The following is a 144,179-nucleotide window of genomic DNA, read 5'->3' as shown; positions in this document are numbered from 1 at the left end:
ATTTTCTCCCTCTCTACATGAACAAGCCAGGCAGATTCCATTTGGAGGAGACAGTCCTTCCCCAAGGTATAGTGGAGCTGAGCCAAGTTATGGAAGGCTTTATAGATTAAAACCAACACTTTAAACTGGACTCAGAGACTTTTGGTAGCCAGTGCATCTAATGAGATTCAGTGTTATATTACAATTGCAGCTCTTACCCATTCACATCCTGTAGTTCCTGGGTTGTCTTCAAAGGCAGCCCCATGTACAGCATGTTACAGTAGTCTAAGTGCATGGTGCTCAGGGCATGAGTCACTGTCAAAAGGGCTTCTCAGTCCAGCTAGAGCCCAAATTGATGCATAAACCTAAGCTTGGCAAAAAATCCCTGCCCATAGTTTATACCTGCCATTCCAACAGGAGCTGTGAGTCCAGAAGAACGTCCAAACTACTCCTTCAGGGTGACCCCATCCAGTGTTATCATGAAGGCCATCACGAGCAAAGATGTTTCCAGACAAATAGTAATTCTGTCTTGCTGGGATTTAATCTGAACTAGTCTGGGCCCATCCAGTCACTCATATCCTCCAGATACCAGGTTAGCACTTTTATAGCATCTCCAGTTCCATCTGTGGTAGCAGTGTCTAGCTCGGTAGTAACAGCTTATCGGTGATTCCTCACCCCAGACTGACAGATGGCATTATTAATAGTTGTAGACATTAGTCTACTGAAAACATTAAAAAATACCTTTCCTTTGTTAATATCCTTCAATTTCCCGTTGTATGTCAGAATAAAAATTTCAAATGAGTTCTTTATTTTTGTCTTCTAAACTGAATAGATTTTCTCAGTAACTGTGTTTCCCCTGACCCTGGTTTTTGTTTTAATTTAATTTTCTGTCATGCCACAGCTCATTCCATTAAGTCTAGGTGTATGGCTGCTTAGTAGGTTGCCTTAACTGTCCCTGGAGAATAGGGTTTTAGTAAATAAGTTTCATGTGCCTCTTATAACATTTCCTATTTTCCTTGTCCAAAGAAATAAGAAGAATGAGTCTGGAAATCAAAGGACATGTTAAAGGAAACAGTAAGGAGGGGCTCAGAAACGATCTAATGGAGTCAATACTTTCCATTTCCAGAAAAAAATCTTCCAGCGGTGAGATTCTGGAGGGCAGGGCAGACCACATTTAGAGTTGACTTTTCTGCCTTCTACTCTTTCATAATGTTGTTAGGATGAGAAATTGTTTCCTATTAGTCAAAGCCCTTGCTGATTTATTATTTTCTAACTTTCTATTTTCAGAAAATACTTTCTGTGCTGACTTGCCTCTTAAAGTATCAGCCTGATCACCAATTCCCCATATGTTGCAAACAGTGGTGTGCAAAACATTTTAAATTTGAACTATTTCAAATTTGAAACAGGCTGTTTTAATCATGCTGGAAGTGTCAAGCTTGAAACAGCTCTGTTTCAAGTTTGAAGCACTCCATTTTACGCTCAAAACACTCCCAAAGTAATAAAAATAGCTTCTTTCAAATGTGAAATAGGCTGTTTTGAATTCAGAAAGGAGTGGTTTGAATTCAAAATGGGGTCTTTAAAATACAAAAAAAAAATGTTCAAAATAGCCTAATGTTTTGTATACCCCTAGTCACAAAGGATCAGGGTGTTGTAAATCAGTGCTTCTCAACCTCAGCAACCTTAAGATATGTGGACGTCAACCCCCAGAATTCCCCAGCCAGCGTGCTTTCTCTTTTGGGGAAAAATTTTTTTCACCAGCCTATATCAACCATTTGTCCCCATCTTTCAAGGACCACCATGTTTTTCAAATGGCAGCCTCACAGTGAAACCCTGTAGTAGAAACACCCCAGATTCCAAATAGTTGAAATCAATACCTTTATTTCTCTCCTTCCTTTCAGACTCTTGATTCTTCATTTTTCCCCTCCAGGGGTTTTCTGCTAGGCATGCTCATTTGCCTTTTTAAAAATAATTTTTATTAAAGATTTTTTTTTCATAAGTAAAAGACAAATCTAAAAAAGAGAGAAGAAAAGAAAAAAGAGAATAAAGTGCAAAGCAAAAAGCAAAAAAACAAAAAAGAGAGATAACTAAATAAATTAAATGACTTCTGACCTTCCTTTCAACAGATATTAACAAACCAAATCTCCCCTCCCTCTTAACTATTCCAGAGATCCCCTCAGCCCCTTATTTAATCCTCATCCTTTTCAATCATTAAGTCCATAAATAATCACTTCACTTTTTTCTTCTTTTAGCAAAAAATCCATAAAAGATTTCCAGTCTTTCAGAAAAATACTTACTATTTTCTCCCTGACCAAACAGGTCAGTTTTGCCATTTCTGCCATTTCTGCCATTTTCACAATCCATTCCTCCATTGTAGGAATTTCAATACTTTTCCATCGTTGTGCATACAGTAATCTTGCTATGGTTATACATATACAAAATCAATCTTCCATGAGATTGATTCTAATTCATCTAATTAATTTTGTTGTAAACTGCCCAGAGTTCCTCCGGTGGGAGGAAATGGGCGGTGACAAAGTTAATAAATAAATAAATAAATAAATAAATAAATAATTCTGATTCTTCTAATTCATTATCCATAAGTCGGCATGCTCATTTATCAATGATCAATGATAACGAAGCTGTCTCCCTCGTGTTGCTGGACCTTCACTAGCCAGTTACGGGCAAAGGCAACCTCCTAACGGTAACAAAGGAAAATTGGCAACCTCATTCAATTACCTCCCACCCACGGTTTAGACTGGTAGCAGAATGAAGAGCTTTATACAGGAACATAAGTTGTTTTGATAAAGTTCTGATGCACAAGTGTTTTGTTGATATATTCTAAGCAAATGGTCAGAAAGTAGGAAGTGAAGGTGAATAATTTTTGTCTTTTTTCACTACCTGCCACAAAGTTGCAAACACAGAGAGTGCTGTCTGTTTCTTCTTGTACTGCTAAATTCTGTTTTAAAATGTTTCAGTCTACCACTGTCTTACCTGGGAATAAACCTTATTGAATTCAACAGGACAGACACCTGAATAGGCATATATAAAATTATACTGAGCAAACAGCAATTTATTCAAATATACTATAAGGGTAAAAAAATGTTTCTGTGGCAGTTTTGTACTAGCTAGGGAAAAAAGGCGTTGAAAGAACCTGCTGATGCTACTTGTGTGGCAAATTTACTATTTAATTCACTGTAAGAGAGCCAGTTTGGTCTAGTGGTGAAGGTGCTGGGCTAGAAGCCAGGAGACTGAGAGTTCAAGTCCCACCTTAGACATGAAACCCGGCTGGGTGACCTTGGGCCAGTCACCTTCTCTCAGCCCAACTCACCTCACAGGGTGAGGAAGGAGTATTAGGTATGTTCGCTGCCAAGAGTTATATTTTAAAAAGGTGGGATAAAAATCTAAGAAGAAGAAGGCTTCAGTCTTATACAGTACATGCTTATGTGTCATACGGCAAATAGTGAGACTCACTTCGGCACTGCCATACCAAGGACCATTTTTTTCAGCTGAGACCTTTTTTACTTCTGAGGAACCATGGAAGAGAAAACCATGTGCAACAAATACCCTTGCTTGTTTTAGAAGTGGTTCTTTTTTGGCTCTGTTAAGTCAAGTCCCACCAAACTGAAATCTGACCCTTCCCAACCCCTGATGCAATATAATGAAGTAAACATAATGAAATCATGGTTTGGTTGGACAAATGGGAAACCACCCCTTTAGGCTTGAGAGACATAATACACCAGTGTTTCTCAACCTCAGCAGCTTTAAGGAGTGTGGACTTCAACTCCCAGAATTCCCCAGCCAGCTTTGCTGGGAAGTTGAAGTCCACACACCTTAAAGTTGCTAAGGTTGAGACACACTGTAATACGCTGTGGAGGGTAATAGAGACAGATAAGGAAAAAATTCTTTGCATGTTTCCTCATTCTTGATTCTGAAATGTTGGCTGCTATGCCAGTTCTTAATTTAGGCTATTTTGCCTATCTGTAGGTCTATTCAGATGCCATGGGAATGGCCATGGCCATGTCTGTTTGTTTGTGAGTCTAGAACTTGCAGAGAACAATTGCCCTATCCCTGGTTGCCCTTTCTGAGTAATAATCAAGCACAAACAACTGGACTATCTTTCCAGACTGGCCAATAATCGCATGGCTTGTCCAGGCTCCTTGGACTTCAGTGTGTCTGGGTATAATCAAACTACCTTCTCTTCTCTTCACAAGAAGAATAAAAAGAGAGAGCTAGCATTCCCTTTCTTCTACATTCCGTGTATTTCTGAACATTAATTTATAGTTTTGCGAAAAAGTTCCAAAGCAATTTGAGGGAGATCTGTGCATGAGAAGATTGACTGTTAAAACTTACAAACACATAACTCCAATGTGCTCAACTCTGAGAAATTTAACATTCACCATGGCACCAAATTAGCCTTTCCTTCCTGAAACCCCTGTAATCTGTAATGCTGGCACACCAGTATTTCTGTTTTCGGAGCCTCTTTTGTTGAGAGGCAGAGATCATTCTATTCAGCCACGTTTGGACTTTCAGATTAGCAAGTTAATGTGAAATTCTTACCTTACTGGCAATTCGCTGGGCCACACATGAGCCATTTCAAATTGGAGAGGGAGAAGAAGCATCCCTTTTCAGTCATTCAGACCTTTTCAGGAACACAGGCATACAGCAAATCCTGTATCCTACTAGATCGAAAGAGAGTCAGTTTGGTGTAGTGGTTAAGGCACCAGGCTAGAAACCAGGAGACGGTGAGTTCTAGTCCCACCATAGGCACAAAGTCAGCTGGGTGACCTTGGGCCAGTCACTCTCTCTCAGCCCTAGGAAGCATGCAATGGCAAACCACTTCTGAAATCTTGCCAAAAACACTGCAGGGACTTGTCCAGGCAGCTGCCAGGAGTCAACACTTACTCGGAAGCACAAAAATAAATAACTAGATGGAAACCAAATTTACATTGGGAACCATAGCTGGACTTTCTCAACACACTGTTATTTTATTGTAGCTATCCAGCAGAACACAGGGTGGATCACCTTTGCCAACATTTCACCGTAGAAGTAGCTTTTTATAAGGAGAGGATTCTGAAAAGAAAAACCTGCTTCCTGGATTAATTTGTTAGCATATAACAGCTGTAAAAGTACAGATATTGTGTGCTAGAAAGCAGAAACTCCCCACTCTGCATTTTCTTATAAAATATGAAACATTTAATTACAGTGACTGATTACACTCATTTCTCCTACACTTCAGAGCTTCAGATAATTTGATGAAAGAGAGCTTATGGAGGAATGAGGATTGAGAATTTAAGTGTCTCTTCAAAATAAATGACAAAAGCCCTGCAAAACAGCACTTTAAAGTCCAGGCTTTGAAAGAGGGTACTTCTCCCTGAAAGAGAAAGATGGTATTTAAATATCGCAGGGAGATAAATATCAGTTATTTATTCTTGAAGATTAATGTTCTTCAGCACTTGCAAGATAAGACAAATAACCAGGTCAATGATGAATAAATATTGTTTATATGGAAGATTCAGACTAAGCACTTTCCTTAGCCTTATGATGAAATGAATTGGCAGGCCTAGAAGACAATGCAAATCATGAACTCTGGAATTAGTGAGGCTGCAATGAAATTCCAGCCTGCTGTTCCCCAACTTCCCATCTTCTGGGGCAATGGGTCTACAGTCCACAGAATTCTGAGCCACCATGGTCAATAGCTAGGAATTCTTGGATCTGCAATCCCAACACATCAAGAGGATGCCAGGTTGGAAAAAATACGTTCTATACCAACCTTACCAAGCCTATTTTCAATCTGTATTCTCTGGGTAAAGGTGAAAAAGCAAACATGTTTAGGAGGATGTAGATGGTCACTTATGAAAAGTGAGAGTAGAATCCCACAGCACAGCTATCTGTCAATCTATCTATTACAGGTATAGGGAACTTTCGGTCCAGAATTCAAATTTAGACCTCCAGGATTCTTATTCCAGACCTTCAGATTCTCCTGTGATGTCTCTTATCTCAGATTCACACCTTTCACTAACACTCCTATTGGTTTATATGTGTTATTTATATTGTCATATTCTGTCCCTGACTAGAAGCACATCTACAGCTACTTTCTAACTCTGGTCCAGCTCATTTTGCCTTTTGTCACACCCAACACTGGAATGATAAGCACAAAAGATTTAAACCAAGGTCCTGAATATTTCAGCATGTAAAATTCCCAGCCTAATCTAATTTATCTATTGGACAAAAGCACCGTTTGTAATTAGTAGAGAAGTCCTGCCAACCTAGATTGTTACTGGAGAAAATATACCTTATCATGAATATAAAACATGTTTTTTGATTACAAGATGTACTTACAGAAGGAAATAGAACCCTTTACATTGTTCTAAATTTTAAAAAAGAAAGAAAAATCGTAATTTTTACACCTCATCTGTTTCAGTTCTCAGAGATCAAAACATTCTTCAAATATTTTTGTACCATGCGTATTGTTGCATCATTCTTTAATATAATACTCCTGTTTCCATGGTTACTAATATCAAATTAAAGAATAACACTTGGAGGAGGAAAAAATTAAGATTAAAATTATGTAGGATTCCAAATAACCAAATGATTCGGCTGTATGCTTTCAAGTTATTCAGCTGTAGGTAAATTGGACTGATTTATTCAGAACACATAGAATGAAAATAGTTGTCCAAGAAGCATTTTTTTTTAAGGTGAAATCATTCCCCTTCGCCTCACCCAAATCCTAGAACTATTTAACTTCAGGACTTCAACATTCAGTTAACCTCATTACATTTCTTTTTGTTTCTTTGGGATTTTAAATGATATTAAATACAGTAATACATACATTAATATAAAAACATTATTATGACAAAAATAGAAGTATCAACTTCCATGAAATGTTAACAAGCCATATATTTGAAATTAACAGTAAACAGTGCTACTAAAACAAACATTGTAAATGCTACAAACATTATTGTTAAAAGAAAGAAAATGCCTAGAAATGTATAGCACAGACAGAACAACTCAAATAAATCTGACTAGGTTTCTCCAAAGTTTCTACCTTTGCTCTCTGAGCTTGGTTGTTTGCCTGCAGACGTTTCGTTACCTGACTAGATAACAAGGGTGCATGGAATACCAAGGAAACAGGGAGCAAACCCCACACTCACTAGCATGATGATGTTATCTAGCTGGGTCATGAAACGTCTGCAAGCAAACAACCAAGCCCAGAGAGCACCAAGGTCTCTCTCTCGTCCCCTGTCACAAAGGGGCCTATGTAAAAATTGATAAGGAACACCAGTCTACTGCTGCAGATCAGGTGCGGAATTCTTTTCCAAAATATATTTCAGTGAGATTTCAATGTGCAGGGGTTTGCTACCAGGAAGCAATATTCTTCTTACATATCATGTCTTCCCTCCAAATAAAATAAAATTCCACAAGATAATTGAGAAGCATAGAAATGCAGTGGAGAAAGTGTTGCATGCATGTTTCTCTGAGAGTGTTAAGGTAAGTATAATATGATGGTAGAAAAGAATAATCTTAATCAATCCTCCAAGCATTCAGCATAAAACCTGAAGAGTGCTAAAGCCTTCTGAGGTGTGCTGTTAGATAGTTTGCAGAGCTGATTATAGCAATGAGATTCTCTTGGGGTTTATGGTCAACTAATAGAGAATTTATTGACTGCATATCCTTAGACTGCTAGGAATTGACACAAACAGTAGTTCATATGCCAGGGCCACTAGGTTATGATTGTGTTCCTTTCCTCATTGATAGTGGGACTCATTTGCAGAAATTATTTCTCTCTTCCAATAACTCAAAGAAATCCCTCAAATTTATTTGCACAGATGGACACTTAAGCAACCACAAATAACTGAGCCCTGATTTCATTATACCTTCCCAGGCCTGTCAGCAAGATCTATGCATGCAATTTAGGTGGCCACTTCTAGGAAGATCTCTGTTAATTTACAGCAGATATTTACGGAAGCAGGGCATTAGTATTTTTTTTTTCTTTCAGCAGGACCAATGAATTTATTCTCTGATTCATATCTACCAATAAAAGTTGGTAGATAATAGCTGTAATTAGTTGTTGTCAATAATCTCCTTTATCTGAAATTATTCTACCATGTTATAGAACTGCTAAGATCATCTCACACAATCCTTTCCAATAGTTTTTTAATCCATGCTTCTGCTAATTGTCTGTCACGCACACACAGGCAACTGGCTTGTGTACACTACAATTTGACAGGACTTTTAGCTTGATCCTCAACAGAAGTTCTTGGGACAGCTTAGCCTTATTGTCACAGATATAGTGAAAATCTGGAACCATCTCACTACTCTGATTTATTATTACTCTGAAACAAAAGCACAGATTTTAAGGATGCATGACAGCAGGTGGGGTTCTGCATTTAGCCCTGTTTTCACTCATTCTCTTTTTTTTAAATAGAGAGGAGGCACGGGGTGTTTCATGGAGGAGGAGAAGCAAACTTGAAGTTAGAGCAGTCTGTTGAAATGTCTTGGAGGACACTAGACAAATACTTCCAGTATTGCCTCTGCAGGCATTCAGTACATCTGTGAATAAATATCTAATTCCTTGTTTGCATGGATAATTTTATAAATCTAGGTTTGTTTCAACTACATTTGTCAAATGTCCCTTGTAGCTATTCTAAAGGGAATGTAAGATTAATAGAACACATTTCACATGATCAAATAATATTATACTGTACATATCTTTGTATGAAAACAAAAATATTTCCTGCTGATAAACCATGCATCTATTTTCCTGTATTCTCAAAATATATTTCTAATAATTTCATATACTGGGGCATTTGGTGTTTATGAAGGCAGTAAATTTTTTCAGGCATAGTGCAGTCTCTGAAATTTTCAGTTAAAAAATATGCAGAATAAATTTGGAGCATGAAATACGAACAGCATGCAGCACATAGGCAGCTTTAATATCCCTCATGCTTTAATGATACTTTACTTGTCAAGTCCTGGCAATATTAATTAAAATGAATTCATTATTAGTTTAAGCACGTGATTATTGTAAGCCTATTTTTTTAGGAAAAAGAACACATGACTAAATAGGTTATATTTTACAAGTTTCTTTCTTTTCCAGAAAGCTACTTTTACATTAGGAATATTAGTATTTTCCATGGATATCCTCAGTTATTACCTTTGGAATAGCAGCCATGAATAAATCATGCTTGTAACTAGGAAGATGAACCACTCATAAAGTTAAAAATCTCCAAAGATCTAAGCAAGCTGCTTTGAGTTTACCTAAAGTGAATTATGGATTTCTGTTATTGTAATTGTACATTTATATGGAACAGAATGATATCTAAAGTAGCTTTCACTGGTAACCTGAGTGGATGAATCTGTGCATTAAGCATTATGCTAGAGAAATACATAAATATGCAGAGGTAGTCCATTACAGAAGAATGGACTACCGCCACAGCTCTGCTATTTGATGTTATGGTTCCTAGAGTTTATTTTAGACTTCGTAGTTTGTAGCTGTAGATGTTTATATTAATGTTACCTATAAAATTTATATTTTAGTTAATTTGCTTCAAGGTTCAGGTAAAATGGTGCTATGGTTATAACTGTTTCCATCCTAGGTTAATTATTAATGAGATAGCATCTGGTGAAGCTGATTTAATTTAGAAATCAACTAAAAGTAGTTAAAATTTTCATAAGTGAAAATTTCACAAATGCAAATCTCATTATTTAAAGGAATTATTTCTATTATTTATACTCCATGTTTCCTTTAAGAAGTTGAAGGTGGCTTATATAGTTCTTCCTCTGCCCTTCTATTATAATGAATATGAAACCAATATGGTAAGGTTTATTAATAGAACAGAATTTTGCATTTCAGTTTCCCCAAACCTAACATAAAACTTTACCTTTACAGAAAATTGTGAGAATTGTAGTTCAGCATACCTGCAGGATGCCAAATTAAGGCAGGTTACTCTCTTAAGCTATAATGAAGATTCATGACTGATCGTAACAGACTCAGAACTAACTCCCCAAATGTGGAATAAGATCAAGTTGAATGTAATCCTTGGTCCAAAAGCTACAAGCCTAGAAAATGCAAGAATGTGCTAATGTTCTGCACCCCACCAGGACTATAAAAAAGGAAAGAAATTGCTTTCTTGAAAAATTGAGATACTTAACAGGGTCACTAGGTCAAGGATTGATCTTTATTTTGTATGGCAATTATTTTTCTTGCTTCCTTCTTGACTGAATTTCCTTATTTGTTCAATTTAAGTGTTACTGTTTAAGTCACCCCTGTAGGTTCTCATTACTTATTGCCATGCAGTTATGTCTTTCATTATTAGTATGAAATTTAGCCATAAAAAATGTATATACTAAATGCCCAATGACATTTTCACCTTCATTTCTCCCTCCAGAGATTAGGATGGTCCTGAACCTGCTGGCCTTTTATAAGGCCCAAAAGACCTGGGTCTGTGCCCAGGCCTGGGGCCCTGAGTATGCGAAGGGTCCCATCTCCTGGCTGCACTAGCAACTGTTGATTGTGACATCTTCCTCGGCTGCTGTGTATTTTAATTTTTGTATTTTTGATGGGAATTGTTTTTAATTTATTTATTTATATTTATTTATTTTTATTTTTATTCATAATGGCTGACTTGTAATTGTTTTTTTAGATATTGTATCTTTAGATATTGTATTTTCATTATATTTTTATTGTTCTGTTGCTTGTTTTGCTGTAAACTGCCCAGAGTCCCTCTGGTGGGACGAGATGGGCAGTGACAAATTTGATAAATAGATAGATAAATAAATAAATAAATAAATAAAGATTGTTCACTTCCAGAGACACCTGTTGAGATGGGTAGCCATACAAATTGAATAAATAAATAATAAATAAATAAATTTACAGTTTGCTCCATCTGCAAATTTGCATTTCCTCTCTGAGGACAAAATTACATTGTACCTGTTTATTAAATAGGATGCACAGCTGGAAAAATACTAAAGGGGATCACGGTAGGTGTGTGCACACAAACTTACTGCAAGATATTGAAGACAACTAATGTCCTGTAACTTCAGCAAAGGATTGTTACCTTGTCATGGTGCTGGAGCTTGAGCACCTCAGTGATGCCATGAGCTAAACCATGAAGGGCCACCCAAGACAGGAAGGTCATGACAGAGAGGTCAGACTAAATGCGATCCCTGGGGAAGGTAATGGCAACCCACCCCAGTAGTCTTGCTGTAAAAACTAATTGGATCAGTACAACCAGAGATATGTTGGTATACCATCGGAAGATGAGACCCCCAGGTCGGGAGATGGTCAAAATGCTACTGGGGAGGAACAGAGGATGAGTTCAACTAGCCCCAGACGTGATGACGCAGCTAGCTCAAAGCCGAAAGGACGGCTAGCGGCCGACGGTGCTGGTGGTGAACGGCGATCCGATGTTCTAAGGATCAACACACCATTGGAACCTGGAATGTAGATCTATGAGCCAGGGCAAATTGGATGTGGTTATTGGTGAGATGTCAAGATTAAAGATAGACATTTTGGGCGTCAGTGAACTGAAATGGACTGGAATGGGCCACTTCACTTCAAATGACCACCAGATCTACTACTGTGGACAAGAGGACCACAGAAAAAATGGAGTAGCTTTCATAATTAATAGTAAAGTGGCTAAAGCAGTGCTTGGATACAATCCCAAAAACGATAGAATGATCTCAGTTTGAATTCAGGGCAAGCCATCTAACATCACAGTGATCCAAATATGCGCCCCAACCACAGATGCTGAAGAAGCTGATGTAGAGCAGTTCTATGAGGATCTGCAGCACTTACTGGACAACATGCCTAAAAGAGATGTTATTTTCATCACAGGAGACTGGAATGCTAAGGTGGGCAGTCAAATGACACCTGGAATTACAGGTAAGCATGGCCTGGGAGAACAAAATGAAACAGGTGTCATGTTCACTGTTTCAATGTGCCTGGTACATCATAACACTTCACATGTCATTTGCTACTCCCGTATTTGATTTGTAACACTTCACGTGTCAGTTGTTAATTGCGTGTTTGATTTGCAGGGAAGGGAGGCTTCCATACCCTGGACCGTTATCTCTGGGCTGAGGAAATGGAATGTGTTTGGGTTTTCTCAAATGTTCAAGGTTGCTTTCCCAGGGATGGTGAAGACAGTTACTGGCACCTGGGGGGGGGGGGGTTAGAATGGCTGGGTGGGGGGAGGTCTTACGTTTTGAGCCGAGGGTTCTTAATTTGTATTTGGCGCGCTTTTGCTCATTCTCAGCTTTTTCTGTACTTGCATACTAATCCTTCAATAAACCAGATTTCCTAGAGTCTACTGGTGAGCCTGGTTTTGTTAGGTTAGGCAACCATTACATAAAGCTGAGAATCCTTGAACCCTTACCGCTAACCTCTATCCAGAGCAATCTGTGAGGAACCAGAGTTAGCGATGACTGAGCCTACTCCTTTCTCGGGGGAGAGCGAGTATTCAGATGCTGGGGAGCCGGATTCCACGGCTAAAAGAGGTGAGAGAGAGCCCACTCCAGAGTCGGAGGACCTGTCGGGGGTGTCGAGTCCCAGTCCTGCGATCCACAAGGCTGTGAAGTCCAAAGTGGTGAAGAAGGCGGAGGAGGTGCCGACCAAACAGGTGATGTGGGATGAGGAGCAGGGACCCCTACCAGGGACGTCAAAGACGTCTTGGAAGCCGGGGTACCCGCTGTCCCCGAATGTGACCGTGGCCGGTGAGAGAGGGTTGGAGGACTCTGCAACCCCCATGAAAGCACAAGGGTGGGACACCAGGTTGCTATCCCTAGAGGCAATGGTGCTGAAAATATCGTTGGCTTTGTGGGACCCAGTTGGGGAGAGAAGGGAGCACCACTCCCGACAGTCGTCTCCCTCTCCTCCCCCCTCCCCGGGTGCAAGGATGAAAGGTCGGAGGAGACATCGAGCGGGTTCACCATCTAGCAGCCCCAGACAATCGTCCCCATCGCCCCCACGGCATTTGGATGACCGAGGAAGGAGAATGGAAAGGGGGAGAGGAGACATCCCAAAGTCAGGATTTCGGATCCCCCGCCCCAGATGAAAGATTGATGGGTGCTAAGCGAAAGGCTGGGCAGAAGAAGAGGAAGAAGAGCCCACTAGATACAGGGACTTTATGGTCAAGTTTGATGGGGACCCCACGAAGCTGTCATTTTTCCTGACAAATGCGAAGAGCTATATGGAGGAATTTGGGATGCTGTTTCCTTCGGAGAGAGCTAAGATAAATGCGGTGGCCACCAAACTGGAAGGCAGGGCAGCTGATTGGTTTGTACAATTGACTGAGATGGAGGCCCTAGAATTGACCGACTTCAAGGACTTCTTGTGGGCGCTCAAGTTACATTTTGCTGACCCGTTAGCAAAGGAAAAAGCCAAAGTGGCCCTGAGGGAGTTGATCCAGGGATCAAGGTCGGTAGCAGACTACGCCCTAGAGTTCCGAGCTCTAGCTGCCAAGGTGGATGATTGGTCACAGACAACCCTGATAGAAATGTTCAAGGATGGTCTGCGACCCGAATTGTTGAGGTGGTCCTTGGGGAGAGCAGACCCAATCAGTCTATATGATTGGATACAGCTAGCAGGGAACGTGGAGCAGGCCCACGCAAAGTTTGCTCAAAGCAAGAGGGGTCCCAAGCAGATGGCCATGATGAGAGCTGCCAAACCCATGGGCACTGCAGCCAGAGCAGGAAGAACGACGTGGCAGGAGGAGAGGGAAAGCCGCTATGCGAAAGGGCAGTGCCTCCAGTGTGGGAAGGAGGGCCACCGAGCGGCGGCATGCCCGAAAGGGAAGCCTGAGGAGTGCCAGGGGAGATTGTCAGGGAAGTTGCCCACCTTGCCCAGGAAGATGAAAGTGGCTGTGGCTGAAGGCAAGGAAGGAGGAGTCCCATATTTCAGAGAGGAGGGGGAGCCCGATTTGCTCCAGCCGGTGGGAAACGCCAGCCACCTGCTCTAAAGGGCGCCACTGGGCAGGTGGAAGAGGGAGGGTGTGACTACCCCTCGGTGAGTGGAAACTTTCCTACGTTGTCAGTGAAAGTTAAGCTGGGCTCCCACACCCGAACTGTCGAAGCATGGGCGTTGGTCGATTCGGGGTGTTCCCGCTGCTTGATGCACCCGGACGTGGTGGATGCGTTGGAATTACCCACATTCCCCCTAAAACACCCTATGATTTTTACCCAGTTGGATGGCTCTACAGTGGGGGGGAAGCCAGTCACCCATTTTACGGGTATGGTGGCTTTGCAGATGGGTAGCCACCGGGAAGGGCTGCCGTTTGTCGTGGCACCTGTGGGAGGGCCGTTGGTCATTCTGGGGATGCCCTGGTTGGTCCAACAAAACCCACACATAAACTGGGTGCACCAGACTTTGACATTTGGGGATGGGTTCTACCAAATCCCTATAGAAGAAGATGGCCCGCAGGATGCAGTAGGAAGGGCGGTGGCAGCAACCCCGCATCTCACAGCCGCCCCCCTGGAGGGCTTGCCGGAGCAGTACCAGAGTTTTGTAGATGTGTTTGGAGAAAAGGAGGCAGACCAACTCCCCCCTCACCGGAGAACTGACTGTGCCATAGAGTTGGTCCCTAATGCGCAGCTGCCCAAACCTAAAATCTATGCCATGACGCAAAAGGAGCTGGCAGCGCTACGTGAGTGTGTGGACAAGAATCTAGCTAGGGGTTTTATTGAGCCAGCTAATTCGCCGGTGGGCGCCCCTGTCTTGTTCCGAGCAAAGAAGGATGGGACTTTGAGACTGTGTACGGATTACCGCGGGCTCAATGCGGTATCAGTCCTAAATAAATACCCTCTGCCCCTCCTAAAAGACATGCTAGCACATCTGTCTAAGGGGAAAATCTTCTCTAAACTGGACTTGCGGGAGGCATACTTTCGTATCCGTATACGGGAGGGGGATGAATGGAAGACGGCTTTCAATTGCCCGCTGGGCTCCTTCCAGTACAAAGTTCTGCCGTTTGGGTTGGCAGGGGCACCTGGGGTGTTTATGCAGCTGATCAATGAGGTGTTGCATGACCATTTGTTTAAGGGGTGAGCCTGGTTTTGTTAGGTTAGGCAACCATTACAGCAGGACATTGGCTGATAGAATTTTGCCAAGACAACTCACTCTGCATAACAAACACTCTCTTCCAACAACCTAAGAGACGGCTTTATACATGGACTTCCCCAGATGGACAACACCGAAATCAGATTGACTACATCCTTTGCAGCCAAAAGTGGCGAACATCTACACAGTCGATAAAAACAAGACCTGGAGCTGACTGTAGTTCAGATCACGAACTATTTATTGCACAATTTAGGATCAGACTAAAGAAATTAGGGAAGACCCGCAGATCAGCTAGATCTGAGCTCACTAATATTCCTAAGGAATATGCAGTGGAGGTGAAGAATAGATTTAAGGGACTGGACTTAGTAGATAGGGTCCCGGAAGTACTATGGACAGAAGTTCGCAACATTGTTCAGGAGGCGGCAACAAAATACATCCCAAAGAAGGCAAAATGGCTGTCTGCTGAGACACTAGAAGTAGCCCAAAAGAGAAGGAAAGCAAAAGGCAACAGTGATAGGGGGAGATATGCCCAATTAAATGCAAAATTCCAGAGGTTAACCAGAAGAGATAAGGAATTATTTTTAAACAAGCAATGCGCAGAAGTGGAAGAAGACAATAGAATAGGAAGGACAAGAGACCTCTTCCAGAAAATTAGAAACATTGGAGGTAAATTCCAGGCAAAAATGGTATGATCAAAAACAAAGATGACAAGGACCTAACAGAAGAAGAAGAGATCAAGAAAAGGTGGCAAGAATATACGGAAGACCTGTATAGGAAAGATAACAATATCGGGGATAGCTTTGACGGTGTGGTCAGTGAGCTAGAGCCAGACATCCTGAAGAGTGAGGTTGAATGGGCCTTAAGATGCATTGCTAATAACAAGGCAGCAGGAGACAATGGCATCCCAGCTGAACTGTTCAAAATCTTGCAAGATGATGCTGTCAAGGTAATGCATGCTATATGCCAGCAAATTTGGAAGACACAAGAATGCCCATCAGACTGGAAAAAATCAACTTATATCCCCATACCAAAAAAGGGAAACACTAAAGAATGTTCAAACTATCGAACAGTGGCACTCATTTCACATGCCAGTAAGGTAATGCTCAAGATCCTGCAAGGTAGACTTCAGCAATTCATGGAGCAAGAATTGCCAGATGCACAAGCTGGGTTTAGAAAAGGCAGAGGAACTAGGGACCAAATTGCCAATATCCGCTGGATAATGGAAAAAGCCAGGGAGTTTCAGAAAAACATATATTTCTGTTTTATTGACTATTCTAAAGCCTTTGACTGTGTGGACCATAACAAATTGTGGCAAGTTCTTAGTGGTATGGGGATACCAAGCCATCTTGTCTGCCTGCTGAAGCATCTGTATAATGACCAAGTAGCAACAGTAAGAACAGACCACAGAACAACCGACTGGTTTAAGATTGGGAAAGGAGTACGGCAGGGCTGTATCCTCTCACCCTACCTATTCAACTTGTACGCAGAACACATCATGCAACATGCTGGGCTTGAGGAATCCAAGGCTGGAGTTAAAATCGTTGGAGGAAACATTAACAATCTCGGATATGCAGATGATACCACTTTGGTGGCTGAAAGCAAAGAGGAACTGAGGAGCCTTATGATGAAGGTGAAAGAAGAAAGTGCAAAAGCTGGCTTGCAGCTAAACCTCAAAAAAACCAAGATTATGGCAACCAGCTTGATTGATAACTGGCAAACAGAGGGAGAAAATGTAGAAGCAGTGAAAGACTTTGTATTTCCAGGTGCGAAGATTACTGCAGATGCTGACTGCAGTCAGGAAATCAGAAGACGCTTAATCCTTGGGAGAAGAGCAATGACAATCTCGATAAAAGAGTTAAGAGCAGAGACATCACACTGACAACAAAGGTCCACATAGTTAAAGCAATGGTGTTCCCCGTAGTAACATATGGCTGCGAGAGCTGGACCATAAGGAAGGCTGAGAGAAGGAAGATAGATGCTTTTGAACTGTGGTGTTGGAGGAAAATTCTGAGAGTGCCTTGGACTGCAAGAAGATCAAACCAGTCCATCCTCCAGGAAATAAAGCCAGACTGCTCACTTGAGGGAATGATATTAAGGGCAAAACTGAAATACTTTGGCCACATAATGAGAAGACAGGACACCCTGGAGAAGATGCTGATGCTAGGGAGAGTGGAGGGCAACAGGAAGAGGGGCCGACCAAGGGCAAGGTGGATGGATGATATTCTAGAGGTGATGGACGCGTCCCTGGGGGAGCTTGACGACCAACAGGAAGCTCTGGCGTGGGCTGGTCCATGAAGTCACGAAGAGTCGGAAGCCACTAAACGAATAAACAACAACAATGTCCTGTAAAACAGCTGCTTTTATTTATAGCTCAGCGAAGGAATTAGCCTGGTGAACACTGTTTGAAACTGTTTGCATTGTTTCAAGTGGAGTTAAATTCTGTGAGAGTTACAAATCTCTGTCATCCAATTCCAAGCAGCAATCTTGATGTCTAAGAACTTCCTCACTCTAATTGTTCTAAGTGAAGTTCAGATTAACATCAAGAGAGCATAGGCACTGTTTTGATGAATGAAGAAAGAATAAGCACTTTGTCTCTACAGCCTCAGGAATTAAAGTTGATCCAAAATAAATGCAAGTACATATAGAGAGGTATCAACTCAAAAATAATACTATACTAAAAGTTGTATTTTAATTTTAATTTTAATTCCAGAAATGTTTTCTTCCACCATAAGAAGATTGAAATATTTTCTTACCTCATACTCAGTGTTCTTATATACCTTTTGGTCATGTTTATAAGCTTATTTTATTATTTGGAGAGGTGAAACTCTGAAACTTTTTTTTAAAATCTGTTCTGTTCTGTTCTGTGACTTGCTTCCCCATCACCGTTCAGCTTGGCTACTCATCCTTCCTGATTTGAAAAACCAGTAAACTGTGGTGACACCAAAACAACAATTTGTGAGTGATGTTATATCACAACAATTATGTCATCATACATGTGATGTCATTCTCTTCTCTTGCCCTCTTGCATGGATGCCCATGTTCAACCTACGTTCCCTTCTTTCTATCTACTTTGTGGTCTTAGAAGTCAGGCAAAGATTGTAAGGTAGACTTTTAATAGTCTTAAAACGTAAGGAATACGTTTTAAGACTATTGCTTGGATGCGTATTTGGATTTGACAGTTGGCTGTTGGAATTGTTTTAATCTGCAATAGCTTCTTTCATCTGCAACTTAAGTTATATGGACTTTTTTCCTGCAGCCTGTTTTAAACATTTTGATATTCATAAGCTCATCTTAATTAGTTGCTAGTAATCTTGTATAACAGTTATGGGAAAAACAACACACAAATGCTCAAACAAATAATTGGCAACACAATTATATCCATAGACAAGATTATTTATGAAAGGGATAATTTGTGCAAAATGCAACATAAGACTGCTCTTTCCATACCAGCAACCTCCTTTTCTCAAATATTATGTGCAGCCTAGAGTTTTCAAAGCAACCCTACACCCACAGGTACAGATTTAAAAGCATTTTGCAAAGGATAAATGGGAATTAACATTATTGAGAGAATGTCAGAATACACAGGATTTTATTCTGCATCTTCAGGGAGCAGCCACCCTGTACTGGAGACACAATACAACATACAACCATTAACCTTTTACTTCCCCCAATGGGCACTGAACTCAGCCATGGCTCTTACACTCTGTAGACAGAGCTTTCTTTCTCATTAAAGTACCTGAAAGCAGACCAGATGACAGATGATTGTCCTGAGGGACAAATAAAATAGTTAGGTATTGGTTTTCAGACACAGTTCAAAGGCAATAAAGCACAGTCCGGGCCAAACAGAAACAATTGATTTTTTCTTTCTTTCTTCTCTTTTCAATGAAATAAAGTTCATTGGCTCAGTTCTGCTCAGACACATCCTGGGAATGGCTGAATGAGGAAAGTTATAAAATTTATTGTTCCATTTTCTACCAGATGAGTTCTGGAAAGCAATTGGAAACTGGCACAAATAAAACAAAGCAAGAGCAAAAGATGTTTTCTGTTTCAGGAGCCAAACTGCATGTATTAGTTCTCTGGCCTTATTAATAATACCAATAAGACAAATACCTTTGTGGCTTATTCTTCAAGAAACAATATGCATTGGTGAACCAAAGTATACTGTCAATCATCTTAATGGATCTCCTGGAATTATTCTCAGTGTAGATTGAGAGTAAGAAGTATATCCTTACGTATGGAGAGAGAAAATTTTAAAGAACTGTGAAACAGGGCAAGGGACTTTAATTTGCTATTAGTTAGGAACCAAGGGTTCTGTTGACAGCCATAGCAACTATATTGTTCTGCCACATGTTGAAAATGCTAATGCTGATAGGCCCTTCATCCTAAAAGTAAACTATGCTACAAACATAAGGTAGAAACGGGGTGCAACAGAGTTATCAAAGAAGTGTTAACTAAAGTACTCATTAGGAGTAGACACAGCAGGTTTGGCTTCTGACAGAACAAGGCACCAATAGCACCTTGGAGAGGTCAGTGAGGAAGCAAACTGGGTTTGCTCTCAGTTTAAACACTGTTGCTCCATTACCTTTCAATGCGTAATTGAAGCCTTAAGAAAGCTGAAGAGCCAGGTGATTTCTTAGCTCCACCTCTGTTTTCTGTTTACTCCATATTTAAAGCCTAAGATCCCTGCATTGTTGGGAAATCACAGAAATTATGGAAGATCTTTCAGAAGATGGAATGTCTTCATTCTGTGGCTAAAGGGGTGCTTAGAGCTTCCCTGAATTAGGATAACCTGTACTTCACTCTCCTGCTGGGCCCCTGAACCCAGGGATGTGGCAACTATGAGTAAAGAAGTTGTGCAAAAGTGAATTACTGTAATAGGCAATAGATTTGCTAAGTCTTGGAGAATGGTAATGTCACTGAATATAGAAAGTATGAGAGAGGGAAGGGGAAAAGGTGGGCACATTAACAGAATTGGGATTCTATTGATGTGTCACCCACTCCACAGCCCAACAGCCTCCTGAAAATGTCTCATTGCAACCATGATCTATCTCAATTGATGTCTAGCCTTGCTTATACAGGAGAGCATGTATTGAACCTGCTTATCTGTGTTAAGTGGGATTACAAGGATCTGGATGAACTTGTACCCTGTTATGACAGATTATGGGATGAAAGAGTGATTACCAAGATGTCCCCTCCAAGCGGCTGATGGATCACAATGGTTTATTTATGATTCAGGGGAATTTTTTCTCATCTTGGCTTAAATGTAGAATAGGGTAGGGTGCATGTAGTTGATATCATTGTCACCATCATTACATCATTGTTGTCATCATCACGTGTATTATATAAATTAGAGAGCAATCAAAACTAATTTTGACCTGCATTGGTCTTCTCAGGAGAAGGGCTCCATGAGATACCATGTGATTTATGCCCAGGAAAACTGATAGGCATTGCAAGCTAAAGGCACTGTTCCTCCATTCACAAATGCCTCAGATGTCTTGGCCTTAACTGTCCCTTTTCCCTCCCCACAGCTGCACCTGAAATTCTGATCATATCCCCATCCTAGAAGTTTAGTGGAAGACCGTTTCCTGCTAAATGGAGTATAAAGGCATGACAAAGAACAGCAGACAACATATCTGGTTCCCATTTCTGTTGATGAAGCACTGTTGTTTTTATGGTGCATTTTCATATCTTTCAAATGAAGTTTAAATTATTCTATTTATATTGCTTTAATTTGTTTGTTCACTGCTTTGAATGACAGCCATTGGCACAGAAGTAGGATTTAAGTCTCATACATTGACACAAATAAAAATAGGAATAAGTTGAGGTATATGAAGGAGATGTTGTGATGAGGCACAACACAGAACTTGGAGAAGTCAACATCAGAAGAGGAATTTTTCGAGGAGATTCTTTGTCTCCATTGCTTTTCAATATGGCTCTGATTCCACTGATAATAATTTTGAATAAAATGGCAGTGGACTATGAATTATCCAGATTATGCAAAGAAAAAAAATATTGACCACCCAATAAGTGACCATAGCAAAATATCCCTGACAGATTATAAGAAAAGACATGAGTAGGTGGCAAAAATGATACATTGAGCTTTATGTAAAATATATGGATTTCATGCCCCAAAGTATTGGTGTGAGTATAATGTTGAAAAAATGCTCCAAAATGACCATGTAAAAAAAAAAATTATGGGACTCCTGAATCCAGACAGAGGGATAGTTAGAACACAGCACACCAGATATCACAGTTGTTGAAGAAAAGCAAGATACTTATCAATGTAGCAATACAGTACCAAATAACAGCAGAGTAGCTCAAAGGGTACTGGAAAAGATTGTAAAATACGGGGACCTAGCAACTGAAATACCAAAATGATTGAAGAAATTGGTAAAAATTTGCTTCATAATTATTGGAGCATTAGGAACTATAACAATAGAATTATCAAAAGAGCTGAAATAATTTTGAACCTCACAACATTTAGCTTACAAAAAACAACCTTGCTCAGAATATCATATATATTATGGTGGTATTTGGACAATTCTTAAGTTTTGGCATAAAGTTTGAATCTGAATTGAATTTGCTGAGCATTCTTCAGAAGAAAAATTATATATAAAATAAGAAATATATCACCAGCAAATCCACTTTTGTATATTTAATAATCCTCCAGGAGACATATAGGGAGAAATATTTCCTGAGCTGCTGCAACTTCTATCTTTGCCTCTGCAGAGGCAAAAATAATTTATATTTATATTGGGGAGGGTGCTATCATCTTAATATATACTGAGCCTAGAAACATCTGAAGGATGGAAACAAAATAAACTGGTAATTCTTCTTTAGAAGTGACAGCAGCTAGAAATGTTTTCCCATCCTTTGTTCTTTATTTTAACAATCATGAAACAAACTGTCACCATTAATGAAACAAGGAGATAGGAGAATACAAAATTATGCTTGATCTGCAAACCCAGCATCTCACAATTCTTGTATAAGAATGCAACATTTGCTATCTTAATTTTCCTGGAACCATTATCAGGAGCTACCGTTCTTGCAGAGGATGCATTACTTTTCAAGACAACAGTAATAATCACCAGTGCTTTTAGAATGAACCCATAAACACATATCATTTGAATTCTGAAGCCCTTGTCAATATCTAATTGTTTACCAGTTTACCTAGACAAATTCTCTTTTAGTTTAGCACTGCAGTTTCCAAGAGAAGAGAAATGAAACAGAAAAGCTATTTATTTTGGAGTTTTTGGAAATTGTTTCTATATTCAGTAGCATTTGTACCAGTGGGACTTTTTCCACCACTGCAAAAGATATACAAATGGCAGGGGGGATTGTAAACCATTTTTTGGCTCAATTAGTTGCCACTTCTATTTTACTGAGGTGCACATGTGGCAATAATAATAATAATAATGACAACAACAACAACATGCAGGTAAGAAAACATAGCCACTAACCACTGCCACTAATCATATTGTGAGTTCCTCCCATTAGGAGAATTAAGATATTCCATTAGGAATACCTGTCGAATAGCTGATTAGTCTCTGGACCAAGGCTGCACATCTAAAACTGAAAAATGGTGGAAGTCTCTTAGAAATTGGCAGAAAGTGTTGCTATACTTGTAGAAGTAACAGTATTTGGGCAAGATTGCAGCTATGATATCTAAATCTCCTATATAGTTTAGAAAAGTCCTGCTGGTATATTGTAATGTTCCTTGTGGATAAAATGAGATAATCATAGAGAGACGAACATCTATTTGATCTTCTTTCCCATTGTGTTAAGATAGCCTCCTACAGTTTGGGAACTGAAGTTGGTCCCCTCTCGTATCTGATGAGTTAATGGTTGTACTTTCAACTCTGAGATACTATTTCTGTGTCTTAGAGATGCAAAGTATGTACATCACTAACCAGACAGTCATCATCAGTACACTTTTTAAATTTTATTTATATTTTGAATGTTGTCACCGCCCATCTCAAAGAGTGACTCTTTATTTTGTGTCCCTCCTTTCTCAGAGTTATTGGACCCTGTTAGAAAATTATGCAGGTATGATGCACAATTCTCATAACTGAGAAATCAACATGAAATTCATCTAGAGAGTTTCTGTGTCCTTCCCAGCTTTCCTTTCCCCAAAACAAATATAAGGTATTGCCACTAATGCTGTGCTGCACTGGTGTCTCCCATTTAATTTGGCCCATTTGCGAAGGTGGGATAGGAATTAAAAGGCAATGAGCAGAAATGTATAAGTTTGAACTCCTGTTGGAATTTGCAAGGGAGACAAGGAGAGGTCACCTTATCTTAAAGTGAAAAAACTGTAAGACTAGTTTGGAAATTGTCCCCATAATCTTCCTGAAAAGGTTTACAGAAACTATTTTACTCCCTCTGAACAAGACAGGACATTAGAATTTGGCCTAACAATAATGACTACTTTGGTGGAACAAAAAACTGTGTAAATTAGACAGAAATTATGGAAAGACCTCTTTCTTAAAGCTAAATTCATATGCTATTTACTGTTCTTTGTGCTGACAGGAAATCAAATTTTCACCAGCCAGCAGGAAAACATTCTCCAACCATTCACCTAACATGGGATGGGATTAGTGAGGAGATAAATGTTGACAGGTGGTTAAATCAGTGGATTTAGCCATCTGTCAAAACTCAGGCTGGTTTTGTGCAAGCATTTTGCATGGGTGTGTTCAAAAAGAGCCCAACTATCAGCTGCTGGTTGGGCTGTTTTGGACATGAGTTTAGTGCTATTCCAAAAAAGTGCTAAACCCATGTTCATAATCAGCCACACAACAGCTGACAGGTCCAGGGAGTATTACAGGGCTGCAACTGGGGGAGGGGGGACCAGGGCATGTGCCCTGGGCACCGCGCTGGTGGGGCACCAAAATGAGTGCTGGTGGGGTGCCAAAATGAGTCCTGGGGGGGGCGGCAAAATGGGTGTGGAATCCATGTTTGCCCCAGGTGATACAGACCCTAGTTGCGGCCCTGGAGTATTATGCAGTAAAGCAGCAGAAACAATGCTACCTGTCTTTCTCATACCTGCTTCATCATGCAGCCCCCTCATTACCACCTCTGGTCAGCTGTTCAAACTGATCCAAGATGTTCAGAGACCTGTCAGGTACAGGGGGAGAACCTCATTTGAAATAACAAGGCCCTCTTGCTGGCCAAAGCAGAATGGGCCTAGAAGACAGGGACCAGGAATCAGAGGGTAGGAGGGTCACCATACCACCAGAAGGCGGACAACAGGAATCATCTGGCTGCACCATTGACCAAATGGATGATGTAGCAAAATCGATGTTTTTATTGTGTTAGCCACCAGAGTCACTTAACTCCATGTAACCATATATGGAGGCCATATAACTCTAGGCCATATAACTCTAGTAAATAAAAATAGAAGTGTATCCATTGCAAAACCTGTGCAGTAGTTAAGAGGAAAACAGTTCATTAACATTGGCACAGCTCAGAATGACTTCAGACTGCCTCAGATATGGACTATGGATCAGATGAAAGACAAGTCATGAGAACATACCAGTAAACAGAGGTTGCTGGGACATGTTAGTAATGCAGTTAGTACATGAAAGTGAGAAAACGCTCCAAGTGTGACAGAGCTCATCAAAATGTGACACGTTCCCATTTTTATTACAGACCCAGCAGTAATATTAAATCTCCAGCTATGTCAAGCAAGCACAAAATACAGGGGAGAGAAGACAATTTTGCTTTCGGTTGACCCAGAAGCCTGGTTGGGAACTCATTTGTTGTTGTTGTTGTTGTTGTTTTTAACTCAGGCAGTTTCTGAGGTTTGAAAGTAGATCAAAAATATTAGGTTTCCACAATTTCCTCTCAGAGACACACACTTTCATATACATATACTAATTACAAGCAGAAAGCCGAAATAAAATAGCTTTATTTGCAACATTGGTTCGGACCTTAATGCAACTTCCATATTGTTGCCATAGGAACAATGCTTCTTTGTAGATTATGCTGACTCTATGCAGAGTGTTCAGTATGAAACCGTTGTGCTCTATATTTACTCAAACTATAGTTATTGAAATATTTCTGCATTGGTTCCATAATGCCAGAGTTTAATAGCAGTAAAACAACCTCTTTCATAGGGGTGACCTTATTTTAGACATTGCATCATTATGCAATGATATCATGCAAAAACAACTTTCACACCACAGAATACAGTGACAGAAGTTTCCTTTTAAATGCCTTTGCCATTAAAATTTGTTGGTGGTCCCAGCACATCAGCATGCCTCATTAGCATGTGGATGAGTTCTTTCTAGGATGCAATTCTCTATGTGCTTCTGAAGGAATGTCATGTTCATCGTTCCAATGGTTTGCATACGTCGTAACGTTTCGCATGTCATGTTTCTGATCCGTGTCTATCACCTGCGGGGTGGGAATTCCAGCCCTGCCAGGCTGTTATCTTTGCGTTACCCTGAAGGAATGTGTGTTTGGGTTATGACATGTTTTCAAGGTTACTTTCCCAGGCAGATGTGTGACGCTTGCCGATGCTGGGAGGGGGTGGTTGCGATGTTGGGGTGGGGGCGGGATCGGTTTGGAGGCGAGGGTTTTTAGTTTGTATTTGGCGCGCTTTTGCTTATTCTCAGCTTTCTTCGTATTTGCATACTATCCTTTCAATAAATCAGTTTTATTCACTAAACTCTGGTGAGACTGACTTCGTTGGGATAAGGCAATCATTACAAGGAACCTGTTTGTTGTCCCTCCCACATTTCCTCTGTTCTATCTCCATCTACCATCTGGGAAGGAGGCATGCTGCTCCTGCTCCTTCCATCTGGGGCCATGCATGGGCCTAGAATCAGGAGATTCCCCCTTTCTGCATGCAGCCTTTAGCAGCAATAAGGGCTTAGGGTTAATTCAGTTTAGGGAAAGAAAGAAGAACAAGAATCATTTTCTTGAATGGATATAACTGGACTAGATAAATGAGTAAGACCTTCTTTTTGCTTACTTTTGAACCTACTTTGTCTAAGTGTGTAATTCTTTATGCTTGGGTGGGCTAAGTGTGTAAGATCAACAACCTATATTTCTCTAATGTGCTCATTAATGCTATTTTTGATATTATTCTTTTCTATGCATTTCTTTTCACTGTATTAAGCTCTGCTCCATTCAGTGGTCCTAGTTGTCCACTAATGGCTTCAAAATTAGCCTAACTTTTCTGATAAAATAAACACATTCTTGGGGTACAGCAATAACAACAACCTTAATTACCAAAGTAAGCCTGAGAGACAGAAATTATTTTATGTATCCCTAAGCATATGAACTTTTTGTAGTCGTATTTATTGATTATAATTTGTCTCTCACTTTGCATCAACTTCATTGTATTGGTCTGAAAGGAATCACACTGTTCCTCCAAAATAGTTTTTCACATCTAGGAATTGAAACACAGAGGAAATTAAAGAAATAATAAATATACAAATCAAGTCACATCAAATTTATTTAACTATGTTAAGTGACCAGCAAAATAAAAAGAAAAAGTCAGAAACAATGACGGAATACAGTTAAAATCAGTATAACAGTCCTGTAAAATCTAACAGCTTTAAACTTAAAACTGGAGTGAGAGAAAAGTTAAATAAAATACAGTAAAGCAAAATAAAACATAAGATAAAATTTAAAAATAGAATAAAATAGAGATACAATAGCAAAGAAACTTCATAACATCATCACTCCAAGATTAGATATCTTATGTCTTCTTATGTGAATTGCAGCAGATAGAAACTTAGCAGCTCTATTGCTGATGGTAGGGATCTGATCAGCAAGTAGACAATGGATCATTTCTCCCTCATAAAAAATGGAGGTTTTGTTAAGTGATGCTAAAGTTATGACTGTACATATACTGGAGTAAAAATGCAATGGAAAAATACACGTGGAAAGGTCCTGGATTTGTTTAGCTCACAAAGACAACATCGTTCAGTGAATGGAGTCCTATTGTGCCTCCCATCCAGTACAACTGAGGGTAAGCAAGCCTACAGGAGCTGGGCAAACAAGTTGAGTAAGTCATTTGCCAGTATAAAGGGTTTATGCTGGTCTATGATTGTAATAAAGAATTGATTTGATTTGATTTGATTTGATTATAAAAGTTTTCTGGTTTGGAACCCACCACAGAGAGTTGGCTACAGATCCATTTGCTGGTTGATGTCAAAGACTGTTTGACAGATTTCGAGTTTAGCCATCTCAAACCCTAGAAGCAGCAGAGAATAGGTAGAAAGACCACAATAGCACAGATCAGCTGTCATCCCTAAAAGCCTGACTTTATATAAATACATGTATATTTTAGTGCTGGAAAATTGATACTAATCAAGTAAGACCTCAGCACTATTTACAGTTATGTAGCAGAAATAATCTAAAAACAAGGTTTAAGATTTCTTCATTGAAAACAGTTGTCCAAAATATTGTCTGAAAACATGGCCTTCTCTAGAGCCCAGGGCAGACATGAGTCCTTTCCCAGAGACAGGTGACTCCCATTATGCAAATAAGGGGACTTACTGCTTGAGCAAATCCATACTTTGCATAATGTAATTAATAATGCTGTTTTCTCTTAATCTGCCTCTTATACTAACTAGCAAAATGCAGTTATGTCCATGAATAGATTACAGTGCATACACATGTATGAAGAGAGTGAGATGTACTTTATGGATTGGCTGGCTGGGGAATTCTGGGAGTTGAAGTCCACACATGTTCAAGTGGCCAAGGTTGAGAAACACTGGTCTACAGGTACAGGAGGCCTTCTCCCTCCCTCCCTCCCTCCCTCCCTAACATTGTTGGTGGATGCGTTAATAAAAACTGAATGATCTCCCATGGTATACTGTGACTTATATAAAAATGAGATAAATCATAATTGTCTTCACAGTCTTTGTAACACAATCCCCAGAAATAGTACATCCTATTATTTAATCTGGAAATGAGATCCATTGTAGACATATCAGTATTGGGGGAGTGAGGAGGAGGAGAATGGCTCTGCCATTAGTTGCCAGTTATTTATCCTCTTTGTCTAGGATCTCCAACTATTTTTGAATTTGAGAGCATGTTCTTAGTACACAAAATGGATATCATGGAGACCATAAAACAACAGTTGATCAGAAGGCAAACTGGTGATTGCTCCCCATCACCCTTTCAACCTTCCCAGGATGCTTCCTACCATCTTAACAGATTTTTTGTTTTGTTTTCTGAGAAGGTGAGCACACATCCAAACAAAGCACTGAGCTGCAGTCCCCTATTAGTTATTTTCCTAAGAATGCCTTATATGCCAAATATGCAGGACTATTTGCAGAATGCTGGCTTACCATTTATTTATTTGTTTGTTTGTTTGCTTATCTGAAGAAAAGAAATTGGCAAGGTATACAAAGATCTGGAGGGAAACCAGTAGGCTATTTTTTGGGCTGAGCAAACACTGTTAACGTTTCTGATTGCCAGGCAATCCCCCTGCCCCTTGGGCCTATAATTCCCTCCCATAAACCCTCACCCACCCATGTGTTTTCATTCAGTTGCCACACTGGAATAAAGAATTAAAGGTTTTGATGCTCAGTACTTGATAGCTCTAATGGAGGCTACTTTGATTGCAAAATAATCATTACCGAGAATGTAATAAAAATCACAGTGGAGGGGAATTTGCTAGAATCTTCCAAAGATAACACTATAAAGCTTCTTTTTTTTTTCTTTTTTGCATATCATACAGTACCTCCCAAATATATTGAACTACAGTTTCCATAATTCCCTGACCAACATCTGGCCAAGAAATTATAGTACTTTAGATTTACACATCTGGAAGGTACCAGTCTGGGGGATGCTGTCATTGTTAACTCAGATGGGACCAAGAAATCATCACACTTCCTCTCTGGCAATGAGGCACCAACACCACATATCACTTCCCTTCTCCCTTGGGTCAATTCACAGACTTCAGTCTAGACCTCATACTGTGCCAGAAGCAGAAAGAAGAGACAAGCCAGGAGCATTGCCAGAGGTGACTCTACATCAATAACTTCTTCAAGCCAAGCCATGTACTAGAGAATCAAAAGAGGAGCAGGGAGGGGGGTTATTTCTATTTTCCAAATAGGAACTGAAGTGAGACCTTCTATGATTCTCTCCCCAGCCTTGAAGTGAAAATGGCAGAGAAATAAGATATGTTTTACCTTTTCCCATGTTCCTTTTGATCACATCTCTTTGTTCCTGGGGCATTGGGGGAGAGGGGTGGTAATATAAATCAAATAAATAAATAAATAAATAACAGCCCTATTTTTCTGTTTATGGCCAAAAATGTATAATCCTGGGCATCGTTGTAGTATTTAATAAAATAGGCCTACGGACTATTGTCAATAACATTCTCCATTCAGATGTTCTCACTTGGACAGGTTAAGTGTGGGTTTTTTTGTTAATAATAATAATAATAATTCCAGTGTTTTAAACGGGCAGTTTCTTTTATGTAAGTTTTAGATTACATGAATCAGTCCAAATAAGTCCCAGTCATAACATTTAAGATCACATCTGAATATTTTTAATAATATTGGGAGCTTTAGGAGCATATATTTTAGGGATTGGGTTTTTTTATTTCATTTTGTTTTTATCACTTCTAATTGTTTGGGAATCAGATAAAGAATTCATTGAGGAAAAAAGCAAATAAAAAGAACTGTAATTAAGATTTTGAAATGGTTACTTCAATATCACTATACCTGTGACCCTGAATAACAGGATATTTGGGACTTGTTATACTTTTCAAAGATTACTTCATATGTTGACTCAATATAGAGGGAATTTGCAGTGCCTGGGTGGGGAAACACCAAAGGATGTTATTCAGATATCAATAGGCAGGACAACAGCTATATATGAAACAAAAACAACTATCCTCATAATTTCAGGCCAAAACATACTTTGAACTGATAGGGAAAAAAATGCTACTGTCAAAATAACAGTGTTTGTAATCGAGACTTAAAAGAACTTGATACAACTTGTGAAACGATTTAGCCCAGTGCATTATTAAGAACAGAGGAATGGAAAAACATAATAGTTCTGCCTGGATCTGATTAAAGATGCATCTAGGCCAACATCCCCTTTCTCAGTTGGCCATCAGATGCTACTGGGGAGCCCAGAAAAACTGGCTTGCATGACTCAACTGTGAATCACAAACTAGCCAGCTACGTTTTAATTAAGTGTGTTGTGCAAACCCAATCATGTGACTATGGCTCAGTGAAGCTTGCAGACCTAGAAAATCAGCTTAACTGAATAATCCATAGATAGGTATGGTAAGACATAGATATGCTGCCTCTGATCATGGAGTTAGAATTTCATCAGCATGATTAATAGCTACTGATAGACTTACCTTCTATGTTTCTGTCTAAGGGCTCATCCACCCATCTTGCTTTCCACAGCTTGAAGACACCCTACTAATTGTTGAAGATTTGAATGCACAATGTCATCCTCAACCTATTCCTGGGTCACTCCCAAGGCAACCTCTGCCAACTTGCTCCATTGCAAACGTGTTCTTCCACTTCTGCTGACACAAGGTATACCAAGCGATCCATATGAGGCAAATGTTCTGAGACATGTAGGGTCTTCTGCTGTCAGTTCTTGATCTCTCTAGGAATCAGATAACTGTCAGTGAAGGAGCTATTCTCGCATTATCTCTTTGTTTTCCTCTGTAAGTGTCAGATGCACATAGAGGAGGAGGAAAAACAGAGTTGTTTGATGCCAATTATCTTGGCAGCAAAAAAGACCTGCTTGGTCACATGGAAGGCCCACCATATCCTCAGGGTTACCACTGACAGAGGTGCTTTCCCCATGTTACAGCTGCCTGTCACCACCAACCTGCGGGTTAAGCTGCATGTCCAGCAGTCAACTGATAGACTCCTGGAAATGTCACTGTGATGTGTGTCAGCACTGTACTGGCAGACTACTGACACATATCAAGAACAGCCCTAGTGACTGGGGCATGGGACAATACTGGGGGCCACCCAATCCTTCTGCAGATGCTGCACATATGTGATGAACACATGTATACAGGCTGCTTCTCCGTGAGGCTGTTAGCAGAACTCCTGGCAGATTTGTGGTAAAATCACTCTGTTTTTTTGTAACAGAGAATTTTGAGGTTTTAATATACACAGCAACGTTTCTCGACCTTGGCAACTTTAAGATGTGTGGACTTCAACTCCCAGAATTCTCCCGAATGCTGGCTGGGGAATGCTGGGAGCTGAAGTCAACACATCTTAAAGTTGCCAAGGTTGAGAAACACTGATATACAGTATTAAAAAACCCTACTTTCTTCTCTGTGGCCTGAATCTCTCTTACTGTTCGGCTTTCTAAGATGATCACCAGGAGATTATAAATTGCTTTAGACATGTTGGGTAACTTACTCACCCATCCTGAAGTTTCTCTACCCTAACCAGCAGTAGCTTTTCACTATTCTTTTCTAAAACCTGAAATCATATTTTTTTATTGGATTGAACCTTGAACTACCCAAAGCAAAGCATCTGCTTTGCCATTTAATCAACAATTCTTTCCAAATACAGTAATATGAGATTGACATTTGTGCTTGTTTATACAGACAGAAAGGGTCTGTCCTTCCTTCCTTTTCTTTCTCAGCCCTAGCAAAGTATTCACAAATTCATAAATTGCCTTATAAAGTTGGAGAGGGGATTTTCCTGGAGTTCAGCCTGATAAATTACCTTGTTGTTAATTTTTTAAATTGTTTACTGCATGGCTTAAATTTCTGGAATTTTCTATTCAAAGGTGCCTTGGGGTTATTGAATTGTTTTACATATGCACAAGGTCATAAGCTTGTTTTCTGGAAGACAAAATCTGAAATAGTTCTGCTCCGTATTCACTGTTATTACATTGGTTTTTCTAAATCATCCACAAGCATACGTTGAACAGGCAAGTGCCTCTAACCAATCTGACTGCAGATTTCATGGGGTGCCTAAAAATTAAACAGCGTAATGTTTGCAGTTATGGCAATAATGTTGCAATTCTCCAGTCTGTATTATGAGGATGTTATACCTACTTGTACTTTAAAATAGGATTTTAAAATTGTTTTTTCACTTTTCAACTTAGAGTAGCATCAGTGACTTTTGGCAAAAAATAATCTGAAAAGGTTCAAACATTGTGTCTGACATTGATCTATCCCATTCTAATGCTCTCCAGGATTTATGATGTTTGATATTGCTTACATCAATCAGGCAGTAAACCTAATCCCAGAGTGCAAGCCTATGGCAACTGAGACCACATGCCAAGAACCCTAAGTCATGTAGACTTATTTCCTCTCCTGAAATCAGAGGGAAACCACACCTGCCACTTTCAAGGGGAATATTTCAAAATGAGATGCCCCATTTCACCTCCCTCCAGTTTACAAACCAGGCTCTTCAAAGGATCAGAAAACTGCAGTTTAATGGAGTGTGATGGGAATGAGCCAAATGGTTCTGAAGTTCTCCTGTATTCTCCATTTTAAGAGCATCTCTAAATATATGTATTCCCTCTCATTGCTTACAATTCCCTTTTAGTTTTATTTCTATCAAACAAAACAAAACAAAACACAGGTGTGCTGCCAGCAAGTCACCTGGGTATGAAGCATTGTAAAGACCCAGCAACAAGACTATGTTTCCTGCTCTCTCTTTTTTAGTTATTTTTTTCTCCTTTGTATATCAGTGCCTCATGTGCTTAAGGTAGTCTGTCAATCCAGTGATCAAACAATAGCTCTTGCCACTGTATCCAGTGACATGAGGACTGTTGCAAGAAAATTGGTATTTTTCAGGGATTCACATAGGAAGACATTAATACAATATGCATTATACTCTCAAGCACAGAATTGCTGACACTCATTAGTTATACTGCCTTCCTAAAAATACTGCCAAAGCATTGGCTGATTGGCACTGGGTGGGCACTGATCAATTGCTCTGTTGCAGACTAGCAAGATGCCATATTTCAGACTTGTAGCTAGCTAAAATGGGGCCAGGCAATAGGCCCAAAGTCCAAAAGCAAAGTCCATGGCAAGGGTTGAATATCATTGGATTTCTGTCCAGGATAGAAAAGCAAGGGTCATGAGACACAAAAAGAGCTAGTATGTCAACTTTGTTCCAGCACTATTCTGCTGCAAACTGAAGTCTTTTATTCTCCTTCCTTTTGAGTCCCAGATTTACATGAGCTGACCTGTTATTTTTGGAGGAAAGAGGAAGCAAAGGAGTATTATCTAGACAACTTTCAGTTTGTTTTCCAGCCAGGTTATAGCACTGAGATGACAATGATTGCCTTGGCTGATAAACTGAGGTGGGCTTGGGATGGGGTTGGTGCATCCCTTCCTGGCCATTCTCTCAGTGGCCTTTGGTACTAGTATCATAGTATCCTTCCGGGTCAGCTTAAGGGGTTGGAAGGGGGAGACATGTTTTTCCAGTGGTTCCAGTTGGTGTTGGTGGGGGGAGGAGAGGGGAGAGGTCCAGCTTTAGACCCCTGCATAGCAGGCTGCCTCAGGGTTCAACTCTCTCCCAGTTCCTGTTTAACAGCTATACGAAGCCACTAGGTGAGGCCATTTATTGGCATGGGGTTACATATCAATATGTTGATGATACAGAGTTGTACATCTCTACACCTGGCTGGCCAAGTGATGCCATCAAGGTTCTTTCTCAGTGCCTGGAATCTGTGGGGGCCTGGATGGGGAAGAACAGGGTTTAATTGAACCCTAGCAAGACTGAGTGGCTATGGGTTTGGGTACCCCAGATCTGGAGTTCTTCCATATTTGACTTTGGCTGGGGTACTATTCCCCCAATCAGAGCTAGTGCATTATTTGGAGGTCCTCATGGTTCCTACTTGAGGAGCAGATGGTGATCCTGGCCAAGAGGGCCTTTGCACAAATCCAGCTTGTGCACCAATTGTGACCATTCTTGGATTGAGACGCTCTGCTCACAGTCATTCCTGCCTTTGCTGTGGGCTAATTTTGTCATAAGTATCAGAAGCCAAACTTGACACAGCCCACTGCTATTCCATCATTCTTTTACAGGTGGATAATTATAACAGATGAATTAATTGAAACTTATGAATGCCATACACTTGGGATTCCAACTGGAATCAGGATAAGCATTCCAGATGGAAGAGGTCATTAATTTATCCTTGAGGGACTTCAGCATCAGCTTGGTAATTATTGTAATAATATCCTATAGTCTAGGGCAGGCCTGTACAACATACAGACCACAGGCTGCATGCAGTCCACCAAGCAGCCTTGGGTGGCCCACCAGCATTTTTTAAAAAATAATAAATTCACTGCTTCCACCACCCCCAAAGGCATGCTGCTGAGCACCTCTGAGCCTTCCCACCACCAGCTCAGGTGCTGCTGCTGCTCCACTAACCACTAAACAGCCGATTGGCACACCAGATATTCCTTTGTGGGCTGCAAGGATTTTACATTTATCAGTGTGGCCCTTTCCCTCTACAAGTTGAGCAGGCCTGGTCTAGGGTGTGTTGTTGCTTCCTGTAATAGCACAACATTGTACAGTCAAGTTAATACAGCAAGAAACTGTTTTATCCGCAACCCATTTTTTTTGTTTCAATCTAAGCAGCAGTTTATTCTTTCTGGAATCCTCAGACACACAAAAAAGATTTACAAGAAGCTGTTTCCTCAAAATAATTTGAGACTTAAGAATGGGCATATTCCCAGATGTGCATTTATCACCTCATCTAAGCTCTTCGCTCTCTCTTTCCCTTTAACTGGTTCCATCCGCACCACTTGCCTTACAGCATCAAATTGTTGTTGTTTTTTTAAAAAGCATACTCCACCCAAGTGGAAGATAGTGGAAGACTCCTTATTCTGAGTGGAAATAATTGATATATAGATTTAGAATGTTGTGGAAGATAGCATCAAGCATCTTACATTGCATTGCTTGGGGGGGAAAGCCACAGCTAAAAGAAAGGTTGCTTCTCTGGATCTTAAATCTGTCTGGAAGCTAGCAGAAGAGATCAGAGGCTAACCTTTGATTTTTGGATTAACCACCACTCTGCATTCCTTTTACATCAGTGTTCCTCAATCTGCCTCTTCCTGAAGTGTTAGGATACTGCTCTATGAATTAGATTGCCATGTAATATTGAAAATCTCCAATCTAAAGAAGCTGAACAGGATGATGTTATTGAAGCATTACAAACGCTAGTAATACCTGCTATAATAGGTCCATCATGGTCCCAGACTCACCCACTGCTCTTCAAGTGGTTTTACTTTTCCATCATAAGCTCTGTGCCAGCGGGCACACAAATCCACCTAGCTCTACCTTCATATAAGTAGGCTGTGCTGGGGTGTCCGGGGTGGAGGTAAAAAAATGTCAGGATGGTGGCTGCAATCAAGCAACCAAAGCCACCATCTTGACTTTTTTGACACATATCCCAGATATCCCGGAGACTACTTTGGGGATTTTCTTCTATAGCAGTCCTTGGGTGTTGAAAGGAATGGTGAATACTGAGCTAATGAATTCTTAATGTTTCTAAAAGCTCATGTTTAATTCAAATAAACATTAAAAATGTCTAAATGATGGATACTTATAGAATGCAGACAGCTTTAAAGACCACCTAGATTCAGCACATTGGCTTATGTTTTAAATCTGTTCTTTCCCCTATAAGTACAGAGTCAAGCTATAAACTGATGAAATTTACTTTTATTGTGAATATGGGTAAACACAATAGACAATACTTAATGTTAAAGGTCTGAGGATCACTGAAAGCACTGTAAACAAAGACATGCCATAATTTGTCTCCCACAGCATAGTGCAAGGCTCGCAGGCAATTGTTCTTTTCTGAGAAAGTATGCGGTATGCAAATACTGTGTACCATACACACTGTGAGTACTGGTAGTCAATGGACTCCAATATTTTATGGCTTGGTTGTGCACATTCTACCTTTACCTATAACAGCCCACTGCTATTTCCACCATGTTTCATTGTTGTACCAACACAGATGTGAAATGCTACCTCACCATTATCCACTTTAATATATCCCAAGATACTTTACCCCAATTTGCAATGCCCCCATTTTATCTCCCCCCGCCCCGTTGAACCTGAATGATTTAGCATGGCCTTTGAACTTGCAGAGAACAAATTCAACTAATCATTGCTCAACGTAGCAAACCAATAGCTGAGCTCTGAGAATGCCAATCCATGCTCATTTTCTCTACCTCAAACATGCCAATCAATGGGTTTACCCCCGCACACACACTTTTAGTTCTCCACGAATCAACAAACAACCCCTCCCTCTTCCTTCACAACAAGCCTTCAGTTATTATGGTGCTATTCTAGCAAGCACTGTGAAGTGTCCTATTTCAGTAAATTAAGGAAGTTCACCAAGCTAACAAGCTGCATTCAAGGGCATTTTCCAGAGCTGGACTGTGTCAAATGGATCTAGGAGATGGGACACCTGGGAGACCATTTATCCAGTGAGAAAAACAACTCTTCCAAATACAGGATTAAAGTTTCCATAGCTGAAATAAAAAGAAAAAAAGGGGGGTGGGGGAGGAACTATCTAGTTTTCACCAGGTGGCAAGGAAGCATAGTTTTTAGGAGTTTGTAACATACAGTATTACTACAGGTTTGCTGTTTAAATGAAGTCATCAGTAGCAATGTATACAGGTGGGGGGGGGGTGAATTGTAGGGTAGCATTCATAGCTAAAGAGAGTACTTTGAAGGAAGTGTTGAATGGTAAGAGTGAGGAAAGGACAAGCCACTATTGTCTGAATCCTAAGGCAACCTACACAAACCCTCTTTGCCCTAGAATTATAACATCCTATAATATTAAGAGTCTCACCACTGTAGTGACTGTAAGTGAAACAAACTGTAATTAGTTGATTTATGGCAGCATCTTAGCTTTTTAGCTTAGCTTTCTCAAGAAGAGCCAAGTCAGGCCTGATTAGTCCTTGGATGGGACTCCTAAACAACCAGTCCCACCATGAAATCCTGTAACTGTTGACTAGACAGTAAAACAAAAAACAAGAATAGTCCCAGAAGGCAGTTGTGGGATACCACTTTCTGATTATCGTCAGTAAAATTACACGGATGTGTCCATTTTATGGACACTAGGAGTTACGCTCAGCTCAGCTGGGACTTTTCCATATGTCATATAGAAATGATATACATGCAGTCAGCTTTTCTTTCTAGCACACACACACATACACAGAAACACACATTTGGAGATCGAAAGTACTAATTCCATTTTAAAAAGTACACAATTCATTTGCAAAATGTACAGAAAAAATCTTATTTATTATACTGTATCAAAGCTCTGCAGCCTGAAAGGTATACACTGATTCATAGTCCATGCATGTAAAAAAAAAATCAGTGGGTTTTGATTAGCTGTTTAAAAAAATAAAAATCCTACATTTGTTCTTATTCCCCCTCCTAGTCTTCTGCCCCATGTGAGACAGAAATGTCATGATTTTGCTGCTTTTGATATGAAAGGGCACTCTCAACAGGTAAGAACAAATTCTAAGGCAACACATAAAACTGACCCCTGGATAGCAAGAGATGTACACGCTAGATAAGAATGACAAAAATATCTATTAAGGAATGATATAATAAACAAATGTAGCTTGGAACGATGAATATGTGGCCATGAATTCATTTCCTAAAGCTGTTTGCTGTTAAAATATAATATTAGGATCACCTTAGACTATAGATCAAAAGGTTCATAATGGAAACAAGATAAAAATAACCTGCTAAACTATAATGTGGGAGAGATCCTAGTGTGCTAATTCAATTGAAAGAATATAGTGAGATTCAGAAGAGGTTTTATTTCAAGTGTATAGGTGTGCTTCCCCACCCAGAGATATGTGACCTGGGTTAAGCTAGATTATCAGCACAGACTTTTCTAGGCTTTTTCATCGCTATGTCAGGACACGATAATGTCTGTATGCATGTCATGAGACTAATATGAAAGACATACTGTGGTCACATAACTTGGAAAGTAATTGAGAACAATGCAGATACATCAGCCTTCTCCAACCTGATGCCTGCTTGTTGGTGATTTCACGAACTGAAGTCCAATGTCTCTGAAGGGAACCAACCTGAGGTAAATTGTTCATGATTGGCTTATAAAAGTTTATAGTAAATCCACCACTGTGCACTCAGAAAGTACAACAACCACCAGACTGAGGTTTTCATTCCTGCTTTTCCATTATATCATTTGATATCACTTGGTGCTTTTTTTTAAAAAATTGAAGTTGCGTTCTTAAATCCCAGTTGCTCATATTACAGATAGTATACATAATCTAAAACAAAAATCTTTCCACCTAATCTAGTGTAGTGGTGATATCTTACTTCAGACATACAAACACATATGTATATGTACATATATACACCATGTCTAGTTTTAGAGCCCATCAATGTTTCAGATGTCACAATTTAAATATTACAGGAATATTTTCAAAAATAACTTAATTTGTATCCTATGGATAGGGAAAATTTGTATTTTGAAATAAATTAATATACTGGCAAAGCAATTTGAATAAAGAGTAACTACAATTAGAAATGCTATCCCAAAGTGCTACTATATTAATATTACAGATGGAGGGATTAGAGATAAACAATCTTCTCTTCCATGCCTCCATTTTCTGACTCTTGTTCCATGTCACAAGATAAGTTATGAAGCAGAACATCTGAAGGGTGAAGTAACTGAAAGTTTCCATGACTTGAATCAAAATCTTGCAATCTTCTTGGGCACTGGCTCTGCAATGCATTCATATCTAGAACATAAAAGCATAGGTAGGTTAAAATTGCTGCTTTTCCTGTACTATGCATGTAGCCCTGGTGAATAATTATATTCAAAAACTTTCTTAATGGCTACTTAGTAGGGCCAGCCCAAGATATTTTGCTGCCTGAGACAAAGCAACAAAATGGAACTATCATCTGCCCAAGTCCAAGTGCAAAGTATCCAGTGTTAATTTATTTTAGCATATGAAAATATTTTACATATATCTGTTTCCTACTTTGGCAGTAAATATACAGTAACAAATTCAATCACTATTTTAAGACTGCATGATTTATTTTCCTAGGGCAATTGTCTCCTGAATTGATTATCCTGTAACAAATATGCAGAAACGTGTAGTGTCATCATTTCATAGTTTTCTCACAAGAAAATAGAAGGAACAGTAATAAACAAATAACAAAATTAATAAATATTTAATAAAACTTAATTTAAAAACACCTAAAGGATAATCCAGTGAGTGCCCAGTTGAGTGAAATGCAGGTGCTGAGCTGCAACAGAATTTCATGCTCTGCTTCTTGTTCAATTTTTTTACATGAGCCTTTAGCAAGAATTCACCCAGACTGGTTCCATTTTAAATAGAACACTGAAAACCCTGACATTGCCTAAATGTGCCTTAATTATTAAGCTTGTCGAACTGTCTGTTATGACTCCAGGTGTTTCCCACAATTCTGATTCACAGGTTCCATTTATCCTGGGAATGGGAACTTCCTACATTTCCCTTTATTGACATGTCCAGGGAATAATCTGGAACTCTTCTGGAGGACACAGAGACTACAAATGCCCACTTTTGGCTCCAATCCATTCAGACCCTACTGTTCACCTATTGAACTGGCTATGAGAACCTCCAGAAGCAAAAGCTGCCTCACAAAGAGCCAGGCTGGGCATGCCTTGTCAGTAGCTGGAGGAAGAAGATGGTGAAGGTCAGCTGGGAGCAGTGGGGAGCGGCAGGGGCAGGGTGGAGGAGGCGGCCTTGTCTTTTAAGGTACAATAGCATCTGACAGGATTATATTTTATCAGAAAGACAAAATGAACTGTTAACCAATATAATGCATGTACCTTCAGTACAACTCAATAGGGTGCACACACATCAGAAAAAATCAAACAAAAACCTGCACTGTACCTTTTCCAGGGTTGCCATGACAGCACTACTCTGAATGATGTATGATTTAAAGGCGGTTCTGGCACTGTATCAATTTTTGATGTTCCTAGTTGTTTCTAAAGACATGGGACTCAACATCAGGGTCATCAACCACTGACCTTACAAGAAGAGATTGAGGGAACTGGGTATGTATAGCCTTACAGTATGGAGTGAGGAGAGATATGCCAAAACTTAAGCAAGCATCTTACAAAAGAAAGCAATGACACATTTGCTCTCATTCTAGATGCAGAACATGAAATAATGGAAGTTATAGGAATACAGATTCTAGTGAACAGTTGGTAAGTAGGTGTGGTACCACTGAATTATGATTAGTGGCAGCCTTTCTGGTAAGAGAGCATGAAATGAATATTAGAAAGTTCCAGAAATGAGAAAGTATTTAGAAGAAAGTGGAAGGCAATAATGAGAAAAAGCTTTAGTTTATTATCAAGAAAGCACCAGTTCTTGGCTGCTATTTAAGTGAGCAGGCACAACTTTACAAAAAGCACAACTTTCCCCACATGTGGCACTGCCAGTCTGAAAGCGGAACAAGAAAACCTGCTGTTGCATGCTTTCAAAGTTCATCTTGAAAGTGGTACAGTTCTGGGACAAAGCCAGGGGGAAACTGATGGCAGTATCAATTACTAAAATATGATAGTGAAAATAGATTCATTGTATTTTGACAAGTTATCCAATAGGGAGGTGAAAAACGTTGTGTGCTCAAACCATTCAAGGTACAGAACAGCTGTTTGGGATGGTCTGTACCTAAACTAAAGCATGGATGTTGGATGTTTTGGTTCATAGAGAAAATAAAATGAGCTGTTTTGTTCCAGATATATACCAAAATGTGATTGCTCCATGAAAAAGTAGAGGCCGGGGGGAGGCGGGGAACAGCGCTAAGGGTTTCCTTACTGATGGCATGTGCAGACATCAGTAATGGCTAAGGAGAGGAAGCAAAAGCACTAGGAAAATCGGCCAGACTGGCTGGTGACCTATCCTGCCCTGGAAGCTTGTTCCTTATGGAGACCACTGCTCTAAAGAACAGGCACATAAGTCAGTACATTGGTGCAGGTGGGTGAGGAGTGAGCAGGGACAGCCAGGCTGATGGAATTTGCTTGTGGGCCATCATTGCAGATGCAGGTGGAGGAGGGATGGGAAGGCACTGAGGAGGTCAGGGATGAGCAGACCAAGGAGATGGGAAGAGAGGGGTAACTCACACCACCCTTGCTGTCCTTGCTCAGTACAAACACTCTGGGATCCCCTCTGGATTTCATTTTGTCTGAAACATAACAACCAAAACGATGCTCTACCAAAACGTATTTTCATTTTTGCATAGATCTCTACTCTCCAGGGACTGAAAATCAGCTCCTCAGTTATAGGCAGAATCGAAATTTCATAGGCTAACAGCTATGCATTGTGGGAAAAGATCAAAAGCCAGCATCAAACCAGCTCTGCAATTATCTTCTCTAAGAACCAACTATAATACTGCCATGACACCCCTAAGGCAAACCAACATTTTTTGGAGAAGAGCCACAGGTGAAATCAGCAATTATACAAACAAGTCTTTATTACAGTCAAAGACCAGCATAAGGAGGGTGGGGTACAGTCAGTTAAAAGCATAGAAGCTTTATTAAAATCTAATGTTAAGGAGCAGTGAAAGACTTTGTATTCCTAGGTGCAAAGATTACTGCAGATGCTGACTGCAGTCAGGAAATCAGAAGACGCTTAATCCTTGGAAGAAGAGCAATGACCAATCTCGATAAAATAGTTAAGAGCAGAGACATCACACTGACAACAAAGGCTCGCATAGTTAAAGCAATGGTGTTCCCTGTAGTAACATATGGCTGCGAGAGCTGGACCATAAGGAAGTCTGAGAGAAGGAAGATCGATGCTTTTGAACTGTGGTGTTGGAGGAAAATTCTGAGAGTGCCTTGGACTGCAAGAAGATCAAACCAGTCCATCCTCCAGGAAATAAAGCCAGACTGCTCACTTGAGGGAATGATATTAAAGGCAAAACTGAAACACTTTGGCCACATAATGAGAAGACAGGACACCCTGGAGAAGATGCTGATGCTAGGGAGAGTGGAAGGCAAAAGGAAGAGGGGCCGACCAAGGGCAAGATGGATGGATGATATTCTAGAGGTGACGGACTCGTCCCTGGGGGAGCTGGGGGTGTTGACGACCGACAGGAAGCTCTGGCGTGGGCTGGTCCATGAAGTCACGAAGAGTCGGAAGCGACTAAACGAATAAACACACACACAATGTTAAGAAGCTAAAGCACAGAAATAAAAAGCTAAAACACAAAAGTCTAGAGGGGAAGGGAAGGGAAGGGAAGGGAAGGAAATCTAGGGGAAGGGGTAGGAGCATTAGGTGAGTGTGGGGTACCATAAAGGTTAGTATAACTGTAAATACAGTACTCTAGTAAATTAATATTAAAATTAAATGCTAGTTTGTGGCACTGGTCATCATCTGGCGAATTTTAAGTGCTGCTGTGCAGAACCTGGCAACACTGTATATTGTAGCAGGGTTGGTATCTGACAGCAGCAGGGAGGTGTAAAATCATCCTGAGCGCCCTGGGTGTTTATACAATAATGGTAAAATGAGGCTAGTTCGAATGTCTGTATAATACAGGCACTGGAGGAGCACAGGCTCTGTTGTTTCTATGTGACCAGAGTCACAGGGGCCTTGTCTGTCCAGGTAAGGAACCTTCCTGTATCGGCCTTAAAGGACAGCTGAGGGGAGGGCGCGACATCGTGCCAGAGTAAAGGCCCTCTGATGGTAGGGTGCCTTGAGTTTAATTAGGTGTGTCATAGGGGAGGCAGAGTACCTGCTGGATTCACTGGCAATAAAGGTTGGGGATATGTTTATTTATATTTATTTCTGATATTAATGCAAGAAAAAAATTATGCCATGCTTGTAAATAATAGAAAAAGTGTTTATGATCAATTTGTCTAAAACCTGAAGATATTAGACCCAAATCCTATGTGTGTGTGTGTGTGTAAAACATTACTAAAAATAAGGTAGAATCAAGAATTCAGAAGAACAGATCTTTCTGCAAAGATAAATTGTATTCACTAAACTTGATCTGAGTATGAACCTGCAGATCCAACCAGTTATACTTTTGAATGAAAAACTCCTTCTGTGATAGCTGAGATACCTTCTTAAAAAAAGAAAACAGCTTTAGACTGCAATGCTAAAATACGTGGCAGGGAATAACTCAGTTAATGAGACACTGTTCTGAATATACAGTATATCTTTAGGATTGTACTTAAATAGGCTTTAATTTGCCATCTTGAATAAACAATTGATATGGAATTTTACATCTTGTTGCAACACTAGTTAAAGAAGAATAACTTTTGTATTCTTCTGAATTCTTACGTCTCAAAATAGTTTTGAAATTTAAAGGTTTGTTTTTAATTTTTAATCTGCCGTAGTACATCCTCTACTTATTTTGTTACCACACAGAAAGCTTTTCCTGTTTCATTTGGCACAACAGTGCACCCAACAGCTAAACAAGAATATCTATATGGAGCTGCAACATTTTTCATTATTCTGAATTCTAATACAGTAACTTAACAAATTGTAAAACTGTTCTTGCCATGTTATGGGCCCAGTTTAGCTACTGGTTACTGATGTAATACAAATACAACTGCTTACTAATGTAATACTAATATTATTACTGCATAGGAAGGTATTATTTTATTTATCCATTATTATTATTTTGCATTTGCTTCATAACTTAAGCAGATTTTCCATAAGCCTATTTATGGAACTCAAAAATATCACAATATTCTGTTGTTCAAAATACTTCAGATGATATATGTTGGGTTTTTAAAAAATTTTTATTTATTTTCTATCCCACCTTTAACATTTTTATAAATAACTCAAGGTGGCAAACATACCTAATATTCCTTCCTCCTCCTCTTTTCCCCACAACAACAACCCTGTGAGGTGAGTTGGGCTGAGAGAGAGGGACTGGCCCGAGGTCACCCAGCTGGCTTTTATGCCTCAGGCGGGACTAGAACTCTCAGTCTCCTGGGTTCTAGCCCGTTGCCTTAGACCAAACTGGCTGCAGATATCAAGACACAACAAAATGCAAAATACAATAAATTTAATTCTGCAAGCTCACAGAGCTTTTCTTCAAACCGAGTAAAGTAACTTACAATTTAACATTGCAAAGACAAGCTTAAAGGTCCATAGAGGCAGGGCAAGTTCATTTTGCGGCTGAAGGTTTTTGAACGGTTTCTAAAGGAGGCCTTCACATTTTCCATTTAAGCATGAAACTTAACATTTCAACTAGCAACAGAGTTTGTGAGATAGAATGCACTGGAGTAGATTGAGAGGTCTAAGGCAGTCTTTCTCACCCTCAGCAACTTTAAGATGTGTGGACCTCAACTCCCAGAATTCCCCAGCCAGCATGCTAGTTCCTTGGGAATTCTAGGAGTTGAAGTCCACGCAACTTAAAGATTCTGAGGCTGAGAAATACTGGCCTAGGGAGTCAGGTGAAAGTAAGACATAACTGAAATGTTGTAGTATTGAGAACCAAGAAAAGGTCTAGCCTACTTTACATCTAATAAGATCATTTTATTTTAAGTTCATTTATTTCTGACAAAAGGAGAATTCATTCATATGATTTCCATCCTATCAACTGTACCAACCTTAGTATAGCCCCATTATATTTACAGGCCAAATAATCTGCCTTGTACTTACACGTATGCTTTTAAAGAATTAAAATAATTGTATCTCATATTTATCCGGAAAGCTAACTCTCCAGGATAAATCTATAGTTGGCAAAAGTTAGTTTTCGTCCAGTCTCCAACCTCCTCTTTTTAGGGACGGTTGTTGAGAAAGTGGACACATGGCAGCTTCAAAGGGTTCTGGATGAAGCAGATTATCTGGACCCCTTTCAGTCAGGATTCAGGCCAGGATATGGGACTGAGACAGCATTGATTGCTCTCTTGGATGACCTCTGGCGGGAGCGGGATGGGGACAGTGCTTCCATCCTTGCTCTTCTTGACCTCTCGGCAGTCTTCGATACCATCATGGTATCCTTCTGGACCAGCTTCGGGAGTTGGGGGTGGGTGGCACTGTGTTGCACTGGTTCTCCTCCTCCTTCCAGGGTTGGTTCCAGTCAGTGTTGGTAGGAGGGGAGATGTCCAGTCCACGGCCCCTACTGTGGGGGGTGCCACAGGGCTGAGTTCTCTATTTAACATCTACATGAGGCAGCTGGGTGAGGTGATCCAATGGTTTGGGGTGAGGTATCATCAATATGCTGATGACACCCAGCTTTATATCTCCTCCCCGGGCTGTTTGAGTGACGCCGTGGATGTCCTACATCAGTGCCTGGAGGTTGTAGGGGCCTGGATGGGGTGCAATGGGCTCCGGCTCAACCCAAGCAAGACTGAGTGGTTTTGGATGTTTGGGCCTCCCAGTACCAAGGTTTTTCCATCTTTGGTCTTGGACGGGGTGGCACTGCCCCAAACGGACCCAGTGCACAATCTGGGGATCCTGTTGGACTCATGGCTCCTGCTGGAAGAGCAGGTGGCAGCTGTGGCTAAGAGGGCTTTTGCACACCTTCAGGTTGTGCGCCAGTTGCATCCATTCCTGGAATGGGAGGCTCTACTCACTGTCACTCATGCCCTTGTGACCTCCTGTTTGGACTACTGCAATGTGCTCTACATGGGGCTGCCCCTGAGGAGCATTTGGAAGCTTCAGCTGGTACAGAATGCAGCTGCCCGGGTTGTAAATAGTGTCAGCTACTCAGCACATGTAACACCACTGCTTTGGGAGCTGCATTGGTCGCCAGTATTTCCGGGTGCAATTCAAGGTGCTAGTTGTCACCTTTAAAGCCCTTCATGGCTTGGGACCGGGTTACCTGAGGGACCGTCTTTTCCCAGTTGTTTCTGCCCATCCAATCCGGTCCGGCAGGATGGGCATGCTCCAGGTCCCATCAGCCAAAGAATGTCAGCTGGCAGGGACCAGGAGATGTGCCTTTTCTGCTGTGGCACCCGCCCTCTGGAATATCCTCCCTCCTGAGATTAGGATGGCCCCAACCCTTCTGGCTTTTCGGAAGGCCTTGAAGACCTAGTTTTGTGCCTGGGCCCCCAAGTGTGTGAAGGGCCTCATTTTATGGTTGTGCTGACACCGATGGTTTTAAGATCTCTTGGCTGTATTTATATTTAATTTTCTGTATTGTTTTGTTCGTTTTTATTGTTGTTATCCGTCCAGAGTCACTGGTCTGAAATGGGCGGCTATATAAATTGAATGAATGAATAAATAAATAAATAAAATTAAGATGGTCCCACGAATTGAAAACATGGCAATGTTTGTTTTTAATCTTCATAACTAAACAAAGAGCAGAATTTTGGAACTGATTAAAGTATCACAGTATATAAAGCGTAATTGTCTATGATGTTGATTCAAAACTTATTTGCTATGTTAGTCTACTGAAATGCTTATTTGGTTTTTTCCAAGCTGTGGCTTCTCAGCTGAAGGCGGGGGGAATAATGCAAGAAAAAAAATGTATTCTTTATTATACTACAAGTTCCAACCAATCTTTTCTGTGTCTCATTTGGTCTCAGGATCCAAGGTTGTAAATGCATTGCATATATGTACAGAAAACATGTGAATTGGGGCATTACTTTTGCATCCAACTGGTTTCTATTTAGTCTTCCTGTATTCCTACAGGGAGGTAAGGCCTATGAAATCAGTCTGCATCAGATGACTAACAGACCTGTTGGGTTCTGGGGGAACTTGGCGCTTTTCCCAAGGACCTGATGGGCAGTTCTACTGAAGCCTTAGTGCTTGGAACAAGCATGTGATGAGGCCCTTGGATTGGACTGCTCCTCCTATGTGGCCTCTCATAGCACGTGCCCCATGGTTCTCCAAGAAACGAAGGAAAATGAAATGCCAGAAGAGACATCTAGAGTGTCTACTAAGGATATCCCTTGGTCAGATCAACATGAAATGCAGGGCAAAGCATTCCATTCCTATTGTTACATCTCCTTCCCATTTCAGTATTAACCCTCTACTTATTCCTTTCCCATCTACTTAGTTGTTTTTCATCTGGCTGTTCTCGCAGGCCTTGTTTTCATCTGGCTGTTCTCGCAGGCCTAGATGACCAGATTCTGGTGCTGAAGGAGTTAATAGGACAGACCGAATCATAAATCACAAATGGAATTGTGTTTCTGGTGGAATGTTATGGGAAAGAAGGGATTTTGTTCTGTGGGAGGTTTTCTGCTGAGAGTTTCGGGGGGGGCAGTTGGGCTGTTTGACTGTTTTTATGAAAAATGCCTTGTGTATATTATGGAGATATGTAAATGCCCTGGTATATTTTGAAATGGGGGGGGGGGTTTAGACTATATGTAATAATTTCTATATATAAAAATAAAAGAATAGACACAAGCAACAGTAACTTTAAATACCAGTACTCTTTGACAAAGTTCTTTACTGGGCACTACTTACCTTTGGCCTCATCTTAATCTGGTGCTTGCCAGCTCCCTTCTCTTGTTCTCTCTGAGTCACAGTATTAAAGCTGGCTTTTCTTTAAGCTTCTGAAGTTTTGCAGTATAATTATACACACACTCCATTCAGTATTCTTCTGACAATGAACATACCTTTTATTGGCTTGCTTCTTTTCCAATTCATTAAACCCAGCTGGGCTCTAATAAGGAATAATAAAAAAGGGAACCTATAGAGCTTTTAAATGTATCTCTGCAAATTTACCACGAGGGGGGGAAAAAGGTAGTTCTCCTGCCAAGGGAATATTCTGGCAACAGGACTGTGCTTAGTTTTGCAGCCACTAACCCACTTAATTAAGTGCTCTCATCTTTTTCTAGAATGGGACAATTGAAAAGACATTTTTATTTCTCAATGGAGGAAAATCAAATCCACTACAGAACAGTTGTCTTTTTTTTCCCAAAAGGATCCATGCAATCTTAAGGTTGCCAATTGCTGTCCATGAATTCACACAGATGGTAAAGTGTTAGAACATTTAGGAGAAAAAAAATAAATTACATTGCATGCTGCTCTGAGCCGGAATGGAGTGGCTAGAAATATTGGTAATAAAGAAAACATAAATAATGAAATAATTCTAGGTTTTGTGCTTCCCAAACTGTTCAAAGAACATTTTTTTTCTTCACTCACTTACTAATAAAGAAAATAAAATTATTTTCAGAAGTTCAATGTAATAATTCTGCACTTTGTATTAGGGTTAAAGAATGCCTGTCAGGTTATTATCATTAAAATTGCTGTAGTATTAAGTATAATAGTAGACAACTTATGTTACATATTCCACAGTATGCACTTTTAGAAAAATCAGCCAAACTGCTCCCCTAACCCACAAAGATTCCAGGTTGTTTTCATAGCATTCCACCAGATCAGTAAATAATGTGGTGGACTTACAATTGAAACCAGAGCTGTTTGTCTTGGGTTTGATGGACCAACAGTTTGAGAAGCAACATGGAACTCTGTTCTTATGTATGGTAACAGCAGCAAGACTCTTATACGCTCAAAGATGGAAGGATGCACACATTCCCTCAATGGAACTAGACGATTAAGTTAATGGAACTGGCGCAAATGGCAAAACTGACAGCATTGATAAGAGAAAATACTGTAACTGGATTTGTTTCTATCTGGAAGCTGCTTTTGGACTATTTGCTTGTAACGCAAAAAAATGAAGTTTTGATTTTGGGTTTTGATGATTAAAAACAAATAAAAAAAGAAATCTCTAATATATTTAATATCAATTAGGCAACTTTATTACTGCCAATTTTTATAAATAAGGCTCATTCGGTTTTTATTATTTAGCACTATATCCACTTCCAGCTCCAGGTAATTTGTATCATTTTCAATAGGACTGCCATCTCTTACAGCCATCTTTTGTATTCAACAAAATGATGAGATAGAATCCTACCCAGGTGCAGCCCCACTGGCTACTACACAGATGGTATATGATTAATTAACATAGAGAAAGGAGGAATATATCTTATTCTTCTCTTAAATGTTCAGGTTTTCTATAGGCTCCTTCCAAACTTTCTCCTTGTATGGACAGGAATCCAAGAGAAGACCCATTGTGGTTCCAGAGCTCAAGAAACCAGTACCATCAGGGTGGAACTTGAATGCTCAATGAAGGTTGTTTAAAGAAGTACAGCAGAGGTAAGTGTCGCAGTAAGTGTCAGCCCTTTGAGGGAGACAGGACTAGGAAGCCAAAGTTATGAATGCTTAATGCTACTTTTATTATAAGGTTTGTTGTTGTTTATTCGTTCAGTTGCTTCCGATTCTTCGTGACTTCATGGACCAGCCCACGCCAGAGCTTCCTGTCGGTCATCAACACCCTCAGCTCCCCCAGGGACGAGTCCGTCATCTCTAGAATATCATCCATCCACCTTGCCCTTGGTCGGCCCCTCTTCCTGTTGCCCTCCACTCTCCCTAGCATCAGCATCTTCTCCAGGGTGTCCTGTCTTCTCATTATGTGGCCAAAGTATTTCAGTTTTGCCTTGAATATCATTCCCTCAAGTGAGCAGTCTGGCTTTATTTCCTGGAGTATGGACTGGTTTGATCTTCATGCAGTCCAAGGCACTCTCAGAATTTTCCTCCAACACCACAGTTCAAAAGCATCGATCTTCCTTCGCTCAGCCTTCCTTATGGTCCAGCTCTCGCAGCCATATGTTACTACGGGGAACACCATTGCTTTAACTATGCGGACCTTTGTTGTCAGTGTGATGTCTCTGCTCTTAACTATTTTATCAAGATTTGTCATTGCTCTTCTCCCAAGGATTAAGCATCTTCTGATTTCCTGACTGCACTCAGCATCTGCAGTAATCTTCGCACCTAGAAATACAAAGTCTTTCACTGCTTCTACATTTTCTCCCTCTATTTGCCAGTTATCCATCAAGCTGGTTGCCATAATCTTGGGTTTTTTCAGGTTTAGCTGCAAGCCAGCTTTTGCACTTTCTTCTTTCACCTTCATCATAAGGCTCCTCAGTTCCTCTTCGCTTTCAGCCATCAAAGTGGTATCATCTGCATATCTGAGATTGTTAATGTTTCTTCCAGTGATTTTAACCCCAGCTTTGTATTCCTCAAGCCCAGCATGTTGCATGATGTGTTCTGCATACAAGTTGAATCGGTAGGGTGAGAGTATACAGCCCTGCCGTACTCCTTTCCCAATCTTTAACAAGTCCGTTGTTCCGTGGTCTGTTCTTACTGTTGCTATGTGGTCGTTATACAGATGCTTCAGCAGGCAGACAAGATGACTTGGTATCCCCATACCACTAAGAACTTGCCACAATTCGTTATAGTCCACACAGTCAAAGGCTTTAGAATAGTCAATAAAACAGAAATAGATGTTTTTCTGAAACTCCCTGGCTTTTTCCATTATCCAGCGGATATTGGCAATTTGGTCCCTAGTTCCTCTGCCTTTTCTAAACCCAGCTTGTGCATCTGGCAATTCTCGCTCCATGAATTGCTGAAGTCTACCTTGCAGGATCTTGAGCATTACCTTACTGGCATGTGAAATTAGTGCCACTGTTCGATAGTTTGAACATTCTTTAGTGTTTCTCTTTTTTGGTATGGGGATATAAGTTGATTTTTTTCCAATCTGATGGCCATTCTTGTGTTTTCCAAATTTGCTGGCATATAGCATGCATTACCTTGACAGCATCATCTTGCAAGATTTTGAACAGTTCAGCTGGGATGCCGTCGTCTCCTGCTGCCTTGTTATTAGCAATGCTTCTTAAGGCCCATTCAACCTCACTCTTCAGGATGTCTGGCTCTAGCTCACTGACCACACCATCAAAGCTATCCCTGATATTGTTATCATTCCTATACAGGTCTTCTGTATATTCTTGCCACCATTTCTTGATCTCGTCTTCTGTTAGGTCCTTGCCATCTTTGTTTTTGATCATACCCATTTTTGTCTGGAATTTACCTCCAATGTTTCTAATTTTCTAGAAGAGGTCTCTTGTCCTTCCTATTCTATTGTCTTCTTCCACTTCCGCGCATTGCTTGTTTAAAAATAATTCCTTATCTCTTCTGGCTAACCTCTGTGGGTCTTCCCTAATCTCTTTAGTCTGATCCTAAATTGTGCAAGAAGAAGTTTGTGATCTGAACTACAGTCAGCTCCAGGTCTTGTTTTTACCGACTGTATAGATGTCCACCACCTTTGGCTGCAAAGGATGTAGTCAATCTGATTTCGGTGTTGTCCATCATTAAGATTCACTTAATGACCAGGTGGTTCATTTAATGACCATGGTGATTCGCTTAATGACCACACAAAAAAGGTCATAAAATCAGATTGGATTCGCTTAATGACCGCTTCGCTCAACCGAAATGCCGATCCCAATTGTGGTCATTAAGCGAGGACTACCTGTATGCTTTTTTACTCTGTATAAGATATTCTTCCATGGCTCAATTAAGTAGATTGTGCATGCTTTAATGACTTTTTTCCATGAAATACTGGTATCATTGGTATCATTGGAACTACTGTTGCAAGTGTATTTGAACTTTTAAAAAATTAACAGTCCACACTATATTCATTGCACAAATTTGCAAAGACCTAATGAGCTGCTCTTCCATTGCCCTTTCTAGGGGGCTGCATTTCCAAAACTATAAGAGATACTCACCCACTTCCTTCCTCTGTACCAAGACACAAGATGCTAATTAAATTTCTCCTTCTTTTTAGAATTCGATTTTTTTTTATTTTTTTTTAACAAAAGAACCTTTAGAAACCAGAAAGGCTACAACTATACAGGAAACCCTGTATTTACCTTATCCAGGTCTAAACAGCTAACCTATTGTTAACTATTAATAGCAGCATGGTGTAGTGATTAAAATGTGGACTAAGAGCAGGGAGACCTAGGTTCTAGTCCAGCTTCAACCATAGAAGTTCACTGGGTGGCTTTGGGCCAGTCCTTCTCTCTCAGCCCAATCTACCTCATAGTGTTATTGTGGGGGAAAATTGGTGAGGAAGTGCTATGAATACCATCTTGAGCATCTAAATGAAAGGTGAGATATAAATCTAATAAATAATGCAGTTTCATTACTGTGGCTACACTGTATGACTACACAAAAGATTCATAGAAACCTCTTTACAAAAATAATGGATTAGCATAAAAATAGTATTGCTTTACAAACAAGCACCCAACACAAATCGTTCAGCTGACTGAAACATTTTCAATGTTTGTAAAACTTTTTTCCTCTCTTCTTTGGTATTGCACTGTTATATAACTTAATTTGTTTTGCCATCTGCCTTAAACACATGGCAATATTATTCCCAAAGGCATAATGCCCCCGTAATTCACTTCCGCTAAGAAGCCTGCAAAGGAAACTTTATTATAGTTGTACATGAAACTCTGTGTTCTGCAGTCCAGAACATGGCTCAAATATGTCATTCCCCCATAAATAATTCAGAAACTTCCATTCTCTGCAGTTTGCACGTAAGTATTACTAACATTCTATGGACAAAACATTCACCTGCATGTCTGAGTACTGTTCAGCTTAAAAACAATATAGTTTGAGCAAAATTGTCTTTAGTTATCAAGAAGCTTGACAGTAATCTTCAAGCTTGAAAAAGTCAGGCTGCTATGGGGAAAACAATCCTCACTGCAGGCAACAGAAGGGTATTTATTATTATTAATCATGTATTATTGATTTCATTAAATTTATTACAGCTGCCCACTCCTACATTCTCTGGGCAGCTTACAAAATCTAATACTAAGATAAAACAATTAAAAACATAGACAAAACAAAACAGCCCAGAGTCTCAAAACACCATGCGAGGGGGGGGCTGCCACCCCCAAGCCTGAGACCAAAGCCCGATCTTAAGGGCTTTTCGGAAACCCAGGCGAGTGGGTGCCATCCATATCTTGGGGGAATGCCACTCCAGAGGGCAGGAGCCACAAAAGAAAAGGCACACTTCCTAGGTCCCACAAGATGGCAACATTTAATTGAAGGGACCTGGAGCATACCCACAGTCCCTGAACATACTGGGTGGGCAGAAACAGTAGGAGAGAGGTAGCCAAACATTTTATGTATTATTCCCTTGGAATAGAAATGGTCCAGATTTTCTTGTACATACACTGCTGTCAGGCCAAGTTCCATGGAGAACCTGACAACAAGGTGCGCAGATTTCATTTAATTGATAAAAATCAAGTATATAAATTCAGTTACATCTTGCTCTTTCATCTGAACTGGACCTTATTTGACTGATAGATCAACAAGAGGCCATGTTTACAGATAATATAATAAATTGAGGACACAATTCCTGGTGATGGTGAGGAAACAGAAATGATCTACTGCTGATTCTTCTAAAGCTGTTCTATTTAAGCAGCAATAATGAGAAATACAGAGACCTATTTTGGAAGATACCAGATAGTCACCCAAAACAAAGCATATTGAAGAAAGTATTCATACTGGTATGCATGGATTTTGTAGAAGAAATCTCCCCTGAGAAAAGATACCTACACAGAGGCAGAGCTCCTTGTTTATTCAAGTTTCCAAAGGACAACGCACCTATTTGGTGTGAATTACAGCATAAAAGTAACAGCTTCCAATCTTTTCTGCATTCTGGATCACAACTCAGGACACTTTGGTCACCTAACTGCATAAAGTTGTGGGGCTGACATCAGGTAAACCAAGAAAGCAGTACAGTATCATATTACCTTTACAAGATAAACTTTTTGTATCTTGTTTATAACATGTATTCCCACGTGTTTATGGGATGTTTATGTTTAATACAGTATTTTTCTAAAAACTGGGTAAATCCACACATCAAATCTTCTGGAAAACTGAAAAGAAAAGACCCTATGCTACCAAATAGTGGTTAAGGCACCAGGCTAGAAACCAGGAGACTGGGAGTTCTAGTCCTGCCTTAGGCATGGAAGCCGGCTGGGTGACCTTGGGCCAGTCCCTCTCTCTCAGCCCAACTCACCTCGCAGGGTTGTTGTTGTGGGGAAAATAGGAGGAGGAAGGAGTATTAAGTATGTTCCCTGCCTTATTTATAAAAATAATAAAGGTGGGATTTAAAAAATCTTTTAAAAATTAGGTAATTTTGTACGATGACCTTTATCATTATGAAGTTCTTATACATTAGGAGGGACTGCAACAAGCACTTCTTGGAATATGTAAGGGAAAATATGGCTCTTTAGAGCAACTGTAGTTCCTGATCAGCTATGCTGAAAATAAAATGTAAACGCTGGGCTTCCCTAAGGCACACAGGAAACAATACAGATCTGCTCAGGAAACAATTTTAGGATTTGGAATTATGCCTTCTCTTTACGGAGTAAACACTAAAGAGCTGATCAGTTGCTCCCAAGCCTTGCTGCTGAACTATTTTGCTGAATGTTAGATACCGAAATTGCTAAACTTTACCACAGAGATTCTATGCGGTAATTTGCATTAGCTGAAATTACAAAATAAACACGCTCACATCTGTTGAGCTGAAATCACTTATTAGGATGGAAGTTTTGAACTACAACAACAGACTGGATTTTGCAAGACATTCCTGCAGCCTAAGAGCTGCGGAGCCCAAAAAGGGTTACAGAAGTTTCTCCTGTGCCAACTTCTGGTTGCATTCTCTCAGCTGTGGCCCACCTCTGAAACAGAAAGTTTTGTAATGCCTCCCATTTCCTCCTGTCCTATTCTGAAGCTGGACATAAGAGCACATTTGAGCATTTCTATTAATCATGCAAGGGACCCTTTGGTAATTTTGCTGGAATTATCTATAACCAAAAGCCAGATTTTCTATACCTTCCCAACCCAAAGTAAGGAAGATGGGAATTTTAGGATGTTGGTTTGATTATTCAATAAGTGCTAATGTTTTCTTGATTTACTGTTGGTTGCTAACACGAACAAACACTGTTGTTTACTCATAACTTAGGTGTGTGTATAAGGAAGAAGAGAAAGTGAGAGACTGCTACTCAGACATTCAAATTTGTTGTTGTTGTTTATTCGTTTAGTCGCTTCCGACTCTTCGTGACTTCATGGACCAGCCCACGCCAGAGCTTCCTGTCGGTCGTCAACACCCCCAGCTCCCCCAGGGACGAGTCCGTCACCTCTAGAATATCATCCATCCACCTTGCCCTTGGTCAGCCCCTCTTCCTTTTGCCCTCCACTCTCCCTAGCATCAGCATCTTCTCCAGGCTGTCCTGTCTTCTCATTATGTGGCCAAAGTATTTCAGTTTTGCCTTGAATATCATTCCCTCAAGTGAGCAGTCTGGCTTTATTTCCTGGAGGATGGACTGGTTTGATCTTCATGCAGTCCAAGGCACTCTCAGAATTTTCCTCCAACACCACAGTTCAAAAGCATCGATCTTCCTTCTCTCAGCCTTCCTTATGGTCCAGCTCTCGCAGCCATATGTTACTACGGGGAACACCATTGCTTTAACTATGCGGACCTTTGTTGTCAGTGTGATGTCTCTGCTCTTAACTATTTTATCAAGATTTGTCATTGCTCTTCTCCCAAGGATTAAGCATCTTCTGATTTCCTGACTGCAGTCAGCATCTGCAGTAATCTTCGCACCTAGAAATACAAAGTTTTTCACTGCTTCTACATTTTCTCCCTCTATTTGCCAGTTATCCATCAAGCTGGTTGCCATAATCTTGGGTTTTTTCAGATTTAGCTGCAAGCCAGCTTTTGCACTTTCTTCTTTCACCTTCATCATAAGGCTCCTCAGTTCCTCTTCGCTTTCAGCCATCAAAGTGGTATCATCTGCATATCTGAGATTGTTAATGTTTCTTCCAGCGATTTTAACTCCAGCCTTGGATTCCTCAAGCCCAGCATGTTGCATGATGTGTTCTGCATACAAGTTGAATAGGTAGGGTGACAGTATACAGCCCTGCTGTACTCCTTTCCCAATCTTAAACCAGTCCGTTGTTCAGTGGTCTGTTCTTACTGTTGCTACTTGGTCGTTATACAGATTCTTCAGGAGGCATACAAGATGACTTGGTGTCTCCATACCGCTAAGAACTTGCCACAATTTGTTATGGTCCACACAGTCAAAGGCTTTAGAATAGTCAGTCAAACAGAAATAGATGTTTTTCTGAAACTCCCTGGCTTTTTCCATTATCCAGCGGATATTGCAATTTGGTCCCTAGTTCCTCTGCCTTTTCTAAACCCAGCTTGTACATCTGGCAATTCTCGCTCCATGAATTGCTGAAGTCTACCTTGCAGGATCTTGAGCATTACCTTACTGGCATGTGACATTCAAATTTAGGATCCCATTAAAAATATTCCCAGAAGACTAAACCTGGCTCTGGGTTCATGAGTTGCCCTTCATTCATAAACATCTAAAGAGCAATGTGCCATTTACAGTAAGTGTTCAAGAGCTGCTCCTTTAGCAATTTAAAAATATCAATTTCTACTTTGCTTAACTGTACATAAGCTATGTATTTTTCTGTACATGTCTTTATTAAGTATCCAGTCACCCTACTGAGTATTTAACCTGACTTGATGGAACAGAACATTTAGGACACAGTAATGTAAACTTTCATTTCCTTCCTGTTCTAATTATCCAAACAACTGGCTGTTAATTTATCTACATAAAAGAAGACAACTATTTAGCCTAGCATGAATGTAATTTATTTCAATCATTTTCTTCCTGTTCTTAAGTTAACTGACAGGCCTTTATTACAAAGCATGTAATATCTAGTATTGGGTTTTGCATTTGTGGGAACTTGCCTCAAGGCCATTTGTAAAGCATACGTGTGCACCAAAACCAACAATTGCCAGTTAGGTGAACAACCACCTTTAAATTTTCAATTAAATACCTTAATAGTCAAAATCCATCAAAATTCTATATATGCATATATTGGAGCAAATAAAATACTCCCATTTCTAAATATCTGCATTTGCTTACAGGTTTCTGTAGACTGAAATTTCTGGCAAAGGCAGGATATTTATGGGACTACACAGTGTAACGTATTTGCCACTCAATGGCATATTTGGCATTAAACATTTTAAATTCATCTAATTTCATTATTTTATTTTTTTCAATAAATTGATTGTGAAAGTGAAAGGTCCCCTGTGCAAGCACCAAGTCATGTCTGACCCTTTGAGGGGACGCAGCTTTCACAATGTTTTCTTGGCAGACTGTATCAGGGTGGTTTACCATTGCCTTCCCCAGTCGTCACCTTCCCCAGCAAGCTGGGTACTCAGTTTACCAACCTTGGAAGGGTGGAAGGCTGAGTCGTGGGGAGAGTTTCGGTTGCAATACCGCCGCCTATATATGGGAGTCCTTTTATTTGTGTCCCTATACACATCAAATCTCGATAAAATTCTATAAGGATCCTAAATTGTGGCAGTCTGTTCTGATAATACATTTGCTGTAACTTCCTAGAAATAAAACAGAAATCCAATGCAATCTGTAATTATGGTATCTACCATACTGTCACTCAGACAATACCATTCAATTGTATTCAAAACTGTGAAAAGTAAAGAAAAAAGGGGAAAAAAGACCTCCAATACATTAATTCTAATATAATTGTTAAAGAACCATTTCATGAGTTGCATCCAAAATTTCATGGCTGGAAAATGTGTTGTTTGTATAACTGCAGGCAACTGCATACAGAACTAATACACATAATGCAATATGTACCCAAAGATTTTTCAGGCCTAAATGTCATCAACTTTGAATGATTCCTGAGGCTCTCTGGGAGGAGGAAAGGGGCAAGGATGCCCTGCAACGATTTCTAATTTCTGTTGTCCCACTCTTTATCTAACCTACTGAAATCGTTGTGAGTTAAGCCATAGCTTATACTACAGTTTGAACAAGTTGAATCAAAGTATTGGCTTTGATTCTTGTGGAAGAACAACACCACTGGATATAACCCAAAATTTTATTCTGTGTTCCTCAAGAAATATTAGGCTGTAGATGAAGACCTTACACTTTTTCAATAATTTTGTCACTCACTGTGATTATTGTTTTTAAAAGGGTGTCCATTGCTCTTACATAAGAAATAAAATATCTGAACAAACTTATCTGGAACTGAGTGGTTGACTTTGGTTACATGTGCAGCTTTGCGTTTGATTTCAGATTTTATTATCTTGACCAAGTTGCTAAAGTTGTTTTGTGATAGGAAAGCCTTGGCACACACAGATTTGCAATGCCTGATTTGCACTGCACTATACATAGCCAAAAGAAAAAGAAAAAACCCAGCTCCTGGCAGCCAATGGTTTGCTACTGTATATACATAGCTAAGGTATTGATTAGTATGGGTTTACTAGACGATCACCTTCCTGAAGAAACTGGAAGAGTGAACATCCCAAACCTGGAAAGTAGGCTGCTTGCATATTTGCTTCTACCACCTTTTTAACTTCTTGTCCATTTTTACTTCTTGACCATTTTTACTTCTTGTCTATGTTATTTACTAGATATAGATACTGAATTTTAACTTACGATTGTTACAAGGATCTGACTGACTTGTGTTGGAAGAAGAAGTATGATGGCAGAGTCCCGTTGATTTTGTGAGATCAGCAGTGAATGCTTGCTGACAAGAAACATCCATGTTGAAGTTGACCTGATTTTCAGTTCTCCTGGGCTCTGAATCTGTCAAATTTACACTGTGCCCACAGTCTTGGTAAGCTAGAGAATTTGATCTGTTGAGGTGGTTTAAGGACATCTGTACTAGGGTTTCTTTTATGATGACTGAATTCTCACCACAAAAACTGTCCAAATGAAGAGGTCCCATGATCTGCACACAAGAATACAAACGGAAGTCTAAGCAGGCCAAAGCTTTATCATTTCCTGGCACTATAAATCTATATCTTGAAGTAATTAAGTAGCTTTCAACAAAAAAGAAAAATCAGAAGAAAAATTCATTTTATTCATCTGTTGCCAAGATGAGAATCAAGGGGGGGGGGGCGGGGTAGCAAGCTCATGCAATGCACAATTTGTGGAAAAAAAATAATTTAACACTTAAACATCTTCACTTGAGGGAGGGAGAAAGGGAGGGAGGCATGCTCTGGAACAGTTCTTAGTTATTTTTTTTTCTCCTCTTGAAAAATATATGCTATATATAGCATATATAAACAAGCACTAGAATAGATTGTTATTACTTGCCTATGTTTTGTCCTGTTTAAAAAGCAACTAATTTTGAGATTATCCTGCTTCTCACATTATGTAAGTAGAATTATAGCCTTTAAATGACAAAGTACTCTGCTTAAATTATAGTCTGTATACTACAAAAACTCTAAAACATAACAAATTTTGCTACCTTCATTCCATTGGCTGACACTTTCTGTGGTCAGAGAAATCCTAATAATCGTAAGTTGCTCTCCTCACTTCCCACTGCATATTATAGGGAAGACCCCAAAGGCATATTCAAGGTGAGGACCATACATTTCTCTACTGCATATACCAGTGTTTCTCAACCTTGGCAACTTTAAGCAAAGCTGGCTGGGGAAGTCTGGCAGTTGAAGTCCACACATCTTAAAGTTGCCAAGGTTGAGAAACACTGGTGTACTGTAGCCTAAAGTATAATGCCCTTGTTGTCCCTGTGTGGTCCTCCACTGCCAACAGCCTCCTTCCCACACGTTATTGTCAATTCCTACACACTCCTGATCACCCTGACTTGTCCATCAGAAGTAAATGGTAAAGCCTAGAGAACAGTACTTCTAGTAGACAGTAGTATGAATGCTGGAAGCTTAAAGCAATCACCACAAATTAGTAAGCTCATCACAAATTATTAATCTCCTGTCAATCTTTATCCTTTCTTTTTCTGAGTAATGTGAATAGAGCAGCGCTTTGGAAAGCCCTTGGTTCAGATCTTATCTCAGACACAAACTCACTGAGTTCGTTACTAGCTCTCAGTCTTGTGTGGAAGCACCGGGCTCATCAAACTGGACTCCCTCAGGTGGGGTACAGGGAAGATCCCCAAGTGCTAGACAGGTTGAGTAATGTCTGGAGATGCTATATACCTCGTGGTTTCCTGATGAGATGACAGTCGGCAGACCGCTTTGATGGCTGTGCTTCCAGTGGCGCAGAATCTTTTGCTGCAGCTTGACAGTTTCCCGCCCCTTCTCCGCCATCCTTTGACTCTCCCTGAGTCTCTCTAGGTTCTGTTGGTAATCTTGCAGTTGGCTATCCAGCTCTTTCCAGTTTTTGCAAAGCGAGTCTTCTTGGCTGAAGCACTCTTTCTCCTTCTCCAGCAACCGGCTCTCTCTTGTCTCATGCTCCTGTTGCTGCTGTTCACACTCACGGTGCCACCGCTGCTGCTCTTGCTGGAATTGGTGCTGGAGTTTATGAATATTTGCAAATTCTTCCTTTGATTTAAAGTTTCGGTGCTTTTCTTGTTCGAGGAAGAAAGTGCTACGTGGGCTGTGACTCAAGCTGGATCTTTCATGTTCCTGCAGAAGCAGCTTATGGATCTCGATGTGAGTATCCTGGATAGCCAAGGCTGCCTTTTCATCAAAACAAAATGCAGTAACAATTTCTATCAATTGTTCTATTCATTTTATAAAATGTCAACATTTAGTGCTTAACAGCTTTAAAAAAAAATTCCACATGCAAGTCTAAGATAATACGCTTGTTGTTTTATTCATTTAACATAGTTTCCACTTTCAGATAATAATGTGTGTTCATTTTCTGTTCTAGTCCTATGATTAATGTATTAGTTTTTGGCTCACTACACCTTACTATTTTACAAATTCTGGCTTATCTGAAAATAAAGATATTCTTAAGTGAGATAGGAAGTGGTTTGAACAGATGTCTCAAAAAATATATATCCCAGCTCTAATCTCAGAATCCTTTTCACCACTTTTTAGAATAAATGTTTTAGGTTTGGGATCACATCATCTGAAGGATGCTTGCACCCATATGTGCTTGTCTAAGCTCTAAGATCAGGACCTAGCACTCAGGCAGACTAGTGAGAGCTGTAAGAATTGTAGGCATAGGAATCTTTCCAATTAGCTCCATTCAGAGCAACACACAGAATGATTGTTATTGGTTAGAGATGAACTGTGAAAACATTTTATTCCCAAAACCACAATTCAGCAGTGCCTTTATTAGAACTGGTCCAAATTCCCAATCATGGATAAAATCTATCTATATGATTGCTAGGAGTTGAAAATTACTTGATGGCACCTAATCAATAAATCAAATTCCCAAACAGTGAGCTTTGAAAAAACCTGGAAGTTCGCTCACTGTTCTATCATTTCAGCCAGCTTTAATAAAGGTGTTCTATTATTTGATTTTGCAGTTTTGTTTTTGGGATTCACACTTTATCTTTGACCATTCTTTCTGTCCACCTGAGATTAATTTGCTGAACTGAAATTTAAGCATGCTTAATTTTATAATCCTGAATGACATTTTATAGCATGTATTCCTCTCCATTGTCTTATACCATATTTTTATTTTAATAAATACAATAAATGCATTATACGAGAACCACTAACTTTAGACATTAGAGTTGTAGTAGAGACAAATCAGAAGCCTGTCAGCTCAGTCATGGTCAATCAATCATGTACTTTCGCAGAAAATAAATGCTGTGTTAACATTTAAATTATATATATTTTTCCCAAATGTGACATCTGACAACAAAGTCAACACAAAAAGACAACCAGTGATGGTCCAGGCTGTTTCTGCTAAATGCTGTGACTAACATGGATCCATTGCATGGTACTTCCCAGCTATCCACAGTTAATCCACACAATTTTTCAAAGAATAGGATAACATTCAGAGAAGATATTTATAAGGAGACTGCTAAACTGTTAACCATTCTTTGAGCATCTGAAAAGCTGTGAGCTGTCTGAATATACCATTTACAAAAATCAATTAACTTGACAAAGCGATAATCACCTGAACGCTGTATAAGAGCCGTGTTAAATTCTGGATAGTCTGTACAATCTAAGGAAGAAAGAAAACATTGAGGATGAGGTAAAAATTACAAAAAGTAATAAATTTAGAGCAGGGAATATTAATAGACCACTGTAACAGAACCAACTTACCTCAGTTTGGGCAGAAGCAGAAAAGCAGGTGTTTCCTTCCTACAAAGATACAATCACATTAGACTATTTGTAGAACTACACTGCCACCTTCTGGTGAATCTAGGAAATTATCTAAAACTTTTGCTATTTACAAACGTAGCATGGTTGATGCTGCTGTTGCTTTTAAGCACCTATTTAATGGCAGTTCTGAGGAAAGAAAGGCATAAAGACTGAAGAAAGTTGAAGCAGAGACAAAAAACGGGAATATCCATAGGAAAAAGACTGCATTCAGTGCCTGGATAATGCCATGCAAGTCGTATATGAACGTGCAGTACCTGGTCTAGCGTATCCACTTCTGCTACGTTGTTTTCATCGTGCATGTCAGAGTTACAAGTTTCTTTCTCTACCTTCAGTTCTGTACCTAGAAATTAAAACCAACAGGAAAAATATGACTAAGATTTTAAAAATTAAATGTATGTCTCTCTCTAATTATTTTGGATTCAATATAAATTATTCCTAGCATTCCAGTTACTTAGCTTTCTCTGTTTTCTTTTCCCTTCGCTTACTTAGCTTTCTTCCTCTCTCTTGTTCTTTTCCCTTCTTTGATCCTTTTTCTACCCTTCCTTTCTTGAGTTTTCCCCATGTCTAAGTAGGCATATTGCTTTTCAGTTTTTCATACATTTGTTTGTACTATTAAGAATGTTTAATAAAATATCAAAATACCAAAAGTTGATACTGATGCTAACAGAACTTTTATTTTAACTGGTACTGGAGGATCAACTACCACCATCGGTGCAGTTATGTGAAAGGTCTAAGTTTTTGAAGACCTACTTCACCTTATCTTAAAAATCTCTAAAGTTGCCTTATCTCTGTTGGTGTTATCTTTCACTCTCACGCTGTAAGTATTGTTAAAATCAAACACAACATTATACCTTTGTTCTACTTCTTTTCCAATGGAGGGTTGCTATAATACAGAAATGTAAGTGCCTTTTTTGTTACAGGAAAGTAATAGCAGTGTTATATCTCACTATAAATACAACAAATATGTATAAGTCTTCAAGGCCAGCTTAAATTTTTTTCATTCAAGTAATTATGGCATGTCCGAGCATATGGGTAAACATGGCATACAAACCATTCAGTAACTGTCATAGGTATTAATAATTCCCCATTTTTGCAGGAATGGGGATTGTTGTTGATTAAATCCATGATGGCCAGTTCACACAGTATAGGGCTTCACATAAGTACATACCTGATTGAAACATTTATGTCAGGAATTCAAGTACTGGATGATGTATCTAATTCTTCTAGGAAATATCTTTCTTTACTTCGTATTTTGAAAAACACTAAATTGAAAAGTGTGTAAAATATATCTAAACAGTGGACAATTAAAAATACTAGTTCTTACTAACAATCAGTGAAAGGTTCACAGAGTTCAGTTTCACTAAGATTTGCCAGACTTGAGTCTCCAACGCTCTCTTCCTTTGAGCGGCTTCTCGTATCTTTCACTTGCAATAATGCTACTGCCGTATGAAGGTTTTCCGCTGCAACAAAAGCAAATATTTAGGTGTTCTTAGTGCCTGCAAAGTAAACAGTAATCCTTATATCAATTAAAATACTGCTGGAGAAGGAGAATCTTTATTGTGGTCAATGACCAGCCCATAAAACACTTTACATACACAAGACTGATACTGATTAACCAATTAGGTAAACAGATCAATCAAACAAATGCCATGCAGCTTACATATAACATGACAAAAATTAGCTACACTTAAGGAAATGGAACTGTTTGAACCTGAAAGTAAAAAATTTAATAAAGTAAAAAAAAATTTAAATTAAAAATATTATTTATAAAAAATTAAGTAAAACTGATCAGAGTGACATCTAATCTTTAATTAGATGTGGGGTTAACAGCTCACGGCAAGTGTCAACATAAAATGGACAGTATAATAAAACATGTTTGGTGGTTTCAATTACTGCTTCACCACAGGGGCCAAGTCTGAATTTAAATGGGGTGCCTTTGTATCTCTTCTTTAAGACCACTGATGGAAGCACATTGAATTATGCCAAGGTTAAGTTATGGAACAGTAATTTGGTTGAGATATCTGGCTGGTCTATAAAGGGTTCAAGCGCTACTTAAAAACACCTCTTTGGGCAGGGACATCAGGTCTGTTGGCAATGAACGATCTTCAGCACAATCTTCATCACAAGAAATAATTGTGCTAAATAATTAAAGCTCAACTGACTCATTTCAATGTACATTTTTTTTTTAAAAAGGCTATTAAAATTTAGCCATGTAATATTAACATGTCAACAATTGAACACCTAGAAATGTTTAAACATTCAAAGTTCCTAAAATATAAATAACACATTCAAAGAGGGGAGTGTTAAAACCAATCTTTAATTGTTGACTAAAACAAGCCACCCTACCTCCAGGAGGGAAAGCCTTCCATCTCCATAGGAAGGCCTCTTTCTATGCAACCACTGGAAGGTAGGCTGCAGGTCCCAATAGGAACAGCAAGATGTTTTCTGATGAACTGTGCTCACCCAATTCCGTATCAGAGTAGAAGATCTCCAAGTAACGTGAACCCAAGTTGCTAGGGTTTTATATGCTAACACTAAGATCCTGAATCTAATTTGGTAGCTCTGCTATCAGAGCAACTGCTTTCTATGTTTGATTCCTATTATTAAGAATGTGGGCAGACAGCATTACAAAGCCAGGAAAGAATATCAAGCCTATTTACTTGAATCAAATGTAATAATTAAAGTGGCTTGAAAATATGGGGATATTTGCTGTCATCTATAATTAAACAAGACTCTCAGGAAGCCTAACAATCTTCAGGTAATCAGAAGATGAGCATACGCTAGAAGACCTAGCTAGGCTTGTAGGAGGTATGTGAAGAATATTTCTAGAAGCAAAGGGACTGAAAGGCCACAATGTACAAGGAAAAAAAGAGAACCAACAGCCAGTTTAGCAATATGAGCGAATGTGCCATCCTCTAAAATATCTAGAGGACCCTATGGAGATTATCCTAGTTTACACATACCAACATAAATGCAATCCAAAGCAACAGAAATATGTCTTTTATTGGTTTGGGGGTGTCCTTGTCTATCAGTTGCACCACCAGGATATAAGTTTGAGATAACGAGACTGAAGATCTTGGTTATTTTTATGACTCCAGGTAAATCAGGGGAGGTCAGTCTTGGCTTTTGAGTCTTATTTTCAGCAGCCAAAGGCATAATGGGAGAATAATGTCTTACTATCACACAAATAGGCAGGGTGGGATTTTCTGGGATGTACGTCTCAATTTGGAGTGTTTTTTCCCTTCTCTTTTAATTTTGTTGCCTTGAAGGGGCTCAAAAAAGAGAGTCAAGAGGGTACATGTAGCCTATAGGTTTTGAATTTCAGATAGGCATCCATGGAGAGCAATCCAATAGCCAAGGCCCAAACTAGTTTCCCCAGCACAGGCCTGGAGTAACTTACAAGGTCTTCTAGTTAGGTCATAAAAATCCTTATGAGAGTTCCATATAATAGAGTTTTAAGAAAACCATACTAGGTTCCATAGTGGCTGGCTCCTTCAGAATGGGGCAGTCTGTGTTGACAGGTTCCTCAGTGGCTTTGGAGGTCTGCCACGCTAAACATTAGTGATTTCACAAGCAGGGGTTCTGCCTGAGAAGAACCTTGGAGCTAGTATGATCATGTTCTGAGATGAGGGGAGAATTCTGAGTGACTGCTTCCAAACTTTTTAAACCTGAGATGAATTAAAATACTAAGAAGTGTGACACGGGGCAATGGGGAGGAACGTTCTTGGAAAAAATACTTGATGTTTAGACATAGACTTACCTTCCTTGAGAGCTGCAGCCAGAAGTGAGGCCACTTGAGGAGTTTCTCCAGAGTCAGGTTTGATAAGTAGATGTGGTTCCACATGAACTTCTTCAAACCCACTCATGTTTCCAAGCTTTGCATAGATATTAAGCTTATCTTCTAAGTAGTTACAGATCTGCTGGTCCTGATTATTCAAGAGTACTATACCAAAAAAATCATGCACTCATATGTAAGATGTAAGCTATGGTTATTGTAATTATTACTTATTTATGTTGGAACAATAATTACCCACAATATTATTTTCTATTTTAAAATTTGGTTTTTGTATTATAAATTGTATGCAGTCACACCCTAGTGAAGCATTCACATTACACATTATAGTCACATGGTACTTCAAAATGAGGAAACAATGCTGGGTGGGAAATCCTAATGCACAGGTGTGTTTATAAAAATGTCTTTGGGCAGGGGGGAGGGGCGCTAAGGATCCTTTTTACAAGATGGCCTGCAAAAAGTTCCATTCAACAGTTATTAATAAGGAAACACTATTCAGACATCCTCAGAATTGAAGTATAATTTTTAAAGTTGTTAAACTTTAAATCAGATGCAACAGGCACATGAATAATTACACACAAACATTCTTTCTTAAGATTATGTCCACACCAATGGAATGAATGCATTAGTTTTTAAAGTGCCACAAAACATTGCACTATACCTTGACATTTTTGAATTTTGGCTGCTCTGGCTTCAGTTATTTTTCGGTCCTCGTCTGATTCACACATTTTGCCTTCTTCCTCTGGACAACTTTAGTGACGCCATATAAACAAAACAGATTAAGGCAATCTTATCTTTCTTCATAAGACATTATACACAGGAATCCATTTGAAAATGTCAGCTTCAGTCCTACTAATCTAATAGAGCTAATTTAATGGGGATATTGTAGAGATATTTATAATTTGATGAGGTTAGCAGATACCCTTTCTTTCCACATTTTGTCTGGGTTGAGGAATGTTAAACAGAAATAAGGATTGCATTTAAGCAGTTGGCTACCATCCACTTTAAAAATCTCTTTAAGAATTCAGCTGGAAATGTTGTCATATCCAAGTGTTTACCAGAGACACTGAACAGCAACGTGTCAGAAGGGGCAGAAGGGATAACACTATGCCCCAATATTCCTATCCTCCTTAGCAGGGCAGTTGCTTTGCAAGTCAGATCCCAATTCAAACTGCCATTTAACTATCCCAAATAGCCCAACCTGGGAAGGGATATGACTTCATCTTACAAGAGCCACTGCTGACAGCAAGATGCAGCATGAGTCAAGTACACCCAGTCTCAGCAGATGTAACTTTGAATTTTGTATGTTTTCATGATTTATCACGTGCATGATACTTTGACAGGATCTACAGTAGTTAACAAGATTAGCAAAATTTTCTAAGGAGAATTTTTACATTAAAATAAAGAAAGGATTAAAAAGCAAGAGCCAAAGTTCCAGTATGTACCTTTCCACTGCCTCTTGAATCTGCCTCATCCAGTGACTGCGCTCCTCTTTGGAACTAGTATGAATTTCATACATCTCGGGTCCTGTGGAGGAGGCACTGATCAAGAACATCCCTCTCTCTTCGTTGGCCACTTCTCTGACAATAAGCTTCTGAAGAGCTATAACAGCAGGCTTCTGGTCCTATACAGAAGAAATTACAAATCACAATGTCTTCTGAGTAAAAGGATGTGAGTGACCCCCAAATTAAATTATTTCAATGTAACAATAAGCCAGAATCATTGAATATTCTGATTTTTTTCCTTTTAAAAAACTATTTATTAAATTTAAGAAGTTAATCAGAAAAACAAGCAAGAAAAAAGATAAAGGCAAGTTGTAAATAAAGATGAGGTTTAATAGCACTGTGAAATTAGCTTTTTAAATGACATTAATAAAAATTTACCTGTTAAAATACAGGTAGTCCTTGCTTAACGACCCTAACTGGGACTGGAATTTATGTCGCTAAACGAAGCAGTCATTAGGCGAAATATCACATGACTGCACTGCTTAGTGACAGCAGTTCCAGTAGTCCCAGTTGCAGTCATGAGGCAAGGACCTCACACTTCTCCTGCCCTGAGCAAACTGCTGGCTCCGTCCTGCTGCCTCCTCCTCAGCCTGGCCTGGCAAGCAACTTTTGGCAGATGAAGCTCCACTGCCCTGCCACACTTGCCTCCGCCTCAATTCCCCCCCGACCTCCCCCCCATCTCTGGTCTTTTGGCTGCCCTGCACTCCACCGCCACCCCCATCTGACATGGGGCAGCAGCATGCAGGACTGCATGGCAGCAGGGGTGGCAAAGTGCAGGGTGGCCAAAAGGGCGGAGATTGTGGTGGATTTCAGCAGTGCCGTTGGTTCTCAGGAAGGAGGGAGCACTTTACAAGGAGGTGGTAGTGCTAAGAGGAGGCTCAGTCCAGGAAGCAATGGTAAGAAAACCAGAGGTTCAGAATAGCCCCATCCTAGAGCCTTCCCAGGTTATTTCCCCTTAGGTTAGGCAGAGTTGCTTCAGTCTGGCAAGATTTTGTCTGTACGGCATTAGCAAATAAAGAACTGAGTTTGACTGGGCTGATTCTTCGTCGTTCTTGGGCTGGGCCTGACAGAGATGGGGGGAAGATAGGTGTGGGGGGAGTTGAAGTGCACGCTGCATTCATAAATGCAGGCGGGCTGCCAAACACCCAAATTTTGATCACGTGACCACAGGAGCACTACAATGTCCATAACTTCTAGGACCAGTTGTAACTACCATTCATTCAGTGCCGTTGTAACTTTGAAGAGTCAATGAATGAATGGCCATTAAGCAAGGATTACCTGTATATCAATCTGAAAGTCGGAATCGGTTTTAAAATAAATCAGAATCAGAATCAGATTATTGTACAGTAATTGGCAGTTTTAATCAATATGATTTGATTTATAAATTTTAAACTGAGGGAAAAAAGGGGAAAAAATACAGTAAGTTCTATCTGGTTTGAAAAAATTAATACATTCAACAAATCAGAAAAAAGAAAAAGAAAAAACCAACAATTATAATCTTATGTTAGAAGAACCCAACTTTGGATGCGGTATCATCCCATTTAAGATTATAATCCAAAAATGGTTTCCACATCCATTTAAATTCTGTATCAGATTTGTTTTTTTAACAATGAAGTTAGTTTTGACATCAATGCGTACTGCAGTTTTGACTCCCTGCGCTCCACCGCCCCCCAGCTGACATTCGCTGTTGTCATCTTCCTGCAGCTGATGAAGTGTGCCCGGCCTGGCCCTTAATGAGGCAGCTGCTGGTTGCACGAGTCCTCCTCAAAGTCATGTGCGGCAGTTCCCTCGTGAACCCTTGAAAAGAACCTCATGTAGCCATCAGCTGCCTTGTGAAGGGCCAGGCTGGGCGCACCTCAGCAGCAGCAGGAGCAAAAAGACAGTGAGTCAGCTGGGGGCGGCAAAGCGCAGGGTGGCTGGGGTTACAGAGCACAGGGCGGTGAGGGTGGCTGCAGCTGCATCTTCACAGTGCAGTGCTGGGGTGGCTGGGTCTTCACACCACGCTGATGGGGTTGGGACGGCTGTGGCTTCACACCAGGCAGCAGTGACCGCTTGCGGGCCCTCCCGCCCCCAGCAGCAGCCACCCCAACCCAGGAACTCCTTGTGACTTCCTGCCGGCTTCCCCATTGACTTTGCTTGTTAGAAGCCAGCAGGAAGTTACAAGGAGGTCCTTGCTTAATGACCCACAATTCTCGCTTAACGATGGCAACTGGGGACTGCCAGGATTACCATCGCTAAGTGATGTGGTCATGTGATGTTGAACTTTACAACCACGTCGCTTAGCAATGGAAATTCTGGTCCCCATTACCATCGTTAACCGAGGACTACCTGTATAAGGCTACTTCAGTAAATTTGGTAGGAACATAAGGTTTAATAATATTTAGTAAAAAGATAATGGGCTGAAAAGAAAAATCCACCTTTAAAATTCCTTTCATTCTATTATAAATCATTTTCTAGAATGTTTGTCTCTTACAACGTTGCTATTCAATGTGGAAGAGCGATTCAACCTATTATTGTGTTCCAACAATTTTTAGAAAATGAATTATTTTGCACTGGAGTAAATTTACCATCAGTAGAACATTTCATATCAATTTTCTCTAAGTATCAGTGTTCTGTATGTACATTTGATATTTATAATTAAGATGTGCAATATGTATACATTATCCATCCACTGGTCATTCTCCTTTATAAATATAGATATTTAATATCAAAGGAAGAGGTAGTAAATCTGTATTCTTCTGTATTTATCCCATACTTTTAGAATTCAACTTATTATTGAATACTTCAAGTTTTATTTTTCTATTTGTATCAAAGATATTTGAGCAGACCAGCAGGAAGTCCTGATCTTTCCACAGAAGAAATCCAACCATAAAGTGCTAGAAACCACTCTGTTGTCCACATTAAGCAACTTGCACAGTTGTACAATTTAAAATTTGGTAATGCCACTCCACTTTGATCTTTCATGTCTTGTAGGATCTTCAACTTTACCTGAGAGCTTTTGTTAGACTTTTGGTAGATTGTTTCTGACAGTCATTTAATATTTTGCCTTCTATTCTTATTGAGATAATACAAAAATTGAACCTTGGTAACATACTCATTTTTACAATGCAATTCTTCCTAACCAGGACAATTTCAACTTTCTCCATCTTAAGGTGTCTATCATTAGACTTTTCCAAGCCTGGAAATGATTGTTTTGAATTAGTCTTTATTATTTTTTGTTAAAGAAATTTCCAAATACCTATCTTTTGACAGTAACACTGAAACACATTATTTGCTGTAAATACTGTTTTTCATCTTCAAATGCATATTATGTCATCATTTGAGTCATGCTTTCATTAATCATATATCCACAAATGAATTATACTCCTGAATATAATCCATTATCAGTTCTAAAGAATCCTTTGGGTGGGTAACTGTAACTACAACATCATTTGTGCAAGATTTTAATTTATATTTTTGTTTGGTTACTTCCCAAAATACTATTTTGTTGTTGTTGTTGTATCTTCTTTGCCAATAGAAGAAGGTGAGAAAGGGCAACCCTGTCTTGTTAATATGTATGTATGTACGTACAGATAACAAAAGCCCATTTATCATTATCTTGGCCATTTGTTTTTTATAAAATATTCTATATACATGTAAGAAAATTCATGCCACAGTTAATCTTTTCCAGAGTTGTAAATATGAAGGGCCATTCCAAATTATCAAAAGCTTTCTCCACATATAAGAAAGTCATGGACAGTTTCTTACTTTTATGGTTTATATTATTAATAGCATTCAACATATATCAAGCATTATCCCTTATACTGTATATCAGGAAAAATCCAGCCTGATCAGAATGTATCAATTCAGTTAAAAATCTATTACTCTTTTTGCAAGTATTGCTGTGAAAAGCTTGTTGTGTGCATTAAGTAACAAAATAGAACTGTATGACTCTGGACAGGCTGGGTTGTTCCCCACTGAATACCACAGAAATTAAAACAGGGGAATGACACTGTTGAATCTCATTCATTACCTGACTTAATGGTTTGATCAGAATTTCATGGAAAGTCTTGTAATATATAACAGAAAGCCCACCTGGTCCTGGTTATTCAACTTTAATGTTTGTATTACTTCTTTTGTTTCCCCTTCAGTAATTGGTTTATTGAGAGCATCCTTTTGTTGTTCTACAAATTTTCTAAGGTGCATTGTATCTAAATATTCCTCAATCTGTTCTGCATTTAATATCTGTCCATTATATAATCTGAAATAATATTTAACACATTGGTTTGTTATCTCCTGCATGCTGAAGCATATCTGTTGCCATCTGATGAAAGTTACTTATTTTTTACTAAATTATTTTTTGCCTAACCTGCAATGAAATCATTAGTATGAATCATTAAAGGAGTCATCAAATTCATTTATCATTTTAGAGATTTGAGAAACTCTGCTACTGAATATGTTTTCTTAGGATACGTCCCATTGACTTCAACAGCAGTTTGTACAAATTTGTATAGATACAGGACTGCAGCCTAAAATGATTAATTTTCACTGAACAAAGTCCCAACATGTATTTTTTTATGCTATATAGAAGACATTTACAATCTACACAATTTCCCAATTAAGGTAATCCAAACTATTTTTAAACATTCATACTTACAACAGCTGCAAATATATACTTCTGATCTTTTTCTTGTAAAAACAACATCACATCATTTAGAAGCAGAGCTAAAATATCTTTTAAAAAGAAAAGAAGTATTATAGATTTATATCATATCAAACAAATAGAATGAACATAAATGCAATTTTTTAAAAACATTCACATCACAGTCCAACACTCACAGACTCACCAGGTGGAGAGATTAGGATGGGGCATCCTATGAAAACAGTTACTGAACTGATGTGGTGGGCACATCTCTCTTTGAGGCTCCAGATTGGAGCTCACTGGTTTATACTCAATGAAAGACTGACATGCATAGATTTACCATCAGCAGCATTTTGAAACAATGCCAAAAATTACTTCAATATATTTCTTCACTTTAGGTAGGAATTTTTGATTTACATTTTATATTTTAATACAGGTAGTCCTTGTTTAGCAACTGTCTTGTTTAGCAACCATTCGCAGTTACAATGGTGATGAAAAAGTAACTTTACCATTCACAGTTATGATCAATAATGACCAATCCTCACATTTACAACCTTCTCAGGTCTGTAAAGCAAAGGAAAGCTGAAGTAAGATCATAAGCATAGTCACAGCTTCACTTAGCAACTGCTTCGCTTGGTGACTGAATTGCAGGTCCCAATTGTGGTTTGCTAAATGAAGACTACCTGTACAAGAGTCAAGGTAAAACAACCAGTTCATCTAGTTGTGACCATCTTCACTTGCTTCCACCTGCCTATCCATTAAAATCTTTACTTAGACCCTTTCCCAGATGTCCTTCAATTTTCAAGGTGTACCAAGTGGTAACGGGAGAAATATTCAGCAGGGGGCACTTTGCCTCTGCAATAGTCTCACCAGGAAGGGCTGCCTGTGCAGCACACACATTGTGATTCTCTTAGGTGCTCATCTATGTTAGCATTTTAATTTAGAGTGATTTTGATCACATAATTCAAATGCAATGTTGTTACTTTAGTGTTAACTTATGTAGCTGATTTTATTATATTTTTAATTTTGTGCTTCTGTTGTTCTTTACTACAGTGTACTTTGTTAGGCTGATGAGATAAATTTATCTTGAAGGTATAATTTTACAACTAACATTTGAACAGGCTTAATGTTCTAATGTGATTTCATACTATATTACAAAACAGATAGTCGATATTGGGTATTTATAGTCAGATCACTGATTTCTTACTTTTATGTCAGAGAATAAGTGATCAAACAAACTTAACTCTGGGAAAATTCGTAAGAGAAAATGCCAAGGCCGTAAACTTAGTGAAAATATAAAGAGAATTGCTTTTACTATCCTATCTATAGACTAGGATATTTTTTCATATCTTTAGTAACTTTCTTTCGAAAAGTACAAAGAAACAACAGAACATGATGCACCACTGAAAATATACAAGGAATTTTAATTTCAATAACCTTTGAAACGTCCTGTAGCTGTTTTCCAGTAGACTAAGCCTTCATACAGAAGTGTCCTCTGTTTCTTGATCAAATCTTGTTTCCTGAAAACATGTCCATTTTTCAGTTTGGTATATGTTTTGTTTTCAACTTTACTAAGAATCTCCAGCAACTTCTGTTTCTTCTCATATTCATTGACTTGCAAATCAACTGCTGCAATCATATCCTTGATAAGGTTAAGGGCTTTACACAAATCCTGGTGTTCTTCAGTTCCTTCTGTATAAAAACAAAGAGATGCATATTGTTAGCCAAGGAAAACCCTTCTCCTTAAATACTTAGAATAGATTTTCATGACAAATAACCAGGGTATTATTTTCAAATCTATTTTGTGAATGGTTCATAGCCCATGGAATTCTATAATCAAAATACTAATTAAAAGTCTAGCTTTGCTGCTTTCTTGTATGTGTTGAGAAAAAAGCATAAATATGAAAACAAGTACAGGTAGTTCTCGTTTAGCAACCTGACCTTTATTGTTGAGAAGACCCATCCGTGGTGTTGCCACACTAAGCTCCCAGTATTGGCATGTGCCAGTAATGCTAGATTCACTGCATTGTTCTGCTAGGGCCATGAGCTCTTACAGTACAGCACCTGGAACCATAATCTGACTCGCTTCCTCTTCCATTTCCTCCCACTGTCTCCTCCTCTACCCACACCTTCATCCATTGTCTCTCCACTGGACTGGGACTTCCTAAGACCCCTCACTGGGCCATTGATTAGCTACAACAACCTTCCCCAATCGGAATGCCCAGGCTGTGTGGACTTCAGCTCCTAGAGTCCTTACCAGGTATGCCCATGTTTGGGGCAGTATAAGCCCTCTGACACTTTTTTACAAGTGTAGGAGTTTACCATGCGAATTTTTTAGTACTCTGTTCATTTTGTTGCAATCTTGCAATAAAAAACAGTAAAAGAAAGGGAAGGAGTGTACCGTATGGAACAAATCTCCTTTTCACTTATAACAAAAGAGGTTATTTGTGGAATGAGCTATCTGAAAACACATTAAAGGTATCACTGACTTTTTAAAAAGAAATATTTGTATTAGAAAATTTTAACAATATTGTTGATACTTTGATGTAAATCTTTAGACCTTTAAATCTGGTGTAAATCTTTAAATCTTTAGTATGCCGTAAGACTTATTCATGAAGCAGGTACAAAATTATTGCTTACCTTTGGTATATTGTAATATTCTTTCCACTAGAACTGGGTACTTTGTGATTCTTTGAGTGACAAGCAGAATGCATTCTGGGATTCCTCGACGCCGGGCCAAAAGATTACTGTTCCGTAGCTTTAAGAAGAGATTTAACTTTTAACATTCAGCCCCAGTTTGCTAGATATAAAATGTCATTTAGATATTAAGTCTCTGTGCTCGGGTGATAGAAGAGAACCTTCTATTTTTTTTCCCCTGCTTGAATCCATCTGATATTAAGCTATTATTCACTTCATTTTGGCATGTTATATCACTGTTGCAGGAAATAGGCTAAGGAATTTTATAATTTTTAAGTAAGTTGTCTACAGTGGTGGCTGCCAAAGGGGGTGGTAAAAAATGTCTAGGTGACTGTAATAGCAGCACTATCAAAACCCCCATCTCTTTTGTATGTGCATCAATGTTGCATATGCATACAAAGGGGTGGGGCTTCATTTGTGCTGCTGTGATTGCCATCTTGACTTTTTTGCTCCCCCCATGGATATTGCTGGTTCCCCACCCTAATGAATCACAAGAGCCTGGAGGTGGTCTGAACATTCAGCAGAGACAATAAAAGAAAATAGTAACAAAATACATAGTTAAATTTATATAAATAAAACCTTTTGTTTTCACAGTGGGATTATACCTACCCCAATCCAACAGATCTCCTGTTGGATTGGGGTAGGTATATTTATTATCTTATTTGTAACTAGGTATTTCATCAACCTGAGCTAACAGCAAATGAACCAACACATGTAATTGTTTTTTTTAATTATTCAAATAATCAGGAACACTGAATATAGTTTTTTTTTAAATTTCATAAGGCTTTAATGATAAGGCCTTTTTTGGAATGCAAGTCAATCAATAATTATGTCTATAATTATTTTATTAAAAACTTAAAGACAATTTCTATACAAGAGGTAGTAATAATATAATAATAATAGCACTATTCATTCATTCATTCATTCATTCAATCAATCAATCAATCAATCAATCAATCAATCATTTTATTCCATTTGTACAATGCCCAACTCCCAACTGCCCTGTCTTAAAGTGTTCAAAGGCTTTTCTTACATTGGATGAAATTTAAAACCGCGCGGCGGGGTGAGCTCCCGTTGCTCGTCCCAGCTTCTGCACACCAAGCAGTTCGAAAACATGCAAATGTGAGTAGATTAATTGGTACCGCTACGGCGGGAAGGTAACGGCGTTCCGTGTCGTCATGCTGGCCACATGACCCGGAAGTGTCCTATGGACAACGCCGGCTCCAAGGCTTTGAAACGGAGATGAGCACCGCCCCCTAGAGTCGGACACGACTGGACTTTACGTCAAGGGAAACCTTTACCTTTACTTTATCCACAACAGAATAAGACACTGTTAGAGGAATGGGTTTTCCTTTCCTTAGAGACCCACTTTCCACTTTGAAAATCTTAACAAAAAGAAAGAAAACTCTATTGTATAAATGGAAGTTCCTTATGTGTCACCGGATATCATTATCAACTACAGTAGCTGCAATTCTTACAATTTTGTAAGGAAAGTCTGTATTATCACCCATACTGCACTAAGACTATAGCCACCTAGTGGATTACTTGGGAGAAACCATTTTTGAACTATTTATTTATTTAGAATTCTAAGCTACTTTGCTGTACCATCTCTCATGTAGGTATATTTAATATTTCTTCTAAAGTAGGAAACCTTTTGTGCAAGAGAAAGAGCTATTATCAACTTACTTTTATGAAGTTCTGGAATTTTTTGTTTTGTTGCAACTCTTTAAAAAGGCTGACTGCTTCTTTCTGATGACTGCAAAACTCCCCATAGATGGTCTTCATTTTTCTTGCATTCTCTTCTGAAAACTGAAAACCAGGAGCAATTCAAAGGAGTACTGGAGGATTATCACTATGCTGTATACTGAAAGCATAAGCAAACTGGTCCTCCCACTCCACCAAAGAGATACCTTCCACTCCACCACCAATCTATTTGATGCACTGGAGAAGCCTCATGGACTGGGACGTGTCACACAATTGCTAGAGAAAGCAAAACCTTCTCTATGTGATCTCAGATGCCTTGAAAATGTTGGCAAAGGAAAGTTAAGGTCTCCCTCTTTCAGTACTCTCACCTGTTTAGGGGATTTGTGGTTGGACCAGGATCATACAAATGATGTACAGGTAGTCCTCAGCCTACAAAGGCAATTGGGATTGGAATTTCCGTCACTAAGTGATGAAGTCGTAAAACACAATGTCATGTGACCACATCGCTTAGCAATGGCAATCCCAGCAGTTCCAGTTGCTGTCCTAACCCCAGGGCCGTGCACTCATTAGGTGGGAAGAGGCGGGAGTCCCAGCCAAGTGAGTGATAGCTGTGGGTGAGAGGTACAGGCAGATAGGGGGTGCTGCAGGCAGTGGCTCTGGAGCGCAGATGGGTGTGTGAATGCCGCGGGGGGTGCCACATGCAGGCACTACAGAGTGTGGGCAGGCAAAAAAGCAGTGGGAGCAAGAGCAATTTCCTGCCAGCTTCCCAATTGACTTTGCTTGTGGGAAGCCGGCAGGAAATGTTGGAAATTGTGATCACGTGACCATGCCAGGCACCGAGTGCCCGGCTCATGATCACATGAACATGGAGATACTGCAATGGCCAGAACTCCAAGGACTGGTCATAAGTCCCCCTCGTTCAGTGACACTGTAACTTTGAAAAATTGCTGAACAAGTAGTCGTAACCTGAGGATTACCTGAATGCAATTTACAGGTTTATTTATTTATTCAATTTATATAGCCACCCATCTCAGACCAGCGAGTCTTGCAGCATCTCTGCCTTAAGACATCCAGATATCTTGTTTGATCTCACAGAATGTCTATATCTTTACAAACACTGTGTTGGAAGTATAATTCTATTCAGTGTTTTACCTGCTGCACAAGGACATCTCCAATGTTGTTGATCACAAAATTTCTGCCACTTCCCTCCTGACTTGAGACCTGTCGCCTTTCCTTCATCCTACAGAAGAATTGCTGATGAAGTTCTAGCAGCTCATCTAAGCAAGGGAATATTTTGTCCACTGTGCTGTGGTCTAGCTGTAGTTCTTCTTTCATCCCTTTTCTGAATATTTTGGACATGATGAACAGGGTATGGATGTGATGCACTTCTGTTTGCATTAGTTCTGCATAAAAAGAAAAGAAAACACAAAATTAAATAACTCACAGTAGATACATTTTACAATGGATTCTTTCACTCTTGTGTTGATTTTTGTATACCAAAGATCCATTCCCAAGTGAGGAAGGGTATCAGGACATTAGGGAACCCTAAGATCTGCAGAAGTATAAATGCATCTTTATCAGGAAAAGAATTGAAAAGAGAAAGTGGGGATTAAAGTCCATAGGGCCTAAATATACACTCAAAATAGTGACAGACTGCTAGGCAGAGGAACAAAAAACAAGGAAGAGAAGAATAGAAGGCAGCACTGGGACAAAAGGGGTGGCTGTCTGCCAATAATCCTAAACAAAAGTGTTTTTCACTGTACCTTTGTTCAGCATGTCCTACCATTCTGTCCAAGCACTCTTATTAGTTTAAGATATATTAATATTAAATAACAGTTTTATCAAATTATTGCACAACTGAGAGCATGTTAAATACAAATAGAGCATACAGTTGTAATTTAAATTATTCAACCCCCATTGCAAATCAGGTTGATTGTCAAAATGTACAGACTTTCAGCTATTTACAATGAACAAATCAAACAAAAGCAATTGAAATAGCTCAACACAACAAATGCTTCAAGTGGTGTCCCCAAAGTCAACTGAAAATGCAACTTATAATGACTTCTCCAGTCTCAAAATTATTCAATGCCCTGAATAGAATCCGTCACAACAGCACACATACAGTATGCAAAACAGGTGTTGCCTCAAGCACACCTGATGCAACTAATCAAGGGCTTCATTAGTTGCACCAGGTGTGCTTGAGCTGGAACACATAAAATACCTGAACTGGCTAGGGGTTAGTTGAGTGTCACGTTTGACTGCATGTTAGAAATACAGTACGGCTAAGCCAAAAGAATGGTCCAAAAAGGTAAGAGAAGAGATCATCGCCCTTCACAAACAAGGAACAGGATACAAAAAGATAGCGAAGGCACTGAATGTTCCTAGAGACACCATTGGAAGCACAGTTCGCAAGTTCACAGTTGAAGGAACAGCGGTGACACTACCTGGACGGTGCAGAAAAAGGAAGCTGTCAATGGCTGCAACCAGATTTCTGAGAAGGCAGGTGGAGAGAAACCCTCGAGGGACTGCAAAAGACCTGCAGCAAGACTTGGTGGCAACAGGCACTGAGGTTTCAGTGAGCACTAGTAAGGCGCGTACTGAACACAGAAGGTTTCCATGCCAGAACTCCAAGACATACACCACTACTGACTCAAAAGCACAAGAAAAGTCAGCTCCAATATGCTCAAAATCATATAAACAAGCCACAGAAGTTTTGGGATTCTGTTCTGTGGAGCAATGAAACAAAACTGGAACTTTTCAGCCCAATGAATCAGCAGTAGCTGAAAAGAACACTCTGCCTACAGTTAAGCATGGTGGTGGCTTGGTGATGCTCTGGGGCTGCTTTGCATCCTCTGGCACTGGAAACCTGCAGTGTGTGGACGGCAAGATGGATTCATTGAAGGATCAGGAAATCCTAGGAGAAAACGTCATGCCATCTGTAAGGAAGCTGAAGCTTGGGCGTCATTGGACCTTCCAACAGGACAGTGATCCCAAGTATACCTCAAATTCCACTAAGGCTTGGATGCAGAAGAAGTCCTGGAAGATTCTACAGTGGCCATCACAGTCACCTGACTTGAACCCCATAGAAAATCTCTGGTGGGATTTGAAGAAGGCAGTTGCAGCATGCAAACCCAAGAATATGACTGAACTGGAGGCCATTGCTCATGAGGAATGGGCTAAGATTCCTCAGGAGCACTGCCAGAAGCTGGTGTCTGGCTATGCATCTCGTTTGCAGCAGGTCAGCAAAAGGGTGCTCTACTAAGTAGTGAAGATGCTTGCCATGAAGGGGTTGAATAATTTTGAGACTGGAGAAGTCATTATAAATTGCATTTTCAGTTGACTTCGGGGACACCACGTGAAGCATTTGTTGTGTTGAGCTATTTTAATTGTTTTTGTTTGATTTGTTCATTGCAAACAGCTGAAAGTCTGTACATTTTGACAATCAACCTGATTTGCAATGGAGGTTGAATAATTTCAATTACAACTGTGACTCTTCTCACTTCCTCAGAGTGTTATATAGACAGAAATAAGATCTAAGTTCTGAAACTAATGTGCCTTTTTTTATTTTATTCCATTACTGATTCCAGCATATATTTTAGACTACAACTCCTATTATCACACCCTGCTAGCTGAATGCAACACATCTAGTGAGCACCAAATTAGGGAAGGCTCATGTCCAACCATTTATACCAGGGTTTCTCAACTAGGATTCCGTGGAACCCTAGGGTTCCCCGAGAGGTCACTAGGGATTCCCTGGGAGATCACGATTTATTTAAAAAATTATTTCTAATTTGGATAACTTCACATTAAAGAGGTAATTTTATTCTTTTAGTTTAAGAACACTGCTAACTACATATATAAAGGCCTACACATGAAACGAATAAAATATTTTTGTAACTTCTAGCCTATATTTGAGCGTGAATATGCAGGGGTTCCCAAGGCCTGAAAAATATTTCAAGGGTTCCTCCAGGATCAAAAAGTTAAGAAAGGCTGATCTGTATAGAAACCTACAGGATACTATAGCAAACTAACCAAAGATTACATCTTGCCGCTTGATAACATCCTTTTCTTGTTGGTTACAAAACCAAGGCTCTACAACCAGACTCCAAGACTCTGCCTCAAATTCCAATGTATCAGTGCTGAGGTCACTCCATAAAGAGGCATCAACATCATCTACAGCAAACAAAATAAAAGCCATTCTTAAATATATCAACAACACAGACAAGTTAAACTCAGATACCAATTAAATAACTAAAATGTAATCCAGGATTGGTCCATGTGCTGATTTTTAGTACTCCCAAGGAGTACTATGCATTTATGAATCATGAGATATGGTTATCAGTTCCTGATAATGTTTCCTTCTGTGTATCTTTAGTATGAAATCCATTTTTTTAAAAAAAGCATTTAGTGGGATACACATTACTTCAGAAATGAAGATCCTGAAATGAACATGATTATTCTTTTAATAATCATTTTATCTTTTTATAATGATAGTTTTTATTATTCACTGTTTTTTTACCTCATTGTTATACACCACTCTGGAGTCACCTTGTGTGAGATGGGCAGCCATATAAATGTGAGTAATATATAAATAAAAATAAACATGAATGTTGTACTCTATAAGAAAAAAAGTTATGTGGTCGGTGTCAGTGAGTCTGGAAAACTGACAGTTTAATCCTGACAGTTTAATCCTGTCAAGATAAGAGGGCAAGAATATGATAAACTCTCTCCAGTTTCACTGCCCTTTACCTTGTTATCTGTATGGCATTGATTGGAAAGTTTTGCTGAACACTTATGAAGGAACTAACGCTTCATTCAGTTGGTTCCCCCTCAAGGAACACATTGCTGCTGTGGTATAAGCAAATGCACATTCAGTTACACCTTAAAGAAATACAGTAATGGCACCTTTTAAAAACTAACATTCAACATTTTAAAGAATCTGAGAAAGAGTTTAGGTCACCTGCAGAATGCTGATCTCTAAATTTTGAGCCTTGTTTCTGATCATAACATGACCACAGATGAATCCCTTTTATTTTTTAAAAAAATGTAATGTAATTCAATATTACTTGTTAATAATGTCAGTATTTTTGCATGTGAATGGTTTCACACTGAGTTCCCAGTTTACCTTCAATTATAAAGGAGTCAGCAGATGAAGCAGATCCTATCGTTTGCAGCAGCTCTTCAGAGTGTGACCTAGCTCTCCAACTGCTGGTATTAGTATCTGGCTCCAGTGAGGACATACACTTTCTATGGATAAAACAAAATCGTACAGATATTGTGGTTCACTTGGATATCTTTTTTTTTAAACTGCAAGGCATCAGAGAGTACTGTCTACCTTTCAGAAGTGGTACTTGGAACACTTCTGGATAAGGAGTGTTGTTGCTGTAATGCTTCTTTTTTCATAGTGGATACTCCAATGGGAATTGTGGTAGAAGGCTGAGTTGTCAAGAATGCTGGCTGTGGAGTATCTCTGAACGATGGATCTGGAAAATCAAAATTACAGTGTTAGATTTTAACAATGTAGTCCATCAATGTATTAGGGATAGTCATGGAGAATATATCTTGTATGCCAAAGATCCCCAAAATCAGGAGTCTGGTAGTACTTAAGAACAAATTTTATTAATAGGCATAAGCTTTTGTGAGTTAAAGCTCTCTTCATAAGATACATGAAATATCTCAGGATCAGCTCCTCTTATTTTTAGTTAGAAATAAGCTGGAAAAGATTCATCTCAGAAATACTGGAGAATTACTGCCAATCTGTTTAAACAATATTGAGCCTGATGGCCAAGGGTATGACAGTACAGCTGCTTCCTATATTCTTCCAGCAAACAATAGCTAAGATAATAAAAAATTGTTTATGCTCACCTATTGGATCTTTGGATTGGCATACATTCATGATGTATCATAAACTGCCTTTGCAACCACATTCAAACTGCAATTCTAAATCTAACTTACTAATAATTGTCCCACTGAATTTAATGAGATTTATATCTAAGTAGACATATAGCAAATTCAAATATCACTGTGAGAAGTCTTTAGACATGGATAATTACTTCTCAAGAAGCACATACAAAGCATCCCAGGGTAATGGTACTGGTGGAATTAATCTTTGGATCTTGTCCTACAAAATTAATGTCTCACTAAAAATGATGTACAGATTGAAATGTAATTTGCAAATATTATTGTAATATTTTAGATTTATGAAAATATTGTTCCTAAACTCTGTCTGTGATTACAACATATATTTCATAGTCTCTCCAATTTCAGAATTTCATATTTTTTTTAATCACTTTAATATTTCTGTCAACTTCCACGAATTTCAGAGTATCTGAAGAGTTCATATATTAACAATTGTTCAAAAGGATTATCTCCCCAGTTTCCTTAAATACTGTTTAAATTCAAAGTTTGATTCTAGACTGTAGATAAGCTATGGTTCTATCAAAATTAAGGGGGGAAAACCTTACAAGTCATAATTTAGAGCTAAGGTACACTACAGGCTGAGGGACATCACTGGCTTCTGAACTGCATGTTACAACCCACACTTTCAAAAATGAAGCCAGAGCAAAAACTAAATCTGATTTAAAATATGTTAAACTTAATCAGAATTAAAACTGTTAATGTAATTATTTTAGGCATATTTAACCATTTCATCTTTCTGCCACATTAAAAATAACAACAACTTTTGAGACTATACTGAGGGCCACACCAAATATTGTAGGTTACATGTGGCCCAACAAATATGATCATAGATTGAGCACTTCTGGGCATTTCTGGTTTCAATGTTTGTGGAATTCAGCTATTGAATACATGCTGCCAGAAGTTCAGGTAAAACTATTGTATGAGGGAAAATCTTGGAGTTGGATAGTGAAGCAAGTTAAAAATATTGGATTAGACCCAAAGTGTTCACTTCATTCTGAGAAGTCTACTACTGCTCGTGGAAGGACCAGGGGACAGTGGAGACACCCATAAAGAAGATGGAAGAATGGAGGGAATCTTTATGGAGGGACACCATAAAGAAGAGGGAAGAATGGAGGAAATGTCTGAAGCTCCCCAAACCATGTCCTGTTCTAAAACAAAGGAACCTGATACTCAATGACAGCTTTGTTTGTCACCTAAAGACACTGTAAGGGAATGGGAAAATCAACAAAAACTGTCCATTCTTCCAAAGGCAGCCACTGATAATAACAAAATATGAAACATAACAGAAGAAATACAGTTCAGACCTCTTAGCTTTCTTACTATTTGGCTTACTTGTCTGGACAGTTTGTATCTTGTTCTTAACATGGCTTCTATCTTGCAATTTCTGATAAAGAAGAAGGTTTTACATTAATATGAATTTTTATTAAATATTATATTAAATATAGAGCTTATTTATTTGGTTAAATAAGAGATGATTTAACACTTCTACGCATCTGTGATCATATTTTATCAAAAGATCTTACCCTGACCTATGAGGCTTCATTTTTCACATAACCGTAATAGTGAAGTTGCAAACTGCTAGAGTTTTGCTAATGTGCCAGGTACAATAATTACTATAAATTGTTATATATTTTGGAAATTTGACAGACCTATTTTAAAAAATAATACTGTTGGGAAAAGCCAGTAATATCGAACAGATGCCCTTTTACGTTATTCTAACTAGTGCACACCAAGGGGCGCTGTTCCTCTTTGTTCTACTTAATAATATAAACCCAGCCTCTTGATAATATAAACCCAGCCTCTGGATTTAACAAAACAGGAAGATGATGCTATTCATACCTGAGTTCCATCTGAATTTCAATTCTCAGTTCATTATGCTCCTGCAAATGATTTTGAAGCAACTACTTCACTAGTCTAATTTATGGTCCCCAGAAAAGCCAAGTCCAAGTTCCCAAAGGCAGTCAAATCATCTGCCCAAGCACACAACCTTTCTCAAGAATTAATTGGAATATGAAGAGAGTCAGAGATGGATTGGGCAAGTCTGAGCCATGGACAAGACAAAATTGTGGACAAATTCCTGTGACTGTTTATTTATCACAACAATAGAATCTCTCACTCATTTCTTCCAGAGAAAGTCAAAATTCAAGATAAAAAGAATGGCTTCCAAGTTTGGCTTATTAAAATAAGCCAGCATTCCTGGTTTCTACTTCATGCAAAAAGCCATGGATCAAGTTTGCATGATTTTTTAGCTGATCCCAGATGGCAAGAGATATTATAAAAGTTATTCATAGCTGTACAAACTAGTCATGTGTCTAGCAAACCACAGTAACAAACACAGCTATAAAAAGGATAAGTCATTGTAATAAAAGAAGCCTAAACAGAAAGACTCAAACAAAATGACTTCTACTGCAAAAACAAAGCAACAAACTTCTTAAGCAAGCGAGTTTAGGAAAATACTAACCTTAGTTACTCTTACTGTATCTATTTGTAGAGACTTTACTACCACAAAAAATGCCTTAATTTTTTTCTGCAGGTCAACAAGTTACTCATTTGAAATGCTTAGATGAAATTATTACTCTAGTATAAAACTACAGGTAGTCCTTGCTTAACATCTACTCATTCAGTGACTGTTCAAAGTTACAACAGCACTAACAAAAGGAACTTATGACAGGTCTTCTTAGTTGCAGCCATCGCAGTGTACCCACAGTCATGTGACCATAATTCAGACATTTGGTAAATGGCTTGCAATTATGATGTCACAGCATTGTACGGTCACGTGAACACCGTTTGTGGCCTTTACTGCTGACTTCTGACAAGCAAAGTCAATGGGAAAGTCAGCAGGAGGTCATCATGGCAATGACATGACCACAGGACGCTGCGACTGCACAGGATTCGATGGTAACTGGGACTGTCAGAACTGCCGTCGTAAGTGGGCATGGTCACATGACATCATGCCTTATGACCGCGTCACTTAGTGATGGAGTTCTGGGTCCCAATTACCATTGGTAAGTGAGGACTATCTGTTCCCTCAATAAAATATAAACTTCTTGGTATGTTACAGTCTTAAGCTTTCTCATACTGTAATTACATAAAACAAAGTGGCAGTATACAAAGATAGAAATAAGAAATGTAACAATGAGCAATTACAACCCCAGGTGGTCACTTTAAAACTTACTTTTGTACATGCAGGAGCACAGTCCTTACAACTTTTATGCACAATTGCACTGCAATCTGAAAGCAAGCAAGAAAATTCTCTCAGTTGCAATCTCAGTTTAAAATATTTCTATCTAGAAGTAATTCTTGTCCTAACATGTTTTCCAGCTGTGATGACTGGTTGATTCAAAAGGGTTGGAAAAGTTATGTAAGTAAGCGCATTCTCACTGAAAGGATAAAGAAATACAATGTCTTGGACCAGAAACACACATCATATAGAATAGGATGTTGCCACCAAGAGAACAGCCCCATTCTATGTTTATATTATGATGACCTTGAGAATCAAACTAGATGAAATATATTTATTTATTGATTGCTATTTGTTGTAGCTGCCCACTCCAACAGACTCTGGGTGGCTTACAAAATAAAAAAACGGTTGAAAACATAAATACTTACAGCTCAGACTAAAACAACCCTAACAATACAAGCCCAACAAGGGCCACGCAAATACATTAATCCCAGACCTGGGAGCAAAGCCAGGTTTTAAGGGCTTTCCAGAATCCCAGGAGAGACAACACCATCCATATCTCTGGTGGGATGCTGTTCCAGAGGGCGAGGGCCACAATCAAAAAGGCACACTTTCTTGGTCCCACAAGTTGAATGTACCCGTTCTGCCTGAACAACCAGGTGAGCAGAAACAATTGGAGAAAGGTGATCCCTCAGATATGCCATGATTTGGAAAAAGGTCTGTCTCTGTCTTCACACAGGCCCAACCATGTTCAGACTGAGACAAACTTAATCCATGTTTGAGAAGAGAAGCATGTATGAGGTTTACTAAACCCTGCTCATACAGCACCCTTGCATATCTCCTCAAGGTGTTTTTCTTTCAATCTCTGGGCTCATTTCATCTGTTGGAACTGATCAGGAAGAAAAAGAAATGCAGGCTGAGGCCAAGCAGAGGGTTGGGGGTGGAGCTGATTTCTGAGATCCTTTCACTAGTGCTCCCCTTATAATTTCTAAACAGATCTCTCTGACTCCATTTTATGGAATAGCTAGAAGAAAATATTTGCAACTCTTAAGTTTAATTTGGGGGTATATAAAGATGAAACTGATTTAAGGCAACATCCATTGGAAAACTGTATAAACCCAACAACTGCTCTAGGAAGACATAAAATTAGATCATATTTAATACGCTAATTTGTTAATATGGCTTTATCATGTTGGTAAACACCTAATTAAGAGGCCACTATAGCCTGTGGTGTGGTAGACTTAGGGGTTTTGACTTAGTAGGAGGAGTTCCAAATTCAGTCACCAACAGCTGAGAACTAAAAATGTTCTAGTTCTGAACTGTTGGAGCTCAGAACTAGAAAAGCCATGGAGAACCGCTGCCAGTCAATATACTCAGGATAAGACAGGCTCCAGTGTGCCTGTGCATGAATCCTGAAATGTAGTATCACAGCCTATGATACGAACACTGTATTTTGAACTAAGCAGAATAAAAATTATTTTCAAATCAAGAAATAGGATTGAATATGTATTTAGTCATGCTTAGAATAATCCCACAAAAATCAGGGAAATTGGGTCAGTTGTGGCTATTGGTCTATGATCTGTTCTGCATATGACTAAGTTTAGAACCAATCTACAAAATGCAAGCAACTTTCTATAAAAGAGTTGTGGAAAGCAAACACCTATGAAGACAAAGTATAGCTACTTACAGGAACATTGCAATGATTCTTTCCCCAACAGTGGTTTCTCACATGTAAAACAAGGCATTACCCCAGCATAAGATCCAGAAACAAACTGATGTCTGTTAACTTTCTCTTTTTCTTTGGCATCTTTGCTTTTTGCCTTAATAACCAAAATGGGAAATAAAAATAAAAATGGTTCATTTAGTTTTCAAAGTGGTACAGCATAAATATCTCCAGAAGCAGTCAACCACCCCAACTCAAAAGAAGCAATGAATAATCTTTTCACTCCTCTCCATTTTGTAGATCAATATTCCATAGATATATATTTTACATGTTTATGTAAACCAAGGCAGAATAACCTGCCACAACACACATTCAAGTAACATCTTTGCTTCTGGAGATGCTGGATATTGTAATGAAAGGGGAGCAAAAGTATATAGACACTGAGGATGAGCTCAGCACTTTCTGAAGGCTTACATCATTCAGGGGATGTCAGGATCATCTTAGGACAATTCTAAATACCTACAAATCAGTATGATTACATAGGACCACATATGGAACTTTTTCCAAAGAAGAGTTTGTGAAAATCAGAATGGAACCAAAACAGCAGTAGACTGAAGAAATATTGACACGAACTAGTCTTAAAAAATTGTTTCAAAACTGTCCCCAAATCAGAAGGGAAGTATTTGGCGCAAACCCTCAAAGAACACAGTTCCTTCTATCAAATTCAGCCCTTTTCCCTCTTTATTCAGCCTGATACATATGGCCAAACTAGCATTTTCAGACAATGGAATGATAAGCCCTAAATTAGTATAGAGGATGTTATCATTCCACTGTAGGTGGAAAATGCTATTTTAAATGATCCTGCTATGCTTTTTTTTTTTTTTTAAAAAGCCTCTTGCAACTGGAAAATGTTTTCTACTCAGTTAAGCAACCCAGTGTGTCCAAAGGAAATATTTCTTATTTTCAGTTAGAAAATCTCCAGTAAGAACTGTATTTTAATATTCCATCATTTAATTGAAAGCACAAATCAACATTCATGTGTTAGTCTACTTTTTCTTTTTTACTATAGTGCATTTATCACAAATTACCTTAGATTTATTTCGTGTACTGGCCATTCTATTCATTAGAAAACTGAATGTTCGGCTAACTTTATATTTTTCAGATTCTGATTTTGTTGGCATAATGTACTTATCCCATTCTTCTTCTTGAATCCTAAAAATATACCAGTAAATATCTTAGCATCGTTTAAAGTAAAAAAAAAAAGTATAATTAATAAAATATATGACTCTACACAGGAGATGTCACAAAATAAGAAAAATAAGTATCTGCACTCTCATATCTTATTTAAATATGGAACAATTCCATATAAGTGCATTTTGGCATTTTATCCAGCCGTCACAAGTTAATACAAGTAGCATGTCTGACTGATGCAAAAATTCTTACATTTTTGTTCTCAAGTAAAGTGCATCTATTTGATGGTTATTACTAATAGCCAAATTATATGTATACATGCCTCCTTTGAAAACATACCTTTTTTCTGAATGTTCATGAAAGCTGAATGTGTGTGATTCTATAAAACAGTAATTAATAGGTTTAAAACAATTATACCGTAACAGTCACTAATTGTTAAAAGTGTAAGATTTCCATTTAAAAATTCATTTGTATTCATTCATATTCCATTTAAAAATTCATTTGTATTCATTCCATTTAATAATTAATATTGTATACTAACATCCCTGAAATCATAACAACAACAACAACAACAACAATTGTTGTTATGGGGAAAAATGGGAAGAAGGAGCATGAAGTATGCTGCCTTTTGCTCCTGAACAGGAGGATATAAATTTAACAAGCAAACAAGCAAATATTCTCCCTTTTCCCAGAACCTCAATAATACATGACTAAATATATTGACTAAATACAAATGCAAGGTGCAGATTACAGGGAGAAAATATAGTTGCATCAGTTCATCCTGCCTACCTTCCCACATACACAGTTAGATATAAACCTGATTTAGAAGATGGTAGAATACATGTGATTAATTTCAATGCTCTCACTTAGAAAAAAATATTTCCTTTTATATGAAAAGCACATTTAATATCCTACTCTGAAGTTAATATGAGGCTGAATAAACCATGCTAACTTGCTCTAGAAATGTAAGAGTATTAAAAAGATCAGTGCTCACCATCATTTGAATCACATTGTGTAAATTCCCGGGAACACTGTGGTTTCCCTAATAAGACCTTGGGTGAAGTATAAGAATATGAACGAGAACGAATCCCCGAAAGCAGAGATTCCTAAAAATATAAAACAAACAACATAATCTGAAACTTTCCTATCTCTTTTTCAGTTTTTACAAAAGATTTCTTAACTGCAAAACTAGATAAATACATAATTATTTCTCTTGTAACCATTGTTACTTATGGAAAATTCCTTTTACTAAAATTTACTAGTAAATTCCAATTACTAAAAAAATAATAATATGCATGTTTGGGAAAATATTAAGTATGGATAAGCTGTCACATCAATTAAAATTGTTATTAATTTTATAGGGAAACCAAAGCAATAATAAATACCTTGGAGTGTAAACTGTTGGATAAAGGAAGAGATTCAGCTCTGCTCATGCTACCGTCCAGTCCAGCAGTGGTCTCTGAAGCACTTAACCTACCACTATTACTAGGCAAGACCACAGAAGAGTTGTAGGACACTGAAGAATAGCAGTTGTGGGATCGGTTAGACATTCTTTCATCTCCACTGTCGACATCCAAGTCATCAAGACTGGAACTGGGAGCAAAGGAACACAAACATGATAATTTACAAGAGTAACTTAAACCAGTTATACACCAGTAAGTAAAGTGTGTTGCCCTTTCATCCACCCTACCTATTCTTGACAATTATTAAAATAACTCAAAAATCTAAGAAATTAGAGGCATGCTTTACACATTGGGGAAAAGGCAGTATTTCCCTGAATGTGTCTGTCTGTCTGTCTTTCTCTCTTTCTTTATCTCTCTCTCTCTCTCTCTCTCAAACTTGTACTACCACCCGTTCCCCCCCCCCCACTGTTTTTGGTCAAAAATAAACAATACATCGGCAGACTAGTTCCAAAGCTCACATTTGCCCTGGCAGCATGAATACAGAGACAGAAAAACAGCAATGGAAGATTTTTAGCATGCTCCTCTGGCGGAAAATATCTCTGTAAAAGCCATTCTTTGACCACTTGTGCTTAATTGTGTTATCAGAGACCAACACATTCCTTTTCCTTTCCAAATCCCTGCAACCCATAGTTATTTTATAGGACAAACACACATAAAAATTAGGAAATCCCAATTTGCCTTGTACTGTTCTTTTGGCACATTACTAAACTAGTAAATGAATGCCAAGAATAAGCAGTATTAAGGTGATAATTACAGAAATGACCTGCCAACATTCTCACTCTGTTATAATTTCAGCAGAACATAACCAAAAAATGAGGTGCAAATCTTATCAGTTAGTACTTTATTTCCTTTTTTTTTTAACTCTGTTTTTAGGATCAGTTGTGAAAAAAAGTTATTTTTATAACAATGCAATCAAAACCTATTTCACACCTTCGTTTTTTAATAAAGGGATAACGATGATTTCGCAGATTACTAAGAGCATGTGTCTTCTTTAGTGGCATGTAAGAACCTGCTGTATCCAAGCTAGGTATCATAAGCGTTGATAGCTTTTGGTTACTTGGAATATTTTCCAACACCTCTGGATCTTTATTTGAATCTGTGTTAGTTTCAGAAGTAGTCTGGCTGTTGATACCAGCATCTTCCATCTAAAGTGTGAAAATACAATTGTTAATGATAAATGCAAAATAATACAAAATGAGGTAAAGCTAAATTTAGTCTGTAGAACTGTCCAGAGACATTAATAATCCCAACAGAAAAGGGCAATGGAATCAGGAACACCGTGATGTTGACATGTACTTCCAGTGCTATGCAACAAGGCAGAATTCATTCCCGCAATATCTATAATAACATTTTTTTTATCCGTTCAATTGTGTCTGATACTCAGCAATTGCCTGGACTAGTCCCTGCAGTTTTCTTGGCAAGATTTCATAAGTGGTTTGCCATTGCTTACTTCCTAGGGCTGAGAGAGAGTGACTGGCCCAAAGTCACCCAGCCAGCTTTCAGGCCTAAGGCAGGACTAGAACTCACAGTCTCCTGGTTTCTAGCCCATTGCCTTAACCACTAGATCAAACTGGCTCTCATAATGACATTATCAGGTATCAAAATGATATAAAAATATTTGCAATCCACAGAAGCAGAATAAAACATAGTAATTCCTCAGAAAGCAGACACAAGATAGCATAAACTAGTAAAAACAAAACTAAGATGCTATATTTATTATTTTATATTACTGATGTTATTATCATATCAAACCTAAAAACTTTAAATAAAATGTATATTGTCTGCTTAGCAGTTATATTTATTTTCTGTAGTGTCACTCACTAATTGTAAGATTACACTAAACTTCATGGACAAGGATTCTTCGTAGTCTATGACAGGGAAGAAGAAACATGGCCTTCTGGAGGATGCTGAACAGCAACACCAGCCTCATCATGGCTTTCCCAATAGAACTACTGAGACTTGTGATGCAGCAACATCTGGAGGGGCAAGGGCTCCCCAGCTCTGGCCCAGGGAAGAAAGAGGTACATGTGCATGAGATGCAAATGCATGATATATGAGAGAAGAGCACAAAACAGATGGATGTATACATGTGCATGAAACAGACGAAGAGAAAGAGAAGAATGGGACAAATGGTGCAGAAAGAGATGGGCAGCACATGGGTGGTAAAGGAGGGATGCAGAAGACATTTTTATACAATTCACCCAGTAGGTAAGTGGAGTGAAGGAAGGAGGCTGAGATTTGCAAACCCAAACCACTGGTTGCAGGTCTTTCATGTTATTTCATTTTTAAAAGATTCTTGTTGAATTTATAACTGATAAGAATTAGCACCAATCAGTCCCCAAATGAAATGGCATGGCTCAGTACTGATTAAGAGCCATTTCAGAGGAACTAAGTGCAAGGTTCTTGGTATCCTGTTTAAACAAAAGTTTTTAATCTTATTCTTCATCTTTTAAAAAGTAGAGCATTTTAGTCCAAAAACTTTTTTTGAAGTATCAATATTATACAAGCTTGAGAAAAAAATCAGAGTCCACAAACTATTGTAGAATTATGTGAAGCTCCTCTAGAATCAATGGGACTTCCGCGCACATAGTTTTGCTCCTAATTTTGGCTAACACATTTTCATTAATATGTATATACATTAGCACATTTAGGTTATGAATGACAGACACCCCCATTGTTTCCCCTTGAAATAAAATAAACAATAATTGTGGAATTCCATAACTTAATACAATCACATACTTTCAATAGCCGTATGTAATTAATATCAATATACACCTGTCAGTCTTACCTGATCCACTACCATGCGGTTTGCATACACCTCATCACTTCCATTTAGCATAGCTGAAAGTCTGGCTGCAGCAAAGAAGGTAGAAGGATTTGGTTTTCTCCTGTATATCTCAAATGGGGAATGTTGCTGAGCTGGAATAAAATAATAGTAAAAGAATTTATTTTCTTCATGGTAATTCATAAGAAAGAGATGACAATGTCAAGATGAAATTATTCATATTTTTGTCTCATGAGTAAGAGCACTTGAGGTAAGAGGAGCTATCAGACCATACAAAAAGCTTTGCCATTTTTAATTCCTCCTCTTCCCATTGTTGTCGTCACATTCGGTCTTCTTCAGCAGGGTCATTCTAGTACTCATGGAACATCATGGCCTCTAGATATACTATTGCTCATTGCTGGCGTGGAATTCTAGGAGTTATAATCCCACCATATTTGAAGAGCAGCAGGTTGGGAAGTTAGATAAAGACGACATGAACTGTTACTAGAATTAGCTATGTACCGGGCTTATAACAGGGATGGGCAACTTACAATGCTTTTTGCAGCCCTTCAAAGTCCCTCTTGACTAGACAGTTTACAGCCATCTGAGGTGGGAGAATGGACAACTATATGTTCTGAAAGAGTGAAACCATAGTTTAAAAATAAACTGGGCCTATCTACTTTGTGTTTCAGCTATCCATTGGTCACCAAAATATTGTTCACCTGTCCCACCATGATTAGATCAACCCTTTCTAGCTCCAAATTTTCATTATGAACTAATTATCATAAATAGCAGCATGAAAGGTTCCTTATCATCTCACACACATAAGAGGAAGGCTGTCACTATAATGACTGTCATTAGTGGATCTACCAATATGGCCATACTTAAGACTAACAGGAGTGCCTAGACCAGTGTTCCCCAAATCCCCTCATATCTGGGTCTACTAGTTCTGGGATGAGGGGGAGAATCATACGATTCTTGTGATTTTTAAACATCAAATGAGAAGGAATCTGACCAGCAGCTCACCGGGGTTTTCCAAATTAAAGGAGTTCCAAAAGAACTACAAGGTCTGATACTGGTGGACTAACTCAGCTTCCTGCATTTCCTTATCAGTGCAACACAATGTCTTTGCTGGACTAAATTGTTTCCAGGATCTGCTTTGAATTTTGGTTAGTTATTTGTTTCTCCTTAAACTTGGCTGCGCCACATCTCTGCATGACACACTACAACTACGCCAACTTGTGAAAAGGGAATTTGATAATGCAGCAGGTATTTCAGCTGCTTATTATTTTTTTATGTTTCTGCTATAACATTTCAAAATGGGGACTGAAGACAGCAGTTAAGAGTCATTTGAGGGAGAAAGAAAAGGAAGTAAAATATTAAGTAATAGGTACTAAAATCCCAATGTATCCTACACTGCCTGCCAACACATTTGTTTCCTCATCGTTTATTCATTCAGGATATAATCTATTCAAATAAACAAGGAGCTAACTGAACTGAATAATGAAAGCATTGTTTTATTGGAGCAAAAATTAGATGTTATCAACTAGTCAATAATATTATTAAATAAATGAAATCAACTCTGGGATTGGAAGAGAGGAGGATTAACTCTTTCCCCCAATATTCTTTCCTCAAAAGGTGTTAATAGTTCTATTAGGAGAAATGTACGTAGCTCAACCCATTTCTCTCATCTCTTTTAATCCCACTGAATGACACAGGCCCTTAATAATGCTTACCATTGGGAAGTTTATATGCATAGTTTTATGAAGATGTTTAGGATTATATGCATATTAGAAAATAAATAGAGATCTCTTTTTACCTATACACACACACACACACAAAATATTTTGAAGGAGACAAGAAGAATAGTGGTATTTATTTATTTATTTTGCAAACTTATATGAGATATACTTTGATACCAAGATAAATGCATGCAAATAATGGAATTTAGTACCCCTGTACTGGTATATCTTGCATTAAAAAAATTAAGAGTCCACTAGAATCCATGATCAGAATATTCATTCATTATACCTGAAATTTTTACCTACTGTTTTCAAATAGCAAAATGTTTTAACACATAAAAAATAAGCAGAATTTGTTACCATCTTTTTTATTTCTTTACTCTTAACATGGCCACTCTAGTAGCCTAAACTGATAACCCAGCCAACAGAAACACAGTATTTTTTATAATTTTTGTGTTTATTTAATTTAGGAAACATATATGGCTGCTCATCTTACATACCATAACTCTGGATGGCTCACAGCAACAATAAAATATGTAAAATAAATTTTAAAATTTTAAAAACCAACATCCAAAACAGAAACAGTGCCCAGCAGCACTCCGCAATAACAACAACAAAAACAATAATGATAGCAACACTCACTGGGCTTCAGATTCACCCTATCCCAAAGCCTGGGGGAAGAGTCGGCTTTATAAGCCTTATCTGGAAGGCTAGAAGGGTGGGAGCCTGCCAGATCTCCGGAGGGTGTTCCACAGGACAGAGGTCGCTCCTGAGAAGTCACGCTTCCTAGATCTCACTAGATGATAACTTTTAAGGGAAGGGGCTTGGAGCATGCCCACCCTATCTGACCTGGTGAAGCAGGCAGGTATTCTCAGGGAGACGCAATTCCACAAATAACCTGGTTCTGTGGCATGCAGGGCTTTACAGGTAATAACCAGCCCTTTGAATTGTACCTGGAAAACACTAGTGCAACTCCTGCAGCAGTGGTATAATATGAGCAAAGCAAGGGGCATCCAAAACTACACATGCCGCTGCATTTTGGACCGGTTGTAATTTATGGATGGTGTTCAAGGGCAACCCTATGAATAGTACATTACAGTAATCCAACCAGGTAGTGACCAAGGCATGCATGACTGTGAGCAAGGCCTCCCAGTCCAGGAATGGGCACAATTGGTGCACAAGATGGATCTGTGCAAAGAGCCCCCCAGCCATGGCTGCCACCTGCTCTTTGTGAACCCCAGGTTGAGAACCAGCTCTCTCTGGGGAATCGCTACCCTATCAAGAGTCAAAGCTGACACCTCCCTGGATCCCTGGGGGGCAGGGGGAACCAAAGCCACCTCATCTTGCTAGCACTGAGTCAGAGCTGGTTCTCCCTATCCAGACCCTCACAGCCTCTAGACACTGGGTCAGCACCTGAACAGCACCCCCTGCTCAGCAGGGGTGGAGCTGGGTAACATCAGCATACTGATACCACACCCATGCCAATGAATTACTTCCCCCAGTATTGTAGATATTGCACAGTTTGAAATTTAAAGAAAAGAATTTTAGGTAGAATATTGGGAGAAATTTCCTGATGGTTAGAGCTGTAAACAGTAGAGGAATCTAATGGAATAAGCAGTAATTGGTTGAAAAGGAGTTGGATTAGATGACCTGTAAGGTTCCTTCCATCTGATACATTGTATGAAACTATGACTAATATTACAAAAAGATGGCTAAAACCATCATTATATCAGGTAGAGTATAGAAATAACATTAATGGTTCTCTTAGAAGAGTGATAATGGGGTTAATAAGTGAGCATGTATTAAACACTGTAGTAAATCAAGATTTAAAAAAACACTGTTTTTACTAACAGTGAGAGGCTGGGAATGAAGGGTCTGCATTTTTCCTTACTTCGTGAGTAATTATTAATTTTAAAATCTATTAACATGCCAAAGTGACAGACATCTCTTCCTTATATCACCAAAAACTCAGCTTATACATATTTGAGTTGGCCAAAACAAAGTCAGTTTTAGAGATTAAAATACTGTCACACCAGCTAAGGATTTCTTCAGTGCTTCACAGATTATAGACAAGTCCATAGGCTATACTATTTATGTCTTAATGGCAATTAAAATTTGGCAATCTGCTTCTATATGAAGAAATGCTATGTAATGTCTACACTGTTTGCCAACCTTAAAATTACTTACACTATTTCTCTGCTTCCCTACATTTCTCACACTTCTACACAAGGATTCTGTGCCAGTCAGAAAACAGTTCCTGCCCTCCATGTTCCTCTGATGGGTTGAAAGGCTAAACTGATTTATTTCCTGCCCAGCTGCAGTATGGCTACAGGCAGTGAAGCTGGTGTGTGTGTATGTGTGTTTTTGAGAAGCTGTGGCTCCATTTGGTCATTGAGGGGGACTCCTGCTCATGTTAGCCCTTTGAGGTAGTCCAGACAAGAAGCACAACCATGAGTGCTAACTCTGTTTATTGTAAGGTTACATTAACAGAATCTTGCAAGAGTGAAAGTACTGTATTTTTCCCCTCTTCTCTTTTACTTTCCGGAAAACTAGGGAGAGTCCCTTCTGAAACACTTCCCACAGCTCCTCTCCTGCTGTGGGCTGAGAAATCTTTCACACGCTGGTTGTCCAGTCTGCGGCTCTCCCTCCTGCCTCCCAAGGTCATTCCCACATACCATTACACCCCATCCCCCATGTGCTGTAAGAAAAATGCTAATTTAAGGCTTTGGATCTCTTCCTCATTGCCTCCAATCAAATGAGCCAACAGTGAATTTTATACTTATTTTATTGATTTTCAATCAAACTGGAGTATAAGACAGCAAATTGCTTTTCTTTCCTTTTTGGGCAGAGTGAGGGGGCTGAGGTGATTTATTCTTCCATTCTTGTTCTGGGGGCATGGGGAGCAAAAATGGTGGCTTCATATGAGTGGTTAATACAGGTCAATGTCTTTTCTAATGTCTAAACTATCCTACAGCTGAGATCTAATCACGATATTCTTTAGGGGAACTTTTATAGCCTGTGATTCTTAACCACAAAACAGATTTGGTCAGGATACTACTACTAATAGCAATAATAATATCAATAATTATTTAATTATTATTAAATTTATATGCTGCCTGACTCTCAGCAACCCTGGGCAGTTTACAAATTGTTTAAAACATAAAACATTAAAAGCTAGAAAAACATCAAGAGATAAAAAGAAGGGTAAAGATGGCAGGATGACAAAACCAGATGGGAACAAAGGAAAACAACCCACATAGTCTAAAGGAGACTTCAGTCACCCTCGCCAAAGGCCTGGGAGAAGAGCCAGGTCTTCAAGGCCCTTCAAAACACCAGCAGGGTGGGGGCCATCCAGAGCATCTTTTTAAAAAGTGTACCTTTGGTTATTATGGTTTTTGCAAGTCTGAAATAACTGAAAATTCCAATGGACTTAGCAGTCAAATATCTATAGCAGATTCTTAGACTTTATAACACTCTAAGTGTTATAAAAGAGTAGCTCATCAGCTTCCTATCTGCATCCATAACTTAGACTGTAATAGGAAAGGTATTTCAAGACTTCTAATACACCAAACAGGAGAATTAATTACACATCGACTCTATTAGTTATTTATTTTTACTGGAAGAAACAATCCAGTTTAAAAAATGACAAAGCAATATCTAATGTGCAGATTATAAATCACATTCCTGAAGTTCCATACATTTTTATAGCACAATTATGGCAAATTGTTAACTCAATGCCTGTGATTTATCTAGTCTCTTGTAAAATCAATAGAGAGATCAAGATTTCAGTTTACTAACCAAAAATATAAGTTCACACATGTGAAAATTAGTACTTTAAATCGTTTTTTAAAAGGATTTCCAATGCTTGTACTGCGTCTTGGGGCATCTGGTTGTTTCCTTTTAAAATTCTAGCCCAGATGGACTTCGGTCTTCTCTAACAAGACAGTTATGTTTTTCAGAGACTGTCGCAAGTTGGCAAGAACTGCATCCTCTATATTCTGTTGTACATGTCATTGTGTTCAAAAGCTAGAACTCTACAAATGCACCAACAGTAAGTACCCCCTATGCTTTACTTATTGACCCTACCGCATACACACGGACAACTGTCAAAGAGTATGATAGTGGCATACCATACCTTGTCATTATTTTCCAAAACACACATTACGTGTACCAAATATAGTGACTAAGCTATAAGTATGCATTGTTCAAAAAGAGGAAACTCGTTACCTAAACAAAGATGATACAGATTTGCATTTGCTAGCTTATAATTTAAATAGAAATGTGACACATCTCACTGTAATGTGAAGACTGTGATCCTGTGGCTTGTGTGCCTGCCCACTTTGCTGTCTAGGAGTTAGCTCTTGATGGGCAGCTGAAGGATCCTGTTTTCCTTTCTTGTGATTAACGTTAAACTAAATTTGGATTGAACAGTCCTTAAAACAGATGATGCCTTTTCCTTAAGATAAGATGTACTCCCACCCTAGAAACAGGGTACTCTAGGAAACTAACTTTTTATTTATATGCATACATACATATACAACAGTCACTCTATTTCCTTACAAGTAAACAACATTAAGCAAAGCATAGAAAAAGTAAGAAGTAGTAAGAAAAAAAATTAAAGACCAAAAATAAGAGAAAAGGAAAGGACATCCAACTAAATCTAGCTTGCACTAACACAATTCACTGTACCTTTCCATACTTTTCTACAATAGTGAACCATTTTTGCTTCCATCATGCTCCTATATATCAATTCATATATTGTTTTCTATCCTTGAGACTTTTCACTTCTCTCTTTTCTCATCATCTCCATCCAGTCATGACATTCTCACTGTTCCCCTTCCTCTTCCAGCATATATTTGTTCTGCAATTCAGTCTTCATTCTCTCTATATGACTAAACCACCTCAATGTAGGGGGGGGTTTGTGTTGGTCATTCACTTTTATATTCAATCCACATTTATTCATCAGCCTTTCATTCTTGAGCCCATCTTTTCTTGTTTTATCTGATACACTTCTTAAATAAACTATTCCCACTAGCTTCAACTTATTCTTAAGTTTCTCTTGAGGTACCCAACTCTCACTTTCATATAACAAAGTGGGCTACACTCCTATGTAGCCATCTTCACTTGTTTGGACAAACATTAATTCCTTGCAAAAGGCTACACACTACCCATTACTTTTTTACAAATAGTTGCATGTCTTAAAACTTCTCCAGCCATTTCCCTCTATATTAATTTCATATCCATATTCCATTCCATCATACAATTTATCTAACATGTACTGCAAATCATTTGGATTCTCAGTCATCAACATGGCAGCATCTGCATACAACAGTACACACATTTCCACTTTACCAATCAACATACCTCAAATGCTACCACAAATATTCTCTATATATTTATCCATAAAATACATTAAGTAGCCATGGTGATATCACGTATCGTTGTTTGCTAAGCTTTCTTTATATTCTCTCTTAAGCTTTACTTCCATCACATACTACTCCAACATTTCAGCCTTTTCAGTAAAGTCAGTATATACAGAAATAAGAGATTATTGATCATAACCTGCTTAGAATCTAAACAGTAGGTAGCATGCAAATACTTGTCATAAATAAATACATAAATAAGGCAATCATCACATTAAATAAATCACACAGGCCAATAGTTCTGGATCTGTTTACTATATTTATAATGTAATGCCCATATGAAATCTCAAAGGATTATTTAAAATGCTTAAGCACCATTTAATAACATTCCTATATATTTCATACATTTTAGACATATGTCAGAGAAGAAAATGAATAACAATCACCAGGAGAAAATAGCAAACAGTTTTCAAATAGCTTCCCAGAATTTCCTCCAGCTATGTTAACATAGGTTAATCTATAACTTAAAGAATGAAAGCTATGAAACCAAAAAGGGAAGGAATCTGCAGTATAAATTATGTTGGATAAAGTGTACAACCTCATACCAAGTAAGATTTATGTCTGAATTTCAGGATTAAAAGGACAGATCTTCAAAACTGTCTTCCACGTATTTTGTTTCCTTTACTCCTAATGTGCAGAAGCCAAAACTTTCAGAGAATGGGCTTATCATAAATGTCTCCACAGCTTTTCTTCTACCAATATTCATGCTTCTTTCAAAGTTTCAAAGAATTACCAATATACTGCATGTGAAAATGCTTTGAACATTTCACCATGCTTGTGGTACTAAAGGAGGGTTGCCACCACTTTAGATGTAACTATTAAATTTGGCCCATGTATATGAGTGTCAATTTTATTCAGCTTGGTGTTTTTATAAACATTACCAAAAAGCTTGCATCATAAACGGGATAGCAAATACTTAAGTTACAAGACAAACAGGAACATCTCCCTCCTTCGGAGGAAGACGGTGATAAAGTTTGATAAATAAATAAAATATGGGAGAAAGGGGCAGCATTGTCTATTCCTAGCCCACCAGATAAATAGCCAGCAGCCCACCTGCAGTTTTTTTTAGCCAGGGTAGGCAGAGGTCTAAAGGGGATGTGGCTGGCTTAAGCCCTATAAACAAACTGTTCACACTTTTAATTTAAAAAGTGGACAAGTAGCTCAACCTTCCCACCAGAACAGAATAGATAGCAATGAATTTATCAGCAAAGTATCTTACAGTGTCATCAACTAAAGTCTTTGGAAGGGCCATCTTCACAATTTTAATCTCTAGAGTATGAAGCCACAACTCTTATTAGCTGAAGCTGAGAAGGAGGGTTTCTTTGTTTTTGTCTCTGCCACATATCAAGTTCTACACATGTTCAATAAGAATCAGCCCAGGTTTCTCTCTACCATTACTACCATCATAGATCTAGAGTTTTCCCAAGCTCTTCAATAAATCAAGTGGAAAGTGCTGAAGAATAGCTGTATCTACCATCATTCCATTCCACAGATCAACTCTGAGTCATAAATACCAATGTTGGGAAAGGAATTCCTCAGTAACCATTAAGGATAACTTTAAGTAAATAAATAAACTATCCACCACAACTAATAGCCATTGAAAGCCTTATCTTCCACAAATTTATTTAACCCATTTTGTATGGTACCTACCACGACATCTGAAATGTAAGAACATATTGGATCTGTTTGCTAGGAGACATACTTCCTTCATCTGTTTTTGATCTCCCACCAATCAGGCTCATGGAATTAGCCAGGGTTCTAGTATAAGTAAAGTAGGGGGGAAAACCTCTTTCGTCTACACCATGCATAATTTTATAAGCCTTGTCATGTTCACACTTACTTACTGTGTTTTCAAACTAAAAACCCCAAACATTATTATCTTTCCCTTATAGATTCATTGTTCTGGAACTGGTCGTCCTTTTATGCACCTTTTTCAACTCTATGATATCCTTTTTAACATGTGGTAAAGCATTAGTTTTGGCTTTGCTGAGACAAAGTGAGAGAAAGCTTCTTGCTCATTTCCAGGTAATGGCTGGAAGCATGTAAAACCTTTTCCTTTCTATGTAGGTAAGGTAAAACTGCCTCTTGTTTACTGCCCCTTGGTTAGCCTAAATAGCAGATAAATTAAAGGGACAAAATGGTTTGACTTATATACTGCATTCAAAGTTTACAGAATGGCTATCTAAAATTCCAGGCAAACTGTCATTTGTAGTTTCTTCTTCTGCCATTATACCTCCCCCCCCCCCCCCCCACTGTGAAAAGCTGCTCACAAGGATGGGAATGGTATTTAAGCCTCCATCAACAGTCAAAGGTTGAATTTTCATATTACCTTTCACAACTCTGGTTTCTGAGTTCTTCTCAATTATGGTAAAGTGTAAATTGTTACACTTCAGGAGAAGCTTCTCTCAAATCGTTTTTTTTTAATCAAGCTTATGTTTGTATTCTTACATCTTCTAAGGTTTTCCTTTTATTGGAATGACAAAGAAAACTGAAAACAATATACCTATGGGATAACAACTACAAAATGCAGCTTAAATTCTTTAGTTACTCTTCATGTCTACAGATGCTAATTCCAGAAATTGTTCTTTTCTCATGAGGAGGAGGAGAGTGAAAATATTCTGCCTATTTTCATAATAAATAAGTTATACACTTTCATCAACATTCCTAGAAATAGAACGAGGGCTTCCCAGAGAAGGCATGATTATTCGAAAATTGTACCCTAAGCAACATTTTTCACCTTGCTTATTTATTAGGAAGTATTTGGTCCTAAAACCAATTTAATATAGTTGATTTTTTCTGTTCTTGGAGATCCAGGTTAGGGTACTAAGGGCCCATGGAGACTTAGATTCAAGTCCACACTGAGCCATGGAAACTCACTGGATGACTTCAGGCTACTGTCTTCCACAAGCTTATTACTATGTGGAAAAGTAGAGATAAGGGAGTGCTAAGCATACTGTATCTAAATACAAAACCTATCCTTCTGGGAACAAAATGTTCCAGAGAACTCTAGAACATTCTATTCCTCCTTCAGACCAAATAATTTTATTCATTCTGGGGGTAGTCAACCAGTTTATAGGGCTCCAGAGAAGTGCATTATAGGATTCTAGATAAAATAGTGCTGTATCAAGTCCAGAATATCACAAACTGTTTCCCGGTCAAAAAATTACTTCCAGAAAAGTGCCACAACACCCCTTGAAATGGCTGAGTCAGTGGGATCTGGAAAAAGAATGGTAGGTTTTACACATCACTAATGCAGTGTCTTGAGTTCTTGGAGGAAAGGAGAGATATGGGTGTGTGGTGAGGGTGGTCATGCCAGACTGTAAATCTACATGTCCAAAAGGTAGTAATGTTCTTGGCCGCATACAGAATGAGGTATCTCAGTCCTTCCCTCTGCAGGAAATTTTAAAAAGTTTAGCTGCTTTAAAACAAAGGGCAGAACTTGGGAGAAGTGTGTAAAAGGAGGCTGGGTGAGGAACAAGGCTTCCATCCAACAGTCTCAATTAAATTAAATGGCTGGAATGCTCCAAGAAGCTGTGGAAAGTCCATGTAAAGAAAGTCCACGTAAAGGAAGCAAAAGAATTTGTTTCAAGAGGATTCTATTTCTGTAGAAATAGGTAACACATTGAAGCAGGAATTTGTTCCAGGGTTTTGATTTCTGTTTGCTGTGTTGTACTAAAGTGCCAGTGCCTCATGTTTTTATTTTGCTGAACAAGTTTGGGTATTGTCTATAATCTCAGCCTTTACTCCATATTTCAGGCTGTGTTCAAAAAATGTTATTTTTCTCTTTAGAATTTATTGTAAACCGTAATAATAATTTGATTATTCTCCAGCATCATCTTGGAGATTCTGGCAAAGAATTATCTATTTGTAGAAGACCAGCACCATTCAATTTAGAACATTCCATTTCCTTTTGGATTTTCTTTCCTTTTTAACTGATCTGAAAGAGGCTGACAGGCAACTCTGTATGTTATCCATACATTTTATCTTGTCTTATTTTAATAAAATTTGATTTTGTGTATCTTCTGTGAGATTGGTTTCTCAGTTGAGTTCTCTAGTTGCCACATCTCTATGCTACATGGCCAGGGCCACGGCATTATTGAAATTATTTCACTTTTTCCATTCTTTTTTAACTTTCTAATTGCCTGAAAGGCAGCACAGCATGTGAGAGGTTTCTCTCTTTCATACACTGGGGTTAGCATGAAGGAAGTCATGTAATGATTCCCTTGAAAGACAGATGCTGGCAGCAGGAATTACCAAGCTGCTACCCCAAAGCAGGATGTGAGTATGAAGACCTAGAATATTTCTGGAGCAGAACATTGGGGATCTCTAGTTTTGCATGCTGTGAGCCTCAGCAACCCATTTGAAAATCAAATAAATTTAAAATAATAATAAAAATGTGCTGCAGAGGAACCGCAGCTGGAAGAATGAGATGCTGATTGAACATACCTAAGGTGTTGTTTTATATATTTACTTATTATTTATCAAATTTTATCACCGCCCATGCAGCTTATACCTCTTCTTTTACATTGTTTAAATTTTTATAACCTCCCATAGTTGTAGGGTTCCTAAAAACTCCTTACTTCTTCATGTTTGATCCTAGACAAAGGTCCAAGACTTCCACTACCAGTTAAAGGCACTATTTGATTATTCTCTATTTTCCCTAACTCATTTCCTGTAAAGAAATATAACAGAAGAATATATAGGAAAATCCGGAATGGAATACAGTAATGCTCCAAACCCAAACCAATAAGGGCACAAGTGCACAATGAACACCTCAATTGGAAGTATCCTTAGGAACACACTGATATAGAGAATTTGTGATAGGATCTCCAGATGGTTTTGTTTTTGTTTTATAGTAAATTGAGTCATGGAGGACAGGAAGAATGGGAGCAAATTTTAGTTAAAGTTAGTGGTAACGGAGCCTTTCTCCCTGCTACTTTCTCAGTTCATATTCAGATCGGTAGATTGCTGCCTAGATCTTTCTCTCACAATACATATAGAAAATTGAAACAAGGGAAAAGTGGCATAGGGAAAAATAGTGAAAAGTCCCAGTTCAAATTATACACTCACTGCTGAATTTGTCTCTGGGGAAAAAATGGGAGATATTGTCAGCAATAGATATTGTCAGCAATAGATTCTTGATCTCTCATGATCCTAAATACTACCACATTACTTCTAAAAGCATAAACTAGTACAACCAGAGATATGTTGGTTATACCATTGGAAGATGAGACTCCCAGGTAGAAAGATGGTCAAAATGCTACTGGGGAGGAACAGAGGATGAGTTCAACTAGCCCCAGACGTGATGACGCAGCTAGCTCAAAGCCGAAAGGACGGCTAGCGGCCGACGGTGCTGGTGGTGAATGGCGAATCCTATGTTCTAAGGATCAACACACCATTGGAACCTGGAATGTAAGATCGATGAGCCAGGGCAAATTGGATGTGATTATTGGGGAGATGTCAAGATTAAAGATAGACATTTTGGGCGTCAGTGAACTGAAATGGACTGGAATGGGCCACTTCACACCAAATGACCACCAGATCTACTACTGTGGACAAGAGGACCACAGAAGAAATGGAGTAGCCTTCATAATTAATAGTAAAGTGGCTAAAGCAGTGCTTGGATACAATCCAAAAAAACCAATAAAATGATCTCAGTTTGAATTCAGGGTAAGCCATTTAACATCACAGTGATCCAAATATACACCCCAGCCACAGATGCTGAAGAACCTGAAGAAGATCAGTTCTATGAGGATCTGCAGCACCTACTAGACAATACACCTAAAAGAGATGTTATTTTCATCACAGGAGACTGGAATGCTAAGGTGGGTAGTCAAATGACACCTGGAATTACAGGTAAGCATGGCCTGGGAGAACAAAACTAAGTGGGACATAGGCTGATAGAATTCTGCCAAGATAACTCACTATGCATAACAAACACTCTCTTCCAACTCTCTTTCTTCTAAGAGACGGCTTTATACATGGACTTCACCAGATGGACAACACCGAAATCAGACTGACTACATCCTTTGCAGCCAAAGGTGGCAGACATCTGTACAGTCGGTAAAAACAAGACCTGGAGCTGACTGTAGTTCAGATCACTAACTTCTTATTGCACAATTTAGGATCAGACTAAAGAGATTAGGGAAGACCGACAGATCAGCTAGATCTGAGCTCACTAATATTCCTAAGGAATATGCAGTGGAGGTGAAGAATAGATTTAAGGGACTGGACTTAGTAGATAGGGTCCCGGAAGAACTCTGGACAGAAGTCCGCAACATTGTTCAGGAGGCGGCAACAAAATACATCCCAAAGAAAGAGAAAACCAAGAAGGCAAATACCTGTCTGCTGAGACACTAGAAGTAGCCCAAGAAAGAAGGAAAGCAAAAGGCAACAGTGATAGGGGGAGATATGCCCAATTAAATGCAAAATTCCAGAGGTTAGCCAGAAGAGATAAGGAATTATTTTTAAACAAGCAATGCGCGGAAGTGGAAGAAGACAATAGAATAGGAAGGACAAGAGACCTCTTCCAGAAAATTAGAAACATCGGAGGTAAATTCCAGGCAAAAATGGGTATGATCAAAAACAAAGAGGGCAAGGACCTAACAGAAGAAGAAGAGATCAAGAAAAGGTGGCAAGAATATACAGAAGACCTGTATAGGAAGGATAACAATATCGGGGATAGCTTTGACAGTGTGGTCAGTGAGCTAGAGCCAGACATCCTGAAGAGTGAGGTTGATTGGAACTTAAGAAGGATTAGTAATAACAAGGGAGCAGGAGATGATGGTATCCCAGCTGAACTGTTTAAAATCTTGCAAAATGATGCTGTCAAGGTGATGCATGCCATGTGCTAGCAAATTTGGAAAACACAAGAATGGCCATCAGATTGGAAAAAAATCAACTTATATCCCCATACCAAAAAAGGGAAACACTAAAGAATGTTCAAACTATCGAACAGTGGCACTCATTTCACATGCCAGTAAGGTAATGCTCAAGATCCTGCAAGGTAGACTTCAGCAATTCATGGAGCGAGAATTGCCAGATGTACAAGCTGGGTTTAGAAAAGGCAGAGGAACTAGGGACCAAATTGCCAATTCCTGCTGGATAATGGAAAAAGCCAGGGAGTTCAGAAAAACATCTATTTCTGTTTGATTGACTATTCTAAAGCCTTTGACTGTGTGGACCATAACAAAGTGTGGCAAGTCCTGAGCGATATGGGGATACCAAGTCATCTCGTATGTCTCCTGAGGAATCTGTATAATGACCAAGTAGCAACAGTAAGAACAGACCACAGAACAACAGACTGGTGTAAGATTGGGAAAGCAGTACGGCAGGGTTGTATACTCTCACCCTACCTATTCAACTTGTACACAGAACACATCATGCAACATGCTGGGCTTGATGAATCCAAGGTTGGGGTTAAAATTGCTGGAAGAAACATTATCAATCTAAGATATGCAGATGATACCACTTCAATGGCTGAAAGTGAGGAAGAACTGAGGAGCCTTATGATGAAGGTAAAGAATAAAGTGCAAAAGCTGGCTTGCAGTTAAACCTCAAAAAAACCAAGATTATGGCAACCATGACTGGCAAATAGAGGGAGAAAACATAGAGGCAGTGAAAGACTTTGATTTCTAGGCTCAAAGCTTACTGCAGACACTGACTGCAGCCAGAAAATCAGAAGACGTTTAATTCTTGGGAGAAGAGCAATGACAAATCTCGATAAAATAGTCAAGAGCAGAGACATCACACTGACAACAAAGGTCCACATACTTAATGCAATGGTGTTCCCCGTAGTAACATATGGCTGCGAGAACTGGACCATAAGGAAGGCTGAGAGAAGGAAGATCGATGCTTTTGAACTCTGGTGTTGGAGGAAAATTCTGAGAGTGCCTTGGACTGCAAGAAGATCAAACCAGTCCATCCTCCAGGAAATAAAGCCAGACGGCTCACTTGAGGGAATGATGTTAAAGGCAAAACTGGCCACATAATGAGAAGACAGGATACCCTGGAGAAGATGCTGATGCTAGGGAAAGTGGAAGGCAAAAGGAAGAGCGGCCGACCAAGGGCAAGATGGATGGATGATATTCTAGAGGTGACAGACTCGACCTTGGGGGAGCTGGGGGTGACATCAACCAAGAGGAAGCTCTAGCGTGGGCTGGTCCATGAAGTCACAAAGAGTTGGAAGTGATGGAATGAATAAATAACAAAACCAATTAAAGCAGGTCCACAAAGTCAAGGTAGAAACAGCAAAAGATAAAAATAATGCTAGGATTGAAAAAGAGAGCAAGTTATAAAACTGAAAAACTAGAAAGCCTGAAAAAAGAAAACAGATCTTCACTTGGTGTTGAAAAGAATTTAGGCACCAGACAAACCACACACTGGGAAAAGAATTCTAACTATCAGTACTGAATTTTATTACCCTGAAGAAATACTCCTCTCTCTAATACACACCCTTTCAACTCAGATGAAGAAGGCCATCAAAAGAAAGCCCACAGAAGATGGCCTTCAGTAACCTTGCCCAAAGGCTGCATTAACACAGCATTGGAAAAAGGCTCAAAGCCAGGGCTAATTACAGAAGTGTAACCATACTTCTGTTATAACATCTAACCTCTGTTAACAGCCTTGACCACCTTGTTAAATTGATGCACTTTAGATACATCTTCCTATAAAAATATACTTGTTTCTGTCTGAAACTGTTACAATAACCATCAAAGCGCATGTCTCATAAAGGAAGGAAAGTTTTTTTTCTTTTGTTTAAATCTCATGCATCTAAGATTCTGTAAAGGAACCAATAGGCTTTCTCTATAACAACCTCCAGGAATATAATTAAAGTCACTCATGGGTAAACAAAGCAAAGTAAAAACAGAGCTATTTACAAATCATATCTGATAGGTCATTCATTTCTATCACATTTTAAAATACATATCTGGCATTTGCTTCTTGGTCTATTGCAGAACACAGCTTAGAGTAAGCTCTAATGAAATCAAACAGTTTCTGCTAAATAAAATTATTTAGAACTTGGATGCATGCTTATTAAAAGATACAAAACTAGCTTAAAAGAGACAAAGATCATCCATACATTGTCAAGAAAAAGATATCTGGTTTTCAAACTTTTTGGCATCTGTGACACAGTTTCTTAAATATTTATGAAAGAGAAAAAAACACCAGAACCATCTACTTTCCTCTGTATGCACCTATCAAACAGAACAAACAAAAGAGAGGAATGGTTTAAAGAAGCAACTTTTGTCTACCTTTTGTTTTGGATGTCCTTTTTCGAATCTTCATTTTAGGTAAGGATGGCCAAGAATAATGAAAGGGTGCATCTGAATCAGAATCCATTGTTTCTGCTAATCAAACACCCCTTTCAAGTGGTACTAGCTGTTGTAAGGAGCAGCAAGTCAAGCAGTAGGAAGTAAAAAGGTTGAGCCACACAGAATCAAATTGCTCTCTAAACCCAGGAGAGGCAGTAGGGGTCTGTTCTCTGCATCAGTGCACATGGGCTAACACTGAGGCAGACAGAGTCAAGTTAAAACAGGATGTGCACCCAGGAGTGGGGCTGCGGTGTCCTAGTCTACAGTCACTGCAAAGGTCACCATGTGCCAATTAATCATTAACTTGCCTTTTCATTTTCCCAACCTAAGTAAAGAATAATCAGGGTTGTTTGAGAAGGAAAGAACTTTTGCATTGTCTCAGAATGATACAGAAAACTGGGGCAATTTCCTTTACTTTTTAAAAAAAGTTAGTTTCTATTTGAATGACAAAGTCTTTGCCTTTCTAAAAGATGAAACTCTGAAGACAACATTTAAAACAATAATTGGTGAAACTAATCACATTCCTGACTTCCTCACATTTCAAGATTTCCCTCATAATTTATCACTTTGGCAGACACAAATACTTCATCCATAAGGAATGGCTGTTCACATGTTTCCAAATTTTAAAGAGGAAGACCGCTCTTCCCACCACAGCCACCATCTTATTATTGTCCTTTCAGACATTTTACTTCTAAAAGCATGTGTTTTCAGTCATTGTGCCTGAGTCTGACAATCTACCATAAAGATATTTGTAAGGTTGGCACCTTTACAGAGCAGTCTTGCCCTCCCTTCAATGTACAATAGAACTAGCAACTAATTTACAACAAGTCTCTCATTCTTATACAATCTCCCTGAACAACTCAGTGGCAATTAGTATTCAACAGAAACTCATTATCCTTTCTCCATCGTTGCACTACACAAACTACAGTTAGTTTTCTTGTTTAAAGGTTTCTTTTTGTAAACACAAAACTAACCTATTCGTGGTTACTGGTTTTTAACCAAAATTCATTACAAAACATGTCTCGTTGTACATTATTTTTGTGCTCGACGCAATGGGGAAGGAAGAGTGTATAAAATGATCAGCTTAAGAAACAAAATGGCATTTGAGCTTCTTAATTCTCCTCTGTCATATTTCCAACCAGTGAGATATACAGATCTATTACAGTACAATAGATCATATGATTTCCTGAACTTCTTGATAAATCAAATGATTAGCCAACCCACACACTTGGTTACACATTAATAATAGTCTTGCCAAGAAAAAAATGCAGATTAAAGTCATCAAAAGGATGTGTGTAAAGTTTGGACCAATTTGATTTAAAATCCATGTTTCAAAAATGTTTTTAAAAGAACAGATGCGTGCACAACTAATTTTTTTCAGTTAGTTCTTTTCATTTTACAAAGATTTCATTAGAGTCATGTTGATTAAATGTAATTCTAAATTTTCTAAACTAAAAGTATGTCCTAGATAATAAAGTCCTGATTTACCATTCTGTTCCTAAATTACCATAGAAACTAGGAATTTGTGGCAAATACAGAAACCACACATGTATTTGGTGAAGTGCTCCTACACATAACCTCCAGCATAGTTTAATAGAAAAGCATATTATCTGTGAACCAAAGCTAACATGTAATCATCATAACTAATATGCATGGATAGGCTGATCCTCCATTCCCCTGAGCTTGTTGAAATATAAACTGATACCAATGGGAATTTCCCTCCCTCTGAAGTGCAATGGGAATTTTGCAGGGATCACATGGGAAGAGCAATCTTGTCCCACCTGGCATTGTTACAGTTATGACTGTGTACCTCTTTGTGCCTGCAACTTCAGAGTTCACTAAGCTAGAAATGATGCATTTAGCAAATTACATGATTCCAACACAATGCTGATTTTTTGCTTACCGCAGCTTTATGCATAATGCATAATTTTAATCTAGCGAGGGCCACCACACAGTATTCCTTACTGATTGTCACCAACCTCCACTGCTAGTCAGTTTAATTTAGTCTACAGGTAATCCTTGACTTATGACAACTGGGGCTGGAATTTCTGTTACTAAGCAATGCAATTGTAAAGCACAACAGAATTGCTTAGCAATGACAATCCCTCAAGTCTGGGTTGCCACCATTAACTGAATCCCATGGTCCTTAGGCAAAGCAACTTCCTGCCAGTTTCCCGCAACCAAAGTCAGTGGGGAAGCTGTCAGGAAGTTACAAGTCCCAGGCTGGCAGGCAGGCAAGTTGTTGCTGCTGTTTGAGGAGGGAGTGAGGGGGTGTGCAGGGTATGGGGGAGGGCTGGGGAGGGTGCACAGCAGTGCATGAGAGGCGCCACTGTAATGACTGCCACGTGGGTCAAGGAGGGTGTATGGGGGTGCACAGGGGCCAGTGTGGTGCAAGCACAGAGGGGCTGGGGAGGGTGCGTGGGTGAGGGACTTACCCCAGTGACTTACAACCTTCCCTGCTGGCTTCCCCATTGCCTTTCTGGGGAAGCCGGCAGGGAAGGTTGCAAACAGAGATCATATTATCACAGGGTGCTTGGCAACCAGTCATAAGTGCAAACAGATCGCCAAGCACCCAGATCATGTGACCACGGGAGTGCTGGGACAGCCATAACTTCGAGGACCAGTTGTAACCACCATTCATTCAGCAGCATTTTAACTTCGAACAGTCGCTGAGCAAATGCTCCTGAGTTGAGGACTATCTGTGTATCTCTTGCAGACTGCAAATCTTCAGAATAATATTGCAAGCATAAGAGTATATAGATAGCAAATAGCTAGGTTTCTGTACGTCTCTAGTACTCGAGGATCTTCATTACCGTTTTATTTATTGCTGTTGATGAAGATGGCAGAGGTCAGCATACAACATATATTTGCCTGCTTTTCCCAAGTAAGAAATACAGAAAATTCAAAAGGTTTCACAAACTTTTAAGCACCACTGTAAATAAATTTGATTGCTGCCAAATTCAGTGCCATGCAGAGGCCTCTGAGGGCTAAAGAAAAGGGCTGAGGGTGCAAGGGCTGAAGCTGCATGGGCTCACTCCTGCATTACAAGGTGACAAATAAATAATATAAACACTCTTTAATGAACTATGGTGTCATACACATAGATGACCTTACCTTAAAGCAAAGCTTCATGTCAGATTATTTTCAAGACTTTACCAGTGATAGTCAGCCTCTTTCTATGCAATGAATTTCAAGCTTAAGAATCCCCATTTACCTAGTCAGCATTTAAACAAGCATTTACACATTCCACTTTGATTACGTAATATTTTCATTAAGAGCACAGTTGCATAAGGGATGCATGTTGAGTTCTTAACATTTACCCATTTACATTTATCCCATAAGATAACAGCTATCTGCATTTTGCTTGCTTCTCTGAGAGCATTGGCTATTTACTACCGCCTTCTACTGGCATACTTTTGAAAAGTGTTCAGAAATTACAGCTGATGCAGAATGAGACAGTTAAACTTCTCCTTGATGCATGCTCTTTAACCATGCTGTTGCACTGACTTAATTTGTTCCTAGGCACTAGTACTTATAAAGCCTGAGTTAAGGATATATGAAATATTTCTTCCTTCCATATGATCTTGTTCATGGGCTGACCCCACTTTCAAAGGGGTACATAACCCCAAATTTCCAAAACAAACTTGATTCCTACCAATGCAAGACAGGTCCTGTAAGACCAAGGTCCCACAGCCACATACACGTTCCTACACTATTATATTCCCCACACTCCAAAAGATGTAAGAGTAGCTTTATTCTGATGCACTGAAAACATTATTATTGCACTGGTCTTTAGTATTTTCAATCTAAGGATGCTTCCTTTTAAAACAAAAATAAAAACAAAAAAAATCTTCTTGTGATTTTAAGTTCTTAATTTTAATTTGGTTAGTTGATATTTTGTTTTGTAGATTTATTTGAGGACATTTGTTAAAGATTAAAAGTGGCATGAATTATTTTTATAAATAAATTTAAAATCCGCAGCATAACTGCAGAATGACTATCCTACTGATTAAAAAAAACTATTTAAGCTGCCTCATGGCAAATATAATTGTTCATCTAGGCCATAAATACAGATTGTGAAGACTGTACAATACATCATTTCTTTTTGTACCAGCCTCTGGTGTCAGTATCCAAAACTGCAAAATAGATCAAAATAGTACTACTCTTAAAAAGAAAAAAAAAAGTCCTCTATTTCTGTGACACATAGATTTAGTACTGCCTTCCCAAACTTGCAAATATTGGAGTAGCTTTGCCCTTGCTTGTAATGTAGCCTTGCCAATTACTATTGCTGTGAATAATAGTTCTCATTGGGGTATATTTCAGTTCATTAAAAGTATTTTAGATTGACCATATTTTATAACATTTGTCCCATTGTTAATATGCCCTTTTATCTCTGTATCTTTGCAGACATTCAGACAGAACTGAAGAAATGGGACCACTCAGCACAGAGGAAGTAGAAGAGGGTAGGGGCACATTTGGCCTAGGGTCCAAGCTTAAGGGAGGGGGCAAACTCAAATGTATATATTTGAAGATTTTTAAACAATTGTCTCACATGACATATTTGGGGGGGGGTATTTTATTTTCATGGGCCACTATTTATTTTATTATGGCTAGGAACCCAGTCTCTGGAAGGATGCTGGGCATCTTTGGATCACTGAAAGGGTCAAAGAAGGGCAGTCCTAAAGAATGCTCAAACTGTTGAAAATTTGTGCTTATTAGATGTGCTAGTAGATTATGGTTAAGATTTTGTAATCCAGATTTCAACAGCACATGGTATGAGAACTACCAGATATACAAGTTGGATTCAAAAGAGGCAGGGGTGCCCCAGATCACATTGTTAACGTTTGGTGGGTAATGGAAAAAGCAAGAGAATTTTCAAAAGATGGCCATTTTTACCTTATTATAAAAAGACTATGGGGTACAGTTTGCCTTTAAAAACTTGATTTAGACTGTAAACTGTAGACTGCCCTTAAAAACTTGGTTGTATCAGGTCACCTCATCTCTCCATGGAAGAATTTGCATGGTGACCAGGAAAAAACAATTAGAATAGAATATGGAGCAATCAAATAGTGCAAAATAGGGAAAAGAATGGACCAAGGTAGTATACTTAGTTTATGTGAAGACTTTATTATACAAAATGTTGGGCTAGAAGTAGTAGAAATTGGAATTAAAATTGCCAGAAGAAACATCAACAACCTTGATGTGTTGATGGCTGGAAGTGAGGGACACTTAAGGAATCCCTCACTGATGATGAAAGAAGAGAGTGCAAAAGTTGGTTTGCTGCTTAGTATTAAAAAACAAAATAAAACCATAACATTATGTCTACAAGCAATGCCAACCAGGTGCAAGGAGGAAGAAAAATTTGAAGTAGTAATATACTTTATCTTCATGGGCTCAACATTCACAGTGTTAGAAACTCTAGCTATGAAATAAAGAGACATTTGCTTCTTGGGAAAAAGACTGTGACAAGTCTAGAGAAAATAGTAGGGTGCAAAGAGATCACACTGCCAACAGCGTTATGTATTGCCAGGACTACAGTTTTCTCAGTTGAAATATATGGCTATGAAAGCTGAACAGCTGAATGAAGAAAAACTAATGCCTTGGAATTGTGATGTGAATGAATGTTGAGAATCTCTTGGACTGGATTTCCAGTTGGGACATAGCTGACTGAACAGCTATGTCCATGAGCTCCGCGGATAGAACTGACAGCAGTGGTTCTTTTTTGGGCTCGGGCAGGCTTTTTCCTGAAGCCCAAGAGTGATTTCACAGAAAGAAAATGCTCATAATCATCCCATCTGCCCTCTGGAACGGCGACTTGAAGCCTGAGAATCGCAAACAGCATTCGTGCTGCTTGGGTATAATCCTGATTGCCAGGAGGCTGAGATGTCATCATTTCCAAGCCACGCTGTAGCATTGACACTAGGTTGAGCCACCCCATTTCTAAATCACCGAATTTATATATATTTTTAAGTTATGTACTCTAAGAGAGACTTTCTACAGCAAGGAGAAACGGTCTCTCTTATTTTGGGGATTAATTTTCAAAAATCTTTTTATGTTTTGGCTTGTTTTCCTATTTGGATATTGAGGAGGATTACTTTCATATAAATTGTCTCCCTGCTATTATTTTTGTATTGAATTTGAAGGATTTAACATTTCCCTACCTGTTGAATCTGCTGTTTCGAATATTCAGTTTTATGGAATAATGAATACAAGACATATATTTTGGAGACATAACATGAAGGCAAGACTCACTAGAAAAGACCCTGATGCTTGAAAAAATCAAAGGCAATCAGAAAGTTGCCAATAAAAGGCTATGTAGCTAGACAGTATCACTGGTGATAAAAAAAAACATGCATTATGGGAAGAAAGAAACAGCTACTGACAGTTCCCGCAAAATGATGTCTATCAGTCAGAAGAAACTGAACAACAAAACATGGCCCATCTCTACCTGGAAGGGAAAGCTCCAATTGTTTTTTCTTTAATTCACTTCAATGGGTATTCACAAACTTTGCAAATGCAAAAGAAGCACTGGAAGAGAGGGAAGAGTTGTGGAACAGCCAAGCAACCAAGCCATTTTTTTCAACTGGCAACTCTTGCTGTGATTCTCATGCTAAGCAGAAAGAGAGGGAAGCATCCCAGGTTGGGGAAAGGGCCGTATCAGGAGATACAGTTTGCCCAGTTCAGAGCGATTACCCTTGTCCCTTGAAACATTTGCAGCAGTGGAGAGGGCAACAGCTTTACAACTCACAAGGGAAAAAGGTGTAAAACTTTGAATATTTTCACTATACAGTATACAAGTTCCTGAATCTGGAAAAGTAGGCTCTTGCCTACAAAGGTTTATTTCAGGAAATATTTGCTGTTCTTTAAAGTGGCACAAGACCCTTTCTTGTTAAGCTAATACCAAGAGCCTCTTTTCTAGAAAAGGTCAAAGAATCTCTCTTACACCCTTTCCCTTCCCACCAGCAAGCTCAATTCAAACAAACTTCCAAACCCTTGCTTGAAATTAATCACAATCTCACCAAACTTTAGTCTTTGCTCACCAACTCTGTTTAAATAACATCAAACCTGTCTTATGGTTAGCCACAATTATGCCCATAGGCATGTTATACACAAGCTGCAGTAAACCAACCATCGGTTCTGAGGTTGCCACATTGTCCCAACACAGCACATTGTCCACTGGAACAAATCCAAAAAAAAAAAAAAGCTTAAAACAAATCAGAGGTTCCCTCTCTGATTTATACTACATTTTGAAAGAAGGAAGATGGGTGAGGGAACCTCCAAATGGATATGTGCTAAGCCATGTCATATTGTCCAAACATGCCCATAATATGGTTTCACTTTTTGACTGTAGCTTAGTTCCTAACCAAAGCTTGCTGTGAGCTTTGGTCAGCAAATTTTGGTTAATATTTCCCCATAAATCTACAACTGGGAGCCCACTTCAAAGCACTGCTTCCAATTATGGTTTGAAGGGCAAGCACTAATTCACCCATCAAAGCAAACAGTATTACACTGAAAACACATGGAAGTCTGAGAAGGTAGAAGGCCTGTTTCCATTAGCTGCAGGATCATCTGAATTCATATTCCTGAAAGATGCTAAAATTTGTTTTGCATGCAGTCTCAAGCAAAGTATTTTCATATGCCCGTGTGAGAGAGGAACAAACCTTTTGAAGGCCCAGCAGATAGGAGAAAGAAGCCAAGTAAGCATCTGAAAAAGTGATATTTTAAGGTGAAATGGAAGCAAGTATAGAGTTATGGGAATCCAGACTACAAATAGGTAGTTTCTTCTATGTTTGCTCACCTTTCTTTTTTAAAGGAAGTTAGGAAAAGAGACCTGATAAATTGCCTACTTGATTATTCTTCTTGAAATACAGTTCAAACAGTAAAACAATTCCCCTATCACTCTGTCCAATCTAAGACACAACCCAATTTCCTGTATTTGATTATTTATAAACTTTGTCTTATTCTATTAGGAATAAAAATCTTACATTTTAGAATACAAAGCAGCATTCATTGCTTTGAAAACACTAGCATGTTATGACTTGATTGTCCAAGTACCACAGTCATACAGCTCCAGAGTTTGGTAAGCAATTAATTCCTTATTTAACAGTCTTGGTCTGCTCCACCTGACATTCAAAGTACATGCTATTTATATTACTGTAGTTCGGGGGTTTATATGACAAATACATAAATTTTATTTAAAATGCAGTATGTGTAAAATAGGAAGTGGGATAAATAGAAAAGATACACAGCAGAGAGCACTGCACAGAGGCAAAAGATACAGCTGTTTTAAGGAGTTATAAACAGATGTTGCAGAAATGCTCTGAAGCACCAGTTCCCCTTCAAATCCAAAGCGCTATAGAGCCTACATCCCTTTACCTGGTTATGAGGCAACTGGGAACTTTCATTGCCAAAATCACTTAGTTTTCTATTGGAACCCTAAACCATGCTTACTCTTAATCACGATTAATTGAAACAAGCCACATTCCAAAACTATGGTCTAGAGTACACTTGTTTCAAGTAATCATACTTAAGACCAAGCATAATTAATCTGAATGCAAAGATAATGCTTAACTATGGTTAATAAAAATGGAAGCAAAAATGTTGAAACTCAAGCTCCCAGCAATGGCTTAAGGTGATAAGAGGAAGGGGAAATGGAGGTGAGGCACCCTGTAGTTTATCATCATAATGATAAGCCACAGTTCATTCATATGGAAAACAAAACGATCAAATACAACAGTAGAATTGGATTATCTAACTGATTAGATCGGGCAAGTATTTCTTGAAGGCAAAAACCAAGAAATAAATTTTTCAACATCCACAATACCCTATTGATAAGGCCAACCCATAGAGGTTAGTTTAATTTTCCTGGCTTGGCATATATTCAAAACCTGCCTCATTCAACATCATCCAAGTGTGTTGGACTGCAATTCCCATCAGCCTCCTTTGTCATGGGTCATGATGATGGGATTGTAGACCAATATATCTGGAGGATGCCAGATTGGAGAAACTACCCTAAAGGATAGCATGCAAATGTTTATTCCAAATCCCTTTTCTACCATCATACCTACTTTCCTAGGGGGGGATTAACTAAAGTCCTTTATAATCCTACTAAGAAACTGACTTTAAGGAAAGGGGATATTGAAAGCAATTTTTGCACAGACTCCACTATAACCCAAGTGGTTCACACAATGAAGAAGATCATTCTGTTCAATGCCTGAAAGTGATGAGCAATTAAATAGGAATTACTGAGGAAACTAAAACCCAAAAAGGAGAGCCCTTAAAATCTTCTTTTTGCTACCCTGGTCACACTGTGAATGATGCCAACAATCTGGCCTCTGGGCTTTTTATCTTCTGAAGAGCAAGCTGTGGCCGGCAGAATCTCTCACCTCCTCAGAAATATAAGCCAAGGCTCCGCAAAATAAAAACATCAGCTGCTAAATGTAGGGTTTCCATGGGAATTTTTCTGGAATGTGAGTGATGAAGCAGCAATATAAGGCGTAATTGTAAATTGTAAATATGCGTGCACCATTTTGAAACACCTGTCAATTTTTCTTATACGTTCCTTTGCTGTTTAGTGCCATAACAGTAACTTTGTACACATTTTCCAAATATATTTTTATAAACAATACCTTCAAATTTAGTAGGAATAGGATCAAATGATCTAGAATAGAAGCTTGGGGAAGCTGCTTTATACAGAGTCAGATCCTGATCCATCTTACCCAGTGCTACCTACACTGGCTGGCAGCCACTCCAAAGAGCAGAGCCCTAGCTAGAAATGACAGAGATGCAATCTGGAACTTTCTGATGCAAGACAATGATTTGCACTTAGCCTTTAGCAACAACTCTTCTCTTCATCATGGAAATATGGATAATCATTCTGTAAAGAAGTAATAGAGGCTGTGAGCAATGTTTTTAACAGAGAGACTAGGGAGAAATAGATACACTTGGCTAGAGCTTGGAATTTAATTTACTTTCTGAACAGCAACCTTTTAATCAGCTAACATCAGATAAAGCCCACCACTGCCTAGAAAACAGACACAATGCAATGCTCTACCTGAGCTATTGCGGTGATAAAGAAGCCCACTTTTGCCCATTTTTGTCTCCATCAATTTCCTACTTCCTTTGGTCACCTTCAGATGTGTGTCTTGCTTAATTAAGGTCCAAGGCTTGCTCTCCTCTCTTATTTCCTTCCATATCATCCTCTCTTTTTACCACTTTATTTCCTCCAGCTTTTATTCCTTAGCTTCATTCTCTACTTTTTCCTTTTTCTCCTTCACTTAGACTGTATTGTCCTTCCCCCTTGTCACTTTTCTTCCTTCCTTACTTTCATATCTAAAAAAAAAAATAGGAACAGTGCTCATTTTTCCTGTAGTAATCCTTTGGAATAACATTAAGTAGTAACACTAGGTTACTACCTAGTGAATAACACTAGGTTCTCATGCAGCATCACTTAATTTCTAAACATTTCAGAAATGACCCCAGCAAGTCATTTAATAACATTAGTCCCTGACTGCTACTTCCTTGGCCATGTCCTACAGTCAAACTGTAAAGCCTGGCAGGAAGAACATTGGAAAACTGAGGCTGGCCTCAGGAATTGCACAAAGGCTCTAACAATATTGAACAACAGCTGTCCTCGCCCACAGAACTAGAAACTGTGGAGTATTTGTGCTTGTGCAAATTTAAATTACGGTTCCATGTCTGGGTTGCAAAAACACACACAAGTTGAAAATTTCTGTATCTCTTTGCTGCCATCTAGTGATCATCTATGTTTTTGCAGCCCAGACGTGATTGTCCTAGGCATAACAACTTTCCAGAAGACATCAAGTTATGGCATCAAACTCAACCCCACCTTCACAACTTATTTTAGATTGGTGGATTCATCCGGCTGGCTGGTGATGTGCAGAAAAGGGGAGGGCAACAAAGCAATAACAGACAGGATAAGGATATTACCATTTATCAGCAAGGAAGTAAAGACAGGACAGGGAATGGCAACAGGATCAGCAATTTTCCTATTGGTATAGCTGTAGTCTGCCAAGTAAACGTGGCGAAAGCAGCGTCCCCCCCAGAGGATCAGACATGACTCAGTGCTTGCACAGGGGACCTTTCATCTTTTCACATAGTTTTCTATTGACCAGGGGATGGATTGATTGCACTTTAACTGAGCTGTGAGGAAAAGCCCTCAAGCTATATTGACTCCAAGGCTATTTGACATCTATATGAAATTTCTAGGGGCAGTTATTGGGGATTTTGAAGCCAGATATTGCCAATTTACAGATGACACTGAGTTTGACTTCTCACGGCATCTGAATCAGGAGAGGCTGTGCATGGATGGCGTGGAGTGGAGGAGGACCAATAACTGATGCTGAATCCTAACAAGACAGAAACCTTATGGATAAGGGGGTTCTCTGCTTCAAGAATTGGGAATTCACACTTTATAAATTGGGGGGGGGTGTTCCCTCAGAAAGAACAGGTACAGTAGGGTGCTCCCTAATTGTTCACAATGGAAGCCTAAATGACTTCCATGGCTAGTGGTGGCTACTGTCTGTTTCAGTTGGTATAACAGCTATGTCCTTTTCTGGTTAGAGATCACCTAACTACAGAAATCCACATGCTGATCACATAAGAGCTAGATTACTGTAATGTGTTCTTTGTGGAGCTACCCTTGTACTTGCTCTAGAAACTGCAGCTTGTGTAGAATGCGGTGGCCAAATTGCATCTCTCCCCAGCAGTGTCTACCCATCCTGTTAGATTTGGCAAGAGAGGCATGCTCCAGGTCCTGTCTGCGAGACAGTGCCATCTGGTTGGGCCCAGGAAGAAAGCCTTTTCTGCCATGGCACCTGCCCTCTGGACATCACTCTCCCAGAGATTAGACTTGCCCAGACCCTAATGGCCTTTCGCAAGCCATTAATTGGCTTTGCCAATTGCTCAAAACCAACAGATCAAATCAAACCACATTTACATTTTCTGCATTTACTTTGTTTGCTGTTACTCCATATGAATTAATGTATAAAATTCAAGGATCAGTATATATACTGGCTGAAAAGAAATAATTGTGAGAGCTAACAGAATGAAACACAAGAGTTCTACATGCTTTCCATTACTGAAACATATACCAATGTGATGCTTTTCACGCTGATATGATTACCTGCTCCTTTATTCTTTAAACAATTGAGATTGTGTTGTTACTTAAAGGAAGAAATACATCAAGTACAAAGTGGAAATTAATGCCAAGAGTCATATTTCAAATTGTTTCATAATGGAAATCCCCGCAAGTACTATCTATTGAAGGATATCTTAATAAGTTAAGAGTTCTGCTTCTAATTAATAAATTATCTAGAATCTATTTATACCTTACTTTAAAAAAATGACTTCTTTGGCAACAGTTTCTATTTCTGGTTTATGCTCTCTGTTCAAAGGAAATGTGTAAAAGGATTGCAATACTTAGTTCTGCATTTAATATCAGCTTTCCCTCAACTTAGCACCCTCCAGATATACTGGTACTGCAATTCTTGGAATTCCACATGCTGACATGTACTGCAGTACCAGTATATTCCACATCAGCATGGAAGGTAATGCTGTCTAGAAATTCTATCTGTTCCGGCTTCACATGACCGTGGCTCTCTGTGATGTCGTAATCGCAAGCCAGGCACCAAGCGCCGAGATTGTCATCACGTGGCTGCGGGGACACTGCCAGCCGGAACTCCAAGGACCAGTTGTAAGTCCCCCTCATTCAGCGCCATCATAACTTTGAATGGTCGCTGAACGAGGGGTTGTAACCTGACGACTACCTGTAGTTTGTAATCCACAGTTTCAGTGCAAGGTAAGAATATTTTAAGATAGCAAAAAAAGACTAAGAGGAGATAAAATATACAAGGCATTTCTACACAAGTATCTGCTTCACTCCTTGTATCCTTTAGGGCATTACTAAAGGATACCTTGTATCCTTTAGGGCATTACTACAGTTACTATCCTGTAACTTTCCCCATAACTCTCCTTGATCCTCCCACTAAGCCAACTAGCACATCTTCCAGCAGGACCCTGGGGAGTATGAATTCGAATAGAAGAGAGTATCTGTAGCTCAGCGTTGAACTGTGGAGTTCTTGGTGCTCTTTGAGCTTGGCTGTTTGATTGCAGATGTTTCATTGCCCAACTAGATAACATCATCAGTGCCGGTGAGCGTGGAGTTTTCTGCCTGTTTATATGCAGTCTGTTGGTTGTTTCTGAGATTTTTTTTGGAGGGGATGTATGGGAGTGTTTCTAAGTCAAATCCAAAAATGCTAGAGAATTCCTGGAAGCCTGGCATTCAGATAAATCAGCCATCAATAGACACATAGAGATAAACTACATTTACACACCATCCAAAAGGGACAATAAAAAACCTAGGAAAGAAACAAGAAGACTACATCCCTTCCAGCAGCCCACATTCAGATAAGCAGGGAACAGCACCGGACAAACGATCAGGCAAAAAACAATACTCTAATCAAGGAACCACCAAGGAAGAAACTGCACTCCCACCAAAACTGGCAGGGCTACTTTATATAAACAGGCAGCAAGCCCCACATTCACGTGCACTGATGATGTTACCTCGCTGGGTAAGGAAACATCTGCAAGCAAACAACCAAGCTCAGAGAGCACCAAGGACTCCACAGTGTAAAGAATGGCAGCCAGCTGACACCTCGCTCCCATCCTCACTCTTCCCTTGCTTGTGTGCTTTTAACAGAGAGGAAAAGAACACACACAAAAATTGACTGGCCTTTCTGCAGGGAAGTGTCAACACCTCTCTTCATAGTTCAGAGCAATTGGGGAGGAAGGCAACATGGTGCCGTGGCATCTTGGCTTTAGGATGGAGAGGGATACCTCTGAGGAGCAGAAAGACAGGGCAAAATGGCTATACCCACCATGAGCAACTACACAGCACAGCTCCAGAGGATAAGCAGAAACACTATCTTTGCAATGTTTCTTCTGGAGTATCAGTGAATGAATAGTTAATTGGTTCAACTTGTGAAGATTTACCAACAACTATGACATTGTGTGGACAAAGCGGCCTAACACCAATCCTGAATCAGTGCGTCCTTGTGTGTAAAAGAGGTGACAGAGACAAGTTTCAGCACTATTATTTGCAACCTGTCACTTCATGTCATCAGACAGTAACTCCCATTCACAAGTGATAATAAATAAGTTATATAGGATTTAAAAACACAAGCACACAACTGAAGATATTTCTTACCTAAATCCAATACATTGTCATCTTCATTTTCCAGTGGATGAATTATATGTTCTTGGTAAAACTAGAAAACAAATGGGAATGATGCTACGTTCCAGTACGTAATCTATAATAAACTGTGTTGAAAAAATTCAAAATGCAATATATTTTTCAAAAGCATCCGCTGCTGTGGTTCATTTCAGAATTCAGAACATTATTTTTTCTAAACTGTCAAGCAACATCAGCCACTCAGAAAAGAAGATCTGCTTTTATAGCAAGCTCTCATCCAATATTCTCAAATAACAAACCAGAGGTTTTATAATGTCTCAACAGTCAAGACCTTATCCAGTACTTCAGGAATGCAGTATAAATTTCTTGAATTTATACTGCAAATAAAGCAACAAAAAGGATAGCTTATCATAAGAGGAGGAGGAGGAACTACTTTGGCTGTCACAGCTTTTAAAGGCACCATATAAAGAAAGAACACTTCCAGCAGCTTTGAAAAATCAAGAAGCAGACAATGCAGATCATAAAATATCACCAACATCTGCTTACCTTCTATTTCCTGGTATAATTCAAAGACTTGAGATCATGCCGACAAACCATTTTCATATCAGAAAATAGGTGGAAACAGGAATTATGCCCTGGCTTAGATCTCTGATATCTGGGGTTACAGTTAAATCCCTATAAACACAAGTCCATCCAAGGCTAGGAATTCCAGGACTCAGTGGAAAAGCATGTTTTGCAATGCTGAAGATTTTAAACGTAAGTCTTACCATTGCCAATCAAAAGAGGTTTATCTCCTTTGAAATATCTCCAGCTAAACCCCCACAACGCTAACTGGGTTACACCAAGCCAGTGGTCCAACTAAATATAAGGGGGTGCACATACCCAAGTGTCCCAAAACAATTTTATTCCTTCAGGTCTTCCAGAGTTCTAACACTTTTATTAGCAAATTATCATTAGCTTTATGTAATAACATGAGAAACTGAAATGTCCATAGAAAACTGCTGCAGCCATGAAAATCATCCATTCTTGGAGGTTGTCCCTGATGGTACAATACAGATTCCTTACTATAAACGATTGGTCACAATTATCATGGTTTGAGCATCAAGCAAAACTGTTTTCTTCAGTATATTATTAGCAGACAGCAAGCCTGTCTGGGTTTTTTTAAATCTCAGACCATTTTTAATCGGTCTTGGAACATCTATAGAAAAAAGCATTACTTAGTTGTCTTCAGCCAGTCTGGGATTCTGTGAAGTATTCTGCTCTCAAAGCAAAGTGTGCAATATAGGTATGATGACACAGGCATCTCATTTGATTTTAGCAATTCATAAAAAGGCAATTTGACTGTACCGTCACATCTTCATTTTTCAGAGGTGGCTTCTCAGGCGCAACATCTACACGATCTGTTTAAAGAAAGGCAATTTCTCATTAGTTCCCTGTTGCCAATAGTGGGAATTAATTCTTTTCCCTTCCCCCACACCCACTGAAAGAGGAAAACAGAAGGAAATAAAAAGACCAAACAATGTTCCTTTACAATATTCACCACTTCCAAGTAGCTTGACTATAGCTGAAATGCTAGATGGCTTTAGAATAAGCTCTTGTGTTATTTTAATAGGTTAATTTAAGCAAGTTTTTCTCCTTAAAGGGGCATGCTGTACAATTCATACTGAATCACCAATTATCCTTACTTATTAATACTGCTCAAATAGCATAGATTATTTATAGTGAACCTGGGATTCTGACTTTATAAACAAGAACAGCAATTTCACACATTTAAAAAAACTACCCTTTTCTTTTGACTACAGGAAACAACTGCGTTTATGTTGTTATTTTGTTTCCTGGCTCTTTTTCAAAACTCTGGAATAAAGACTTGCTGCATCAAATCCATTTTTAATTTATTTTCTGCTGATCATAGACAGTGCCAGTATTATGCAAGAGAAGCATGAATATTCTGTGTCTAAGCACATTTTGCAGAACTCCATCATTTTTCTATAATCTATATGGTTAAGCTAAAATAAATATTTTTGTCAAAAAAAATGAATACATTCTGTGAACATTTTTTTCCTTCTACAGTAGTTGTATTTTGTTAGCCCATTTTTGTATCAAGTTTCTAACACTATATGCAGATCTGTTTTCATTCTGAGTTTAGACTGCAAAGTTGGGTTTCAAATATTACATAAAAACAGGGAGGAAGGAGGAAGCACAAGCGAACCAAGCATTCTTTTCCAAAACACACAGACCTCACCTGAAGGGGAAAGTTTCTCCTTTACAAGCTCAACTGAAAGTAAATCCACCCTTCACACAAAGATCTTGCACAAAGATCTGCAAAACATGCTGAATGTACATGTCTACTACAACCTGAGTTTATTGAAAAAAGGAATTAGGTTTTTGGTGGTTGGTCAAGGACTGTGTCTGGTTTTTCAATCCTTCTTGAAAAACAATGCAGATAAAGTATTTTCTATAATGTGGAAGCCATCACTTTTTTTTCAAAATATTGCCTAAAAAGTAATGCCATTCCATGTGCAGCAATTTTCTGACCCGTTTAGTTTACAGCAAATTAAACATTTACAATGGCAATTTACTTCTTTCTACGTTAAGTTCTTTTTGGTAGGAAACCATCACTACAATTAACCGGCCAATAGCCATTTCTGGCATCAGTGTCAAAGACTAGACTTTCGTTTATTAAGAACTCAAACATAAAAACTGCAGAATTCTGTTGCAAACAGATTTACTGTATATCTGACTATAATTCTCTATAACCTAGAAATATCAAGATGGCATGTTGACAAGGCACAAACATAGTCGAAGTCAAATACCCAGATCTAGCAGTGAGGAAGGGCCATTCTGTAAGACAGAAGGAAGCATCTGCCTCAAGGAGATGATTTTGGAAGTCACAAAATAGCAGAAATCTTTTTTTTAAAATTTGTTCCTCTTGTACTTTTTACTGACAGAGAGAGAACCTGTCCAATGTTCTGCCTTGGGTATCAAAATATCTACAGGTATCCTTCTTTGGGTACTCTAACCCCCTGATCTGGGTAGAAGGAGGCAACTTCCTCAGGCAGAAATATTTTAGGCTACCATGAACTTGGGACAGAACATTCTTACCTATACAGACAACTTTTTTTTTAGTTCCTGAATATTAGAACTTGCAGCAGGTACTTCAAGCTAAGGCAATATGACTTAGTCAAGAGCAAAAAAATGTTTCTAAGCATTAATACTTCCTTTTATGCCTTTGATTGGTCCAGATTCCCTTCCCTACTTGTTTGATCATTCCTTTGAACAAAAGACATGGCCAGATACCTTTTGCCCTGACATGTCCAGACCAAAACCTATTTGAATCCACATTCCATGTTCATGTTCTTATGACTAAAGAGGAGAAACCTCTAGCTGTGCTATGGCACAACAGTGCCTCATAAAATGACTTTATGCTGAAAGATCAGAATGAAATTCAACCTATCCTTCTCCAAAGAGCCTCCTATGCAGTGGCACACCTACTAGCCATACTGTATTTCTAACATGCAGTCAAACATGACACTCAACAAACCCCTAGCCAGTCCAGGTATTTCATGTGTTCCAGCTCAAGCACACCTGGTGCAACTAATGAAGCCCTTGATTAGTTGCATCAGGTGTGCTTGAGGCAACACCTGTTTTGCATACTGTATGTGTGCTGTTGTGACGGATTCTATTCAGGGCATTGAATAATTTTGAGACTGGAGAAGTCATTATAAGTCGCATTTTCAGTTGACTTTGGGGACACCACTTGAAGCATTTGTTGTGTTGAGCTATTTCAATTGCTTTTGTTTGATTTGTTCATTGCAAACAGCTGAAAGTCTGTACATTTTGACAATCAACCTGATTTGCAATGGGGGTTGAATAATTTCGATTGCAACTGTAAGCAGTGCTGAAAAGTGAAGTAGCAGCCACAAGGAGGCTCTGCCTATTAGCATCCCCAGCAGATGGACTAGATAATTTCTCTCCAAGTATCCTCTCTGCAATGTATTTTGAACATGTGCTCAAACTCAGTATCTCAGGTAAGCAAGTAGTAAGTAAATACTTTAGCTAGGCTGGCTACACTGATTTTATTTGGAATTCTACATGTGTGTCATTGTTATCTTATTTTTCTTATTTCCCTTTATACAATAAAACCTTTTTATACCTAGATATTTGGCTTTATTGCTTTAATAAGGGAATTTCTCATTGAAATCTTCCCCATTTGGGAGATGGTGCAGTTACACATTACTCATTGTCTTTCAGAATTGCCCCCCCCACCCCCAATCTGTATTGTAGGGCTTTGGGAAGGTAGATCCAAGGCATATTTTTCTAAAGCTGGGCTAAAAGGAGAAGTCCTTGGTAGAACTCAAACAGATTAAGATGAGCCAGAACATTGAGCCTATCATAATTTATAGGGAACTCTTTGAGGAAAGATCTGCTCATGACATTTTAAATTAACCCCCTTCCCAGTTTGTAAAACTCAGATTTATGCTAAGCAAGTGTTGCAAGATTCAGCTGATCAAATCATCTAAAACACTTGACTGTTCAGTTTGTATTTTCCTCCTTGGAAGCTACTCCCATCCCACTAGGAACCCCTCATTATGTGAATCTACCTTTTTTTCAGAGGCTGGCAGAGAGTGAAAGTCACATCTACTGTGGAGTCCTAAGTAAGCACCTTGTAAATAGATCACAGATCAACTTTCTTAATAAGTTTTGGTTGTTAGGTCTGATAAGTAAATTAGTAAAGTCAATGTTTTGTTTTAATTTAAACTGCAACAGATTTTTTACTCCTCTTTGCTGAAGGATTTCCTATATACTGCAGACCATTGTGGTCCCTTTCAGCTCGGAATCAGTTCTCTGATTCTAGGTGCAGAGTACTCAGCATGCACATTTAATAAGTTCTTAAAGGAAAAGGTTTAGAAGATGAGCCTGTCCTTCTCTAGAAGTTCAATTTTGCAAGCCTAGATTTTCCTGTGTTTTAATAAGTTTTTAAAGGAAAAGGTTTAGAAGATGAGCCTGTGCTTCTCTAGAAGTTCAATTTTGCAAGCCTAGATTTTCCTGTGTTCAGGCTGAGATTTAGTAATTGTCATAAATCACATGAGTGATTTACCCTGGAAATATATAAGAAGGTGAGTCTGATGGCCAGTCCCACCTCACAGGTTAAGAGGAACAGATGTCTTTCTTGGTTGTTACAATGCCATATTGATCAAGACAAATTTTTAAAGTACAATAAAAGGCAGAAAACCATGCAGTAATTCCTAAGTATCATAAATAGCAAATAAAATTACAAAGATAGAAATAAAGAATAATTGTCAACACAATAGAAACTTTAAAATAATGTCCAGAAAATGGTCCAATGTGTCCTCTCCTAACCTGGTGCTTTTCAGATAAGTTGAACTTCAACACTATAATTTCCAGCCAAATTAGCTCTTGGCATCTGGAAGTTTCCAAGCTGGTCTAATCTCTTCTCTGAAATATTTTCCCCAAATACTAAATCCTAGAATGAGATCATTATTGACTAAGGACTTGTTGATAACTCTCTCTCTCTCTTAAAGGGCTCATTTAACAAACAAGTTAAGATCTTTCCTTAACTTAAAAGTTAACTAATGAGCATTAGTTAAATTAAGAGAGATTCATTGTTCAGGCAGACATACTGTATCACCATACCTATTACCAACAGTACCCGTTGTAATACAAGCAAATCATAAAAAGAAGAAATGATCGTTATCGTAATGTTTTACAGTTCCACTGAACAAACTTTACGTGTCACTTAGAATATCATTGCCAGAGCAATAGTTTAAATTATTTTCTCTTACAAAAACATTTCAGATTATGTACAGTGTGTCGTGGTATGTACACCACTGAGCTCAGTGAGACTTGCTTCCAAGTAAACATGAGTTGAGAAACACAACTATTTCATGATCAAATATTGCAAATTACATTTCTGTGCCTTATTTGTCTTATAATTTCTGTCTGATGCTCTAGAGCAAGTATGCACACTTTTATTTTCTGTGGCCAAAAGTCAGATTTAACAGCTTTGGGGAGGGGGAATGATACCATTTATTGGGGAAGGTTTTTTTAGGAGTTTGGGCTTTTGTTTTTTGTTTTTTAATTATGGTGTGACTGTTTTAGAACTATAGTATATTTACAATTTAGGAGTACTCTTTCATTTGCCTATATACAGCTAACGTACCAGTGATAACGCTTCCTGAGCTGGCCAGATTTAGCGACAGTTATTCACGCCTTGGTTACAACCTGCTTTAACATACATTGGGCTACCCTTAAGAAGCGTCTGAAAACTGCAACTGGTAAAAAACACAATGATTAGGCTGATGACCAGGGCAGGGTCCAGGAATCATAAGATGAAAAATCTGCACTGATTATCAGTTGCCTTACAGATGCAAATCATATAGCTGATCTTGGCCTTTAAAGCCCATAATGGCTTGGGCCTGATTTTTTGCGGAAATGGCTCTTCTGCGATGAACCTGCACTGCTACTCAGATCAGAAGGAAAGTACCTTTTAAAGATCTCCCCACTACTAGAAGCTTAAAAATCTTGTACATGGAAAGAGCCTTCTTTTGTGCACCTCCCAGGCTGTGAAATGCATATATTCAGACCCCATACACCCAATATTCAGGAAGAGACAAAACATAACTATTTATTTATTACACAGATTTATATAGCCACCCATCTTGCAGCAAACATAAGATTAAAACCAACACAACAAAAATAATAGCAATAAACAATAATGGCTAATAGTAGCTCAATGGCACCTTACGTCAAACAAACTAAAACCACATAACCACAGTCATATTAAGAAAAAAAACCAAATGTCAGGCAACAACAACCTCTTTAAGGATTTACAAAATGCCAGGAGGGTACAAAGCCAAACAAATCTCAGAAGGTATGATGTTCTAAAAGGCAGGTTCTATGGCAGAAAAGGCCTACTTTTTGGGTCCCACCAAATGGCACTGCTTTATAGGTGGAACCTGGAGCATACACAGAAGATCTGTCTGGGCAGCATAACCCCATCAAGAACTAAGGATGGAAAAGCTCTGGACCCATGGGGCCTTAAAACCTCAAACCGCTAAGTTTTGTTAGGGTTGAGTTGAAGCCTGTTCTTCCCCATCCAGATCTTCACAGCCTCCAGGCACTGAGAAAGGACCTTAACAGCTTCACTTTGTCAGCCTGGGATAGAGACCTACAGTTGAATATCTTCAGCAGCATATTGATGATACCTCACCCCTTGTCAGGGGATGCCCTCACCCAGTGGCTTCATGTAGATGTTAAACAAGAGTGGGGAGAGAACAAAACCTTTGGGAGATCTCTCCTCTCCTCGCAACATCAACCAGAACCAGCCCTGAAGGAAGGAGGAGAACCACTGCAACACTGTGCCCTCCACTCCCAACTCCCTGAGCTGGTCCAGAAGGATACCATTATCAATGGTATCAGAAGCCTCTGAGAGATAAAGGATAGATGAATCACCCCCATTTTGCCCCACTCCTGCCATTCACAAGTGTAACCAATGCCGTTTCAACACCATAACCAGACCTGAATCCCAACTGAAAGGGATCCAGATAATCTGTTTCCTCCAGGGTCCTCCAAAGCTGCAGTGCAACCATCTTCTCTAAAAAGAGAAAACTGGAGACAGAGTGAAAATTGTTCAACACAGCTGGGTCCAGTGGTGGTTTCTTGAAGAAAGGACACACCATTTCCTTAAGTGCCGGCAGGATCATCCCCTCCCTTAAGGATGAATTCACCACCACCTGGTCCCAGCCACATGATTTCCCAGGAGGCCTTAAACAGCCAGGAGGAACATTAAACTAATATACAGGTGGCTGAGCTCACAGGCCTGAGGACCTCTGTCACTTCCTCAGAACTAACAGGAGAAAACTCATTCCAGATAACAAAAGCAACTCTGTCAACTCCATAGGACTTGCCATACAGCCAGAGTACAAGTTAGAGTGAATCTGAGTGATTTTATCCAACAGATGCCTAGTGTATTTCTCACAGTAGCCCTGCAGAAATGACTCAGGCTCCATCTTACCAAGAAGGAAGCAAGTCACCCTCAACGGGACCACTGGTTGGCTAACTGTGGATGAATAAGGGTGGAAAGGTACCTATGTTTTGCTGCCCTTATCATCATAAGGTGGTACTGAATAAAGGCTCATATTTGGTCAGATTCACTCATTTTCCTTCAGCAGTGCTCTAGGCATTCTTCTGCTGTTTCATCACTTGTCGCTTCTCTGTGAACACAAGGGAGCTCCAGGTTCCATGAGCAGGGAGAGAAACAACCCCAAGATCCCTCTAAAACCCAACCAGATCCATCAGGCACCTAGGGCAGACAAATCAAATAGGTCCTAACTTCCTGAGGTGGAAGCAGCACGAGAGCATTTCAAGGCAATCAGAAAGTGATTAGTCCATGGCAGCCTTTCTCAACTTGTTGACCCTGGAGGAACCCTTGAAATATTTTTCAGGCCTTGGGGAATCCCTGCACATTCAGGCTCAAATATAGGCCAGAAGTTACAAAATTATTATATTCGTTTCATGTGTAGGCCTGTATGTATGCATTAACAGTGTTCTTAAAACTAAAGAATGAAACTTACCTCTTTAGAGGTAGTCCTCACTCAACAACCATTCATTTAGTAACAGTTCGGACTTACAATGGTGTTGAAAACAACAACTTACATCTGGTTCTCACATTTATGAATATCACAGTGTCCCTGCAGTCATGTGATCACGATTTGGGTGCTTGGCAACTGGTTCATATTTATGACCGTCACAGCATCCCATGGTCACGTGATCACCATTTTGGACCTTCCCGGCCAGCTTCTGGCAAGCAAAATCAATGGGGAACCACATGATTCACTTAATGACCATGTGGTTCACTTAATGCCCACGGTGATTTGCTTAACAACCACTGCAAAAAAGGCCATAAAATTGGGTCGGATTTGCTTAATGACTGCTTCACTTAGCAACCAATATTCCAGTCCCAATTGTGGTTAAGTGAGGACTACCTGTAATGTGAAGTTGCCCAAATTTGAAATAATTTTTTAAATAAATGTGATCTCCCAGGGAACCCTAGTGACCTCTTGCAGAATCCTAGGGTTCTATGGAACTGGTTGAAAAACCCTGGTCCACAGCAAGGGGGTAACGGTAGGCTCCCCCAAAACCAAATTAGATCACCATTGACCAGAGAGAAATAGCAGTTCCAATGGGTTAGGGTTGTGTGGCCACTGTTGTGTGTTGGACCCTCAGGCCAGAGCCATGGCTGGCCACAAACTCATGAGCCACATCAAAATCCACCCCCAAAGAGGGCAGGTTGAAGTCCCCAGGACTATAATGAGTGGATATTGCCCCCACAATACCCATCCAGGCCTCGGTATTATACACACAGTCAGCCGCTCATCAACAATTAAGTAAATTAAATAAATTAAACAATTCGTTTAATAAATGAATCCTGCACTCTGCCCCATCACACCCATAATCAGCCCTATCTGCAACACTGCCACTGAAGTCAAAGCCATTGCTAGTTTTTTTTTTTCCCCAATTAGATTGTAGCCTCTGAAATTCAGAAACCTTCAGGAATGTTATTTTTTTCTTCTAGAGGTATTATTTTTAATTAAATATTTTGGAATTATATTTATCATTGCAGTGTTTAAAGTGGATTATAATATTTAGGTTCTCTATGTTTTGCCTCATAATTCTGCAGATGATTTTGGTTAAAAGGAAACTCTGCCTTGGCACACAAGTGAAATGTGAAAGCCTTTTGATATATTTTACACACATAATGCAATGAATTGTAAATAATGACACACAATATAGAATGAAAATACCTTCTTTACAAGTTATAGGGTTGCAAGGCATCTGCATTCGTCCCAGTGTCTCAGCTTGCTTTGGAGCAAGATTCTTAAAAAGTAAAGAAAAAAATCAAATAATAAATTGGTTGAATTATTATGTTCATTATGTTATTATCATTTTATATCTTTCATATAGGATACAAAAAGCAAATTCACGGAGTACTCTAACATAATCTTCCCCAATCTGGTACTCCCCAGTTGCACTCAGGCTGCAGTACCTAGAATTCACAGCCAGCAAAACCAATAGATAGCACCAGAGTGCTGGGAGTTGATGTCCAAATCATTTGGAATACACCTGGAAGGAATAGTATTCCAACATACTACATAAGTTTTGACTTAAATCAGATCATAGCCCAAAGCTAAGTAAATCTGAGTTTTGTCAGTGTCGATGTTCAACCATGGGCCTGAATTTCCATACATGCTCCTTTGAGTTCCACCTACCAAGTTTCTTAGCACAATATTTACTGTATTACATTAGACAAGTTGTACTTAAGCTGAATATTTCTATTTAATTAGATGCTTTTCTCCATGGTAGATCATATCCAAAGGGGCTTAAGATAAAGAGCTTATTTTGTATCAAAGACACAACAAATTCTTCATTATTGAGAGAGAGAGAGAGAGAGAGAGAGAGAGAGAGAACACAGAGTTGGTGACTCATGACCTTATCACCATACAGTTAGACTTCTGCAACGCACTCTACTTGAAGTAGAACTGAAGATCACTTAGAAACTACAGTTGGTCCAAAATGCAGCAGCTTGCATTCTGACTGGCACTGGTCTCTATGACCTTATTACACCTATCATGCTGGCCCTGTACTGGTTACCACTAAAGTGGTAGTTTTGATATATAAAACCCTACAGGGCTGTCCCCAAAGTATTTCAGGGCTACCTACACCAATGAAATTCAACTCATCTAAGAGATCCTCCCAGAAGAACCTGCTCAAGGTGCCCCATTGTCATGCAGTGAGAGGGATGAAGCCAGAAAACTGTTTCTCTATCAAACACTCTGGAACAGCCTCCTTCCAAAAGCGAGGCTGATCTCCTCAGTGATGGCCTTCTGGGAGGTTGTGAAGACTAAAACTGCATACATTCTTTATGCATATAATGACTATATACTGTACATTCAGAAGTGGATTTTATTAGTTATTATGTGGGTATTGTGGGTTATTTATGGCAGTTTTGTTTTATTGTATATTGTTGTTACTGAGTTTTACATTGTAAGTTGGTGATGATTTGACAGCATAGCATGTTTGATTAATTTTTTTTTTAATCGTATAGCATAGCGGTTCAGTGTTCATGCTGCTTTTTCTTGCTGGGAAATCCATGTGAGGTCCAGCAGCCAGATGTGTAGACTATTTAGCCGTGACAAGTCACGTTGCCCTGGGTGCACCACGAGGAGGCTAGTCTGCATTGCCCCGAGTTGGGCTGAGAGCGAGGGACTGGCCCAAGGTCACCCAGCTGGCTTTCATGCCTAAGGCGGGACTAGAACTCTCCTACTAAGCCTGATTGGCTCTTGGGCTGAGAGGGAGGGGCTGGCCCAAGGTCACCCAGCCGGCTTTCATGCCTAAGGCGGGACTAGAACTCTCCTACCACGCCTGATTGGCTCTTGGGCTGAGAGAGAGTGACTGTCCCAAGGTCACCCAGCCGGCTTTCAAGCCTAAGGCAGGACTAGAACTCACAGACTCCTGGTTTCTAGCCCAGCACCTTAACCACTAGACCAGACTGGCTCTGTTTGATTAATAATTAAAAATAAATAAAATTTCAAATTCGGTGTTGCAGGGGAGTGGCACCATCAAATACAAAAGAAATCAACACTTGCCCTAACAATAAATAAATAGCCAATCTGAATCTCGCCGTCAGTGTTGGGCCCTTCTAGGGGACAAAGGGCTGAGACAGGGAGCAAGGTCTGATCTCCGGGACTGATATTCTGCCCCTTGTTCTCCTCAAGAGGGCCTGACAAATGGGAAGAGCAGGCACTGAGGATTAGCAATGCTGCTCAGCCCTCTTCTCAGGCTCTCAGCTGCTTTGGCTGCTGGTGTGGATCTTGCTGCTGGGAGAGTGATGTTGGGCTGGTTCTTCTTGGCATCATGGGAAGCTCCTGGTCACACAAGGCTCTCCTTGCCAAGCCAACATCAGCACCAGAAACTGGTTTATGCCAGTACGGAGAAAAGCCACAGAGCAAGTCCTTCCCACATAATTATGAGCTTCTTGGGTTAATCCAGCAGCAAAGAATTAATTCAGGTTCTCTGCAGTGTCCTCAGCTTCCCTGCTGGCACAGCTGTAACTTCCTTGTCTCTATACAGCCCAACTGCCTCCCTAGCTGATTTCCTGCTTCTGAAGTATTTAAAGCTTTTTATTGTTATTCTTGGTCTTGAAGTTTTTAGCAATACAATCCTCAAATTCATTTCTGGCATTCCTCATTGTCTGGCTTTTTGTTCTTTGGGTGCAGGTTGTATTCTTTTTCATTCTCTTTATTCTGCAAGGTTTCCTTCAGAGAATACTTCCAAAACTTCCTTCACTCACTGAATACATGGGCATGCTTTTGGATTGGCTGGTACTTTTCTGCTCAGTAACAGACATTCTGGCTGCACTTTCCTTATTGTGCTTGTCTGATTCTGTTGGTAAACTCCAGGTTTATTCACAAAAAGAGCATGCTCATCTGCAAACTGGTAGTGAATGAGAAGGGGGACCTGGAGGGCTTTACTGAGACCTGACTGGGCAAGGCAGTGATGCCACTCTTTGTCCAGCTCTCAGCCCTTCAAGGTAGGCCAGGTTAGGAAACAGAGCAAAGATTTCAGGAATGCTTACTCTTGTAGGTATAACAAACTCTTGAAAGCCTACCAGTTTCCCTCTCATACCAAACAGAATCAAGGTTAGCTTATTTTGAATTTCTTTCTCATCTCTCCTCCTTTCCCAGGACTGAGTTATTGTTTATTTTCTCTTAATGGTTCTTGTATTCCTTCATCAAGGTAATCACTTTCCTTCACCGGCTGGATTTCAGCTCCCCAAACTCAAGGATGGGGATGGCACTGATCTTACCACAGGCTTGTTTGCAATTACAGGGACCGCTCCTGAGGTTGAACATGCGAGTGCCTGCATGTTAAGCTGAGCTGCAGGGATACACTGAGGATCCTTCTAGTGTATTGGCTGTCCTTCTTACCATTTGGTTCCTTTCCTGGGATCCCTGATCTGGTCTGGTATTAGACTCCACATGCCTTATGGGTTTGGATGACTTTCAATTTCCATGACTTGGGGGCCAGATATGGGAAAACCAAGGGACTTGTGGATTTCATACCAACCATGGTCTTATCCCAGGTCATCTCTGGCCTGAAACCAAAGTCTAATTATGACCAGGTGGTCATAATTAGACTTTGCACTTGTCTCAAAGTAGTTGGGTGGTGGTCTGAATATAGAAAGCATTACATGAAGCTCATTGCTATGGTCAGATCACTTTCTGATCCAATTAAGTTTAATTGCCACCTGGGACTCCATAGGCGGATCTCATTAGAAGGGTACTTCCTGGAGCACTTAATGGATCCAGAGGGGTTCCAGAGAGCACATGGGGAGTTTCCCAACAATCCACCAAAAGCCCAGTTAGCTTTTAACAACAGGAGACAGCCCAACTCCTTGATAATGTTGCCCAAGTGATCTCTTTCTGTATGTAGATCCCTGGGTACACCCTGGGTACACCCTGATTTACTCAGGCACTTTGGAAGCTGAAGTGTCAGAAATGACACCCAGAATACTGGCGAAGGAATTCCAAAAGTGAACTGACTGAGCACAGATCATGGGCCTCACCATGGTGATATGAGAATGTACACAGGAAGGAAGATTAACTTGATGTAAATATGCAAGAACCGTTACCTAGGCAAAAGAGTTTGGAAAAATATTTTAAGTCCTGAGAAACAAGATAATATTCAGAAGTGGCTCAGGAAGACGCTTCCCCGATTCACTGGAGTGTAAGAAGGAGGGAGGTACATCACAATCAAACTTGCAAGATTCTGTTATTATAGCCAATCTCAATAAAAGTAGTTCTAGTCTTTCTGTGGAGTTGATTTCCTGATCTGGTCTACCTAGCGGGCCTGACAGGGAGACAAAATGCTGTTCTCCTCCCTTATTGTGTCAATGGACTGTAAGCTGGTGGCCTTGTTTAGGGTGCTGAAATCTCTCTACAATTTAGGGAAAGATGAGTGCGGCTACTTTAACTGTTTTGCACATTTTGCTGAGAAAATTGCTCACATTCATCAAGGTCATCACTCCTCTTGGGCGGTATGATCTGCTGACTGGAGCATTATTCAGCCCTGTTATCTGGGACTCCTTTTGGCCTATGGACTCCAAGGAAGTAGCCAGAGTGCCCTCTGCTGTGACCCCACACTTCAACTGTGAGCTACAGATATTCTCTTCAATTATTTTTTTAATTAAAGTCAGAGGGCAAAGTTCAAAAGGCAAAACAATGATACTGCATACATTAAAACAACAAGAGGAGTATCTAAAGAGCATAAAAAGAAAAGAGAAAGAAATATGAATTGGCTTATGGAAAACAAATTATCAAGGTTGCTGGACAATTGGTTGTCTTACAGCTACTGCTGTTGGAAGAAATTTGGCAATCCTTCTAGACACTAACCAACTGAGCAGCACAAAAAAATGTTTGTAGCTCTATAGATCACAAAAAATGTGGCCAAGGGCTACAGGCTACTAACCCATGTTTTTGGGTAAGAGGGCAGGTATCAACAACTAGCAGCTCTAGGACCACATGTAGTTCCCAAATCCATTTATTGTGGCCAGACCCCCTACTTTACTGAGGTGTCCAAGATCAGTGGAATGTTGCAAGAATCAGCATATAGTTTTGAGTCAAAGAGTACTAGAAGCTGTACTATAAACTCTAAGAAGGCTTAAATAAGGAAGACCACCAATCCTACCTCCCCACCAGGGAAAAAGCTGAAACACCTATCTCTGCGCATAACTGTAATATCTTTAACTATTGTGCCTCTCCTACTAAAAGTCTGTTAAGTGAAGCCACCAGCCACCAAAAGGTTGCTCCCTTCAAATTCAGGGTGTGTATGAATTACACCTCCTTGTTAAAAGTAGAACATACATTTATTCAGTCTGTGAGAACTACTGGAAATCAAGTATTTCTCGAAGAGATTGTCTCTGGATGCCTTACTGATTTCACCCTCCATTTCAAGGCAACCATGAGCATGCTGGGCAAAATCTTCTGCCCCTTTTTATAATTTCTAATTTGTTTCATTCAGTGCCTTTGTCACCTACAGCAACACTATCCTGAATAAAATTACATCCTGTATAGGCAGTCTGTGTTCAAAGTTTATTACATTTCTCTAGTCCTCGTTCTTAAGTGATGATTCATCTTGGATTTGATATTTTCTAGCACATATTAGCTGTCCCCCCAGGACCCATTTAATTTTCAGCAGGTTACACTAATCTTTTGCAACTATACTAAGATTTGTTTATAATCTGTCTTCCAAATTCTGTTCAACCTCTGTACTGCTTGTCTGCCCAGGACATCCTGTTTATTCTATGGACTATGCACTCTTTCAGACATTTCCTTCTAATTTTGTACTGCAAAGGCCTTATTGCTGAATCATACATAAAACAGCTTTTTTTCTTCACATATACACATACAGTAATTGATTATTCTCTGTAAGTAGCAAGGGCTGCTTTGCTTGAATATATATACAACTTATTATATTGTATGTATGTACAGCATAAGATATATACAACATTTTAATTAGACTTGGGTATCAACTTTGGTTTCTCACAATTTCCACATCACTTTTCAATTTAAATAAAAACTTGCTTCATAAAAATTCAACTGAATTTGTATGCATGTTTCTTAATATACTATTTTTGTAATACATGCACTTTTGCAAATAGCTGTTCCTAATATGATGCATTTTGTACATTATTTTCACCATTATTTTATACATTATTGAGCACATTATTTCATTGCTGAAACTGAACAACTATATTACAACTTTTAGAACATAAAAATATCAAGGGGTAATTACATTTCCATTAGCATACTGTTTTGGAAATTGCAATTTAATAGCATTGAATTTAAATGTGAAATACTACAATTCTTGGTTTAATAACCAAAATGATAAACTGGTTTCATCATATTTTCTATGGCATTTTAAGGCAACTAAATGTAGATACCAGACTATTGCGGCATAAGCTTTCAACTAGACTACATTTTTTCAGATTAATTCTAGATCACAAATCCTGATTCCACAAAAAACTTGGTATTCAAGACACCACAAGGTTCTTTTTTCCCATTCTTTTTCCTGTTAACAAGACATGTTGACTATTTAAAAATGATCAATGGAACTGTTGAATATGAATATTATTTTTCTTAAACTGTGAAAAGATATAACACTTCACTGTATTACAATTTGGCACTTACCTTGTGTATAAAAGCTCTATCCCAGAAGTATTTCCTAAAGAGCTGAACATCAGATTCTAGCGAATGGTCTGTTGTGTGATTAAATGTCAGCAACAAAGTTCCTGATGAATAAACAAATTGAAGGACAGCATTTTCGTCAAGCTCCACTTTAGAAATCTCAAAAGGATGGATGGTCTGCCTTCTGAAACAACACATTCATGAGGTTAGATTAAGAGTGCCAGGACAAGTGAAGCATGGAACACAAACATATACAATGCCTCTCTCTCACTGCATTCCATAATTTCAGACTCTAATCTGACCATCCCAAAGATTTCATGGAAAAATGTTATGGAACACTCAGGCTAAACAATGTTGTTCCTGAAGTATTTTGCCTTGGTGGCTGGGGAATTCTGGGAGCTGAAGTCCATACTTCTTAAAGTTGCTAAGGTTGAGAAACACTGCTCTAGAGAGCGCTGTGTTGTTTGGATGTTCCAAAAAACAACTTGAGTGGTTCACAGTAAGTGTGATAGCAAAGGATGCTTAAATTCATACATATTGGATATTGTGTAAAGCTAGAAATGAAAGAGCAATATAGATTTGAAGGAGGAGGAATAACTAAGCTGGGTTTTTTTTCTTGCTTGTTTTTCCTTCTTTCTTACTTCTTTCATGACTGTATAATGAGAATGGGTGCATTTGGACAAGACAACTGTCAGGATCCTAGCTCCAAACCACTCTCTTTGGTTCATTTTAAGATTATGTTGCCCATATGTGGTACAATAGCCTTGTCTGTGCAGAACAAACCAAAAAGGAAAATTTAAAAATAAATCACAAGTCTCCTTGCTCACTTGTTCCAGTTTGCATACAACTTTCACGGCAACCTGAAAATAAAGCTCAGACAACTGGGTTGTTGCTAAGTCAATTGCCGGGAGGATCTGCTGGGTTCGTCTGTGGTAGAATAGATGGTGCCAGCCAAGTCGTCTAATCAGCAACAACATATTGCTTTAGAACTTCACAGGAAATGAACTCTTGAACAGCTTAAAATCTGTTCTGTTCCACTGCAGCTTTGTGAGCGAGTATGGGGTGTGTGATTGTACGTGCGGGACAGAGAGAGAAATCAATATGTAGTTGAAAAGCAAGTCAGGTAAGGAGAAAGAAAAGTAATGATAATAACTGAGTTGTTAAGGAACTGAAGTGCAGAAGACTGCTGGTCTGCTGTAGCAAAGAGTGTCTTCTTACCCCTTACAAACTAGCAAGCAGCCTTTTGAGAAGCTGAATTAAGAGCAAATGACACAACTGACAAATCCAGTGAATAGATCCCCACATTAGAAAGAAAATCTTCCTAAATATTTTGGATATTCTCTAGGAACATAGAAACATAGCTGTCAATTAAACAATTTTATCTGAAGTTGTATTAATGTTTATCTCACCTGGACTGTTTTTGGCTGCCTGTCCTCCTAATCTGTTTTAGATTGCAGACGGATTTTCTTCTCCTCACTTTTTTTTTTACTATTTACCGTATTATTATTGTCTACCCCTAAATCTTAAGAATGATAGGGTTCACATATAAATTTCAAATAGTCCAAATATGAGTTTATAATCTATAACAAGATATAAACAAGTAATTCATATCGCATTTCCTTTGAGCAGTATTTTCAGCCTTGACAATTTTCAGATGTATGGACTTCAACTCCCAGAATTCTTAGCAATGGCCTTGCTAGCTGGGGAATTTTGGGTACTGAAAGCCAAACACCAGTTGCCATGGTTGGGAAACAACACGATAGAGTATTTCCATTAAAACTTCTGCAATACAATGATTCGGTGAATTTAACTGAGATACAAATAAACATAGTCATTCAATTTCTTTCTTCCTATTGTTTCATATCAAGCCATACTACTTACTTAGAAAAAATTTCAACAAGACTGAAATGTCCATTCTGTAAAGCCAAGTCCAATGGTGTCAACCCCTCTTCATTAAGTAAAGTGACTGCAACTATTCCACCTGGTTGGAATAACAGGAACTGCGAAAGTTGAACCAGACCCAATCTCATTGCAAGATGAAGAAGTGTTTCTTTACATTTAGATTCTAAAATAAAAATGTATACATGTTTTGCCTTAAAAATCAACAGTCACATTCTTCTAGACTTTAAGTGTCTTTTGACATAACAATGCAGACTTGATTATTAACACAGAGTAGTAAAAAGAAAGGTTATTTCAATGGACTCCTTCAGCTTTATAGCAATACCTCCTATGTATTTTAATTATATATTGCTGGTTGTAACTGCTTTTAATTTATTTTAATTTTGTTTGCCAGCCAGAGTCACTTGTTGAGATGGGAGGAAGGGAGGGAGGAAGAACACTTGAGAACATATTTGGGAAAAATCAGTATTTATTTCTTCAGTTTTCAGATGGATACAAGCCTATTCCAATTTCTGCTACATTATAACAACAACACAGTCTTTAAGCTAATTGATCCAGCACAAATTTCATTAGCAGAATAGAGAAGAAGCCCTATTCCCCAGCAGGCCACAAATCTGCTTGAGGATTTGGGAATACCTCAGAACAATGTGAGCTTGGGATTTTATATGCAGGACATCTCCAATGTATCAAACAGGCAGTTCAGCTCCTAGTAACTGGTTTAGTTGGCAACAGTATGGAAGTGGTTTGCCCCGGCCCTTTTTCCAAGATTTTTTTTTAACCTCCTCATCTAGCCTGCGATTTTCTGGTGATCTCTTTTCCAAATATTAACCAAGTCTGACTCTGCTAAGCTTTTAAGATTAGCCAAAGCACACTGGATTCTGCCACAAAACAGGAAACTGTGATTTTAAAATTCCAATGTTGATATACTTTTGCTTACGTTCTTAGATGTTTTTGCATGGGCTGAGAGAGTCAAAAGATATGAGCAGCCATGACTAAAGATCTGCATGGGAAGCTCAGTGAACAGTGCCCTCCCCGCTTCAATCAGGAGACAGAGCCACTGGGAGCTTGTCATTCTGCCAGGTCCTCGATTCCTCCTGCTGCAGGGGAGGCATTTTGGCAAATGGAAACTTCCATTTGTGCCTCATCACTGTAGGTGATAAGGAAAGCATCCAGTAATGTTATGGACTGAGTGGCAGATTCAATATGTTTCCCACACAAATACGATACCATGTCTAGACATACCCACAGAATGGATCTGACTATGGATTCTCCCACGTAGATTTAGATAATCCATTTCCTACATGCAGATCCCAAGCCCCCATTTTATAGCCCCTCTCCCATACAACCTCCAATCCCACTGCCTTAATGTGACAGTAGAATGGATAATTTTTGACTATATGACTTTGTGTTGTTTTTGACAAAATAAGGGTAGAAATGGATGTATTAAGATTCTACATAGCAAAATGCAACCTTTTCCCACCTTAAAGCCCTAAGTTGCCAAAACCAAATACATGAGCTGAAAACATTTGGCCCAACTACCTATTATGTCACTTCCTGCAGCCCTTGGAAGCCAAAATAATTGTTTAAAAGTACAATCTGCAGGCTTAAAAAGGTTGCCTACCCCGGTTCTTATTTAATCTTTACATAGACTTATACTCGCACATAGTAAGTGAACACAGGAGTCACACTCCTTTCTTGGGAGAGTAAATTTCTTTCTCACAGAAACATCAGTGAAAATTACAAAACGTTTCCTCCTGCTGCATCATTGCCAACTCCAGACATTCTTTTACACTGCCTCCTCCAGCCAAGCTCAATATGGTATGCCTGGGCCTGCTTCTAAAACGCTTTGTGTTACATTAGCCTCTTGTTATAATACTTCAGCTACTCTTTCCTGAAAACTTGCTCTTTCTCATTTTGTGATTTTTTTTCTTTCCAGGGTTTCTGTGATGTCTTCCTTGTGGTCTCTTCCTGAAAGTCTATTCACCTCTCTCAGCTCTGTCCTCTTTTATTCTATTCCCCCCTCACCATCACCACAACTCTCAACTCATTAGCAGCTCAACCTTGGGATGGAGGCGTTTAACTGCATTTAAAATAGCCCAACCACTTGAAAGGCCTGAGAAGATGACAAATATCCAGACTGCTGACTCTGCATACAAGGGCGAGTACAGAATGAATCCAGCCTCCACAGCACAGGCCAGATTCATTCTATACTCTAGGGTGCCGCAGGGTTCAGTTCCCCCTCCACTCCTTTTCAACATCTACAGTACATGAAACCACTGGGTGAGATCATCTGTCACCACGGGATGAGGTATCATCAGTATGTTTATGATACCCAATTATACATCTCTGTCCCAGGTGAGGTAAGTGATGCTGTGACTGCCCTCTCTCGGTGCCTGGGGGCTGTGGGGGTCTGGATGGAGAACAACAGGCTTCAACTGAACCCTGGTAAGACGGAGTGGCTGTGGGTGAATGGCTCCTCTGTATCCAGGAAATTGTCATCTTTAGTTCTGGATGGGGTTGCACTGCCCCAGACAGACCCAGTGCGTAACCTGGGGGTCCTTCTGGACTCACAACTCCTGCTCAAGGAGCAGGTGGCAGTCATGGCCAGAAAGGCCTTTACACAACTTCATGTTGTGCACCAGTTACGCCCTTTCCTGAATCAGAAAGCCCTCCAAACAGTCACTCGAGCCTTGGTCATCTCCCATATAGGCTATTGCAATGCGCTCTACATGGGGCTACACTTGAAGAGTATCCAGAAGCTACAGCTGGTTCAGAATGTGACCACGTGGGCAGTTATTGGTGCCCCAAGATCGGCACATGTGACACCACTGCTGCACGAGCTGCACTGGGTACCAGTTTGCTTCCGGGTCCAATTCAAGGTGTTGGTTATCACCTTTAAAGCCCTACATGGCACAGGTCCAGGT

The 144,179-nt window shown here is 39.1% G+C and overlaps 1 protein-coding gene across 1 annotated transcript; it reads right to left on the bottom strand.

The window, feature by feature from the left end:
* Positions 1–37,262: 37,262 nt before the first annotated feature.
* Positions 37,263–109,088, bottom strand: ARHGEF28 (Rho guanine nucleotide exchange factor 28). Its single transcript, XM_063295513.1, has 28 exons — positions 108,820–109,088; positions 92,425–92,555; positions 90,567–90,781; positions 89,559–89,766; positions 89,168–89,279; positions 88,513–88,552; positions 88,071–88,194; positions 87,007–87,139; positions 85,314–85,369; positions 83,471–83,522; positions 81,555–81,702; positions 81,345–81,466; positions 80,252–80,392; positions 77,372–77,622; positions 76,202–76,324; positions 74,459–74,576; positions 73,256–73,510; positions 71,834–71,910; positions 67,138–67,316; positions 66,354–66,442; positions 65,660–65,842; positions 63,228–63,359; positions 62,154–62,239; positions 61,840–61,878; positions 61,691–61,738; positions 59,812–60,294; positions 58,292–58,586; positions 37,263–38,741 (listed from the first exon to the last, which is right to left on the bottom strand). Exons 1-28 carry the CDS (start codon positions 108,905–108,907, stop codon positions 38,572–38,574), a joined length of 4,098 nt encoding a protein of 1,365 aa, XP_063151583.1. The 5' UTR covers positions 108,908–109,088; the 3' UTR covers positions 37,263–38,571.
* Between the last annotated feature and the right edge of the window lie 35,091 nt (positions 109,089–144,179).

The sequence above is a fragment of the Candoia aspera genome, chromosome 2 (assembly GCF_035149785.1).
Source record: "Candoia aspera isolate rCanAsp1 chromosome 2, rCanAsp1.hap2, whole genome shotgun sequence".
Lineage (NCBI taxonomy): Eukaryota > Metazoa > Chordata > Lepidosauria > Squamata > Boidae > Candoia > Candoia aspera.
The sequence above is the reverse complement of the archived record's forward strand: the minus strand, read 5'-3'. Positions and strand labels throughout refer to the sequence as shown.

What these genes read in the sequence shown, in the direction of transcription:
- ARHGEF28 (XM_063295513.1), bottom strand. Translation starts at nt 108,907, where the DNA reads ATGGATTCTGATTCAGATGCACCCTTTCATTATTCTTGGCCATCCTTA. An exon ending in CCAACAGTTTACACTCCAAG is followed by an intron (nt 89,280 to 89,558) that starts GTATTTATTATT and finishes TTATATTTTTAG; the next exon opens with GAATCTCTGCTTTCGGGGAT. An exon ending in AATATTACAATATACCAAAG is followed by an intron (nt 73,511 to 74,458) that starts GTAAGCAATAAT and finishes GTTTTTATACAG; the next exon opens with AAGGAACTGAAGAACACCAG.